Source organism: Hetaerina americana, unplaced genomic scaffold (genome assembly GCF_022747635.1).
Source record: "Hetaerina americana unplaced genomic scaffold, ioHetAmer1.1.p SCAF_3, whole genome shotgun sequence".
Lineage (NCBI taxonomy): Eukaryota > Metazoa > Arthropoda > Insecta > Odonata > Calopterygidae > Hetaerina > Hetaerina americana.
Window position 1 is genome coordinate 94,964,418 of NW_027286874.1, and position 144,179 is coordinate 95,108,596.

Consider the following 144,179-nt stretch of genomic DNA (forward strand, 5'->3'; position numbering starts at 1 on the left):
TCTAATTGCTATTTGAAATATTTTCTTTTTCCCTGCTATGGCTAGTACATTTTTCATTCATTTTTCTTATTGCTTATTTTTTTCATTCTTTTCCGAATCTGAAAGGCCTCTCTTCAAACATTTTCTGCTGGAGAGGTTTCAGTAATCTTTTGTGTACTTCTTTACTTTTCATGTCCTTGAATCCTTGTCTTGAGGTCCTTATCATTGAATCTCTTCTCTTTGTCAATGGTTTTGCCTAACCATTGTTAGTAGTGTGCCCAATTTCGTCTCAAGCACTTCCTAAATGAGTCAAATGTTCTAACTGCTGCAATTTTTGCCTTCCAATTTTATTTTATCACTCAAGTGTTAATTTTTGATAACATTATTATCCTCATGTATATATCATCATCCTATGCTTATCACTGGTTAGGTAATATGTTCAGTAATCATTGCAAATTATTGCCTCACCAGCTAATTAATGCTTAATCGTCCTCAAATCTTAGTACCTAACAGATTCTTTTCAATTCTACCACCTACTATTCCCATTCATATCCTGTGCATATTTAGTGAAAAGCAATGATGATGGACACCCTTAACTTATTCCACTGCCCTCATCCACTAGGCTGGTCCAAACCTGAAAAACAGGCAGAAGTTGAGACATTTCCAATTGCCAGGGGAAAATTAAGGAAAAATGATGCAATCAGCTGGAATTTTGAAAATGTATTACAACATGATGGTGAAAATATATTTTGTATCATTATAATATGGAAGAATTTTTGTAACATTTCTAAATATAGATAGTAATCAATACTCAAGTAGAATAAATGAACGTAAACTTGAGTATGATGGAGGAAGTTTCTCAGGTAGGTAGAAATATCTGCATTTCAGACAGCCTAGAGTGTTTTCGTTTGGTTTTGTTTTTACTGATAAGTGTTCTCTGCTGAATGAAATGCTTTCCCTACCTACTATTATATATTTTAAATCAGTACAGCATATTGATGGAGAGTATGTCTGAAATATGGAGAACTTGGGCGTAGAAAAGTTTGGGGGTTTTGAAATCCTACTTATGTGCCAACCCTGATGCAGTACCTTAACCAGTGTTGTCTGAGATGCAAATGGATTTCAGGTAAGTTGCCAATCCCTCCCATTTGAACACTGTTAAATGCTCCTTAATTGTTCTCAATGAAATTCCTGATCACTATGTGATTCATTCAAGCTCCAGCGCTTGAACTCAGTTGATATCTATGTAATTAGTTAATTTTTTTGAGGTCACGGCATATAAGAATTCCCGAATGATTTATTTTCCTGATCGGTTGGTGATAATGATGGAGAATTAATCTTAAACCATGCACCAAAAACAGTCCCTACCTGGCTATTTGGCAGGAGTGTGCATAAAGCAGATGGAGAAATGTCCTCGTCCCCCCTTCATAAACAATTATTTAATCTGCGCAGGTTTGTCACCCGCATACATTTCAATTAGCAGCTTGGATTGTACTCTGGTGAGTCTTGTAACTGTCTAATCGAAAATTGATGAGGACCTGGAAATAGGTTTGCTCAACCTTCCCCATTGTCTGTGCATAAATATGTTTGACAACTAAGCAAATTTTCATATTATGATCAGTTCAGTGAATGCTGGAGCTTTTTGGAGGAAATTTAACATCATAAGCCATGTGAATATCTTCTTGCAATCCTTAAGGCTATGACCTGTATTTGCACAATTTTATACAATACGATTTGATACTTAATGCTTTGAAAAACGTCTTACCACTAAAACACTTAGTGTTTTAATGGTAATGTTTTATCCGAGGTTTTCGATTTTAAATAAACCTTGCTTTCCAAACCCAGAATTAACATATATTCCCTGGTTTTAGCATTTTCCTTATGCTGTTTTATTTCCTTATGATGTATTATTTTTATATCACTCTAGTGGGTGCTTATTGTCTTGTATTTACGCATCCCCGGGGTCATCTCATTGCATATATGTATCATAGATACAATACCGTTCAGAAGCATTTCTTTCTATTCACCACTTTAAATTTCATGACCAATAGCTGGTAAATCAATTCTCAGTACTTTAAAGGTTAAATAGTTGATCATATTTCTGCAGTCTCGCCAATTAGTATGTATTTATTCAAGATGAGAAAGCTAGTATTGAAAGAATGCTACCTATATTAATAAAAATTATCATATATTCATTGAATTCCTGCTACAAATAACCTGTAAAATACGTCCAGTTGCACCTCGAGATATTGGGATAGGTATTTGTGGTGCACAAATCCGTATCATTAGTCCAAAAAGCAGTAATGGTAAGTCAAAAACCATAGTTTTGAAGTACCATATTGTTTTGTTCTATTCTCCTTATGAGTTTTCCTTAAAGTTATTTAAGGTATTACAGTGGTTCTATTGCCATGTTCACATCTCAGCTCCGGAAAAATTCATAGTTTGAAGCATTGCTTTTTTAATGCGTAGGGTAACAATTTTATATTGGTTTCAGAAATGAGTGTGGGTGCTGTTTAAATATTGCTAAATCGATTCTCATTCGCAAAATAGCTAAAATTTTTATCAGCCGTGAAAGTGCATTCCTTCATTATAATATTTAACTTTAATAAAACGATCACGAAACGACGATAATATTATATCACGCATGATAGTTGTGATTATATTTAAATTCGTTTTTTACCTCAAACATGGCGGTGTGTCAGGTTTGAGGTCACGTTCATCTCTATAAAGAGGTGTACAGTCGTCGACCATCCATAAACTACATTGTGTGATGAAATGAAGGTTGTGATAAGCTCCGTTTTCAGCTGTGTCTTTCATGCAGATTATTTTTAATTTACTATTGAATATTTATTCCTGTGTTTCACCTATGCTCCCAAAGAAGTAGACGATTTTGCCTGGTTTTCGTGAATGGCGTCGAGGTAAGTTGACAACAACATGGCTCAGTGCATTATAGTCAGTGAAATAATTTATGTATAGCTTGTTTTTCAGTATGTATAGTTTTAAACCGTATTGCAATATTATATGTCTGGCATATAAATAAGTTTGAAACGTGTCGGAATGTTTTATTTTTGAACCTAAAATTTAATTTTTTCTTCGAATTCAATGGGATATTGCATCTATATTGATTTCTTAGGTTTTCGGCTATTATTTTCTATAATTACTGCATTGCACCCGTTTGAGTTGCTTTATTCGTCTGTAAAACGACAGCTCACGTTTAGTTAGCTGTGACCTAAATATTGTTCTCGTGTAATCTGCGTCGTGATTTTCCCACTAATAGAGTAGGATGCGTTGGTTTTTTTTAAGCTGCATACCATCCTTTATTTCTGTTTAGTAAACTGGTTACCGACTTTGGCCAATGCTCAATCTAGGAAAACAATTTGCCTAATGGTTTGGATCGATTATGAACTAATTGTCCGTTTGCGTGATTTTGCTATTTCATCATGTATCTTCCTCAATATATTTTGCCTAAACTTTTCGAAGTCCGACATATTTTCTACGCTAATGTTAAATTCCGGTGCTATTCAGTGTTATGGAAACATTGCATTGCATTTTTCCAACTCCATGTTGTTCTGATAATCCGTACTTCCTATTAGGAAATAGTTCACTCCTCAATTTTGGTTATTTTTATTTTAGTTGTTACGATTTTCTACATTTACTTTCGTTCATATTCTGTGCTAGTATATATTTATTTTTATCGTCAACTAGCGAATATTAATATTTTTCATTAATAGTTTATCAATATTTTTGTTTTTATATTCCGTTTGTGTAATGCCCATTTATGTCTTTGGCTCCAATCCGCATGCCGGATTGGTTATTCGCCACTAGATTTGGTATCGAAATTCTTACTAAGTTTACTTACTGCTTTGAATGTCAGGGGAGTTCATTATCAATAGCAGTTGTTGGAAGAAAATATTGGAAGTAAATAACGTGTGAGTGATTTTTTGTGTTTCTATATTGTTTGTTGCTGTCCAATTTATTATATATATATATATATATATATATATATATATATATATATATATATATATATATATATATATATATATATATATATATATATATATATACACACACACACACACACACACACACACACACATATATACACCCCTATATATTTTTCCATATACATATTTTTACACACACACACACACACACACACACACACACATATATATATATATATATATATACACACACACACACATATATATGTACATACATACCCACACGCACAGGTTGATTAGCCTTCAACAGGTGAAGTGTGTCCTAAGGTTTTGCATGTCTTTTGGTTCACTTAGATTTGTTCAAATAGCCATGGATCGACCCTTGAGAATGTTCCGTACTCTGTGTACCTTTACTGCTCAACCCCTCACTGGTGGTCCTGGATTTAAACGACGTATGTAGTATAATTTATGTGAGTTCCTCTCGTGTCTATGAATCACAAACGGGACCATTACAAGGTAGTCTTTATGTCTGGGCTTTTTTCCTTTAAATACCTTTTTTTTCGAAAGCTCGTATTCGTCGAATAACTCTTCTAAAACTCGCCCTCTACCCTACGGTTTTTGTAAAATTAAAAATAATTGTCTGGATGTGTAAATTCCTTTCGGTCCTAAGGATCGTCCGCCATAAATGTCATTTTAAACCAGCTGTCAAACATCGTTACGAATGAATTGAATGGATGTATTGAGGAAATGGAATTACGTGTAAGAAAAATGAAGCGTGTGAGTGCATGTTAAAGGAACCATCTGTTCACTGACAAATATTATAATATAGATGCCCTACTTCAACCCGGAATGCGTATCTTTCCAAATGCTTTTCATTACACGGAATATGTTATCACTCCTCATCCGTCGCTGTTTTCCGCGTGGTTTATTTTCCCTTTTCTTTAGTTAAGTGCATGCGTTAATATTAAAGTTATGGTATCGGGTTGATCGGGTTTTTTTAATAGTTTTGTTGTTCAAGAAATTATTAAGAATGGTGAAGTACTGTAACAAGCACAACTTCTTTTAAGCCGTAAATTTCTATTTCGAGGTATGCACTTACAAAATATAGACATGCGCCTTCAGCTGGGATATGATTCTCAATCGGAACCGATGCAACGTCACCGTGAATAATTCGCTGCAAATGTTCAAAAGCCTTGATAGAATTACAATTTTGGACAGGCAACCTGACGTAGGAATCACTAGGCATTTAGTTCAGCCTTAGTGTTTAATACTTTATCATATCATCCGCAAGGTGACGATTTGATATCAGAAATCAAATGATATTTGGTACATATTTTCTTAAATTGTGCCATTCATCGGCATACCTTATATGGGCAGGTTCCGTAGTAGAAATTGTTAACGATATTCTCACCAGCATGAATGAAGTGTACCGAATAAAATAGTTGAATATTGTCTCACACAATTGCATATCAATATAAGTAATTTATTGTTGACACCTATGGATTTTAGAATTTTGTTGTTCTATTTTCTGAACCGAATACTTAATGGTACTTATATATTTTTTCTTTTATTAACATGAACCTCTGGGAGGCATGACGGTAAAGTAGGGCAACTGACGTGCTGTTGCCCAGGGAAGGAAGGGTAGCTCTGTTGCCCTTAAACGAGCGTTATGTCAGATAACTTAGGTCTGCAAAGGACTGTATGTATAACAATTTAAGAATCATCCTTTTCTTCTTCGGAATGAATTATTTTTATTTATTGACAATAAAAGTGATTTGGATTGGCCATAAGTTCCAGATCTCGAATCCTATCTCGACCAGTTTCACCGCCTATTGCGTGTTTTGATTTTACAGTGACATATGACCTTGAACAGTGCACTTAAGAATTTCCTATTTTGGTTATTGAAATACCCAATTTACTATCCACTCACGCTTAAACGTATTCAAGTAAATTAAGTAATTAATTTTTTCTTTAATTAAAAACGGCAAAACATTCGGCCTGTGCCAAATAAGTAGGTACGTATATTTTCATATTCACAAATGATTTTGCATGCTTTTTTTCAATTTTTCCTTTAAGCTAAATAATATCCCTAAAACGTGTCATCTACGTGTCCGTTTCGGTGGGTTTCATTACTTGAGCAGTCGACTCTACTGTAAGTTAAGTTGCATTATTTGATAGCTTTGCCGTGGTCTCTATAATCTTTTCAATGCTCGTGTCTTGTGGAACTCGAGTAATGGAGACATCACAAACATAAGGAAATTGCCGCGTATTCTTGCTGAATTCATTGGGTTTCATTGCTTACGGAAATGCGAAATGGGCGTTTCTTAACCGTAGTGGTCGGGCAACACTGCAACACCTCGTGGTGTAGTGCCCGGCTCAGCCAGCGGCTAAACGCACGTGTTAACTATCACTTTTGAAAGGGTTCCTGTGTATGCACTACCATATACGATGGTAGAACCACAACAGTTAGTATGCACAGAACCCCAACTTTATATATTCACCCATGAAGTTTTGTGGCTGAGTAATGGATAACACATTGAAAGATCTATAATATACGGCGCATTTACCTAATTTGATCAACAATATATGTATGTGTGTATGTATGTATATTTAGTTGTGTGTTTGTGGTTCGCGGTAGTTCAGGTTTAGAGCGTTGGACTACTGACCTGAGGGCCCGGGTTCGATTCCTTGGCAAGCCTCTTGGGCACCTGCAGCTCCACCCAAGTTCTGTGATTTTTCGGGTACCAGGTCTTCCTGGGAAACCATAACTGGCACAGGGAAAGAAACTGGCTCCCCTTCCCTGATGTATGTACGTATGTATGTGTGTGTGTATATATGTATATATATGTGTGTGTGTAGAAATAAATAAATATATATATATATGTGTGTGTGTGTAGAATATATATATATATATATATATATATATATATATATATATATATATATATATATATATATATATATATATATATATATATATATATATATACACATACATACACACACACGGCGCAATACGGCACAATAGAACCCAAAAATAAAAATGATAACATGTAAAAGGACAAACATTCGGTAAGTTTGACCTTTCAGCCTTCTCTCAGGCCTTCTTCAGGTCACACTGGTGTTCTGTTTTTACTAATGGATTAAAAAAAATTATCAATGACCCTCAGAATGTTGAATACCTCAGATTGCACCCCGCTTTATTAATGAAATATTTTTCTAGTGGCTCCTAAATAATGAACAATTTTACCTTTCAGTCGTATACTCGTATTTATTGCGCATTGCTTGAGTAATGTGGCTGTGTAAAAGCCCTACTTATATTGTCTGGTTAAGTGGTACACCAAGCTATAAGGAATAATTGCTTTCTCATAGGAGTGTTTCATGGGTAATTGAATGTGTCTGAAATTGGTGAGTATTTAATATGGCCCACTGCTCAGTTATGGTATGGCATGGACATTCACATTATCATATATGATGAATGGTTTTGGCTTCCCAATGTATTCCACGTTAGCATTATGAGAGTGATATATGTCAAGTATTTCCTGAGTTGAAATTATTTTTCCTTTGAGCCAACAGGGCTTTAGTTAAGGAATGGGAATGGCTTACGGACACACTAGAAGTGAATCCGACTGGACCCTTTGAAATCGCTGACAGTGCCTACGACTTTCTTAAATCCACGAAAAAAATGCTATACAGAGATTCAATTGATTCTATTGAATGAATATATTATTTATATCCGAGCAAGGACTGACAATTCTATTGCGAACAACTTGTTATTAGAGGTCGCCGAACGCTGAGCCCGGGATAATATTCACTCGGAGAAATCGATCAAGGCCGAAGAAGTTGCAAGCGTTTTCACTGCAAAGAACCCTGGAGAACGCGAGGATGGAAAGGAATATTCCCAACAGGGTTTCAATTGATGATTTCATTTCTCCGTTTTAAAATGAAACAAAATAATTAAATGCGTGTACTGTGAGTTTCGTTGCGATCATAAATTCACCTAGAAGGAATTCCCATCCCAGAGGTAATTGAAACCTTGATATGTCTCACAATATGATTGCATGTTAGTTTTCGTTCATGATTGAATTCAGACGAATATACCATTCGTTATATATTGAATCGTTACAAACATTGCAAGGTGTCCGAGTCTTTTTTATTTGTCCAATGTTTTTCGTTTTCTCGACCGAAGTGTTCGAGGTAATCAAGTAGTATAATCCTAGGGAGTTGATGTTGATCAACTGGTAATATTATAACAGAGCCGATGTATAAGTAGTTATTATTTTTATTATGCAATATAGAGCAGCCTACATGGGTGATATTTTGTCGCCTGTGTGACAAAATCTTATTTAAAACAATCATTATGCCAATGATTGATGCAAAATCTATCAAATGCAATGTTTAAAAAAGAATGTACTAGTAAGAATACCACCAAGCTACGCCCTCCACAGTATATATTTTCGATGAAGCACCGCCATGTCGGTGTGATTCAAATAGCAGACATATGGGCGGCATCTCCGAAGGGAAATAGTGATCGAAGGAAAGTGAGTTCTGGTTATGGTGGTGCGGGACAGTGGTTACTAGTAGGAAAAATAGTGGTCGGAGGCCATAACATATCTGAGCTCAACCTGCAATTTACACGGTGCCGTGTGGACCACGCTATTGCGTGCATGCGATAATCCAAGAGCGTTAGTTACTAAACTACATTAATAGCACAAACATACAACTATTAATAACTACAGAGTTTGCGAAGTTTAAGTATGAGCCGAAGTCCTTTCAAGAGGTTGGGATCGTTCTTTGTGGCATTTACCTTCGTTTTTACAGAGTGAGCTTTGGCTTTAATTAGGGATTTGATTAGAAGTCATATCCTGTAAAATATTGAAGTGGTCTGCTAAATGTTAGTATTTGGAAATTGGTAGTTGTACCAAAATAAGTTATCATAGTTCATATTTTATAAAAAACATGTTCTTGAGTAAGTCTATCATCATATGTTAGATCAGTGATAAGGAAATATGATCCAATGAATCGGTAATCATTGAAAGAAGAATGATCGAGCGTAAAGGAGACGGTAATTTTCGATTTATGTTAGTGTGGAAATAAAACTCAAAAGTAAGAAAATATATCTTCTTAGCTCATTGGCGGATTTTAAGTCTATATTTTTAAAATTCGTCCGCCAGAATTCTTTAGTAATTCGATTATTCTAGTTGTTCCGATATGTATTCGAACTCTTAAGAATATTTCATGTGCCATGATGGGATTCCTTGCGATTGCGTTCAGGAATTAAGGCAATTCTAGGACCATAAACAAGAAAATTGTGTGGCCGTTTGTAATCTGACCCGAATAGACAGGAAACCGAAGGTATTTTTTCTACAGACAGGATTCCCGGAAATTACCGAAAATTCCGCAAACTTCCGGCGTCTAACCAAAATTTGTTTGCGAAATGTTTCGTTGGAACTTATTACCGGATGAAGTGACTCGAAAACGCCAGTTCAAATAGGATTAAGTATACTGTACTAATAATTTGCTACGGCAAAAAATGAAGTATTTTTTGGTCTGTTTGCTTTTACTGCGTTTGTTCTTTCAACGCTTTGTTGTCGAGAAGAAACATTTCGGCGTATCATGCCCCATCTTCACGACCATCACATATTCCACCAATTCCTTTATTCGCATATGTTTCACGTATGTAAACAGGGTGTTCAGCGAACAGAAAGAAGCATGAAATTTCATAGGATACGGATATTTCGTGAATGTGTCATGGAATTCAGAATACGACCTGGAAGTTTGCCAGGTTTCTAGAAAAAGGAAATTCCCTGCTTAAGTTCCAACTGTTGCATCAATCTCTCTCATGTGGTAGTGGTAGTTTTGGGTCATCTTATGGTGAAGCATTCTGAATTTCATTTGGAAGAAAATTACGTCATTAAACCATGGCCTTATATTCGGAATAGATCATCTTTGGATCAAACTCGGAGCTCATTAGCAAGCTGATCGCCGTTCTGCAGCCTTAAGCATTATTTCTTCCATATTAATGTTTACATAACGTCAATAGTTGCCATAGGTACCTCCGAAGTATAATTTTATTATAATATTTACAGACTTTTAGGTTGCATTTTATTAAATGTCATGCTTAGGTTTGTAATATGTCCTCAGGGAAAATTTGTATCTTCCATGGGTTGTAGAATATTTTTAGTTTGTTTCTGATGCATTTTGTAGACTATAGAGGAGACTACTCCTTCGTACTAAATTGTCATCATTTTTCCGTATCTCGTTCATCATCATTATTGTTGTTATTTACTAATTTAGTTCCTCTTCAATAGCTGTTTTGATTAATGCTCCAATTCAGCAGAGACTATTTCCTTCCGCATAGATGATGATCGAATTCAAAAACCTATAAAAATTCAAAGGCAAAGCATAGTAAACCTCGGGTAAGATTTTTTGCTGAATCATATTTGTGTCGTTTCCATGTAGGCTTCCGCGGAGATTATTGAAATATCGTCCGAAAAATGGATACACGCGGAAGAAAACCCGAAAGAACCACTTCCTACATATTTGTGTCGTGTCTAACTTCGACTTCTGACCATTAGGTGGTTTTGTTTTTATTTTTGTCCTTTTTCATCATTTTCCAAGTGAAAAAACTTTTTGTCCAGCGGCTCAACTGTGTAATCTTCCAAACTTTCTTTTATTGTATTTTCTCAAATGCGTTTTATAAATTTGGGACAGCTTCTGTGTCGGTTAATGTCATAACTCAATGCATACATAATCAAAAAAGGGGTTAAAAATTCTGAGGAAGTTTAATCAAATATGCTGTCATGCCTAAATCAAATCATTGTGAACCCAGGAGATACTGATTTACGGCGTTTTCATCCCAAATCCTGGTCTAAGCTTATTGCAGATCAGTGTAATCGGTGTCGCGTTTTCAGAAGTGCACCTTAAAATTACCTAAAATTTAGACACAGTCGCCATACTTGAAAGGTTTAAAGTATTATTCCGCGTTCCCTGGGTAGGAAAATTTTGGAATGTTTTTATCTCTCCATTTTGAACTAGAACTTCCCATACAGCCTTTTCCCAGATAGCTTTTTCATATTATAATATTCAACATTTGCCTCCAGAATTGAGTTCTTGAAATGGGGTTCCATCTCGAAATGTATTAGTTGCCTCTTTTAAGTAATTTTAAACATTGTATTAATTCCGTGTTCTTTGAATTGAATTTAGATACATTATAATAAATATCAAGCCTCTATGATGTAAATATTTGAGAAAAACAATTTCCCATTCCAAGTAAAATACTAAAAACCACTACAGAATGGGATTGTGTCATAAGGGGAGGGATTTAAAACCTCATTATGGTGCAATGGAGTGTCAAAGGAGCCTCTAAATTTTTCCTAAGTATGAACAAGCACTTATAGCGTATTTACGGTAATAATACATATTGTTTTCCCTCCATGTCCATTTTAAAATCGTATTAAAACACAACAAACACATTTCAATGAAACGTATTATTCCCTTTCCATTACATTTGAATTTCTTGCTCCAACATTTTCAAACGAAAAGCTGGAATTAATACTATTTTTAGCGCGGCTGTGTATTTCGTTTCAATGTTCACCATAATGACAACCGCCATTCTTTATTTCTTTAAACATCATTCCCTAACTCATTTATTTTTCTTTGGCTATTGCGATACGTTTTATGCCATTCAAAGAAGCATTCAAAAATATCGTGGAGTATTGTATAATTACACAAGTGGAGTGACCGTTGTGAAGATATAATTAGCGTTGGAAACATAAGGGGAGGATATTGAATTTTCTGATTTTTTTCCAATAGTCAAACGAAGTTAATTTCTGGCATGGTATTAAGGAGCTGGAAGGCAAGTTCCTTTATGATAGGCGTCAAAACGTTTTTGTTTCTGGCCGATTAATCTCTCAAGGAATCGATACCAAAAGATTTTCATTTAATCAATGTTGCCCCCCGTTTGTGGTGCAATTAAGAAAAGGGCTTTAGTGAATCAATACTATTATTTTCAAGAAGAATCCAACTTAGCGACGAAACATTTGCGTCGAACACAGAAAAAAACTAGTGTACACTATCCATTCGTATGTAATGAGGCTCCGTAGATGTCAAGGCTAATTATAGGAAAATATGCATTGAAACACATTTATTTGGCTGAGGAAATGATGAAATTACACGAAAAATCAGGTGTATGTCTTTATCTCATGTTAATTGATATCGCGTAGACTTAGCGAAATCGGCGATTTGCAATTATTCCGCGCTTTCTCAACTGAACATTAGAGATTAAGTTAAGCGATCAAGTATTCTTATTCGCGTCAATGATATGTCTTCTTCATCTCTGAACGCTATCTTCCCATCTTCAAAGTCCCCGTGCATACGGCTATTCTTGTCCGCTGACTTCTTCGCTCTTGTAGGACGACGTTGCTTTTTTTTTGGCGTCAACACTCGAAGCAGTTGGGTCTACTAATATAATGATTCGGCCTCCATATGCAACGTATCTTCTTCGATGATAGTGGTTCGGAGATAAAATGTATCTCACCTGCCAAAAAAATTCCTATGCGTCGCAATTGAAATAGTTGGAGACAAATTGTGTGATTGCTGTTTAACTTCTAAAAACCATGACCACCTGGATAGTATGAAGCCATAAAAATACAAACGAGGAAGGTTTGGCTGGAACAAATTCGTGGTTTGATAACGTATGATCATTGACATTAAGTGCAGAAATATTTATTAATAATTAATACTTAAACACTGTTGAGGTGCATAAAATCATGTGCCCATTTAATCCTTGTAAACATAAGCCTTTTTGGGGTTTTGCGTTAGACTGCTGATTTTCTTTCGTCGTCGAAACTATTTTATATGCATTATACTGTTTAGGGTAAGGAGGAAAATTTTAACATTTTTACGGTTAATTTCCAGATGAATGCAATGGTCAGTGGTTTTTATGTCTCTAATGCCTTCATTCGTTAATAATTTAACGAACTGACAAATGCCATAATTATTCATTCAAGGATATTTGACAAAATTTGGTGCCACTTTATGTAATAGGCACTGTGCTACTTTAATGCGCACGATGCTTGGTAGAGGTTACGGTAGGTCGTCTAATGTCTCACTGCCCAAGAAAATATGATAAAAAATAATTTCAACCGGATCTTGAATCTTTCGGCTATTATAATCAATCGGGATGAAGTTTCAGACAAAAATACTATCGAGTGACCTGGCAATTTACCGCTGATATGTGGGGTCTGAGTTGTCCGTGAAGAGAGGCAAAACCGGGCTTCTTCACAAAGAGCAATTAAGTCGACTTTTAGGATTAATCTCCCAATTTTTAAATGCTGGCAAAAATTCTAATTCTTTCAAATGCAGCAAACCAAACCCAGCGCCTCTGCGGAGCGAACTCGAACTATGGATGCCAGTTAGCGACCATGAACCAGTGTATTTTTTTTTTAAATTACCTAAAAAGATTTATTTCCATTTGTTGTACCCCTGTTTTTTCCCCTGACCATTCTATTGATTGTAATGTGTTACCACGGTGTTGTTTATTGCCTGTTTGCTCCATGACGTCAGAATAATCTGATGTTTTCTTTGCAGGGCTGAAGATAATGCCTAAATCTAAAACATGGGTGCACACAATTTGAAGAACTTGACTGTCTTCTCCTCTTCCAACTTTCATGAGAGACTTTTTATGCTCCCCAAAAATATTTATTGTCGCAAAGTAAGAATCTCAGAACTCACTCCCGGGTGAGCCCAGTGCAGAGTCATTTCAGAGGAGACAGATTATAAAGATTACAAAGTCTGCTAGTGTACTACGGATATCAGAAGTTTTTTTTTATTTTTTAACTGAGAGGTGTAAATTATTCATGGTATCACGCCGTCTTTAATTTGAGAAAGGCATATCCTGGCATAAGATCCCGACTGTTGAAAAAAAAACTATCATTATTTGCAACTAATGCTCCACAAATCAAATTTTCATGAGATAATTTAGCCATGTCCGTTAGTATCCATGTCGTTGAAAATTTAATATTTAGAATTTGCATTTGATACGTGAAATATCAGATTCTCGCACCCAACCTATTGGCGACTTACCATTTGTAGTGAGAAGCCGGATTTATTGGCTTATTGCTGAAATTTGATCGAATGCTGGAAGGCCTCGTTTTACGAAAATTATTCATTCATTTCGCATGCACGTAAGGAATATTTTGCTATCCAAAAGAGTGAATGTCACCATTCGTAGTTTAATTGATATTTTTATTGGGAGAGGTTTCAGCATGATACTTCATTTATAATAGTTGGTGGAGGCACAGGCACTGTTTCTGTTCATTATGCAAGAGTTGGGAAAAGGCATCGACTATTTTCATTTGACAGAGCTGGAAGAATTCCGGAAGACTATTTTGGTAGTACTCAATACTCCTAAAATAGTTAGTCTTCCAACATGAACATGAGAAGAGACTTATTTGACGACGTGCCTAGACACATCGACCAGAACTCACCAATGTCACTATAAAATATACGGAGAAATGAAGATTTTTACAATTTTCATTGTAAAGCGAAGTGGTTTGGAAACCGTTAGAACCAAAATATGATTGACTATTGACATGAAGGACATATTACGTTTACGTTAACTGTATTAGTTATTACAAAGGAAATCAACGAAATAACATTGCCTCCTCGCCCTCGTCAGTCTTGAATTTGATGTGAATTAGCCGCACTGGTATTTCAACAAAGATAAAATTACATGAAGAAGGTACTAGTTGTAAAACGGAGCACCTTGTTCTTTAATGGTAGCATTGTGTGACAATATGTGAGGGATGTCTACTAGATTAAAATCAGACAAGAGACTATATGCCATCACTCAACCCTGCTTACAGCTAGCGCCTTAATAAAATTAAATACTTCGGTGCAACATTTTTCTTATTAGAAAATTTAGGTAGTTACGAATTCGCCAAAGATATTCGTTGCCGCCGACGGGGAGGAGGCATGGGGATGTTTATATATGCTCCAGTGGTTGTCCTAGAGGAAAGGTGTTTTGTCTGTTATCTCCTTGCTCAACTAGTGGACAGTTTCTCAGATTTTCAAATCACTAGGCGAGGGGAGATTGCCGAAATTACTTTAACAATTTGATTACAAATAAATGGTAGCGAAATCACGAAACATAATTTCGAACTCAAATTCTGTCACTATCCCATTTGAATTGAAGAGCGTTTATTTTTTTCTTACTTGCATGGACTAAATTATCCATTTTGCAATTAAACACAGAATTAATGAATAATTTTTCTATTGCTAAATATTGTTTTTAAGAATTATTCCTTGGTCTTCATGGTACAGTTATTCGTCTTAATTCATCCTCTTACTTGACCATCCTAAGACAAGTATGAATCGTAAAATTTTGCGGGATACGCCCGGTAATAATTAAAAAAAGAAAAGAATATTTCATTACTCAAAATGCCCAAATAAATCTAACATTGTGTTAATAATGTACACTATTTCATAACAGTATAGAAGTTTCGTTCTAAGGGGGAAAATTGGATGATAAAGTAATCGCGCGAGAGCGATTGCCATTTATTTTGAAATTGCTTTTTAAAATACGCAATGTGTTCTTATATTGATATCCACCCAATGCTATTAACTAAGGATCAACTCAACATTTTTAATTTTTCTCATAGATATGTTAGTTCCGTTGTGCATGGCGTCACTCCGGAACTCATCATACTCTTATGTCATGGTTATCTCCATCTGCAGCACGCCATTGTTATTAAAATGACTTCTGTTCATTTTTTTACAAAGGTAAGCAGTCGAGAAAATCACTTCAGAAAGAAAATCAACCTCCTTGTGTGAGTCCCGGGTTTCTTTCGGCTTTCTCGATGAAAATATACATAAAAATGTAATATTCTGTAAACCTAGGGATGCATAATAGGTTCGTGTTTTCGTTTACAGCAAATGATTTAAATTTTCTTTTTAATTTTGCTTCGTAATGTTTAAATGTTCAGCGGTTCTTGGTGTCCACAATAGCTGGTTATAGGAATGCTGCTATTAATCCTGTTACTTCTGACAAAACCTTTTTCAAGTATAGTAATGCATATACTCACCACCCTTATAAGTTTATTCATTGACAAGAATAGGCGCGGATGGAACCGTCAGCGTTGTGGAGTTTCCTAGCTTTGCACCGGTATAGTTCTTTTTCAATTCCATTGGGTCTTAAGATCTCAGTATTCTGCCCTGTAATTAGTTATTTTAGGGGAGTTTTATCAGAGCTCACTACACATCACTACTTCTGTTTTTTTACTACTTCTGTTTTTTTATGCCCCTTTATTCTTGCCTGCTCGACTTACCTCGAACATGGTTCAACCCCACATCAAAAGTTTATTAGTCAGCTTTAAGTTCAGAACCTGAGTCAAAGGAAAATATATTAATAACTGTCCACGAATCTACAAAGTTGGCATTACGATTTTAAGCTATAATTTTTCGTCACATTCAACGTTTCGCGCTTTCACAGTTTCTAATCAATCTCCTCCCCAACATTCCACTCATTTGAACTCTCCTCCCCACATCTTGTAGCGGTTGCAAATAGGTAAATAAAAATAGCATATTTGTGGTGTGACATTACACTCCTGTCACAGTTGTACGCCCATCCCTTCTTGTAATAGTGCATAGTTCCCCTGCCTTGAGAAAAGTAGTTGAATGGTCTTCTTTGTATTAAAGTTGCAGATATAATAATAACATTTCAATCTCTTTAGTAGACGAGAATTCCCGTGCTTGGGGATAATTACCTCGCTTGTTTTTCTTCTGAGTGGCTTTGGTGTGTTATGTAATATATGATCGATCTCTGATTTGGGTAACGCCTTTGCATGTAGAAATTGGCGTTGAATATAGGTATGGTTGATAGTACATGACAATAATAGAAACGTAATCCCTCTTATTTTTCTATGATTTCATTTAGTCTTCTTGTTACGTACTCATTTACACAACAAAAATCATTTTCCGATTGATTTAAATTTAACTGAATTTTTGCTAATGCTTACTGCGACACATACGCAAGGCGTTACACAACTGTTTTATGTTGCCATCCACCTGCAATAGCATCGGTATAATGAATCGACTGGAAACGAGTCGATTTTTTCTTGGAAATCACGTCCCTTTAAGTTTTTAAGTGTGGTGAATTATTACATTTTTGTCTCCTTTCTGTGCTGTGCCTAATTTGATTTGCAAAAAATAATTTCTTACCGTATCATTCTAACAATAAAATCGTACCTGTGCGTAGTTGAAGCTTTTCTTTGGTGGGATTGAGTCTTTTGCGATACCACCGGCCGTGATAATTACAGCTGTGTACTGTTCCTTAGGTTGGAGCCACTATTTATAAGAAAGCTAATGCTGTATACATTTCTCTCTGCTCACATTAATGAGAATTTTTTATGCAAATGTTATTGTTGGATTATTTATTTTCTATCTCCAAGCAACCGCTGTGAAAATCATAGTACGCATGTTTTTTTTAAATTTTATATTCTATGACCTGACTTGGCGTTCCTTCCCTTGAGTCAGTTAAATGTACTCGGTTGGCGTGCTACCCTTAGGAAAATATTTTTCTAGATTTCAATTTACCCATTGCAAACATAAAATTATTGCTGTTATAAAACTCATTATTCCCGAAAAATAGTTTTTGGCACGCATATTTTTGGTTCTACTTAGGGACTGCTCTATTTTTAGTTTTTGGACTGAATTGGGGTTATTTGGCCGAAATGTCATACGTTTGGTGTGGAGTAATGTTTAAAATAAAATTAAAATAGATTTGGTTTCATGATATTAATAGATTCTGGGGAAACATGATATGTGTCAGTCTTCATTTTGGATATCGTGCCTGAAAGCTTCTCGACTCGACGGTTCCCATGCTAGGTCGGCATTATGTTCTTTTTCGGTTCTATTGCGATTACTGGTTTTTCATTGATGCTTTAAATCAGCTTTATATATATATATATATATATATATATATATATATATATATATATATATATTCATACATATTTATAGTAATAATCTCTTTACACAAGGACGCTGGTTTGAATCCCCTGAAGTGGGTTACCTTTGATTATGGACTACGGAATGCGAAACAATCTTCATCGTCTGGGTACTTAAAATGCAGATCTTCTGCCGAAATGTAGGTGACAGGTGCGAGATACAAGACCGCCTCAACTCAAGAGAAGAGGCGGATGAAGTCACTCGAGGGAAGCGTGATTTTCCTTATACAGGGTTGTTCACATTTTCCATAATGATGCGATTGTAAAGGTTTCCTGAGTCCGTTTTTGTTTTCAACACAATCGCGTAATGCGGCAAAAAAGTAAGCACAGAAGAAGTAGTAGTTTCAAGTGTATGATGAACTTTTGTAATAGTTTTCCAGTGGCGGCTTAGTTCTAGAAGAATCATAACACGACATGAATATTTACATAGTAATGGTATGCTTATCCCGTTGGAATTTAAACCCGTGTCCTTCGGGTCAGCCAGCTGGCGTGTTACACACAGAGCAAACCGGGGCGGTGTAATTAAAGTAATAACCATTTAACCATTCAACTTCGGGTGCAGTCTCAAAGCTTTAAGAGTTAAATGAGTGAATAATAGTGTTTCAGTCATGATAATAAGGTGGTGGGCTATCAGTGGCTATATGAATGTAAACTACGATAATGTAGAATCACGGCATGTTCCTTACTGAAGAAAGGCATCTGTAAATTATTGGTGTTAAAAAAATGTCGAAATCTGTAGTTTTTCCCCATGTATACGTTATCCCTGCTGGCCAGAGAATAATGTCATTTCTGATTTCCTTCCCCGTGAAATGAAATCTATACAAGCTGGCCTACCCCAATGCACATTGCGTAAAACCTTAAGCCCCATCAAAGCTTTTAGATATAGTCAATTTCCCTGCGGAAACAATAGTAAATATGCTTCACCCGTTTATTTTCGTCCCAATCCTAATGCATCTCAACCGTTTAATATTAATCTTCAGGAAGAATTTCGGTCGAGCTATTTGTTAATTGACGTGTGAATTTTTGTTAATTTCAATTAGGAATATTCCTAGAAGTCTGATTTTTGTGCATATTTTGTTCTCATTCCTAATTAGCTTTAGCATTTCTCTTTGGGACGTGGCCGAAAACTTCATTTGCTCGCATGTGTGTGTAAATTATGTGCACTTTAAATGACGAAAGGGCAGAGCGATTATTATATATTTCCATGTAAGTCCATTATGTATCTCATCAGCATGATGTGTTGACTGCTTCAAAATCAACAGGCATATTCGATTTTCCATTTGTGGCCGAAGAGAAACGAGTTTTTACGCTGTGGAGCTGGTCTAGGTTTCGTGGGTAGGTGACCACTTCTAAATAAATATATTATGTGCGGTTCATTGATTAGTTTTCGACCATTATAATTCAAAATTTTTGTTTTATGGTCGGGCATAATTCCTCTCAGATTGCCATAGCTGCTGGGTGTCACCCCGCGGTTAGTTGTTCGCCGATTGGGCTTGTGAAGCCGAGGAAGAATGGGAGACATGGAAGGGGGGAATCTGGGAGGGGACGATATGCTTGGAGGAGGTAGGGCCCAAACGGGAAACTTTAGTAGTAGTGTTAGTAGTATAGCAGCGAGGGGAAGAAAGAACGCTGCGAGTAAAGGGGAAGGTTTTGGAAGAGATCGAGACTATTCTCAAATGAGATGTGAGTCAAGACTAATCTAGCTACATTTCGAATGGTGTCATTCCGCTATCATTGGTTTTCTTTATTTAGTGCTTCTGCGTTCTGTTTCTCTGCAATTTCATGGCTCGCGACTTTTTCTGAGTCATATTTTAATAACCCAGGCAGCTGTTCTCTCACTCAGTTATTACACTAGGGAATAGCGCACATTATCACTTCCCCTCAGGCCCGTTAAATTTCTATCGCTTTGAAGCAAGAACATGGTTAATGTGCCCCTTTATTTTGGATGCCGATGTTGATGCTTCACGTGAGCGTAAGGTTGGCAACGTTGTATCCAGAAGATAGCTTAGTTCGCTGTCTGACGGCGATCGGTTTCTCATCCCCTTACCGCAATCCTGCCCAAGCATTCAGAGCTTACCCCCCCTCCATTCAGCCGCTCTCTCTTCTCATTCTCAATCTCAGAATTTTTTCCTCTTTCCTGCTTGTCCAACTGGCCCTTCTGACCTGTGCCGCTACCGCCCTTTCCACTTCACCATTCCTTATACGCCTAACTCGCTCCCATACCACGCAATGCCCCACTCCCGTTGCATTTCACCTACCTCACCTTCCTGCTCAGCGTTCCCATAGAAAATTCCCTCCCCCTCAGTCTTTTGCCACTGATGAACGAAATGGCGTTTAACGGGTAGTCGGCACAAAAAGGCAAATGTAACAGAGGAAAATGACTGCAAAAAAGAATCACCTCCTGAATACGTTTTGAAATGCTATGCTACTCAAGTGTCGACTAAAGGTTCATGTATTAATGTGCGCAGAATTTTCATTTTTAAAATACTTGCAAAAACTATGAACCGTAATTAAGTAGATTTCGTGGATACTCATGTCATTAAGGGCATCAGGATTTATGGCCCTCTTTCGGCAGCTCATATTTGAATAAAACTAATGTTTTATTGCATAATTACGCCAACGATCACATAAAGATGCATGTTTCTTCTCCAGTAGGTGAATTAACTAATTAGCTATTAATTTCTCTGTGATTATTTGCATATATTTGGTTGAGGTAGCTGAACACACAAAAGAGCGTCCTGGGAATACCCTAGGGTTGAGGCTAAAATAACCCCACCCGTCGACAACGGGGAGGAAGGACGTCGGGGCGAACAGCTTATGGAAGTTTTTGTGCCACGTAACAGGCGATCAATATCGAGATCCAACATGAGTTCAAATTCAAATTGTCCTTTTGTTTAAATATAACGAAACATGTTGCTGTAAGAGTTTCACATTGTTATTTTTGTTGTGCCGCGTTCATTATTTTCATTACAAATATAAAATATGCTGAAACGTCACTAAAGTTCATATTGGTAGTCCTCCGCAGAATGGAACAGCCGTTGGAACTCGCAGCGATAGGGCGACGTACGTAACCCTGCGCGAGACTTCTCTGTGTTGGCTTCTTCAATCGGCCATTTAAGTTGTGAGTTCAATATTCTTTGGAATGTGTTTTTGCGCTCTTTGTAGTGTTGTTAAATAAAGTGTTCAAGGTGTGTTACACAAAAGATGAGACATAATTCTTCAAGGTTTTGGAGAGTGGAAGTGAGGCAAAAACCGACATTTGTGTTGCTGTTGATGGTGGTTTTCGATGGATACGTCGATGCTTTCTTATTATCGGCTATGCAATCCGAAAAACACCTGGCAGAATATTTAATGTAGAAAGCAAAGCCATAAATGCCAATAAAATAAATTTCTATTCAATTGAGGACGACGTAGAAAGAAATCAGCTGATCGTGTTGTTTTGTTGGGACATTGTAAATAATGCATATTTGCTAATTATGTTATGGTGGAACTGGAAACTTAGACGAATGTATTTCCTTAACATTGTGTAGGCTGGTTAATTGGCGCGTTTGTGTCTGATATTTCGATTTATTTAAAAAAAAGTATTATTCGGATACTAATGTATTTATGAATGCAATTTAGGGACTTGGCGTTTTCCGCAGACAGTCGTTTGTGTGAGTGCTCCTTGCTTCGTTGTAGTCATTAATAATAATATTGGGTACAACCATTTGATCAAAATGCATTATTGTCGTCGAACTTTTTTCTCATATATATGCCACTCTTTTAGTTTCAATTGAAAGAAATTTGTGGAAAATCGACGTTAATTGTTTCAATTTCTCTCTCCAAACTCTTAATTCCACGAAAGAATTACGATATGTTATCAGTAGTGAGTTTTTCCGTAGAGCCCAACTGTGAAGATAACAACGTTATATTTCATTGCAGATCAGATGCTGTTATGTAGACCTGGACTCTCATGCATTACCTGCCAAAGAAAAGATGAACCCTTCTTTTCAAAACAAATCTAGTTCAGATGATATTTCCGAAACAGATGCCTTTGTACAAATTTCCGAGGTATTCATCTTACTTTCGTGTTGATTTAATTTTTGGTGGCTTGCATAATGGTTTCTTGACAGGTTTTTTTTTAAAATCTTCTAGGAGGACATTCTTGTGGGGGGAAATAAATCTTGTGAATTAGTGGAGCCATCCAGCTGCAGACAGTTTCAAAATGAAGTCCACAGGACAGACTTGGACGAATGCACAGACCTCGGTTGTAATATTCCTACAGATCAAGTGCCTGCATTAAGGGTGTGTAATTGCATGTCAAATTCATTTGTTAAGTTTAAACTCTTTGGAACACCATATTCTTAGGACACCCCCTGAAAGCTACGCTGTGTGCTGTATTGGAGATTAGACTGGGTATGAGGTCAACTAGGTTATAAAGGGCCCTTTGGAGGTTTTTCCCTAAGGGTATTATTCCAGGGAGCCAGTTATTGCAATTGACACTTTCTCTCGGAAGTTGCCTAGTTTAATTTATGATTAAAGTTCGTCTTGTGCATTAGTTTTCGCGTGTTTTTGTTAGTTTGTTTAGCTAATCATGAAAGAAAAGAAATTTATCATTAGCCAAAATAAATAGTAGGTTAAGTAATAATACTTATATATATTTAAATTCATCAAATGAGAACCATTTTATTTATTTACACCTGAGAGTGAATTGTTTTGCAATCAGTCAGTTGGGGTAGTATTTAATATTTAGTCTTCAGTGAGAAGATGGGATAAAGGTGGTTCCTTTCTTTACATTCGACATTTTTCTTGCCAAAGGATCTCAAATTTCGTCCGTTTAAATTCGTCTTTCGACTTAATTTCATGTATAAAATAATTTTAATAGCACTCCTTTAACAAATTAGAATAAACTTTTCGATGGAGTACCCTTAAGTTATTGATATTTGGACTGCTAGGTTTACTAAGTTTTTGTAAATGTAGCCTAAATCATCTTATTTTAGGAAACAGTTGACAGTACTGAGATGGAAGGATGTAGTGGAATGGCCAATTTAGCTGCTGTGAGCAAGAGTAAACGCACACAAATGTTGGTGCATGCAGCAGCCACTGAACTGTATTCCAAAGAAGAGACTATACAGCATCATCTTCCACATCACAAAATGCAGCGCCCACTGCAGGTCTGGTCATCAGAGGCAGCTATAGTACACCATGACAGCCCCAGATGTGAGAGGGGAATCAATGAAACACACCCAGGTAATTTTAATTCTTCATGTATTACATTATATGAATAATACTGGATGTGATACTCCTGTTGTATGTCAAACCTATTGTTTTCCATGCTTGGAACTTTTGAACTGATCAATTGAGCGACATTTATTTTAAGGGTTAGAGTGACTAGTTCAACTTAATATGGGGAATCCAAATCACTTCTATTAGGAGGCATAGTTATGACATACTTGGTTGATTTATTTAATATTATGTGGGAATGTTGTGTGTTGGTTTACTCATTAGTAACATTTCTTATTTAGGGTCTGTGATGTCCTGCCAGTGTCTTCAATTCCAAAATCACCCGAATTTAAAGTTGGAAGCTGTGGACTTAAAAACCTCACCTGGGCAACATCAACCACAGCAGAGTTGTTGGGAGGCCATTAATGGGGGAGTGGGAGGAGGGGTTGGAGCTGGGCCCCTCAAACCTGAACCCAATGGCCATCACCTTACTTCAAGTGAGGTGGAATCGTCATTCTCAGAATCTGTGATATCCAGCTCAATTAGTGCCGCTGTTAAAGATGTGAAACTTCCACCATCACTTCCCACCTCCTCATCTCCGACAACTCCTCCGTCCCTGTGTGGCAGCAGTGGCACCATTGTTGGAAGTACCTGCAGTGCAGAACAGGTGAGTTCTTGATTCTTGGAGAGAGATACTTGTCAAAACAAGCAAAGGACCAGTTGGCAATAATTTGACTTAAATTTAAAAAATATTTCTTCTTTGAATTGTAGGTGGTGTTTTTCATCACTAGCATTATAATGTTAATTTTTTTCACTTCTACTGTATGGATAGTAATTTAAGAACAACTTAATGACTTTGATGAGATTAACAGCATAAAATTTATGTTGCATGGGGCTATTAACTTTTGAATTAATCTTTGGTTATCGTGTTCGAAAATGTCAGCACTGCAGTACATAAATTCTAATTGGTTTATCTCTTCCAGTTCAATGCCCTATTTTGATATCTGTTGTTGCAACAGTTGTAGTACAAGTGTAAAAATGCATGAACATAGAAAGATATTCTCATAATAGCTCATATTTTTAATGGTGAGTTCACTTGACCTGTTGGATGTACTGGTATTATGTAAATCAATCCAATTGATTTTTACCTTCTGCTCTTATAGTCTGATGTACCTAAATTGTACTGCATAATACCTGATTCCATATTATATATTATTAATTTTTATCATTCTGGCACAGGTTTCATTATAAAATAAAATGTCATTCTATTACATATTCCTAATAACATTCAGCGACTATTGAGTGAGTGAATTTCCTGATTATTTGCAATCTGTAATTTAAACTATAGAAAACATACTAATACATTATGGTAATTTGAATATGTTAGGCTCTTGATAGTTATTTATAAGCAAGTTATGGTGTTTAAGATTATTATAGCAATTACCAACAGAAATAACATTTTTAAAGCAGCTAATGTATGCTAAATGAGGCAAAAATGATTTCATTTGTTGTCCTACAACATTAAGTCCATTGATTTACCATCCTCTTTATGAAATAAACATTTTCCTTTTATTTTGATGATGACCCGTAATGTTGTTTTGGTGCGATACAAAATGGAAATGGGTTGTGTCAGTCCAGAGGTAGAGTATTGGCCTACTGACCAGAGAGCCTGGGTTCGATTCCCGGACAAACCTCTCTGGGATCCTCCCGGGAAACAATAACTGGCACTTCGAAAAGCACTGGGCCCCCCTACCATGATGTTGAATATACACATTCTGTTGGCCTTAGTACTGGGTGAACTATACTATCACCCACCAAACCGACCTTCAGGTTGATTACTGTGTTTATGGTTTTGTTACAAGATGGAAATTGCTGAAGTTAATCATCAGTTAGTGCATTTGAAATATGATTTCCATTGCTTATCCATTAGTAAAATTTTTATAATTTTAGCTTTAGTCTCCAATGGTGCGAAAACATATCAAAGAATAAGCGTAACTTGTCTAATTGAACCTCAATAACTCATTTTACTGTCAAATGTTATTATCATGCAAAAATGTGATGTCATGGTAATGCAGTAGTTATTAACTGAGTAATCTGTCATATCCCAATTACTAAGTCAGTGGATATCTCATTTTGAACACAGTTTATTAAAGATGTCTGTGCAGGTTTTCAAGATCATCATCTGATTCCATTACATGCAAATATGTTTTGCTTAGTAATCATCCTCTTAGGTATTTCAACTGAATTATTTGCATTTTGGAAAGGTAGCAGTTTCTGTGACAAAGATATTGTCTTTGTTCTACGTTTCTATCGAGGAAAACGTTATTTGCTCCTTGATCCAGTACATTACTGCATAAAATCTGGTAGTCCTTATTGATATTATTAAGTAAACTACTAGTGCTAATGGAAATGGTAGCATGAGGCGTACTCTTGAATCAGTCATCGTCTGAGGGTTGTTCTGTTCATTCATTGTTGTTAAGCAAATGGCTTGATATCTTGCATGCATAATATGCAAGTTAAATTGCCATAGTAGTTGGTATTCTTCTGCTCCCTAACTTCCTTACTTTTAATCAATTTATGACGACTTAAATCTCCTCATGTCATTACCTGGAGTGTACAGACTAATTAGCGTAGTGGTTACTAATTCTTAGCTGGAAAAACTTTTTCATTGTGTAATTTTCCCACGTTTTCCCTTATGTATAATTTTCTTATTTCAACATGCTAGGTATTTAGTTATGTCTTTTATAGATGAGCCTTAGCCCCATCCATCAAACTGATGTGATCGATGACTGTTGTTTTATTAAATCTCAAGGCAGTAACAATGTGACTATGATTGGGGCGTTCCAGCCAAGTCAAAAACTCTTCTAGAAAATGATACAGACTGCAGTGTAATCTGTGGGATTGTAAAAATCCTTAAATCTTGATGTTCATATCAAAACTTGCCTCACTGTGAAGTCTGGTTTACATGTATCCTTCAAGCATTCTGAATTCTAAGATTTGGTTAAATCCATAGGTTGGAGATTTGAATTAATTGTTCACGAAGTCAGCAAAGCTAGATTCCCACATGTAGGATATCCATGAAGGCTGCACTTCTGCAGCAAAGCATCCCATAATGGTTATCTATAATTTGTTACAATCACATTTCACATTCGTCTGTTGAAATTTCAATAATAGATTTTTATTGAAGTGTGTTTGCATGCAGAATTCCCTAGCTCGGAAATTTTTTTCGTTGCATTAGAGTGACTTAAGTTATTTCACTACAAAAACATTCCCATCACAATTTCTTCCATGAACTTATTGTTTTTCAAGTAATAGAAGAAAGAACTTTGTTACGTGTAATGCATTTGCACTCTGTTTGCTTCCCAAAATTCCTCAGATAAAATGATTTCTGCGTGCTCAGTGGTCATCAATTTTGTAAGAATAATTTGAAGTTAGCTACCTTTGTAAGTGGTGAGGGAATGAGCAGGAATTTGTGGTTAAGAACAAAGAATGGGTTAGTTAATATTGGTTTGCCAGAATAAATAAAATGAGGAGTAAGTGCAATGAATGTGGTTCAGGGTAGTTTACAATCAATGAAATGAAGATTGATTAAAATAAATTGATGTATATGAATTCTGATTGAATCCAAATGCCAATAAAAAACTGAGAAAATGAAATTAGGAGCAGGATTGTTATTAGCTGAAAAAAGACATTGAATTTTCAAATTCAAATTATAGATACTCATGCCACACAGTCTCTCCACCTGACTTTCACTCATTATCTAATTGAAATTAAATTTAAAATACTTTGCCTTTCCACATAAAAATTTTTATGTGGAAAGGCAAAGTATTTTAAATTTAATTTCAATATGAAGAATTTCCACCAAGTGATGCCAGAAATTGTGTCATTCATTATCTAATGTTAGGTAGGCTGGTGGAGCTCTGGGAATACCTACCCATAGAATTGACTGCAGAGAATGCTTGTTCTGTAATTTGCTGCTGGAAATATTGTTTTTCATTTTAGATATTTTCCAAGCAAATGGGAAACAATGGGCATAATGAATATGGTCCTAAGGCAAATAGATGCTATAACTACAATGGACATGGACAATGTGTTTTTATTATTAAGTTAATTTAAATGCGAGGAGCATTTTGCATGGTAAAGCTATACCTGAAGGTAGCTTATTTTTTATTGTTCGATATTTTTATCAATACTGCCATCGAACTATTTAATGCTTGATTGTCACCATCTCTTGAGTAAAGTTTAGGGAGGCAAACGTCGAAGAAGCCAAAGAATAATTTTGTTCCCAGCCTCTGTTGTACATCAATATACAGGGTGCGGCAACAACTTCCTTGTTTCAATTCAATTTGCATATGAAGAAGGGAGGTTATGTTGCCACATCCTGTATTATGTATAGGTTAATCTAAATTTGAAGGTATATGTAAGAAATGTTTTCTGGACTTCTCAATAAACTTGTCTCCAAAAGCTTCTGGTGCACTTAATTCAGTGAGTGTTTCAACAAAAAATAGGTTAAAGAACACTTAGGGTTCATTTCCTTTATAAATTATATAGATGTTATGTATATTTTTTTATATCTCTTAGAGTCAGACCTTCTCCTCCTAAACTTTAGGAGTCTATCCATAAATGTTTTTCTTAGTTGGATGGGGTCAGAAACTGTAAAATCTCTCTCCAACGTAAACAACTTAAGTTGATTTAAGAGGGTCCCTTATATTTGTTGCTGATCCCTATGGTTAATAGTGCCTAATTCAACGTTTGACAAAAGTCAATAGAAAAGGCAGCCTTAAAGATTTTCAGAAAATAAATCTGATTAATTTTATGGGTGTTAAGTGAAATGGTGTAATGAAATGTGTAAATGAAATGAAGCTGTATTGAAAATGAATGAGCCACTAAAAGCGTGTTTGCACATAAATTAGGAATGGGTTGACTTTGTTACTGTAAAGTTATGAGCTCGGCCATAAAAAAAATTTAATTATTATAATTTCCATTGAAATGCAAATGCTCAATCTCATATAATAGTAAACAGCCTCCATGTGTGCAGTCTATAGACCTTGTTATTCAGAGGTAGTCTATGTGTAAATCATAGCGTAATTATCTCTACCTTGGGCATTACTAATTACACTATGATGTTTGTCATGTTACACCCATGTCATAATAGTAGATTCCACTGTAACATGTAATTAATGTATGTGTTAGCCTCTCTGCTGGAAAGTCTTTAGATAAAGAATTATTTAGAGATCATTGTTTTTTCTCTATTCATAAACATTCTATTTATCTAAAAATTTGAACTTGGGATGTCGTATCAAATTTCTTTGCCATTATCAGTCTTTGCATAACCTCTTTTTCTTGCCCATGAGGCTATGAATGTAGTGATCATCTGATATCATCTGATTATTTTCTGGTATATTTGATAAGTTAATTCTTAGTAAGTAATTGAGAAAGTATGTTTTTATTCATTTTGTTCAGTGATAAAAAGGAACATTTGATGTTATTATATAATGTAATAGTGTATAGTAATAATTTAATGTAAGTGTAACTTTTTTAATTTAATGAATGGCATATTTAGCTGCTTATGATAATAAGGTTTTTTCCTGATCAAGAAGTTTCTTTATTTTTTCAGACCTCCAATGCAAACCTTGTCATTCACCGTGGTTCTTCCTGCAGTGAAAGTCTGCTACATGCACAAATTCAGTCTGAAAATCTTGGGGCCCTCCCAACTCAGGCCTCTGATAATCAAGTAAACTCAAGTGAAGTCCAGAACCAAGAAGCAGTTATGCAGCCTAGTGTTAACTCTAGTTTAGGAAACAGGGAGGGGAATTGTTCCTCAAGTAATAATATTTGCATTAACTTAAAAGGGCCTCTAATCACATCCAATGTAAAACAAATCGGTGCTCATTCTGACATTCCCATTGATGCGGCAGTTGCCGGGCGGCAGTATTATCCCAAGAATGAGGGAATCATCAAATCAAGCTTTAATAAGATTAGTTATGGTGGCTTGCCAAAGCAGTTATCATGGAGCTCATATCCACAAGGACCTGCTTCCAATGAAGGCTGGGGTATACCACGTGGATTAGGTCTACTTGGTGGTGGAGAAAGTTCTCTTAACAGTGGTACGTCAGGCTGGGGAACAGCTCCATCAAGTAACCCAAATAATAACAGCGGCTGGGGACAGAATTCAAGCCAAAACAACCCAGCACAGAGTCAATGGGGAAGTGGCAGTGTTAATAGAAATGGTGGTGGCGCTAGTCAGGGTCCAGGTGGACAACAAAATGCTGGTGAGTATATAATAGGTCTGTATAAGTATAATGCTTCAACTATCTTAATGATATATGTAGTGCTGTAAAATTTTGGTATAGTAATTTGGTACCCTCTGTGACAGGAGATTTATTAATTAGGTCAATGGTGCTACATCAAAGACCAATTGTGGATTAAGTGAAATTGGGGTGTTTACTTGTTTCTCCTTAGCATGTATTCATTCCAGTGATCTCTTTTGCAAAGTTTTACTTTCAATCTTTGGAAATGCATGAAAGTTATTTTTAGGAATAATGCTTCCTGTTTCTGTTTCTTTGGATAAGTATGTATGACTCATGATTAGGTATTTAAGAGACATAGCCATAATTCAGTTCCTTTAATTTCTTGTATATATGTGATACTGTTATACCAATAGTGCTCCCCTGGATTGTAGGTGTGGTTGTTGGTTGCCGGAGATGTCTTTTCAAAATACATGGTGGTCACAAAAAATTTTGCAAATCTCACTATAGTAATTTCATTTTAAAGCTATTTTTTTGTAGTTGTAGCAGCCTGTGATACGCAGTCAATGCTTCACTAATAATGTGAAAGAACTGTAGGCAAATGATGTCAAGTCATCTTGAAAAAATATTATAGCCTCTGAAATTTTTTGATTGCGTAGTAGATGGTTTAACTTTATTTGACTAGATTCCTGAATGCACATTTTGTGCAATTGTAATGGTAAAACATTTAGAATTCTATGTAACTTGTACTACTACCAAATATATATTCATGATGAGAGTAATCATTCTCAGACTAAGTCATAGTTCAATTATTTTAATGTTTATTTTTTTCTCTCTTCCTGTTAGTGTCATACATTATATTTAACTCATTTACATTACATTTAACTTGGATCAATCATTATGGGAAAAATTATGGTGGCTATAACTTGTTAACAACTTCATGAAACAATGAAAATAACTGACAACTCATTTATGAATGGCATTTTAATATTCAACTTTGTACTTCAATAATGCCTGTTACTCATAAAGATCGCTCTTGTGTTGCCACTTCTTTAATGGCCAATATTTTGTGCAATTACTTGAAGTGGTAAGGTAAATTTACATTTCCTGTTATAATACTTTTGTTATCCTTGCATCCACTTCTCACTTATTTATCCATAAACTCATTGATCAGCTATTCAACATTGCAAATCTTTGTTTTATACAATGCTTTATTTCATACCAGTGACTCAAGATCCCATTCTCTTTTACCTTCTAATTTCATTCATTTCATAGCAGTGATTCTTATTACCTCTATATATTCTTTCAAACTACTCAGAAAATGTTCTCTATTTTTTCTGTTGTATTCATTTTTTATGTCAAAAATATAAAATAGTGTTACTTTTGGAATTCAATCTATTTCACAATTGCTTTCTCTAGAGAAAATATTATTACTTCTTTTTCCTGGCATTAAAAACCATTGCAAGTCATGATTTTAGTCCAATGCTTGCTGTACTTTTTAAATCAATGCATCAAAAATCTTTTCCAGCTATGCCCAAAAGACCAATTGCCATATAATTATTGAATTCCATCTTATTCAAATGTATGAAGGTACAATTATATTGTATTTTTCTGAACTTGAAGTAAAGTTAAACTGTTGAGTATTACCTATTGTGTTCCCCATTCTGATGCATAGTTGTTTGCATGAATGGGACTTGGACTTTCCTAAAGGAAAAATAGTTCTACCTTTCTGCAGTAAAATGTTTTACTATTAATTCATACATGCACTCAAGGTGTTGAACAATAGGGGTCCCATGAGTCAGGACCCTGGCAGTCCCTGGATCAGGACCTCCTTAAACATTGTATCCATGCACTTAACGATGCCCCTAAATTCATTTCATAGTGCCATTTGTATACATGGGCATAAGAGCAGCAAATATTTTTAAAAACTAACAAAGGAAAAAGATAATGACAAGTATTAGTGAAAGGGTATCAAGCAGACCTATATGAATTTTCTAGATAGAACAAGTGGAAAAACAAATTAATGAATGGGTAAATGGAGAAATGCTTCTTAATGTTTCACAATTTTTATTTCAACCAGGCATGCCCTTGTTATCAATCTGTAGCCAATATATAGTCTCTAGTAATGTATGCTTGGATTACTGTATTTGAGAGCATATAAGACTGAAAAATAACCCCAGGTATTATATTCAGATTATAAAATTGTTCTTTCCTGAATGTGCATAATGGGAACGAGAGTTTACAATGGGGATAAAAAGAAGTCTACAGTAAATCAGAGAAGATCGCATACCATTTTTCCAGCCAAATTCACTGAGAAAGTTGATTTTTAATTGTATCTTGGGAGATTCTAGGAATTTTCAATTTGGCAGAAACTTTGTTTAAGGGATTCCATGTGTGCATACATATTCATTTTTTCTGTCGTCATGTTTAAAAATAATTATTTTCAGTTCATTGGAAATTTTAGCTATTTTATCATCTCGTGGAGCTTTGTAGGAAAATAAGTGTACCACTTATAAATTATGGATGTATGACTTCATAATGATCTTGCTCTAAACTTCTGTGGTACTTCTCTAAATGATAATGCCCCTAACTCAGTTTTAGTAACATTACTGTTCTCTTATTCTCTCTGGTTTAGCAGTTTATAATTTTGTTGATCTTGATTTCTGACATTGTATACCGACTGAGTTCATTTCCATAACAAATAGGAATAAGGAAGAGGGTAAAAAATAACAGAAACTTAACACTTCCACACACTTTTAATGTCTTATGACCATGGTTTCGATGCTGCGCATCATCATCAAGTACAATATAACGAAATTTTTCATCTTAAATAGGCAGTTGCCAAGGGGGAGTGAGGTAGGGGGAGTAAGGTAGGGGGAGTAAGGTAGGGGGAGTAAGGGAGAGGAGGGGTAGTGTAGTTGCAGAACTCATTAGTGGGTGAAGGGAGGTTGAGGGTTTGTATTGGACGGTTACTGCCTCAGATGAATTATTTGAATTGTTAGTACTCTTTTTGACCCTTATAGACACTTCATATTATTTTGTCATTTGCCAAGAAATCATTCCAGAATTCATAAATTTTTCTGGGTCTTCCTCAGTCTTCATACTTTCTCTTTCACAGTAATTTTTTACTTTGATGTTACCTTCTTGCAGTTGCTCCTCAATGAGAGAAATTGTAGACTTTCCAGGTTTTCTAGGCTTTCCAGGCTCTAGTTTTTAAAATCATTGTAAAAACCTATGAGAGGGATTAATCAACTCTGGTGTTCCTCACTCCATTGACTTTCTGGCTCGAATTGGCCCAAAACAATTCCATTTTGAAAAATTAAGCTTATATCTGCCATGCAGAATTATATGGAGGTCAAGTGAGTATAGAGAATAGGGTATACAGTTTTTGGGGATGTTATCATTTATCCTATCAATTATGCAAAATTGTCATTCACTTTATCTTAAGCTTTGCTGGATTTGAAATTTTTCAGAAATTTCGATTAATTGCGCAAACCTTCATCCTCTTTGTGTAGGGAATTCAGGCAAAGGTAATCAACAAACTCACCAGCAGTCACATAGTCAAGGGGGAGGACCACAGCAACAGCAATCTGGCCAATCCTCCAATTCAGTGTCATCAAGAGACAGTCAAGGTCAACAGGGAGGGGGGCAGCAGAATACACAGCAACAGCCCGGAGGCAATGGTCCAGCATCTCAGTCATCTTTGAATCAGCAGCAGCAAAATGGGTCAACTTCCTGGGCTCAAGCAGCTGGGAAGGGACTTCCAGGTGGACCCTCGACTCAAGGAACTGGGGGAGGAGGGTCTGGTAGTAATGGAGGCCCCAATGGTGGGTCGACCAGTAACAGTACAACTAAGCAGCTAGAGCAGTTGAATTCAATGAGAGAAGCTCTTTTCAGCCAGGATGGTTGGGGTGGAGTAAGTAATTGGCATATTCTCATAATCTTGTTGTTAAATATGTCTTTTGTGGGGTATTTAATAGGGTCTTGTCCATTCCAAAGAAGTATGAATTATAGAGATTTCAATTGATCTATGAAAGTGTATCTAATCCACCTGGAATTTTGTAATCCTTCAAATTTTACTGTAGTTATTATGCATTGTCTTCTGCAAGAAGTATAAAATAGTTTTCTAGTAACTAATATTTTGCCTTGGGTGACGTTCTTAACTTTGGTTTGCAAATTATGAATGGGATGTATTCTAATTAGAGACAAAGATGTTTCATTTCATGAATATATTTTTGATTTGCAGGACTAATTCAAGTATACAGTATCACCTAATTCGTTCGCCATTAATATAATGGTTCTTAGAGATTATCTAAACTATCCTTAATGAATAGATCACCCATGATGAAAAATAAAATTGATAGATTGGGAAAAATAGTAAATATCCAAATAATATGAGCATTAGAAATTATGTTTGGCGGAGTTAAAGTCTTAACAGAGTTTAGTCCGTAGGTCCATTAAAACGTACCTTGAATATTAAGCATTTACCTATGATGTCATTCAACAGCTGTGTAAATGTGTCTAGTCTGTCTAGTTTTGGCTTTGTAATACCATTTTGCGGACCAAATAGTATTCCATAAAATAAATGAGAAACTTTTTTTTGTTCAAACAAAAGGAAGTTATTGGACTTTTTTATCCCGAGTTTGATATGCACCCTATGTCAGTTCATTTTTATTTCTTTTTTCATAATGTCTCGATGTTATAGTACTGTTTTTCAATAGTTTTAGCCTTTTTTATATTAATTGTCATTAATATTTTTTGTAAAATACATATAGCACTAATTCTAAAGGTTTAGAGATTCATTTTTTTTGTTTTCAGTTCAGTATTACAGCAGGTACTCAGATAAATTCATCTTTTACAGCAACATGTCAATCAGGATACAGGTTGGGATATTCCAGCCTCTCCAGAACCTGGTGCCAAGGATAGTGGAGCAGTCTGGAAGCCCAACGTGAATAATGGTTTGTATTTTAGTAATGGTCAGTTTGTTAAATTTTGTTCTGACTATTAAACATATTCCACTTAAATTTGAGCTAGGTGACTCCAGCATTATGTAAATATCATGTTGATATTGTGCCCTCTTCTCATCTAACCCTCCAATATTAAGTATATACTTTCGTGGAAAAACTAATGTTTCATATATGCTGCCTGAACAGAAATTCATGTCACTTCCACAAGACCCTCCTGGGTGGAATCCCAGCAGCTTGTGATGAAAAACTTATATATGTCAAAGTTGATACAATTGAGTATCTTATACTTATATGACAGTGATGGAGAGTAGTTTTCATGGAATAGTGAATATTGAAATGTGATGAAATAATTGACTTTTTTATTCCACACACTTTATTTAAAAACACGACCCAGGTTTCGACATTGAACGTCATCATCAGGTGGTCCTCATAGAAGCATGCTGGCTATATATACCTTCTGATCATAGGAGGGGGGGTTGGTCAGAGAGGGAGGTTGGAGGGGTAAAAAGGTTACAATGTAGCTGGGAAGAAAAGAGAATTACATTTTTGATTTAGAAGAGTGGTAGGTCTAGGAGTGGGGAGTGGGAGTATAGGTAGCCAGCGTGCTTCTATGAGGACCACCTGATGATGACGTTCAACGTCGAAACCTGGGTCGCGTTTTTAAATAAAGTGTGTGGAATTACAAAGTCAATTATTTCATCACATTTCAATCTGTTATGCAAATTCCACAAAGTTATGCCTGAGACAACAAATCGAATAGTGAATAGTTTCATTTAAATAATAATTTTTATACCCAAATGTTCGGCTAAAATAGTGTGCACTGTTTATTCTTAAATTAAGTTTGTCAATTATCATTGGGACAGTTTTTTGACCATAGGTAAGAACAAGGGACCGCCCACGATCGTCGTTGTGGTCGGTAGAAGTGGTTGAAGGTTGTCCCGGCCTTACATCATCTGTGGCATCTTTTCGGCCATCTTTAAAATCCACTTGAAAACGGATGTTTTATTCAGATCACCATAAACACTCGTCACCATTTAGTAATTTCTTGATAACTTTTTCCACTTCTAACCAAAAAACTTGACGTTGATTTCTTGCTCCGTGATTTTGTCAGTTTCCATTTTCGACTAACAGTTAAAACAAGGACAACAAAAAGTGACATAACTGGCATCATACACACAGCTCGACGATCCGCCAAACACAGATGGCTTATAGGGTCTCAGGCAACTAGTGCCGCTCGTATGCGGAGCTATAGTCCGCGCCGGAGCTACCAGATAGCACCAGTTCGTGTATTTTTTGGGCAGACCACATATGTGGAGAGGCATTCCTTTTTTCGTTAATGCTCTTAGCATAGTTTCTTTCTCAAATATATAACTAATTTTTCAGGTCATATTGTCTTTTATTTAATTGACCAGATAAAGTGACTCCATGATTTTATTGGCCTTTTATAGAAATGTTCAAGTTTCTATCTGCCTGGCTTTTATTAAATTTCTTATCTTTTATATTTATGTTGAACCCAAATATTCCAAAGACAAATTTTTGCAGTCACTTGATTTTAGAAGTGACAAAAGAGAGCTGTATTTGCATTTAATTTCCTTTGATATAGGTACTGATCTTTGGGAAGCAAATCTTCGAAATGGTGGTCAACCACCTCCACAGCAAGCACAGAAAACTCCTTGGGGACACACACCTGCTTCAAACATTGGAGGAACATGGGGAGAGGATGATGATGTTGGTGATTCTTCTAATGTATGGACTGGAGTACCATCTAGTGGGGGAGGCGGGGGAGGTGGTGGTGGAGCTGGTATGGGAGCTGCGGGAGGCCCTGGAGCTAGTGGTCCTGGTCCTGGAGGTGCAGGTGCTGGAGGGCAGTGGACAGGGGGGAGTGGAGGAGGTGCAATGTGGGGAGGTGAGTTTAGCGTTTGATTCAACATTTAAGGATTTTAATGCTACAGAATTACTCGAGTTAACCATGCTTCTATGTATCATTTTGCAGCATGGATTTGAACAAGAAGGGGGAAACAATTTTGTTGGAAAGTAATTTCTAACCCAGGTGATTGATGTTGTAAGGTCATGCAATATGTGTACCTCTACCTGTAGTAAATTTGGTTTACATAATGGCCTAGTTTTATGTTATATATTTTGATTTTATTTTATTATTCTTTGTATTTCGTCTTTTTATTACTGTTGCTTTTTATAAATCATAATTTATAAAGTAGGCTATGTCATGGCCAAGAAAACCCATGGTTTCTTTATCCTACCCCAATTATAGATGTTGTGTTTTGAATTAGGGATGAAAGTTAATGTGGTTTTAATATTCCACTATTAAACGGATCCTATCTTAGCCATAATTAAAGGGGGATATTATTATCACCTTTAATATGTAATGGGGAGGTGTCATATTTGCAGGTATTAGCTATTATTTGAGAATATGAAAACATATTAGAGAGGGAAGTCATATGCACAAACCAGGCACTCATTATGGTGCTTGGGATGATAAATCACAAATGAAATTCCTACACTTAGTATCCTAACTACTTTCAAAATGACTTTCAAATTTTAGTTAATTTTACTTGCCCATTGCTCGACCAACTACTTCAAGTGTCCCTCAGTTTTATATTTTGTCATCTAGTGTAGAACCTTATAATTTTTTGACTTAAGATGTAGCTTTTCATGTTTTTTTCTTAATTTGCATTTTCACTGGATCTTTACAGCCAAAAAAGAACCTGAATGGGGCCCTGCTGGTTCTAATTGGGGTGATTCCCGAGACTCACGGGAACTTCGCGGAGGGGACCCTAGAGATATCAGAAGTGGTGATCCACGTGACATCAGGGATGTTAGGGAACTAAGGGGGGGTGATATCAGAGGAGGCGGTGATCACAGGGGGGCTGTGGATCACAGGGGTGTTGACCCACGTGACTTGCGTGAACTCCGAGATCCACTAATGCGTGATATGAGGGACATGAGGGATCTTCCTAGGGATCTAAGAGGTGGGGGGAACACTGGGGACCCACGAATGGGGCGAATCAATGGAGGTGATATGGGAGGGAGTGGTGCAGCTGCTGCAGTGGCAGCTGCAGCTGCCATGTGGAGTCAGCAGAAAGGGGTGGGGTCTAGTGGGGGTGGTGTTGTTGGTGGGCCCTCTCAATGGGCGGGCCCTCCACCACCTCAGCCAAAAGATATGAAGTCAACAGGCTGGGAAGAACCATCCCCTCCTACTCAGCGGCGCACCATCCCTAACTATGATGACGGAACGTCATTATGGGGAAATCCTACTCAGCAGCCAGGTAAAGGCGAAACAAGTATGTTGATGAGCCAATATGGGTGCGAGTATAAACTTAATTTTATAAATTTTGATCCTCATGTTATTTCATGCAGTAGACTTATGCAATATTAAGAGGATCTTCATTTGCAATTATGTGCACTTACTATTTGAAATTCCCTATAAGTTGTCTACAAGGATAGAAAAACAATATTTTATTTATTTTTTGCCAGGGAAAGTATCTCACTGGAAAGAAATGCCCACACCAAATATGGGTCGTGGTGGAATGCAATGTCCTCCAGGTATATCCCAAAACAGACTGCCACCTGGCGGGTCTGGTGGAATGAAGGGGGATGGCAGTGGTCCTCTGTGGGGCCATCCATCCAGGTGGGACAAAATTTTACAGTTATGGACAGGAAGTATAATTAATATGGAAAGGTTACATTGTACTTATGTATTGGTTTTTTATTTTTTAGAAATGGATCTTGGGGTGATACTCCTCATGATACGGGTAACTCAGGATGGGGAGATGACTCCAAAGTTGGTATGGGGGGTGGTGGTGTGAGTTCATGGAATGAACCTCAGCTCAATCCTTCCTCTTGGGGTGGTCAAAAACCAAAACCGTCAATGAATCCATCTGGGTGGGGTGAGGATAACATGGATGGTTCATCTTGGAGTCACAATCCAAAAGCTGTGAGTTACTTCACAATTATTTAGTTTATTCATTGATTTTTTAAAGTAATTTTCACTTTTAATAATGCCTATTAGTAAATAGCATTTTGAACGATTGTATGTTTTCCCTTAAAGTGATTTTTTTTCAATGACATTGTTTTAGCCACCATCACTTGTTACATTTTATTCCATTTCATTGAGTTGGTTGATGCTTCTCCAGATTATTTTTCTTTTGCTTTGCAGAATATTTTACTGCTTTGCCTAGACCATTAGGTATCCATTAGTTTCATACTTCTTGGGGATATTAAATTCCAAATTATTAAAAACTGCTAAATATATAATGTCCCAAAGCATTTTTTAGATGGAATACTTAATAATAAGTATTGACCATTGCTCTCGTTTTGTAAACATCTAAGTAATGCGTTGTATATTATTTTTCTTGAATCATAAAGCCTTGGTTGTTACTGAACGTTAGCCATCAGTAATGGACCTGGCTTAGAAATGTAATTTTCAAAATAATCCAAGCTTTTTAATTATGGCTAAGTTAGATTGGCATTGAATTAAAATTATCATCTCTTGAATTCTTCACTTTTCAACTTTTTAGGGTCCTAAGACTTTGACTAAAGAACTGGTTTGGGCAAGTAAGCAGTTCAGAATTCTGTCAGAAATAGGATATAAGGTAGGAGTTTGGATTTCAATGCAGTGAAGTAGTTATGTGCCTAAGTTATAATTATGTATCCAATTTTCATTTTTCATCTAAGTTCAATTAACCCTTTTGTTAACCTTTTACTACTTGTGCAGAAAGAGGATGTTGAAATTGCTCTCCGTACCACCAACATGAATTTAGAAGATGCTCATGATCTACTGAATTCGGGCCGCCTTAACCTGGATGCTTGGCGTAGGCATGAGGACCATAGCCCATTTGATCTGGCCACAGCTAGTCATCCTAATGCTGCTGTAGCAGCTGTAACAGCTGCTGCTGCAGCTGCTGGAGTATTTCCTGGCCAGCGCTTCAACCCAGTTACTCAACAGATGCCCTATGCCCCACCTGTATGTTAATTTTTTTGCACCATATTAGGGTTATTTCAATGTTTTTATTATGCCTAAATTTTTCATTCTTAGTCTTTGTGGTGCAGTAATGTTTCCTAATCAGGTTGGCAGAATATCCTTTTTCCTTAGTATTAATTGTGAATTATTAACCTCAAATTTTTGTGTCAATGTAATCTTTTACCAAGTTGGACTTTTTTAAGAGCATTTGAATGGAGCTACATTGAAAAAAAGTTAATGCTAGAAATTTAGGTAATTGATTTTATTTTTCCATCTTGCCATTCGGATGATTATGGTGATTCTATTGAAATAATATTAACATCTGCTTGCTTAAAGTTTGTTGACAGTATTTATGGGTAGTCAAAAATGGAATCTCCTGAATCTTAATTTTAATTTGAATTAAATTGGCTATTAAGAAGGGGTCAATCTCCATATGTTTTCAGATTGTGCATGGATTGGTTTGAAATTCATAAACTGCTAGGATGGAGTCCATGTACCTTTCATTTGGTTACTCATTCATTTTAACATTCTGTAAGATTTTTACTGGAAAGTGGAATAATTACATGCAAAAAAAGAATCTTACTTAATATGTGAGAACAAATGCATGGTAGTAACATTCCAAAGAATTGAAAAATAAACAAATGCCATTTGCTCTATGAAACAACTTTCCTGTGTTTGCAATGCAAAATATATTAGAGAATGGTGTTGAAGTGCAGTCCTACCAAATATCCCATTTTATATTTATTAAGATCAGTGTATGCATTAACATATCCTGGCAAGATGCAATGTACCTATTGTGATTACCTTAAACACCTTGATCAGCATAGTTTGAAGGGAAAAGAAAGGGCTATGAACTGAGGTTGAACTGTCACACAAAGGGAGAGCCACATTGAGCATTTGTATATTCCATCACGGATTTGGCTTAGAATATATCCTTATTTTTATGTTAGGGTAGACTACTCTTCAAGGATTTTTCTCAATACCCAGACTGAACATGGCAATGCTTTTATAATGTAGAAAATGTATGAAAGTTATAAAATGATAACTTGACAATTTTTGTCACATTTTGTTAGGGCCAGTTTCATGTATGACTGGGTTTCTCAATGTGACTTGCAAGAGTGCATCTTCATGTACTCGTTGGTTGAATAATGATCTACCAAGTTTATACTATTTCCTTGTTAAGTATCTCTACTCTCTTCTCTTCATTTTTAACCAATATTTCAACCATATGTGTTCAGTTTATTTAATGATTAAGTTGTTTTCATTTATTCATAATCATGTCTTATTTTTTGAGTAATGTTTGTTGTGCCTAAATACCTGAGAAGTAAATCTAAAAGACAGTTGTTCTTTACCAGTATATTTATTGCTAAGGTTGCATCAATCTTTAAATTTACAAATCCATTTGGTTTGGATCAATGATGTAGGTGTAATCCATTTGTAGAGAGGATGCCATGAAGTTAAATTATTTTTTTAAAAGACCTTATAGAAATTGCAATATTTTTATGCCTGGTTCTCTCAGGCTTTCTGAAAGCAGTGAAACTTGGTTAGTGCATTCTTTCAGTGTGTTTTAGTATAATTATTTCACACTAATAAATCCATTTTGCAGAAATGCCTGTAAAATTACCCTTGGTGTTTTGCATTATGATGCTTTCCCAGATTAGTAATTTTAATCAGAAGTTTAAAAAATCCCCTCTGTTTAGTTCTTGTAGAGAGGTAAGAAGCAATACTAGCTGCTAAGCCAATAAATGATAATTCATTAAATAATTAGTTCTTTATTTGTGAATCTATTTTGTGACCTGAAACTAGGTGAGAGCAAGATTTCTGAGGGAGTGGTATGAGTGATTAAGCAGTATGTAGGCTCTATGTTGTACGCTTGTTTTATTCAACATATCTATTATTTGTTAAAACACAATAACAATTAATGTGATCAAAGGGAAAACTACTCTCATTTTTATTTTGGGCTTTATGAAGGTAGAATGAAGTTGAATATTGACCCAAGACCCTTAATCTTAATTATACAAGACCCTTAATTACCCTTTATCTTGTTAAAGAAACAGAGCTTTTGTGTAGTGCAATTTAAAGAAAATAAATCATGTATGACTCGATACAATTCATTATTTATCACAGTTTCTATTGCAATATTAATATAAAAATATGACACAAATCCAAGTTGTCTTACACTCAAGAATGACTGTTATTGATGTAAAGTATAACTGATAAATTCTCCCCATAGTTAGGGAATAGTATACTTCTAATGCATTCGGTTTCCCCCCTAGAGTAATTAGATATAATTTATCCCAGTTGAAGAATCTTCAATTCTTTCTTCGAAAAAACTGGAAGTTAGTTTATGGCAGGATTTGTCTGTAATCGCCCCAATTGAGGCTACACATTGTTCTTATTAGCTAATCTTCTTCTTTTGCTGCTGTGTAATGTATCTTTATGCAAGGCGCAACTCCTGCTACCACCTACTGTATTAAAAAATCCTTGGACGTCTCAACTTGATGTTAAGAAATTTTGTGCTAATGATATCTTAGAAAATATTACTAATTTCATATTTGATATTTATCCTGTGGTACGTCAAGGTGTCTTTGAATGAGCTTATGAAGGTTGTGTTATTTAGTTTTTTGTATAAATATCAATCTCATGAACTCCTACTCGAATGTTTACTTGTGCATGGAGGGTATGTAAGTTACCTATCAAAAATGTTGCAGAAAGGAAAATGTTTTGTTATGGTGATATCTTTGCTGGTTACTATTAGAGGTAACAGATTGTGTGGTCACTGGTGACGTTTGGTCAATGTCAAAACGTAGCTTGCTCCTGAATTCAGTTATAATGCTAAAGATACTGAAGGTGCAATGATAATGATGATATGATACACACTAATCAAAGAATAGGTGAAATTTTCATGATAGGCTAGTGTTACCAGATAATTAGAATATTAGATATTAATGAAATATAATTGTGAATTAATAGTGAGGTAACGTTGAATAATTTTTATCCAATTTACAAGGATAAGGTGTATCGTTTTTGTATTACCCATTACCAGGCAAAAGATTGAATATTGCAATATTTGTAGTGGGGAAGGTGTTGTTCATGGAGCAAGATTTCTTGAAGCAGTGGACCAAGTTAATCAATTAAGTTCAGCTATTTATTGACAAATGATGGATTCCCTTATTAATTTCCTAGTAAGCATGTTAGCGTGCACCATGGAAATGTATTTACCAAGGACTGGGTAGCAATGTATGGAATTAAATATTTTAATTTAGTATTGGCATTAAATGAGGTAATGGCATACTAGAATTTTTCAATGATTTGATCTCAGGTAGTCCTAAAATCATACCAAGTAAGGGTTAGTTGGTTCTTATCAAGATATGTTAGAGGTTGTATTCAAACCTGTCTAATATTTACAACATATTTGTAATGAATATAGATCATATGAAAGGAAAAATGTCAGATTGGCATGCTTAAAAATTTGAGCTATGATATTATGCTTTGCCAGCTGTTTTTTAGATTACGTTAGGTTAACACAATTTAAACCATACATACCAAAAGATTATGGAATAAGGATTTTTTTAGCCCGCAGTGAGCACATCCTCTTGGAAAATATTAGTTCTTGAAAATGAGTTCATGAAAAGAGGTAATGTGCTCCAAATTTAGGATGACCTTCATTTTTTCTGAACAAATTGTGAAATTACAATGTAAATGGTGATAATTTTTGTACAACCTTCTAATCTTTATTTGAGATAAAGTGCCAAGGTTTATGGTGGCAAGTATATTGTGGAAAAAAGAAGCTTACATGTGTATACAACAGAGTAAATACATAAGTTAACCATAATATATTTGTTAAAGTAGATTTTTGTGGTGTTAAACTTGTGTGTGTGTGCTTCCATATCAACTATTTGTGTTATTTCATACATGTTTATTAAGATTTCAAAAGACTTGGACCACAGTGGCACCAAGAAACATTTGCATCACAAAAATCAGGACTCAGCCACTGTTTCACCAATTTATTTAAGGAACTAGGCATTTTCGGTTAGTTTACTTATTAAACAATGTAAAAAATTATCTGACACTAACTTCAAATTAAGACCAACATACCCTAGACTTCAATCACAGAAGAATATTGTAAACTTACTCTCTCTGAAAGATATGAGGAGGGAAATACACACCAACCTGATGATTTGCTAAATTCAGGAGATAGCTAGAGAGTAAGACAAAGTACTTACTTGACCTTGAATATGAATCAGAAAGCATATTTCTTCCAAAGATATTTGGCACTGCTATTTTTGTCTCTAGAGGTAGAATAACTGAGTGGGTTTAGTATAATGACTTATTTTCTTAGATGCTAAATGCCATCCAAGAAAGGCTGGCATAACCGAGAAACTTGTGTAAGACCAGCACCCTCTTTTTCTGTTGAAATTTCCAGGAATAGGGCCTTCTATTATATACCACTGTGCATTAGAGCCTGCGAATAGCTGCAAAACTTCTTTCCTTTCCATTGTCATTTTGCATATCGTTTTGAGGTGTGATTGTTAATTAAAAAATATGAAAATACAAATTTATTGAAGTCATTTTTAAATAACTATGGCAGAGTCTTCTAAAATTACTTGAGTTTCTTTATTCATCAACTCCCTGGTTGCCTGTGCAGATAATATGACCTCTCCATAAATGTACTGACAAAGGTCATTTACGTTGTAAATTTAAAAATATGCAAATCTATTACATCTTCAGAAGATGCTATAATGACTAAAATATTTTATTTGTTAATTTATTTGGTTTATTGAAAATAATTGGTTACTGTCTAAATGCTCAATGTTAATGTAACTAGAATAGAAAATACGGCTTTAATTTAAATCTATCTTTTATCCCAAGGGACCTGGTGTGGGAAATGCACCTAGTCTACTCAACAATCTTAATAATGCCAATCCTAGTCTGGCCAGTATTAATAATATCAGCCCTGCCATGGTTCAGAAAATACTTTCACAGCAACCTCCCCCTCAGCAACCTCCAAGTCAGCAGCCCACTTCATTTCAGCCAGTAAGTGTGAATGTCAGTTCACCAGCTATTAATAATTCATTCTTTCTTTCAGTGCAGCTTCAAATTCCTAAGGTTACAGAAGCTAGATTTTATGAACATTCTAACAGAATTTTTATCTAAATGTCAAATTTTTTTTCATAAACATACTTCTATATTTTTAACAATTGATTTAAAATAATAGTTCTTCTAACCAGTTGCAACACTTGTAAATTTTTTGTTTAGTTATAATTGGGGTTAAACTTATAGGTTTTATTCTTTCGAACCTTGGACTATGTCATCACCTTAATCTAAAACTGTATAGGAGCTGCACTCATTTTTATCTAAATAACTCTTGATTTTTTAAGCTTTTAGTTCAAGGAAAGTATGCATTTCCATTAGCCCATACTTTAATGTTACATTGAAAATGAAAGTTATTAGTTTCACATTTATGTTTTGGGTATGGTACCGTAAATGAGGCCTACTGTGCTCTAAAAAAACTAAATTAGGTAGCATTTAATGGAGGTAATTTATTCTGTTGAATTGGCTGTAATTTATCGAGCCGAAGAATTTTAATTTTTTTGTGTAGAAGATGGACATCAATCAAATGTAATTTGCCTCCTTAGGTTTGTTGTCAAAATGGTGGAATAAGTTACCTTATACTTAGGTGCAATTTTTTCATTTTGCGTTTTTCTTACTTCAGGCAGTAAGGCCTTTCTTCCACTTTTTTTCATATCCAGCAATAGAATTATGATGAGTTACCTTTAATAAACTATAGTAGATAATGTGATCAGGCAATAAGTCTGCTTTATCAGTTATATGCAGAATTACTACAGACCCTACTTCACCATACTGAGAACATAATGTGCAAAGAGATATGAAATTTTTGCAAATAAACCCAATTAGAACTTTCACCTGCCATTATTGAAATCACTCACAAATGAGGAAGAAGAATTGTGTGTGGAAGGTAATTTATTTACTAATGCTCAGCTAACTTGGGACTGTCATACATCGACCTTAGGCACAGTTTAATTATGAGTATCAAAATAAACTGAATGTGCATAAAGTTTGTTGACTGTGGCAACTTGAAACATTCATGAACTACTACCTTGATCAAAAATTTCCCGGAATTTATTCAGAAAATTAAAAATTCAAGTTTATTCATCTAAATCTATATTGTCCCCTTCAAAGTAATCCCCATCGACTGCAACACACTTATGCCAGCGCTTGATCCAATCCTCGAAACATTTTTTATATTCGGTTTTCGGTATGTCCATCAGTGCTTCCTGCGATTTTTCCATTACTTCCTCTCGGCTGCTAAAACGCGTTCCCCGTAATGGTTTTTTAACTCGATTGAACAGAAAGAAGTCACAGGGAGCCAAATCAGGTGAATTCGGTGGCTGTTGGATGGTATTTGTTGCATTTTTCGTCAAAAAATTACGAATAATGATAGCACTGTGCGACGGTGCGTTATCATGGTGCAAAATCCACGAGTTTTCTGCCCACATTTCTGGTCTCTTTCGGCGAATTGCTCCACGCAAACGTCTCATAACGCCCAAATAATACTCTTTGTTTACTGTCTGGCCTTCTGGCAAAAATTCATGATGCACTACACCGTTGTAATCCATGAAAACCGTCAGCATTGCCTTCTTTTTTGACTGAAAACGACGTGGTTTTTTTGGTCTCGGCTCATTTGGTGAACGCCATTCACTTGCCTGATGTCTGGATTGCGTGTCGTACTCATAAACCCACGTCTCGTCTCCAGTAATGATCCTTTTGATGAATGTGGGATCGGATTCAGCCTCGCAAATCATGTCTTTTGCGACGTCAACACGGTATCTTTTTTGCATGAAATTGAGGTCTTTTGGCACCAACTTTGCTGCTACACGACGGAAACCCAAATCATTAACCACAATGTCTTGGGCGGATCCATAGGCAATGTTCAAGTCCTCCGCTATTTCTCTGATGGTTAATTTGCGGTTATTGACCAACATTTCTTTTACTTTATCAATTTTTTCACCGACTTTCGATGTCGATGGTCTGCCACTGCGTTCATCATCTTCGATTGACTCACGACCACTTCTGAACCGCTCTTGCCACTGGTAAACGACCGTTTTTTTTAGAGAATCGTTGCCGAAACACTTTTCCAACATTTCCAACGTCCGTGCGCCACTAAATCCGTTTTTTACGCAAAATTTAATACAAGTTCGTTGTTGCAAATTTAAATCCATTTCTGCAATTGTAAAAAATCGCCAACACACACAGAGATAGATGTACTCTTGGCTACGTAACTTTTGCAAATGTCAAGTTATGACACTTAAGATTTAAAGGGAATATCAACAACAGATGTACCAATTTAACAAAAAAAACAGAACTCAAATCGGAACGATGGGAGCGCCACACGGTGGTTATTCCGGGAACTTTTTGATCAAGGTAGTATTTTCATTCCTCCAAATAGGAGTTATGAGGTTAGGCAACCAACATCTAAGGTCATTTGTATATTTAGTGATAGGTGGTTACCATAATTCCCAGGGCAAAAGAAACACAGGCGCATAGAACCCACTGTGATTTTTCTGGTTAGGATTTATAAAATCATCAGAGACACAGAATAGGTCAAATAATTATTATGCTAACACTCAAGATAAAGAATATGAAGTCATAAAATTGCATTTTATGAATTTTATGTATCATAAAATCCCATGAATTTCACTATCATTGCTGCTAAATCATATATGCTATAATTTTCACTGGAGTTGTTACTTTCTATCTAGCACATTGCTAATTGCACATTTTTAAAAAGATGTTATATGTCTCACTTTTAACATTCCGTGAGTAGTTTTCCAGCCACTCCCCAGCACAAGAAATCAACAGCCATTTCATTCTTCACATCTGTGTAATGTAAAGAGTTGGTGCCTCAGTTCACTTTATACACTCTTCCTGTGTAAATCCAATGAATGTTTTGACTGAAATCTTCAGAGGCTACGATTGAGAATGCAACAATTTGAGTGTAAAAATCATTCGCCTTGACCAGGATTCGAACCCGGATCCCTCAATGTCTGGTCAAGTGCTTTAGCCAGTTAAGCTATGGAGCTTAAGCCTCTTAAACTCTGAAATTTTGGGAGCTTTAAAGTGACAAGATGTTGTGACAAAATACCGTACATGCAATGTCACAGGCATTTGTAGTCGTGCGTGACATGCCACAGTCGACAAGGTTAAAGCTAACTTTTAAACACTTAGGCTGTTTATACCTTGGCAAATTCCAAAGAAACTGCTCGACATGCCGCAACAGTAACTTTTAACAGAGTCATCCTCTAATGAGCATTTCAATGCTACAATTCAGAATGTAAAAATAATTCGCCTTGACCAGGATTCGTACCTAGATCCCTCAAATGTCCGGTCGAGTGCTTTAGCCAGTTTAGCTATCAAGGTGTCCTCTTTAACTCTGAAATTTTGGGAGCTTTAAAGGGACAAGATGTTGGAGAAGTCTATCCACAAGGAATCACAGGAAGATCTCTTCATTTCAGTTGCAAGAATTTTTTCTGACTCCATTATAGTCTTGAACTGAACACTGAATGCCAGTTTTTTCAGCATACCAACTGGATCATTCCTTCTGTAACCACAGCTTCATACATACTCCATCCATTTAGCCTTTGTAATGAACTTGAATATAAATTCCGTGTGAAGTTTTACATAAAGCAGCACATTTCATTTAAATATTAATGAAGGGGAAATTTTGAACTGTCAGTACAATACATCAGAACAGCAGTATAGTGGATCTTCTTGTTACCAATCTTTATCATGACCGTCTTAGCTCCTTTCACATCCATTCTATTTTATGGCATGTCAAGCATCAAGGGTACGTCATCCATGTTCCCTATTTGTTCTATCTCAATATGCATACTAATTCTCTTGTTTATGACCTATTTGTGGAATTTCATAACCTTTCTTTCTTAGTGAAGTTGCAGTTCTTGTATTATTTTCGTTCTGGTATGCATGTACAGACTATTTCTCCTGGTGAATTTCTCACACCTAGGCTCCCAGGAAAATCTTTATTAGACATCCCCTATGGCTAAATTTCTTACTTCAATGAAAATAATTTTTACCGAAGCTGTAATCCCACCTTTTCTGTTTTTTATTATACAGTTCTTAACATGGTTCTCAAGCTTTGACCATATATGTGAACGATTTGTAATTAGTCCAGAAAATGCTACAGTGTAGCAAACTATTCTGCAACAATAAATTCTTTCCTGTGGAAACGCAGTCTTTGATTCTTTTATAGTGCTTTAAAAATGCCTTTCAGTTCTGTGTTATGAAGCGTAATTCATGACTTCACAAGTTTAAATGCAATGCTGTTTGACAATCTTCTCTTGTCCAGGTTATTCTAATTTTAACTTTTTATGCAATGGTTGGTTTTTTGTATGTAACATCACACTTCATGGAAGGAATGTATCATGTATTGAACGACCCTAATAATACTTTAGGTTGTACCTGTAGACTCTTAGAGTTAATCATGAGTCATACAACGTTTTAAGACGGGGTGACACTGAGTACCCCAATCCAAATAACTTTTTTAGTAGTGCCACTGTATGCATTTAAAGTTTATTTGGAAATTTTTAGGGAGTGTTAACAAGGAAATATTAAAACTCAGTTGCCTACTAACTGCACCAAATTTGTTATCGAAATTATTGTTGAAATATATAAGTTAGGCAAAAATGTTTTATTTGGGACGAATCAGCTTGCATCTTATAGGATGAAATTATGCCTTAATAACCTGGGCCTTTATAACACAGGTTGATTTTAGAACACATTTTTGAGTTAAAAATTGCATCATATAGGCTGGGAAATATTGAAAACATGGTGTTGAGGAATGGGAGAAGGGTAGAGAGAAAAGCAGCATCAGTATTAGTCCACCTCAATAATAGACTCCAGGGGGTCCAAATTCAATATCCAATTCAAATTGATGTTGTACTCTGCTTGAAATGCTCTCTGTCCAAGTGTGGATCAGGAATCCACTGAAAAATCAAAGGCTAAGCCTGGGCCGTCCAGATAGGAAGCCATTACATTAGCCCCTACACAATTGCTGTCCTCAGTCCTCCAAAATCTTATTAATGAAATGAAATTTCAGCCCCAGTTCATTGTTAATTTGAACCTCATTTTTTATTTTTAAAATTGCTGTGTTGTTTCCAGTTATAAGATGCACCATGTCTCAACTGAAAAATGTGGACATTTAATTATCATGCGCAAGGTAACCTCATTTTCAGCCTTCCTGCATATACGATCTCATCCCTATTCTTTAACTAATGTTTCTAATTGAGGGTACCTCCCCTCTCCCTGCCAATGTATTGGTATTTGAATACTATTTATGTAGAAGAATGGATTTTTTCATAGTTTTCTAAAGACATTCTACCTAAATTCATACCATTTGCTTACTAAACTGAGAAATATGCACTGGTCAAGTTTCAAATCTTTTAGTATTGATTTTGATACTCTATGCATTATCTGCTGTTCTCTCTTCACTTCTATTGAAATGTGTCTGGTTATATCATAAATATTTTTATAAAAAATTAGGATTACTATCAAGGGAATGAACTCTCTATTTCAACAAAGAGCCACAATAATCAGTGGTATGATGAAGAGAGAGGTCCAAATTCAGCACTTGAAGCTTCATCCATGAGCTATAGTAATATATCAATTGCTATCCTAAATTTGCTACTCCTGGAAGTGTCTTTACCTAACCAAGGGCTCTTACAAGGCAGATCTTAGCTGTTCATCTTGTTTAACTAGTTTTACAGTCCCTGACTATTTCAAATCAATATCCATTTTAATTTTTTTCCAATGGATTTTTTCTTTTTAAGGCTATCTTCGTTGTTCAATTTTGTTTGCCTTGCTAGTGATGAGCAATCAAAAGGTTCACACTCCACAGTTATTATCATAAGAACCAACATACATAAATGGCTGGCACCAGCCTCCCACCACCCATCTGCCACAGATCTGCTAGATGAAAAATACTCCAGTAAATAGAAAAACTCTTGAGGCTGCTGTAAAGATTTATCCAAACCAGGACTGCACTAGCCAAGTGACTGCACAGAAATACTTATAATTGATTTGCTCCTTTAGCCTGCCTCTCTTTGCCTTCTTGGTTGAATTAAAATATCAATTCTAAGTTCACAGGTTGTAGGTTTGATGTAAACATGATTTATGAAGTCTTAGAATTTCATTTAGGTGACAATGGACTATCTAAAGGAAAAAGCCAACTGTCTTTATTCATGTCTCAGCAATATTTTCTGTAATGGTCACTGAGCTGCAGCTATTGAAATGTTGTAGTTTTTCCAATTTGTTAATGTTTTTTAAGTCACCTTGTTAGGGTTAGAGCTGGGAAGTGGAATATATCCTTAAATGTACAATTATCATGCCCTGCTAAGGTTTTGTCAACTGCAATTGAAACCATCTAACTAGGAAAAAATATAGCTGTTGATACACCCAGGATCAGCTGCTTCATGAAGGTTGTCCTTACCATGTAGATTGTTGTATTATTTTTTGAAAAATAGAATTAAAAGGTCAATAGTTACATAAACTATTGGCAAAGTCACTTGTTAGCAATTATTCAATGATAGAGAATGTACCATATAGTTTTTAAAAAAATGGGTAATCAACCAACTGCCATTATTTATTTTCAGACTCCAAGGGCTCCTCAGAATCAACCATCAGCTGCTCAACTGCGCATGTTGGTGCAGCAAATTCAAATGGCTGTCCAAGCAGGTTATTTGAATCATCAGGTGAGTTCAGATATTTTGGTTAATTCATTCTTAGTTTTGACACACAAAATCCTCGAAAATTGGTGTAGAAGGAATAAAGTGAGAAGATTATATGGTCTGTGGGAGGATAATAAGGGTATGAGTAAAGGGACCTGAAGACCATCAATTTTTTCATGGTAAGATGAAACATAATGCTTAAGTAACATGAAATAGGTAAATATATATCTATTCATATATTTTGTTAATGAAGAAAATGGGTGTCAATGTACCGCAGTTTTATCTAGGAACCCCTAATTAAAGCAATGATCTTGTTTCCACCATTAAGGCATCTAAAATGCAAATGTAATAACCTAAATAATGAATCTCTGTTAAGTAAAAACTTTATGAATAGTCTAGTTATTGTAGAAACAATCTTGGATAGTGGTCTTGAGATGGCCTTCACTGAGTCAGCCTCTGATAAATTAGTGGCACCTGCAGCGGCGAAGAGCATCCGTCCCTTCCCTCTGCATCTTTTCTCCTCGTTCCTCTCTCTATGTAAGAGAGTGAACTGAAAAGTTACATTTTGAAAAGTTTTTCAATAAAGTTTAATTTTTCAACATAATTGCTGTTAATATTAATACATTTCATCCAGTGGTGTTCAAGTGCAGCTCTCCCATCTCTGTATTATTATTCTGGAAGGGCTACAAAGTACTCATCTACAGCCATTGCTTCTTGGTTGGCTGAAAAACATTGATCGATGAGGAGCGTTGTAGGATTTTGAGAGAGCCAAACCTGGAGGATGGGGGTGGATATTCCAGCACATCATTGTGTAAATCCCTCAATATTCCTATTTTCAAGACCCTTTGTGTGCAGCTGCTTTGTCCTGATGAAAAACAGTTTTTCAGTTAGTCAGTTTTTCTCTGGAGGTACTCTCTAGTTATTGTTCAACCTCTGTCGAGATAATCAATCAACAAAATTTCTTTTGCATCCCATAAAACTGATGCCATGACCTTTCCCACCAATGGTACTGTCTTCGCCTTCGCATTTATATGCTGAATGGTTTGTTGTTTTGATTTTGGTGTGTGCATAATGGGGAAACCATGTTTCATCCATTGTCACATATTAATGCAAAAAATCACTCTTTATTTTTCTTGAAATGCGGCAAGTACTGTTTGGAAAGTGTCAGCCCAATGCATTTTTGAGCAGTGAGGACGTGTGGCACTCATCTTGTGCAAAGCTTTGTCATGTGTGATTCCTCATGCAAAAAATAGCCAATGCCTTCTTTTGATATCCTTACAGTCTTAGCAATTTCATACACCTTAGTGTGCTGATCTTTCAAAATGATACCATGCAGTTTTTCAATAATTTCCAGTTTGGTCACATTTTTTGGATGTTCTTCATATGGATCATCTTGGAGGCTTTCATGGCCACATTTAAACTCAGCTACCTATTTCTTAATGGGGAAAATTGAGGAGTCAATGTACGCATTTAAAATTGTCAACTAAAGATGGTCAGTAATAAACCGTATATTAAGAATTTTATCCCTGCAGTACTCATTGTTTTTCTAACAACTGCCTGTAGTGAAAAGCTGTATGTAATACATTTGCGTAGTAAATGTTCAAATGGGAGACCTAGGAAATTGGCCAATGGAAAAACTGAAAAAATATTAAAGTTATAAAAATATAAATTGTGGATACGTAGATGGTTTAAAAACTGCTGCTTTCCATTTTTATCTTTTATCCCAACTTAAGTATCAATTCAAAAATTCATAAAGAACTCCAGGAAAGCTCTTATTGCTATACCTCAAAAATTGTTTAGTCATGTTTTCATTATCAAATATACTAACTCAAAAGTAAACCTGTTCCCAATTATATCTACTTTATGGTAGGAAATTCACAGAATGCCTACAGCGTATGTAGTGATTTAGCTTACCTGATATATTCCTGCGCAAGTAAAATGTAATCCTCTTTTATGTATGAATAGTTATGCAATAAAAAGCATGTATAATATTCGATATTAATATAAATTTTTTAAAATTGGAAATTATGTTCAGAGAGAGCACTTTTTGCCTCCGTAGGAGTTCACATGATATTATTGGCAGTGTATGACGATATTGCTTCATAGGCTATAGGCAAAGATTGTAGCTTTTGCTACCAGCTAATTTTATGCTCCTCTGTATTCACAATTTTTCCAAACGATTCATTTTTATATATATTTCACAGGTTTTATTCTAAGCTTTTTGGAATGATAGCTAGTGGGAAGTGAATATGATGGGTGGACATTTTAATTTTATCATTTGTAAACTCTTTTTAACTTGAAGGTAATGTTTAGGTTTCCCAAAAGTTTCATTAAAAGGAGTTTTTTTGTCACCAAAATTATATACGGTGACGTCATGTGTTATTGTTATTGGAATTTACGTTTTCCTGCAATTTACAACAATTTTTCATGTCCCATACAACTTCCTATTTTTCCAATGCATTGTGGAACCCCATATTTAAACTATTTCATTTTCAGCTTTCTCGCTATTTCCAACACTATGTCCTGGATCAAAAAATTTCATGCTTCTAAAATAGTTACTCATGTACACCAACCTTCATTAAAAAAACTATTTTGATTTTGTTTCATATATATAAACTTAATAAAGACATTTGAGAGCAGTAATGTGGATGGTTTTCACAATTTGAATCCAGCAAGGATTCAAATTAAACTCTTAATGTTTACCAGGAAAAGATTCAAACTATGAAATGAATACATTGTACCACTAGGAGTTAAAAGAGTTAGTTAAATAAGGTGTGCATTGTAATAACAACCGAGGGAACCTATTCATATATCACATTAGTTAAAAGTATGAAGAATGAAGATGACTTTGACTCAAACGTGATTGAAGTTTGAAATCTCAAACTAACTGGTCACTGACAACTGGGATAATTTGCACTTCCCCAGTGCAACAGATAAAACAGTGATGATCTCCTGAATAATAAAAACTATTGGAACTTGTTATTGCATCAAAACTATATTGTATCAAAAATTATTTTCTTCAAAAACGTTGAAGTTGGCCAACTCTTTGTTCTAGTCTGAATGGTGAGGTAGCTCCGATTAAGTTTTAAGTTCTCCTTAATCACTCGTGAATGCAAATTTTATTCTGGTTGATAACAGAAAGATGAGGCAAAAAATAAAATTTCCAATTTAGGGCAAATTAAAAAATTTTGGAACAACTTGATTCTAATGATCAAGTTTATATTGTTCTAATGAAACATCGAAGATTGTAGGCCTCTACACAGTGGAAAAATCGTAATTCAATTCTGAAACATGCAAACCAGTGCATTTGTCTAACAAAGAAAAATGTATCAAGAATTACTGAAAGAAGATTGTCTAACGTCCCCGTGAATTTTTTCATCATAAGATAAAAATGATTGTACATTCTCACAAGATTGGGAATCGAATTTTGCAGTTCCCAGTAGCTGGTTGGGTATATTTAAAAACACCATCTCGTCTAAAAGGTTGTGTAGTGAAAGCAGAAGTGCTGACATTGGGACTGCAGCTTAGTGGAAACTGTCAGAATTTATGAGCATGTTGAAGGCCGTTGCCCAAAAGGTGAACTCAATTCAGATGAGACAGGGTTATTTTTTAATATGCTGCCGGCAAAATCACTGTGCTTCTGAGGGGAGCAGTGGCATTGGGAGTGCTGACCCAAAAAAAACTTCATGAAAGCACAAGATTTTTCATTTACTGTGTTATTGATCGCGAAGGTAGGTAGAAATAAAAAGTTTCAGCCACTAGTGGTTGGTAAATAAAGAGTCCTTGGGCACAAGTGCCAAAATGTTGCCACTAAATGTACAGCAAATTTCAAAACATGAATTACATCAGAAATGTTTGAGGGTGAGCTTCATGCTCTAGGTGCTGAAATGGGCCTCAGAACAGGGAAATCCTGTTGTTTATTAATCAGTGTCAAGCCCATTATTGAATGTACAGTTAAAATTTTTTCCAGTAAATATTAATTGTAAATTCCAACCACTGGATTTGGGTATATTTAGCTGATTTAAGGTGCATAATCATAGAATGATTTTACAGAAATTCATCTCACTCCATGATTGTGGGAGAAATATAAAAGCAATCAAATTAAATGTCCTTAATGTTTTATACTATATATCATAGCCTTGAAAGCATGTTAAGGATTCTAAAATATATAACTGCTGTAGGAAGGCTGGACTCAATGTTGATTGTGATGCAGATAACCAGTTTAACCCTTTGCACTCGGGTGCTTTTTTCTCGATTGCCTTAGTCTACTCGGGTGTCACTTATTTAAATGCCTCAAATTAGCTAAGCGTGGCACTAGAATGAAAAACTGGAGTTTCTTTTCATACAAACTTATTTATTTGGATTTTTTGACAGAATTATTGTTAACTTTATTGATAAACCATAATTTAAGCTCTATAATTTTTCATGGTATGATATTTTTGGAAGCATTCACCAACATGGAGACCTGGTTTACATTCACATGTCTCACAGTTATGTATCGTCTCTGTTCTTCCTTTTTTGATTTTTCGGTCAGAGCAAACCGCACAATCTTTATGTTTTTTGTTAGGGTCAGGTGTGAATATATGGAGTTTTCCATCTAAACGTTGTTTAATGTTTGTGGATGGTAATCTAACCCTGGATGTTTGTGTACCATCTCGGAATTCTCCAAAGAGATTGTGTACCAGTTTCCTAACAAATTTCATATGCGAGATCGGTTTTTCATTTTTTATTTGTTGGCATTCTTTATACAATATAAATGAATTTACAACACTGATCTGAAGCCCCCAGAAAAACAATTTACTCCACCATTTTAGAGTTTTCCTCATGAAACAGCTGCTTTCTAATTCTTTGGAATACTTATCCATCGTGAGGAGGGGAAAATCGTTCAGAATGAGCAACTACTAGCTGGCAAAGCATTCGTCCAAAGGGAAATTATCTGTTGTAAGAGAACCCTTTGCCATTAGGGAAAACACCTGCGTTATGCTTCTAGAAACGTAAGTAAACCTCGGAGACTAAGATAAGGAAGGTTTTTTTTACCACAGGAGGATGATGCAACCTCAAAAAAGCACGACTCCAGGAAAATGCCTAAGGTTCGTGTTTTACTTTGAATATAATAGATCATATCTTGGACCCTCCGACTCAAGATTCCTGACTATGCAATAGATAGGAAAAGAGCAGGCAGAATGTTTGATGAGACAGCGGACACTAGGAAGAAAAGGAAATAAAAGAGCCAAAACTAGAAAGCAATGAACTAAGGATCAGCTGACTGAGGTAACTTTACAGTCTGGCGATCTTTTTTCAGGCACCGATAATCTCTAAAAGACATTGCTTTACATTTAGCTGACTTCCAAGTAATGAAAAGCAAACAATACAAATGAAAAAGAACTTACAACACATTAAATAGATTACAAAAAACATCTGCGTAGGTGGTGGCATCCTTTGGGAGACTATTCATTTATAAAACAAGCCATGCTATAAATTAAGCTTTAACTTTCCTTTTCCTTTCATGCAGATGATTACAAGAAAAGTTATTGGAAAAATAGACAAAAATCCCAATTCCCCTCGTGGTGAAACTCCGTGTCGAGTGTGGCTCGACATACGAGCTGCTGCTGTGCTAACTGTGTCGAGTCACACTCGACATCCGAGTGGAAAAGGTTAAGTTGTGAACATTCTCCTTTTCCTGCTTATGAAACTTTTCCCTGGAGTCCCTGGAAAAGTGCAAAAGCAGTATGCTAATTTACAGTAGTGGACTTGATGCAATTTGGACTTTCGCATTTATAACCCCTTTCAAAAGAGTGTATCAAATGATTGGTGACTGGACCATTGTGGCCTCTCAACCATAAAAACTTTAAATTCGCCTTGAATTTCTTGTTCCAAATTCAATTTGGCCGTTCTGTGGTCACTAGATTATTTTATTTTATTTCGAGGTGTCCCATAAAATTTGCTCAGTTTGCTTTAGTGTGTGTTATAATATGGGAATTGCATTACCTATGTTAATGTAGAGCATCGCTGAAATTGGTGGTCACTATCTAGTATCAAATGATGTGCAATTTTTCAGCTAAACATGCTAAACAGGGTAAAATTGTTGAACTAATTTGATAACAAATTATTATCTGCTGAAAAAACAAAGGCAATATTCTGTGCAGTTGAGATAAAGCTTCCTGCTGGTATCTCTAGTGTTAGTTAAAAGGTAAAATGAAGTAAGCCTCCATTTGCAACATTCGCTTTCTTCCAAGGAATATGTTTGAACCACAGTTCAAAGTTTTGGCCTTTTCTCCACCATCCAAAAGTTAAAAAATACTTTATTACTGACGCTATATTATTTCACAATTTAATATTACCAAAGTGAAATAATTGTTCAAATGGTGCATACCATGCCTATTATGTTAAGCATTTTTAATCATTATTACATTAGTCTTACTCTTAACAGTGAAATGCCAGCAAAGCTAGTTTATTAAAGGAGTGAAATTGGAAAAGTGTTTTAAAACTACATGAACAGCCATTTTGGTTGGTATTTATTTGCATGCATAGGTATTAAAAATCATATTATTAGGAATTGTTCTGGTCCTACCACTTAAGAAAAATGATTGAAGTAATTGAGGAAAAAATAATATTTTGATATGGCTTGGTTGATCAACTAAAAATTCAGCGAGCCGTATTGAAATTTTAATGTCGCCATTATTTTATTCTCTAAATTTCAAATTGACTAAAAGTATCACATTTTCATTTTCACAGATCTTGAATCAACCACTAGCACCACAAACGTTGATTTTATTAAATCAACTACTTCAGCAAATCAAGTTGCTGCAACAGCTTATGCAACAGCAGACTATAATTCAAGTCAGTCCAATGGGCAAAGGTGGTGGTTCACATACAGTCCTTCACATATCTGTGCAGATAACCAAAGCCAAGCAGCAGATTACTAATTTGCAGGTTTGTTACTTATTCATTTTGCTAATAAATGAATGTCCTTTGTTCATTAAAGTCAGTGATTCATATGTGATTATGTGTTCAATATTTTAAAATAGCAATTTTGTATAATATATGTCGAGCCAAAAACAATCATATTGAGACAAATTGAAAGGACCCCTTTGTGATTAACTATCTTTTCATAACTAATCTATTAAGATGTGATGGGTCATCATATTGAAACAATGATGGCTACATATGAAATTGCTAATTAAGCAAACACATTTTATTTGCCAACATAATTCACAATTTCTTAATGTTATGAAGAATTAGATTTGTGTTAATTAAACTTTCTTTGGATATGTAATGTGTAATGGAGACATGTTATGGAATACTAATAATAATCTGTACACAGTGAATCCTTGGAAGTTACATTTTTGAATGGGCTAATGAAGAAAAATTGTTAAATTAAAGATATTGTTTAAATGAGCTTGGGATGATAAATATTTTGTTTTAAAATGTTTTTTAAATGAAACACTTGTTTTACCAGATTTTATAAATTAAATAATATTGAAGCAATTCATTGAAACAGTCAAGTGCAGTAAACCATAGTAAATTTGCCTGAAACTGAAAATTTTGAAGCATGACACTCTTAAAGGGAATATTTTGTTTGTACCGTAGGCCTTTTGGTGTATAATTCTTGATTAGCATTTAGTCTTGATTTATATATTACTTCATCTCATTTTTATACCATGGTAAAATATAAGTTATGTCATACAAAAGCAAAAAAAATATGTACATACATTTTGAGAAATTGTTATAATAAGATTACCGCTTGTCATATTGTGACAGCAAGTATTAATTTAGGTCATAAAAGCAACTCTTGGTTAAAAAAGAATTTAGCCTTAATTTAAACATCTGATATCAGTTGTATCTTTTATGCCTGCTGATAAAGGATTATGAATTTTAATGCCGACATAAAGGGATCTTTTTGAAACTAAGAAGTGGAATGCTGAATTACATTCACCGTGTTTGTTTGTCTTGTGACATAACAATGGATACGTTTTTTTAGCAGGCCCGTTTTCTCAAATACACGCATACATGATATATTACCGACACATTAAAGGTTATATTTCAAGATTTATTAATTGAGATCTATATGATTATCTTATAGGAATTTTGGCCATATATCTTAAAACTTTTTTGTGTGTTAAATACTTAGTCAACAATTTTTAGTCAAGGTTTTACTTCAATTCTGATTGCACAACTATAAATTTTAGCTTTTGATTTGTATGAGTTGACTGAACTGTAAACAAATGTGTAAAATATGATTGTGTGAAAGGGGTGTGTAAATTCCAGGTTTCACTGTATTCATTTTGCTGCATTGTCTCCATTTGATATATTGGGAATTGTGGATCATGGTAGAACTACTGATAGTCCATATCACTAAACCTGCTGATGTAATTCGTTTATTTCACCTTTTAGATTAGAGGAGTTTTGTGTCCTGTGATAGAATGTATCCAGGGCAACTTTTCATTCATTTATGATTTTTTCACTTTGAAATTGTTGCATTGCAATGCATATTAGCGTATGGCTATGAAGAAAGTTACTGTTGCGGCATCTCCCACAGTTTCTTGGAATTTCATTTTGAGGTGCCTAATAACATTTATATATTTACTGTTATTATGAACAATATCACTTTTGAGTCAAGTTAAACACACTATGTGAGAACCCATATCATATTCAATTCCTATACTATGTATTTATTTACCAAGTATATTTTCTTATGTCACACTTTGCTCAATACAAGAAATACCATCCTATTTCCATCTCCACAACCATTGGAATGGGTTGACATATTTGAATCCGGTGCTTAGGTCAATTTTTATTAGACAGACCACGGAGTTAAACTCTTAAAATAACTCCTGTGCTCACTCGAGTTATAATTCTATGTGAAATTGGAACTGCTTGATATTTGTGATGATATTTAAATAGAAATATATTTTACTATTATAGTTTTCAAACTAAACAAATCAGCATAGGCAATTTCTAAAAAAATTACTAAATACAAATTATGCAATTTATTTTAGGAGCCATTAAACATTATAATCATAATTACTTAACAGTGATCATTCATGGGGTGATAATTAGAATTTCTTAGCAGCAATAGAACTTCCTGCTGGCACTGTATTTGTCTTTAAAATAAGAACGAAATAATAACCAGAAATGAAACGCTTAAAAAAAAATATTCACGCGCAGAATAGCTAGTACTCTACCATCCTAATTCAGGATTTTCTTTAATTTTTTGAGATAAATATAATTCTTAACAAATCTCAATGGTCAATATTCCAGCACTTGTCATGCTTCGAATTATACATGTGCTACTTGCACTACTGCAATTTTGATGATGTCGTCTCGAAAATTTTTAAATCAAACTAATATAACAATAAATAAGCTTGTTGAAGTGATATCACAATAGAAAGGATTTTCTTATGTTCACGATTATTCCCTTCTAACAATAAGCAACAACAGTATTGTACCACTCTACATTGACAAAATATTGTTGAAAGTAATTTAGATCTTTTTTTATGAGAAAGTATTTTTTTAGTTACATTTTTCCTTAATTTTGCCATTGCATTGCCAACTAATGCTCAAACAAACTTTGAATTTTATCTTTTGTAAAACACACAAAAGAGGTACCCAAAAGTGTTGTCTGTAATCATTTGCATTGTTTAGGACCAGTATCTCAAGAAATGCACCTAACAACCTCATAATGAGAGTTCACTCATTAGCCCTCCTGATTTATATGCTTTTTTCTTTGTGTAAAGGTTTACGAAATTGCTTCCTTCTATGAAGTGAAATCATATGAGTATTAAAATTTTACTGTTGCCATATTATAATGCTTATTGTGAAATAAATGAATTGTCTTATTTATAGAATCAAATAGCTGCACAGCAAGCTATTTATGTGAAGCAGCAACAACAACAGCAACATCACATGGCAGCTACCCAAGGTGGGGGAGCTGGCCCTCATTCAGGTGGAGATTACTTTAAACCTCCTATGCATGATCCCATGGCTACTCTCCAAGGAAATTTTGGTGAATTAGCAATCAAGGATCCTCAAGTGGTAAGTCAGACTTCTGATATTTCAATAACTAAATTTATTTTTGAGTTTGGTCACGTTTCTCATAAATATGATGTTAATATAAAGGTATTTCTCTTAGACAAAGCAATTAAGTAAATTAAAATGAAATAGATACCCTCATTCAATTAGGTCTTATATAGTTTGACAGGGAACAATTTAAGAAATCAAACTAATGATGAATTAGAGTGGAATCTCATTATAGCAAGTGATGGCATCCCCTAACCCTTCGACACCATTTGACTTGATATTATATCCAGGGGAATCTTCAGATGCCATGTCAGATGAACTATTATTTTTATAAGTTATTCCTTTTCATTTTGTTTACTTTTTGTGTTGCAAATTTTGCTTTAATCAACATTGTATTGCCTAAAATAGAAAACTTCAACTTGACTTGTGTTGTTCCTTATTTTTTTGTCAAATTGACTTCGAGATAATTTAGTTATTTTTTTTGGTTAAAAATGAATGCATTGTATTTCTCATCCCACTATCATAATCACTGCCTCTAATTTCTTATTTGCTGATAAAAAGTCTAATGGAACTGACATAATGCTTTCATGATCACAACATCTATTTAATAAAATGCAGTGGGAGATATATGCATAGTTTACATACATACTTGTATATGGTGTACATGCATACATATATGGTATAAATCCATACTTATATATATTACGCCTAAAGCTTTTTGACATTCAACCACATGCTGCATCTGTTATTTAAGGGTTTCTCAGTGGAACCTTTTGGGAGGCAAGGAACCTTGTGACCCATATGAAGAAGAATCTTCACTGTTCAACAAACCATGAGCATAATTCTGTGTGGACTGATGGTCCCTTAGAATGAATCGGTCTTGTAGCTTGCATACTCTTATCTGACTAGCACTGGTGTTTTTAGGTCATACAACAGTGAAGAAAGAACAGTAAATCATTATTTTCTTTCAGTTTTCGTTGCAGTAAACCTAAATTAAACTCTTGTCTGTGGATGCTAGTAGCTGTCGCTGGGTACAGACACCACCTCAAATCGCTTCAATTCAAACTGAACGATTGTCCTGTACCCCCCGCTTATACGTGCCACCGAGCAAGATGGCTGATGCACACATTAAAATGTTTAATGGGCGAGGGCTCGTTGGCAGATAGTGTCCAGGCCCAGGTCACTGAGTTTGACTGTTCATCCTTTATTATGATAGATGTATTTGTTTTAATTAGGCATGGATTATAATAGAGTACAAGGCCTTGACCTTTCTTCAGGTTGAGCATTGCCACCTGAGAGTCAGGCTTATCTAAACCGGTGAGTGCTGCATAGGTTTCCACAGTATTAATTGATGACAGGTCCAGGATGAGAAATGTCGGGTAGAGGCTTCACATTGGGATTACCAACCTACCTTCGCATAAACTAGTGTCTGTGTAAACTTCGATTGTTTCTGTGGCACCAGTCCAAGTCACCATTTTGTTAAAGATTTCCGATTCTAAAAGTTCCAGCCACCACTGGTTTTGTTGTTGAAACACATACGCTATTAAGAACATCGGTAAGCGGAGGACCCAGCATATCCATCCAAGCTATCCCACTGCACGGGGTATATCTTATTGTCTAAGTTTCGGGAGCAATGTGATTACACTAATAACACGCTTCTGGAGGTGCCACTCTCACTATCTATTATTTAACCAAAAGATTTATTTACCTTTACCAACTGCATCTGAGATGTACGTAGATTTACAGTCACTCCTAAATTCATTGTTAACCACTTTTCTATTTCGAACACAGGAAATTTCTTCTCTGAAAATGCCAATTGTTTTACTAACAAATGGTATTTACATAAAACTTATTTTGTAAGAATAATTTAGTCTTTTGCCCATCTTTGCAAGGTTGCTGAGGTCAAGTCCCGTAGGTAATCTTGTAAATGCAAAGGTTTCGGAATCATACTTAAAATAAAATTTGCTGTAAAATTTGCATTGATTGATATTGGAGTTGGTAGAAAGCCACTGATGAATTGAATTTTTTTTCTTGCTGAAATAGTAATAAATTTAATTAGACTCACTGTTCCATTGAATTTGTTTTGGTACCAAAAGGAGTAATGTAGTTCTTGTTGAATAATAAAGCAATGGTAGCCTTACTAGCCAGAACACCTCATCACTTATAGTGATATTGAAATTGAGTTTTATGGTCGATTTTAAATTGAAATGATATATGCCAGTGGGGGATGTAGTAGTCCAGGGGTATTATTATACTGCTGACTGGAGGGCCTGGGTCCATTTCCAGGCATACTTCTCTGGGCACCCACAGCTTCCATCCAAGCTGTGTGATTTCTTCCATTGAGTGTTTCATGAGAAAAAAGTAAAGAACAGTAAAGGGTTCATCTCCTTTATGAATTTTATAGCTGTTTTATATATTCCAGACTTAGGAGCCTATCCATGTTTGTTTTTCCTCTTATCCAAATTAGTTTGGGTTAAGAAACTGTAAAATCTATCTACAATGTTACCAAATTTTGCGTTACTTAAGAGGCTCACTATGTTTCTTGCTGATTCAGTTGGTATGTAGTACTTCATCCAACCGTTGGCAAAATAAATAGAAAAGGTAATTATCAGATGCCCAGAAACTAAATTTGATTATTTTTTGAAATATTTTTGGGGCAATAGATGTCTTGTGTGCCTGAAAAGAAGTCCTATTGAAAACTAACAAGCCACAAAAAGCATCTAGGCACATAAATTAATAATGGGTAGGTTTAATTCCTGTAAAGTTATGAGCTTGGCCACAAATTATGGATTTAATTATTATCGTTTATATTTAAATCCACTTGTTCAATCACCTCGAATACTTAACACACCATGTGTGCAGTCTATAAGCCTTGCTGGTCCGATATAGTCTTTTCTGTCCAAATCGTTGTGTAATGAATTTTCTTTGCATATCACATATTGCACTGATTTTTGACATATGCCATACTTGGTATCGTAGAATAGATGGATTTGACCACTGTAACATACAGTGCATACCTAAATCTACTGGACAATGAGCAGCACTTGTTATACTGAGATTCCTTGTTATATGAAATTCTTGTTATGACCAGGATTCCACTCTATATAATGTTGATTCCCTATGCTTCAAAATTGAAAGAAATATGCTTTGGTAGTATTTAAAATATCTCTTACCTTAAGGTATTTGCAGTCTGTGCTCTCAAAATAATCAATTAAATTAAGTACTAATTAAGATACTCCATAGCAAGGGTATTTATAATATTCATGTTTCCCAGTTATTGTTCAACATACAAATTTGACTCATTACCTTGACTAAGTACAACATGACCCGTAAATTGTCCTTATTTTATCTCTGCTATGAAAGAATATTTGACCATTCTGCTTTCCTATTGATGTAAATAACAGCCTTGCTGAGGTCATTAGTTCTCCACATCATATGTAGTGCTTGTTTTAATTGTTAATAGTTCACCAAATAATATTTTTGCTTTATAGCAAGCATCCTATCAGAACCAACAATCAAGACTGAACCAATGGAAACTGCCTTCTCTGGACAAAGAGGGTGATGTTGGAGCAGGTAGTGAGTTTAGTCGTGCTCCAGGCACAACCTCTAAGTCCACACTTCCTCAGCCAAACTCATCGCCTAACATCAACCCAATTCTTGGCCAGGGAGATGGGTGAGTGTTAATTAACATGATAATGATAAATAGGAGTAGAACTTCTTATGAATATTTTTTCTTATATATCTCTCTGTGATCATTCCTATAGCATAATTTTAATGGTTAGAATTGATAATTGGGAATAATGAGTTGTAGATTTCATTCAAGTATATCACTTTTGGTTGCTATTTCATGAAACAAAATGATTTTACATCAGCTTTGGAAGAATTTTAAATAAATTTTGGTTTTTTGTTTGTAACAAAATTCTATCATGCTACTAAGAAGAGAGTATCCCTTTAATCTAATCTATGTAAAGATTAAATGTAGAAATATAAAGCAGGAGTCAGTGAATCCATACCAAAATAATCCTGTACAACTCTTAAGCCCGCAATTTTTTAAAAATTCCTTGTTAATTATACTTCGCAAGCTGCTTACTTCCTTATGCACAGATTGGCAATACTTAGTGATTCATGCCACATTGGCTGGCTGCAAAATTGTGGCTTGCCATGTCCCAGGATTAATTTTCTATTATTGCAGCCACTGCAGTGGACTCAAGAATGTTTGTTGTTAACCCTTCATTAGTGCTTCCATTCCTTCAGGTCCCATTCAAAACCCATTTAAATAATTACTCATACAGCATTTTTTACATTATTTGAATTAATAATGTACCAATAATTTTTAGCCAAAAAAAACCTGATTTATATGTTGGTATGGTAGTAATGATAAGTTCATTATAGTCCTGTATTAATGCATTTGCTGCCATCAAGCTTTTCTCACCATATGTTAGATACGAAGCAATGCACTGTCAGATTTTGGCCAAAAATTGCTAATTATCTCAATTCTTCAGGACATGGTCTACTGTAAGCAGATCAAGCTCTGATACGGGCTGGCCTGAAACCAGCAGCAATCCAACTGTGGATGTAGTTGGTGCTCAAACAGACAACAAAGACTCGCAGTGGCCCACAAGTGTGGCCCCTACCAATTCTGCTGCATTTACTGATCTTGTTCCTGAATTTGAACCAGGGAAGCCATGGAAGGTGTGTTATATTTTTTTAAATATTATGTTTCAGCAAACATGGGTTTTACATTTATTTTGAGTCGCTAAATGCTAATTGTTAATTATAAAATTGTATTAACTGCTGGATGCAGCTAACACAGTAAGCACCTAATATTTTGTAACCTAATGTAATGAAATTTTATTTATGCAGAGCAAAATTGTTGGTTTCAGTGAAATCATATCCAAAATGCATTGTATGCACATGTTATTCTGAAATTACTGAATTTCCCATCAGTCTTGGTTCCAGTTGGGTAAAAATATTCCTTTTTATGATTATAAACAGGAAAACCTTGACTTTCATGTTTTAATTCAAATAATTACCTGCTAGCTCTCAGGCTTTTTTCTAGGTATCTGTCAAGTAATATTGGGGCTCCTTGGGAAACATTATCTCTTATTTGTTGAAATCATAATGATGTTACATTCCGCTAATGACAGGAGAAAATAGAGCTGCTTCAAAATTTAGCTGAATGTCAAATGTATCAGAAAAAATATTGTCCCATTGTGGGCAATAGCAGTAACAACAGGGAACCAAAGTTTTAGCCTTTGGTATTTATTTGCGCAGTAGTCTGTCATGGTCAAAGGGATGATTAAGGCTAGGGCAGAGGAAAATCAAGAGACCTTCAAGACAATTCCATAGGTATAGATGGAATAGTGGAAATAGAGATTAGTAGGTAGAGAGCTTAGTAATCAGGAGAAAAGGTATATTTTCTTTTGCCCTGACAAAAAATTGATAACATAGATGAATGTTACAGTGTACCTTGCCCATTTCTTTCAGTTTTGATTTGAAGGCCTATGGCTACATATAGCTAAAATTGAAATCATATGATTTCATGCTGACTGGTTGACTATGTATAATTTTATAGGGAAGGACTTCCTTGATGTTATGAGTAAACTGATTTCCAAGATAAACCTTCGACTTGTCCCTACATGGTACTGTGGTTGATAGATATCTATCAGAGAGAGAACTGTACCAGAAATTAAAAAAAAAAAATAGAATGGATACAGTCATTGATCGGGTGATCATTCTGATGTGAAAATATATGAGAAATACTAATTGTTCAAATTTATGGAACAAGAGAGCCAGGTTTTAGACTAAAATATTCCGTACAGCCCAGGAAAGCATTTCATTTGCTCTTTAATTAACAATTTGTGGATTATATTATCTATCATAATTCAGATGAGCAGGGTAGAAATAGTTATGTGAAGTTTTTGATTGCTGCATATGCAGAAAAGAAATCATGATAAAAAATGGTTTCGTCAAACTCTTAAGAAAGCTCAATCTTTAACTATGCTTCAGTCCACGTCTTACAGATGTCTGTCTTTTTATGTTTAATTTATATGCTAATAGAATGTCTTGCCTTAAATTTTCTCTTAAGGTCCCATGGTTTTTAAATTACGACCGAAAACCTTATTTGGATTTTAGGGCAGCCTACTTAATCATAAATTTTAATTTTGCCTGGTGGTAATATGATAACACTTATTTAACCACTTAACCTAACAACTTAACTATCCTATTTACAAATCTACGATCTCCTGGTAGTTACTAATATTAATATACATCATTCTGTGGGTTTATTGTCAAATGTAGCTTTCTTTATAATAAATAAGCCTATAATAAATAACAAGTTAATGAAATATGAATTTCAAAAATAATGAAAGCCTAGTAATAGTTGCATTCTACCTTATTTTGTGTATAGTAACATGTGCTTTTAATTTTAGGGAACACAAATGAAGAGTATTGAAGATGACCCTACCATTACCCCTGGCTCTGTAGTACGCTCTCCTTTGTCATTGCCAAACATTAAAGACACAGAAATATTTGGTGGCAGTGGAGGAGGGGGTGGAAGTGTAGCTGTAGTAGGAGGGAGTGGAAGCAAGCCTTCAATGCCTGCTGTGACGTCAGCAGTGGATGCTCCAATCCCACCCCTCTCCTTGTCTTCCTCTACTTGGAGCTTTAATCCAACCTCATCAGCTGCCCCATCATCGTCTTTCACTAGGTCAGTACCCACAGTAAAAACCTTATGAAACTTAATGGCAATTTTTTTGCTCTACCTTGTTATCCTGATTAACAGTCTTTTTAGCGGGTGTATTTTATGCAATAGATATGATGGTTAATTATTCTCAGTGTTTCAAACTTCAGCTTTGGTTTGAGCTAAAAGTAATTTGGCCTGATAAGTATATGAATAGAAAAAATTTCAGTGTCGGAAATTGGTAAGCTGTTGTCTCTTTGTAAGTGTTGTGAAGCCATCAAAGAGGAATTTCCATTCTTGATACCTTATTTATTTATATTTTTTATTTATAAAGTGAAGCTGAAATAATGCTTTAATTTCTTTATTATTGGCTTTGGATTAAATAGTCATCTAGGCATGGAAGCCTGGCTCTAATGAAGGTATACATTGTAGAGGAACCAGAGTTAAGGGATAAGACAAGATGAACACAGAAAAAAATTATGAACAAATTTACATATCTTAACCGCTCATCATGCATTCATTATCGATGTAAGTGCTCAGGCTTTGGCATCATAAAACTTGTTTGCATATGCACCGAAGTAACTTTTTGATGGATATTGAGCCGAAGTCACTTTTCAATGTATAAAAACTTGCTCAACATTGCGGAGTGTGGCAATCATTGTGTGTTGTCCACCCAGGGTACATTTGGTTATTTCATTTGTTGCCAATTTTAAAATACTCTTTTATTCTCCTTCACTGAAATGCCTCATATTTCAAAGTGGTTTATATTAAAATTGACAAATGAACTGAATAATTACTTCTCAGAAATATAAAAACCAATAGAAGAAATAAAATATGCTTGCAATAAATTATAGCATAATCTTTCTTAAATCATGATATAGAATCAAGCTTTGCAGTGGTCTGCGTTGCTACTGAAATGATAATTTCAAATTCTTATTTGTAGCATCCTTGGTTATGAATCATACAGTTAAAACGTCATTCGTAAATATATAACTATCTACATACATAACCAGTTAAAGAGGTGTACCTGGCTTTTAGATGCCGTTAACACGTTGTGTATGGGTCTTAAAACTCTTTATTACTCATCTGCATAAAATAATGGCAATTACAGAAACTGTCAAAAATGCAAAAAAATGACGACACAGTATATGTATTGTGCATTGTCAAAATATCTCCCAATTATAATATCATAAGATGAGCAGCATTCGGTAAATTATTTTAATGAAATAAGGAGTGAAAGTTTGGAATGATGGCATGATATTGACCTTAAATATTAGGGTTGTTTTCATGTTTAAAGTAGTTGGAGGTTGAATTTATGATTTGATATGACATCAGCCATCAGAGTACCATAAAAACATCAATATTAATGCTGTAGTGAAACCTCACTTTAAAAGATCCCAGAATATAATTTTTTTATCCTTCTAATGCAATCTTATCCTGATGTGAAATTTCCCTAATTGATGATATGCATGATGGTGGGGGGTACACTAGATTGCATTATATTACTATTTTACTTGAAAAAATGTGCCAAATGTTGAAACTATTGCAATTCAAAATATATTCTAATGGAAACATTCTATTGTAGGTTAGGACATGTGCAAGTATAACTTATTGGATAACAGTAAAGCTATAGAATTAAATGTAATTTGGCCAACTATCATTACTTCTTTGTTATTATAAAGGTGAATAGGTTACAGTTGTTGTTATCTTTATTTGTGGCATACATAAATTGCTTTTCTCCTTATTTATTTCTCGTGATTTATGAATTTTTGCAATTTCAGTGAATTCACTTTTTACTTACATTAAGAATTACTTCATGACATCTGTGATGAAACATTTTAAAATGGTGAACAAAGTTGTGAGAAAAATGTTTTCATTAGAATTTAAAACCAACATTATGCAAAGAGTTCAACTTCCATATGAGCACTTAAGTGTCCCCGGCTACGGAACTAGATGTACAAATTTCAATATTGAACGCAGCATTAGATTCTGCAAAAATTAAAAGGATTCAAAGGAATATGATCCTTTAATTATAAGGCCTGCGTTCATTAAATTCTGCTTGAAGACGTGATGTAAATCTTCCAGAGCTGCAAGCATATCTTTTAGCCAAGTTTTGTTGAAAAAACTACATGTTTTAGCAAGAATGAGCTTTGATGATATCTAAGTTTCAGAGGCCAGAGAGATCTTCGAAATTCAAAATAGTGGACTCAATAAAAACATAAGTGGTGAATCTGAAGCGTTATAATGAAACTAGTTTCTCACAGGAAGTGTAGAGCCCTGTGTAATCATGCTGATGGTTATGCTATTTAATTATTATTTTGTATTTTATCATTACATTTTTAATGTGCTCACATTAATTTTTATTAATATATTCATTAACCTAATATATATTTCTCTTTCAACAATAATTTCATATGCTTAATTTTTGTAAATGATGGCCTACAAGAACTTGATTTGTGTTTATAGCAGCAATATTGGTGTTTAGTGTAATTATTTTAGCTTTTGTTTGTTCATTCATCATGATACAGTGGTCCACTCTTTGTTCCGCAAATTGAATAAAATTGTGTAGCTTCTGGATTTGATTTTGTTTCCATTCCTGCAAAGAGCAATTTACATGCTCCTGTGATTTACACTTCTTGTCCTTTGATTCCCTCGAAAGTGTAGAAGAGAGATTTCACTGTAATTATGTGTAACCTATGCATGTTGTCTTGGTGATTTAGATTTCTCTAATACTTAACATTTCCATCCTCCCAAAGCTAGGTATCAAACTAGGTAATTTAAGGTAGATTTTTTTTAAGCTTAAAATTTTTATATTTCAGTCCTCTAGGGAGTAAGATTGGAGGGTCTAAAAGTAGTTGGGGTGATGCTCCACCTCCTACTCCAGTAACGAGCGAGCTTTGGGGGGCCCCAGTGGGTAAATCTAGAGGGCCTCCCCCAGGACTGTCAAGCAAAGCAGCCAGTAATGGATGGGGCAGCCTAGGTGGTGGAAACAGTGGAAGCAGTGCAGTCCGCTCATCTGTGTCGTCAACATCATCATCATGGGGTATTCAGGGTGCTCCTTGGGGGTCTACATGGCTACTCCTACGCAACCTCACTCCGCAGGTGGTTATCCATTTGTCTCATTTTATTGTTCTATATTGACCAAAGTAATCTAACTGAAGGTTGGTTTGATAGATGAGGGTAGAGTTCACCTAATACTACGCCCAACAATTTCTCCAATTCATAAATTAGGGGCAAGGTTCTTTCCTTGTGGTTTCTGTCTGTCTTGTGTCTATCTGATGAATCACTCAGTTTGGGTGAAGCTGAGGGTGCCCAGAGGCATCACTGGGAATGGAAACAGGTTCCTCCAATCAGTTGCCCTACCTACTGGACTATCACACCCACCTTTTTTATCCTATTCTAGATGAATTCCAAAGAAACTGCGGGAGATGCCGCAACAGTTGAGGGATATTGAGGGATCTGGGTTCGAATCCCAGTCAAGGCGAATGATTTTTACACTCTGAAATTGTTGCATTGCTATTCTAGATTATTAATCAATTAGAAATTGTAATTGGTGATAGAATATTGTCCTAAAAGCAATACTTGGCAACCAGGAGATATGTTTTCAATCTCTGTTCGTTATGTAAATTATTTCTGAGGGGCCACCCTTAGATTGTGTAAGGAATCTTTTTGGCTTTTTTTCAATCCATCCCCCTTACCATACCTGAATGTACTCTTGCTGGGTGTCTTCAGCCCTTTTTGTTGAATTATGAGGAACTACTCATCTTTGAATTCAACTGCTTTAAAAAGAAATATTTTTAAGCATTCATTGGGGTCAATGGGGATCTAAAATATTTATTATGTCGATCTCCTGTTTACAATTCATCTTTTAATGACTCATTTGTCACTTCCTCTACTTTAATTTTTTTAGTATAAATTAAATAAATTAAATTTATATTATACATTTTTAAAAGTTTTTCCTCTATTTTTACAATTTTATGAAGAACAGCTTTGTTGAAGTTACAGCAATACTGCTTACAAATGCAGTTTTTTGAATAGTCACCTAAAAGTGAATTGACTTGGGAATTCATGTAACATCTCAATACCTCCAGGCTATCTAATTTATAATTTTTTCATTGTTTTAAAAGTATTTAATATTACACTGTAAAAAAACTTCTAAAACATCGAAGTATTCTTTTAAAATTCTTTTCAAATTACCTTATTTTTATGTCAATATTTAATTTGCATCTTGTTCCTGGTCTCCTCATATGTATAAATTTGAGGTTTAACTTATTTATTAATTATATCAGGATAATGTATGCATTTTTTGCAGATAGTGTTATGTTGTATTCTGTGTATCATAAACTCATATTTTAGTTGTATTACCATTTATTCTTCAAAATATGTTCATGCCATTGTACGTCTTCAACAATAAATGTTGCTTTTTTACAGATTGATGGCTCAACTTTGAAGACCTTATGCCTTCAGCATGGTCCTCTGCAAAGCTTCCATCTCTATTTAAATCATGAACTTGCACTAGCCAAGTATTCAACAAGAGAAGAAGCTGCCAAGGTATTTAAGATTCTTTTTTTTTCTTCACAATATGCAGTGTAGTTTGTTATAATTAAAATTCTCTGCTTTGTAAATTTGATACAAGAGGTCGCCTAACTTAAATATGATTAAAATAATCTTTGTACTTATCAAAAATATCGACAGTTGACAACAATATGTTGTGAGTGTGTGCTGTCTCTGAAAAGAACTGTTCTTAAGCTGTGTAAAAATTTGTCAAATGTCTAATATTAAGTTATGTGCTTAGATATTTATCATACTATTTGTTTCTTGGAATAAGATGATAGGAACAGGTACCCTAAAGCTCATTTCCTTATTCAAAATTAGTGTTGACGTATTTCTTCCCAAAAAAATAGAATAAAAAATACTGGTCTTTTTTATTATGCTTAGAATATATGCTCCTTGTAGTTCTATTGGCATTGTGTTCCGGATCTTTCTGGAAGATATTTCCAGCCCCAATTGTGGCATGGCAAAAGATAAAAAGCAATGGAAAGGGAGAGTAAAACCTGACTAATTTGTTATTGTAATTACTCACGTTACCATTTGCTCGTCATTGCCTAACACCAGGTAGAATTACAGGCCTATTTTACTTGCAGCATTTCAAGTGAAAACATTTTCAAGGTTGTGCAGAGCAGTGTTTGTCATATTGAATTCACCCTATTAATTAAAATTTTTTTAATTAATCATGATATTCCACCATACTAAGCCTGAAACATCTCGTTTTATTCTCACATTATGTTAATGCTCCATTCTGGGCTAATTAAAATTTTAACAATAAGTTAATCTGAAGTGAATGTTAAGGTAGTTAAAATAGGATCTCTAAATAACATGACTGCTAAAAAAAAAAAGTGATTCACCAAATTGAGTTCTTCATATTACTGATGGAAATTTTATCTAAAGTTGTATTTGTATTATTAAAATATGCATGTACAGTTAGACAGGGTCACATGATACACAAATTGTTAGCATCATAATCAACTGTGTATTTCTGAAACTATAACTTAAAACATCTAAACAAAAATCTCTGTCACTGAAAGACTAACAGCAAGTTCTCATTCGTAAAAAAATATAAACTAAGCTTTGATGTACAAAAGATGATAATGTAAATCAAAGTAATTAATGAAATGACTGAAAATGTCGAAACTCTCTATCTTGAAAAAATCCCATCTAATCAACAACTTATTCTGAATTGGTAATAATTTATATCAATAAATAAAATAAAGATGCTGTTTATAAAGATAAAGTAAATATAAAGTAAGTGTCATGAAACAGTCGAGCATTACACAGTGTGAAGACATGAACCATCAAACATTACACTATCAATCCAGATTTTCTCGCCTTCCACCTAGCTTGCAGTTATATATCACAAATACTCATCGTAAAGCTAATTATCTAGTCCTTGATTCAATGGTTTAAGTTTACAATACTTATATTTGAAAATAAACTTTTTTCTATTTGTTTTTGAATTCTTATTTTGGTGTTAAAACATTTTTTTAAATTTCCATTCTATTTTGATCCTTAAATTGCCCATGCTTGGCCATTTTTAACTATTCTATACATCACGTCTCGCCTACTTCTCTTTCTTGTAATTTGCAAACTCACAATGTAGAATACCCAACATATCCCGTATGTAGTTATAATATATGACTTTCAGGATAATATGCCCATTGCTGCAGGTATATCATGTCATATATTTTTATGATTTTGCATAGTTTTCATATTAATTTCATTCATTTTCTTTTTTAAGTTGTACATATGTATTCAAAAATGTCGTACTCTATGCCACTTAATGCCGTATCAAATTTGTAATTTTATATCAGATTCAAAATTACCTACAATGAAATAAACTTTTAATGCTATGATTATAAAAATAGGCAAGGAAAACAAATAGATATGCAAGCAAACTATGAACCTCCATGAGCAAATTAGAAGCATAAGCTCTTACAATTTCAATAGCTCAGTTCCTGTGTATTGCTTCATTTTTGACATTAGTCTTAAACTTAGTCATCTATTACAAAACCTTGATACTTCTTGAAGATTGCCATCTCCTGACCAATGATAATCTAAGATGTTTGATGCACAAACATTGAAATAATACTTAATTTTCTTGTTACGTCTCTTTCTAGTGTGTAAAGGTCAGGCTCTATCTGAAGGGGGATGAATGTATTTTTTCCCAATAATTCTATATGTCCACACCTTTCAATGGCAAATTATCCAATTAGTGGTATATTGAGAAAGAGGTTTCACAACAGTCCCTTATTATCTTCTTAGTATAAATGCTATGAATATAAATTTTATGATATCATTTTCAGAACCTAGTGTAGTAATTGGCCGTGTCCATGTATATATTTCCTCTGCTCAAAGTTAGTCAGCAATCTGAACAATTTAAATCTCAAATTTTTATCTCTCATTCATGTACTTTGCTTTTGCTTTAATTATAGGCTTACTTATGCTGCTGATACAACTGGTATTAAGCTCCTTATCCAGCTGCCGTTCTCTGCTGACACAGTCATTTGAAAAGAGAATTTGTGATGCCCTGAATTAAATATGAATCTTTTATAATGTGTGCAAAACTTAGGAATCATTTGGTCGAAAATTATGAGATTGATCTTAAAATATGGATGCAATTTTATGACTTTCATATTTACTCTTGTGTTGAATCACTTGAAATATTTGACTGATATCGTCCTGTTAAGTGGAGGCTAAAATGCATTTGGGCCTTACCGCAACTAGTCATGTTTATTTCGTATGTAAATCATAGGGCATTAAACTACTTTGGACAATGATCATTGTATTGATGCTTGGTCTCTGTCAAGCGCATGTATCAGGATTCCATTGCATTTTCCTAGTACAACATTGTTATGTATAATTTCTTTGAATGCAATCTCAAGCTAGAGTATTTGGTTTATATGTCATTAATAATGTGTAATTATTTTGTGCGTTAAATTAGCTCACCTGGAGAAGCACATTTTCTGGCTGTGGAATGGTAACAGCATTAAAACTAATATTTTTACTACTTTTCCAGGCTCAGGGTGCCCTTAACAATTGTGTGTTGGGAAATACCACAATATTTGCTGAGTCTCCTGGTGAATCTGAGGTTCATTCATTGCTGCAGCACTTGGGCCATGGGGCGCAGCAGCAACAGCAGCAAGGGGGCAGTTCTACACCTTGGGGCATCCGTGGTGCTGGAGCTGCCCCTCAAGTCGTTTCCTCCAATCCCCAGGCTCACTTTGCTCCAGTTGCTCCTAACTCTCAATCAGGTCAACCCCCATCGAAGGCAGCTTCTGATGCTTGGAGCGGTGGAGGAGGAAGTCAGCTCTGGCCCTCCCCTTCTGCTTCGTCCCTCTGGGGTGCCCCTCCCTTGGATGGGGGCAATGATCAACATCGTGCCACACCATCCTCGCTTAATTCCTTCCTTCCTGGAGACCTCTTGGGAGGGGAGTCCATGTGAAGAGGCAGTGCCAGAATGTTAGCTTCCCAAGGAGCACGCTTAATGCCCAGTGGTGGGCCTTGCTGTGAGTATGAGAGCTGCCAATCTCAGTGTTTGAATTTGGTCTGAAATTGTTAAACCATTACACTATTGCCTCTGTTGGACATGTACAATTTTGATTCCCGAGATCTCACATGAGGCTCTTTGGTGACTTGGCTATGAATGCTGGGTTACTGAGCTCAAGGGGGCTTGGTCATTGATCAAACATATTTTCCATACAACTGTGCTGTGACTTGTGAGTGGCTTTTAAAAAAATGTGACTTCTCAGATATTGAGTGGGAGCTGTCTCTCTGTATCCTGCCATTACTGCTGCCATGGCATGATGCAAAAATTTTCTGATTAATCCTACCATAGAATGGGAGGCATTTCATTGTTTTAATGCTAAAGCCTTGTGGTGGTAGCACTTATATGCTGGTTCCAAGAGATAAAATGCCAATTATAGTTGTAAGTGAGATGAGATCTATTGTGAAATTAATTATGAATGACTGTGGTTTATGGTATGTACATTTTGTGCTTAATTTTTGCCAATATTGTACCAAAAGATAATGTTTACCTAGATTAAGGTAAGTTAAGTCAATAGATAGTAAGTGCATAAAAGGAAGATTAATTCACTTGAATGGGGTGTACTTTCAACTGCTCCCGAATCCTTAATGGTAGTGTATCTGCCAATGAATGTGATAAAAACTGTGCAAACTTGTCAATTGAGAAAAAAAGAGAAAATAAAAAAAAATACAATTTGCGGGTGTCAGATGAAGCAGTATGCTGAGTGCAGTGCATATTGGGATGGATTGTGGGTAATTGAGCGATGGAGGAGAAAAGGCAGCGTCTGGTGTTTGTCAGTGGTGCTACTGCTGCTTAACTCATGGAGATAAGAGACGGTGAAGAAGTGCATCAGTGATACGTACACACATCTTGGCTGTTCGATAAAAATATATATAGATATATGCATATATATATATATAGATTCAAACACACACATATATATACATATATATGGAAAAGAGTACAAGTGTTCAAGTCATTTTGAAACCTCACTGCTCGAAAGCTTTGATGTTAGGCATGTGAGGTTCACAGTCCATCCTTGCCTTTTGCTTTTTTTGATTATAAAGAAGTCTGGAAATACCTCTGTGACCATTAATAGGTCTTGTGATGCATTCATCAAGTCTGGACTGGGCAGGCAGTGTTCACTATTTGAACCACCTATTTGAATGTGAGCTCAGCTTTAGTAGATTAATAATATTGCACAAATGGAAGTTTACAATAACCAATCACTTTTCAAAAAAATAATAATCCTTACCAATTAGTATTTTCCTTACTTTTCCAGTATTTTGTGATGAAGTGCCACTTGTGTTTCATAAATGTATTTAAGGGAATCTTAATATCCCTTTGATCAGGAGAGAGTTATAAATTTATAGAAAGTAAAGGATGAAATGAGCCATATCAATTGTCAAAGAAGAATTGATGATTCGTACTGCAATGTTATGACTACTAAGTGAGATGGTATCAATGAAAATGTCTGCCAAATGATTTTAAAATTATAACAGGTGACTCTCTAGTAAGTGTTAAGTGTGAAAAATGACCATGTTGGAGATGCCTAAGGGGGATACCTAATGATTTGCAATCCGGCCTTGGGTGTTACTGATATTTCTTCCAGTGATCTAATATGTAATTTAATAATAAAAGTTAACAGATGTAAATTAGAGCATAGGATTAGTTATAAGTTGGCTTCAAAGGAAGTCAAGAAACTGAAGTTGTGCATTATTTTGTTGTGTATACTGCCTTGAGTGTTAAGATGGGTTGGGCTTTTAATAGGATCCCTTCTTGTAGCTAGTATGTGATATATAGAGATGTTTGGTGGTCATAGGAATTGGTTGTCCCTAAGTAAATAAAATTGGGAAAGTTGTGTAGAATTAATTTTTCTGGTCAGGTGAAAAAAACTGTTAACTCTTACTCAGCTATTTTTATTTTGGATTGATGGATGTAACTCACTATGGGTTGTTATGTTATTGCCACAATATGGTTTGATGGGTTTTGGGAAAAATAACCATAATTAAGGTTGTACCCATGCTTACATAGACACTTGATTTTTATGAAAAATTATGAAAATGTGCCTGTCACTTGTGACTTATGTGAAAGGGAATATATATATATATATATATGATATATTTAGTTTTAACTCAAGAGGATAAATTTGGAGTGGTCAAAGAGAGCCCCTCCTTTCTTTTAATTTTTTACTGCCTTTGATACTTGTGATGTCAAGAGTTTCAATTTGTCTGTAGGCATGGTTGCAAGCCTTAATGTGGTGCATGAATTGCACATAATGATACAATTTCCCAGGATATCAAGTACTCTTTGTGAATGTTTTTGAATATGTTTCCTTCCCCCATCTCAAGGTCCATTAAGGGATCGAAGTTACTACTTGTCGCCTTGTTGGAATCTTGCATGGTTTGATGTTTTTAATGTATGTGTTTACTAAGTCAAGATGTGTGATTGCTGCTGTGTTTGTGTAATTGATTGCTCATAAAAGTGTGTGTGTGCCCATGTGTGCGTGTGTATTTCGGGTGGTGTGTGTGAATGTTGTGCTGCTAATTTGAGATAACAAGGCAAATTTGTTCTATATTATACTACTTCTTACCTTTATCTTTTTTGTGTATTGTGCCTGGACATGTGACATTGTATATGAATGGCTATTTAATAATGGAGGATATTTAAGTTACTTGGGATCTTTCCAATATATGCAATCAACTGTGACCAAAAGTTGTTAGTATGTGTTATAATCTTTGCTTGGGTCCCAAGTGTGTAGTATTAGTTCGATTAATCTTATTCTGTGCCCCCTTAAAGTCATTTGACAATAGTATTGTTGTGCAAAATAACTACCATAGGATTGAAAACGACCTCCATTGTGGGCTGAAAGTGGTTGTGGCTCAAGAATGCGTTGAACAGTGGCCTTAAGGCATTGGCCATAGTCACAAATTATGGTTCCAGTGAGAATTTGGGTGAAGAGTAATGTCCATTTTTTTCTTTTTTTATACAAATATATATATTGTTGAATTACAGCATCCAACTTTTCTCCTTCCAAAATGTCTGCCAGTTCATAGAAAGTGTATAACGCATTAGCTGGGAAGAATTGTATATGTATGCAAGTTTTTAATAATGTGAGGTTGTCAGGTCATACTGTATCTTTAGGAAAATGTATGTATAGCACATTTACCGTCCTTAACATAACCAACACTTAACTATTTTTATGCCATTAAACAGAGGATGGCGGCCTTCTGGAGACATATTACTGCTGATGCAAAAGCTTTGGGGTAGATTCCATAGATCGTCTTCTCCATTGGAATTTTTTTTCTTTCTTATCAAACAAGGGTTGCACATTTTTTTGATTATTCTTTATTGCATTAAGGGAGGTTTAAATCCCAGCAGAAGGTGCTTTTAAGCCTTAGGTGGCAATAATTCTCTCATTGATGTTTAATGATTGATGCTGAAATAAGGTGTTAAAGATTGCCATGGTGTAATGTGTGGTTCATTTCTGAAGATTAAGAGTTGGTTACATTTCATCAGGGGCTCATAATTATTATATAAATCCTGGAGATAAATTAGTAGTTAAGTGCCATTTTGCTAGTTACCGCCATCAAAACCTGATTAAGAGGGCTAAATAACATAGTCATGAAGTGTGCAGTAATGGGTTGAAGTACAACTCTCAAATTTTGTTTTTAGTGTGGTTCCTTATTTGACTCTGATTTTTTCACATGCAGGAATGCAACATCTTCCTTACCAAAAAGTATGAATCAAATTAGTGCATTAAAATGGGATTTCTCCCCTGAAATTTGGAGAGAAAGTACTCAAATTGGAATGCAGTTGCTCAGTAAATTTAATTGGGATGTAGTATCCTTAATCTGTGAAGTCTTCTATATTAACTGTTCTACTCGGTGTTACTCAAAACAGCTTTGTAGTACTCCATGAGAAGGATACAGTGGGGAAGTGATATCTATTTAAGTAGCATTTCTAGTAACATTCAAATCTAACCCACCTTCAATTTCTTGTGACCATAGTGGTTTCCGAGTACTTCAAGGAATGAATTCTAATTAAAAATATATATATTCCAGAAATTTCCGCCCTTAATGCAGAAAATTCCGTAGAACACTAAGAGAGAATTGGGCAATTTTAGGGAGTTAACCTATCATGAATGAAGCTCATTAAAGTGGGAGGTGCATTGTTTAATACCAAAGATAAGAGGTTAGACCTCATAAGTCTCAGACTTCATGTCTGCATCTAATATGCAGGATGTCAGATCAAATCATATTTAAAAGTGATTCATGAAAACTTGTCGATAATTTTGTGTCAAGTGTGAAGAAAGCAATTTTCCAGGTGGACCATCCTAGTTAATCATCCTTCTTCCATGCATTTTTAGCTTACTAAAGTACCAAAACTAGGATGTATTCCATTTTATGAGGGGTTGTGAATTAAGGGGTGATAGTTTAGTTTTCAAGTCAGAAGGTGTTTTCTACATATTATTAAGCTATCCAAAATCTAATGGGCACAAGGATTGAAACTTAAGAAGTACTCAAGTGCCTTGTGTTTTGACTTTTGTTAGGGTAGTTGTACTTGTGCAATGTTTCTAAAGAGTTACTTACAGCATAATAATGTGAATACCTTGGTAGTGGGAGCTTAATGGACATGAAGTACATCGGATTGATGTAGTGTACTGCCAATGTTAAATTCTCAGGTGGAGGTGCTGTATATAGTTGTTCAATGCTTTGTGGGTGTGGGTACCTGTAACCTATATTTATTAATTTACTCTTCCATATAGTTTACCTCATTTTCCCAGCCACTTCTCCTATTGAGGTATTAGGTGGGTAGTATGAGCATCTGTGAATGCATTACCATTTCTCTTTATGGTGTGAGAAGGTCTGTGTATTTTTGAAATTTCAAGCAATCATCCTTTTATTGTTGCTCACCAATTTTGGAGTGATTGGAAATTGTTGAGGCATATTGTGTTGTGTGTATTGTGATGGCAAGATGACAGAGTTTCTCCAGTTAGAATATAGTAAAAGTTTGATGTGAAGGTTGATTAGTGGGAGTTTTATACTGAATGCTATTTGTCCATTGCTTAGGCCATGCTTTTGTTGTTTTGATTGACCATGGTGATATTTACTGTTCCTTATTGCTGGAAAACTATAAGGAAATAACTTGTATGGAAGGAAATATTCTCGAAAATTTTGCTACTGTGCCACGGTGGGAAAAGAAACCATTTTAGAATTTAATGACTCAATAATTTTCTGCTAAGTCAAGGAGTGTAACCATTGAAAAAATGGATGAAAGCTGTGCCTTATGGGTAATTGGACCTATTCTGGGGCTACTCATTTAATCTCTTTTTCTTACTTGCCCTCTCTTAATGAGTCAAATACATGAGAATAAGTCAAGGAATCCCAGATTTTGAAATTCCCTTTGCTCGTGCATTGTTAGAATTAAGTTCAAATGGCATTCCAGGATGGTAAATGACTGCAATGGGCTTGTCACTCTCTGAATTGTGTACCCTCCTTGTGGCCTTTATGTACTGGAAGACATCGTCTGACATATCCCACCTTCCTTTTTTATAGTAATTTAAAATTTCTCAATTCCATTCATAACTATAGCCCATCATCACTGCAGTCATACTTGTACATTAGTTAAAATTTGGGATATTTGAGAATTGAATAATAAATGGAATCTTTTTTTTTTAAAGCTCAGGAATGCAATGCAGCCTTCTCAAGTTTACGTGACACTAGTCATGCCAATAAATATCCAATACTTTCTTTATGCCTGGTCAGTTCCTTACTTTTTTTCATTTTTGAAAGTATAGTGTTGGCAATTGTTCATTGAAGTGAATGCTCTCTCGGTTCACCCTCAGGTGAAGAAATCGAAGTCTCATTTACCTTCTTGGTCTAATCTCTCAAAAGTGCTTCAGTTAATCTAGTAAAAATATACCAAGCATAGTTAACTTCCTTCCATGTTTGGTGTAATTTTTTTTGTGGAATATTAAAGATACCTTGCCTTCAGGGATTAATAGGACTTATTACATATCATAGTTGCCAGTTTTTATTGGCTCTCTATTATTATTTGTCTTTGAGTGCCCAGATATCCTAAGTGCTCTATTATCCATTCCTTATGCGTTCATTTTTTATATCAGCTTTTTTATTTGGGGCTTATATTATCTGTAATTTTGGTGACACTAATGCAGCTTGGCAACTATCTAGAGCACATCATATTGTTAGGTTCCAGTCATTTGGTGTAGAATTTGTGCCAAAAAGTTGCATTACTGTAGCTGCTGCAATAAATCCATCATCAATTCTAACAGAAAATTAAAATCCTCTTATTCATGTTCATATAGTTCATCCCAAATGCATTTCAATGTTGTCGCAAGTAAGATCTCAGTGTCTCCATTTACTCACGTGATACATGCAATTTACGAATAATTTGTCCAACAAGAACTGAGGCATTGGTTATCCCTATGCTTCAAATGATATCAGTAAGCCTCAACATTCTTGCATTAAAGGCTCTTTGGACTGATTTAACTTCAGTTGTGAGAAAACTTTCCCTCAATTCTCAAGATCAGAAAGGGAAATAGGTGGTGTCCTTGTAGAATAGGTTACCTCTTGAAGTGGTGCTTTGTTGGTTAGACAACTCAAAAGAAAACCTTGATTGTGATATTTCATTGTATGAATACTGAGTGTTGTATGTCCCCTATGCAGTTTACTTTCTATGAGCTCGGTGTGCACTCTTAAAGAGCTCCTATATGGACAAGTTGGGCTTTTAAATGGGTGATAGGTAGTACCTGAAAATGTAATAATTATTTAGTCCTTAAAAATTCTGATGTTCCCAAATTCAGACCTCAACTGCTGTCCTGCCAAGTACAAAGTGTTTAATTTGGCAGCCAAATGTTGCAATAATATTAAAGTACATGAGGTGACTTGCAAACACTTATTATTTTGAGGCTACAAGGTCAGTTCACTTTTTCTATGTGTATTGTGAATTGAATTTTTATAAGTATATTCCTTATCCAAGTGATTTTTCTATATATTTCCAAGTGTTTCAGAAAACTAATTTGGTTTTATTTTTGTTTTTGTTGTTTCTGGCAGATAAATGTATATTCAATCGTTAGATTAAACCAAATAAACAAGACTGCTTTGATGAATCACTGTGAAATTTAATACAGCCATATTGTAATTTCAGTGGAAAAATATTTTTGGAAACTGTCTCTACAGTTTTCATGACTGAATCTTAAAAAAAACCTGTGGTGTCTCATTCTTGTCATCGTTTTTTTTCCAAATATTTACAAAACAGGTTGTAGCTGGGCTTAAATAATTAATCCTAGACCTGAACTGTAGACTGAGGATTATTTTCTTGTTAGGGTTACTTCATGCTTTATCTACATCAATTTTAAAGCATCATATATGATTTTAATTGGTTGCAATTGAAAGGCAGTTCATCTGTTCTAAGAGAGTAATGATGGCAAGAAAATGTTTTGGTCACATTAGCAGTATTTTGAGTGATAATCTCATTTGCACATACAGCTGTTATCGAGGGCTAACATTAAATTTGCCCCAGGTTTCTTAGCATTATCGCCATCATGGTGTTGACTACTAAAATGCGCTTCTAGGTTGGTTAATAGGTATTAGCATGGTTGTAAGGTATTGATTGATGAGGTGCTGTGTATCAATGACTCTTTTGTCTTGGGCAAGTTCCTGTGTAGAATTGTTCTCATTTTTCTTTGGGTTTTTGTTTAGTATTGTTAAAATATGATTTAGGTAAAGCTATAGAAACTTTGTTATAATTTTAGGGCTTAGAACTTAGCTGTTGCTCACATTATTAAATCATTAGGGCATTTTTACTTTCCAAAAGTTTGAATCTCTTTTCTCATGTTGTTAAATGTTAATGTTTAGGGGTCCATTGATTTTTTTTCTTATTTTCAATTGACCATGAAATTAAGTTTTGAGAACAATTTTTAAGTGCCAAAACAATTTTAGTCACACTAAATATGTAAACTACAATAGTCTGTTTTTATGTACTCTTATTGGTTTGTTATGGCTATTGTCCCTCAGAACTTTGAAATAATATGTATTATCATTGCCCATAAGAATTATAGACTCCAAAATTTTCTATTTTCGAGTTCTATTGTATAATTATACTTTGGTTGTAAGCGTTTAGTAAGGTAGGAAATTTATAAAGCATTTTCGCAACACTTTGGAATTTGATAGAACTATTGTAATGCAATATTCCTCTATTGCAAATGTGTCAAAAGTTATTTTTATGTGAAATAATCAGTTTATTTGCTTAGTTTGGATATTTTATCAAATAATTTTGTAGAATGAACAATAGTCCCAGCTTGCTTCTCCCAAGTGATTGGGATCTTGATGTGGTCTTCGAAGTTATGTCAATATGAATTTTAGGTTACAACCTTTATTGAAATTTTAAAATGATGTTATTTGCTTTGTTTAACCTGTTTTCTTATTTTTGCAATGTGTCTGTTACCTATTGAGTTGTGCCAGTGCTACTCAAAATTTCAAAATCAAAACCAAAAGACAGTAGCTGTTTTAGCATCCATTGCTTTACATTGAGCTTATTCTATCCCTTTCAATTGCACTGGCATTGTTAGCAGTTACTGTAAATGTTTGTGCAAAATGCAAGGGATGTGTGAAATGAAACAAATATTACAAAATGGAGAAGTCCATGAAAATGACAAATACCATGTGGTGCAAGTTCAGATATCAGAATTTTACCTTCACATATTTGTATATTAAATAATATAAAAAAGAAAAAAAAATGTTGATTGAAGAGGTATTATGTATATACATGTTGAAAAAGTATTTGCTCATGGCGTAGACTGTGTTCACAAGTCTGTGTGATAACTTCTCAACTATGATCCTATCCTTTTCATATTCTCCTTGTAATCTACTTTGCCCTGCAATAGCGGTGAAAAATCATAATAACCATTTACTCAGAATTCCTTCAATTTATGGTATTTCTGTTGCTTGTATACAGTGTTATAAATGAATCAATGTAATCATGATTGCTTTGTCATGTGTCTGAATATAAATATATTATATATATAAATATATGTGTACATTCTGATGTTGTAATGTTGAGGTAGCATTATGTAATACTATTGTACTGCTATGCATTTGGAAATGATAAAGCAAATATCTTTGAAATCAACCATGCAAGAATCCAAAAAATATAATAAAACTAAAAAAAAAACATCTGCTGCTTGTCCTCCATAATTATGGGTGGGGGACAAATTGTTGTATCACCAAGCCACTTTGAAGGCTGGGGAGCTTTGGTTTAGGTGTAAGGTATTGTGTGGCAGGTGGATTCCACAATCTTTTTAAAGAGTGAACTAATTCCCTTGGAATCAACAAATCGCTCAGGGCATAAGCTTTCATGTGATCTGTTTGGGGAAATTATATTTGAAAGATTAAAAAGTAATTTTAAAAAATAAAAAAATTAGAAACAGCAGACGAAATGAAATTCCTTGTTTTGTTCAAATAAAGTTTGAAACTGCATCAGTAAATTGGATAAGAAAGAATAAGGAAATATAGCATCACATATGAATCCACTCTGTGTTCTGCATGTAATCTCAAATTGCAAATTTGACCACCTCAAAGTCTTTGTAACAGAAAAACTTGGCCTAACTAGTTATTAGTTTCTGGTCTCAAATCAATTTGGATATGGAGATAAAGTTCTGTCTCGAGCTTTTTTATGTCATTACTATGTATGATGATATAATGGAGTGAGGGGGTAGCTGGGACAAGTGGTGCACTGCTTACTCCCCCTTTAAATTGCTCTTAAGAAAACAAGAAAACCAGTGCCTACATAAAAGAAATACCTCCCCTTTTCCTAATCCTTTGCTTCTTGCCCCCCTGGTTGGTTTGAGTAAGTGGATTGGTGGTGCATTTACCATAAAATTGATCTGAAATACATTTGAGTAGGGTAAGAAATGCTACCAACTTAAGTACCTTAACACCCTCAATCTCCTGAAAAATCTTGCAAACTTTGACTAGGCCATTCTTGTTTACATTTTTGCATTTTATGGAGCAGCATTCTAAAGTTGTTCCAGAAATGGTTAATGATGGCAATAGTATTTGTTAACCTCTTAGCTTAAGCTTGCCCTGAGGAATGATAAATGTGTGGGCACTGTATCAGCTCAGGGGACCAGGGTGGCAAGCCAAATGTCAAGGGTGATAATGCTATGTATCAAAAATTGTTTCAGATTTAACAAGATTTTTGATTTAAATAATGAAGACAGAGTGCTTTTAACAATTTATTTATATCCTTTATGTAAGACCAGTATGCATTAAATAAAAGTTGTCCTCAGTGTCCACATGCTTTTGATTTCAATTCCTAAAGTAAAGGAAATAGTTTGTATGCATGTAGTATTACGTAGCTTCTAACCAATAAAATTATCCAATCTGAATAGCTATAAAACAACAGGTAATGGTAACACATTTACAATTTTAAAATTGTTTATGAATTTAAAACAAAATATATTTTCAAGTCAACAACTTGCTTTAATTCCTGGGGCATCCTATAAAGAATTTATCTAAAAAGACTGCTCCATTGGAAAACATCTTTTTACAAAATAAGGCAGGATTTTTTTAATTCAAAAAACCATAATAATTATTTACAAAATACACAGTTTAATGTACAAATGGTAGAATATTCACAAGTAACCTGCTGTGACATCCTATATTTATACAATGATTTGGATTCTCAGTTCCATGATATCATGATCACAAACTTTTACCTGCAGCAGATGTTCAAGATAATGCTTGATTTAAGCATAATAAATTTTTACATTGAAATAGACTAACCTCAACTCAATACTTAAGATCAGGTATCCTGAAGTATTGACTTTTACCTAGTTGATGTAGCAACACTAGAAAACCCTGATAGGGAAGGAAATGAAGTATTGCCACTTGATGGAAGTGCAGGAAAATTTGCTTCAAGAGCATGACTTTTACGATGAAACTCAAGGTCTTTCACAGAAAGAACTTGTCCGCAAGAAGTACAGCACTCGAGCCCCCATCTCTTCCAGCCATGGTGCTGAGGTAATGCTTCTTCTTCATGGACTTTCCACAACTCCTGATTTACACAGAGTAGAAAAGCACCTTTTAATATGCTAAAATTCAAAATGCTTCTTAAGAGAGGTAAAAGTAATTCTTAAGGCAGCCAAATTAAACTATACTTAGTGAATATATATAGTGAAATACACAAATTCTCAGGTCTTTCTTAGTAATGGGGTGTGTTTGGTTTTGTTAGACAAGAGTAGGGAGAGCAATAGTTTTTATTGCAATTACCAAATAATGGGTAACTTCAGTGATAGTAGTTCTTAGGGGAGGCGACTGACAGCCAAGGTCATTTGCGGCATAATGAATGGAAAGGATGGAGAAAAACCCTGTGTCAGCATTAGCCTACTCTTAACGAAAGGTGCCAGGAGGACCACAACTTAACGTCTCATCTGACGGACAGCATACTCAATGTGCTCTTCACAAAGCACCTTAAGTAGGGATCGGGATACCACCGAAAAATATCTGTTGACACCAGGATTTGAACCCAGGTCCTTTTCGTGGGAAGGACATTAGCAACTGTACCATCCTGATCCCCCGTGATAACTTTAGATATGATGACACTAAATCATGCTACAATCATTTGGCTGGTTTTCATCCCACCCGAGTACTAAAGAGTGGAGAAGTTACAAGATTTTCTTATTCTGCCAGTCATTTCACTTGTGAGTTATAGTCGCAGAAAACTTTCAAAAAAGTCTAACTGGAATTCCCATGGACATTAGCATGCATATAATTTAATTAGTAATTTTCAGTGCTTGGCACTTTTTATTCTGCTTTAGGACTATTTAAACCAATAGTTTTCAAGTTATAATTTATAAGGGATTAACAGAAAATATTTCACAAAAATTTCATCCGCCAGTATTTTTAGATAAGGTAATTGAATATTTTGGGAGAACAACCACATATTACATATTAAAAACAAACTACTCATTAAGAGTATCAATTTCCACAAAGCACTACTTTTGATAAAATTGAAAAATTCAACTTAAGTTATCAGCATACTTCTTGCATCAACTGAAGTACAGTTTTGTGAACTGCTAAAGTGCCCTGAGCAGGAACCCTTTTTAGTGTGGCAGGTCTAAATATCGACTTTTACATCTCGGGCCGTTATATTAACTCAAACATAAGCTATTGCTTATGATTACGAGGGTGGTCCTATAATAACCAGCCTGACCTAGAGATGAAAGTAGTTGTTTGTAAAATATCACTGAATTAGAAAGTATGCAATCTATAAAGCATATGTTTCAAGTTTGAAGATGCCACATTGTTTTGTATTTGTTTGGCAGCCATCAATAGTGAACGTTTTCAGTGAATTTGTGAAAATGGAGAAAATTGGTCATCGCTTTGTGATACAATACTTTTATTTGAAAGGCCTCAGCCCAATCAATATAAAAGCTGAACTGGATTCTACTCTGGGTGAGTCTATTCCTTTGTTTAAGATAGTAAAATATTGGGTAGAAGAATTGATAACGAGGCCGTACGAGCTGTCAAGAAGAGCATCGCACTGATCGACCAAATGAGGTGATGACTCCAGAAATGGTGAAGAAAATCCACAAAGTGATTCTGGATGATCGTCGACTGAAAGTGCACGAGCTAGCAGACAGTATGCATTTCAAAAAGTGCGGTACATCGCATATTAACTGAAAATTTGGACATGAGAAAGCTGTGTGCAAGATGGGTGCTCATACTCTAGCAAAACCAGTGTCGTGAAGATGTTTCAATTGAGTGTTTATAAAAGTTTCACAGCAACAAAGCAGAATTTTTCATAAAATTTCATTTTCCCTGGATGAAAGATGGATCCATTACTTCACACCCCAGGTAAAAGAATAGTCAAACAATGGATTTATAAGGGAGAACCAGCTCCAAAGAAGGTGAAGACCATTTCATCTGCTGGCAAGGTCATAGCATCGGTTTTTTGGGATGCGCGTGGGATAATGTTCATTAACTATCTTGAAAAAGGAAAAATTATCAATGGCGCATATTATGCAAACTTATTGCAATGTTTGAGTGAAGAAATAAAGCAAAAGCGGCCGCATTTGGCTAAGAAGAAAGTGTTGTCTCATCAAGACATTGCACCAGCTCACAAATCCATTATTGCAATGGCCAAAATTCATGAATTCAAGTTAGAATTGCTACCTCATGCACCCTATTCGCCAGATTTAGCCCCCTCTGATTATTTCCTGTTCACAAACTTGAAAAAATGGCTCAGTGGCCAGATTTTCCAACAGTGAAGAAGTGATGTCGGCAGTTACTGGCTATTTTGAGGAACAAGGCAGTTCTTATCATAAAAAGCATATTGAACTAATTGAGAATCGCTGGGAAAAGTGTAAAGAGCTGAAAGGAGGTTATGTTGAAAAAAAAATATTTTTCCAAAATTTTTGCATTTTCTTTGTTGGGTCGGGCCCTTCTGGGACAACCCTCGTAGTAGACTAAAACAATTATAATTATTTTGTAAGACGATGTCAAATTCATTCATAAATATTACCTAATTCCGTTAATATACAATAAAAAAAACTGCACATGGATGTCTATAAAAATGACTTCAAAATATTTTTTCCCTCAAAAGATACATCTAATTAAATTACCCTCTGCACTTTTTGCTAGTACCACTGGAAGGATGCAGCACTAAGAGGGTTAAGGATGTTCACACTAACATTCAAAGCTTTTTGAATTATTACGGCTGTGTGAAAAGAAAGTCTTGAAAACTGTCTTGGGATAGATTGGGTTACGAATTGGCCACCACTACAAATTGACGCTTAGCCTATGTCTATTGAGTCTAAAAAAAGTGCATCCTGAAGTCATTAACGACAAAAAACTATTTCAACCTCCACAGGTGAGTTTTTATGCACCCTGCTCAAGTGTATGGGGTAACACTATCTAACATGGACTTAAGGGGGAGTTCCAGGGTTCAGGGAAAAAGAATCCTGTTGAAAATATTACCCGGTAACTTCTGCAGACTTTTTCTCTTTGTGTGCACTGTTTCAAAAATTTAAACAAATCAAAAGTTTTAATTGTGACAATCTTTCAAACCACCTTTCTTTCAGTGTGATCAAGGCTCATGAGGAATTAAATTATCACTTTGTTCTTGTCTCACAATAAATCTCTGCCAATCACCTGGTCACATTTTTCTGAATTCTCAAGTCATGGGGCACAACTTTATTCATGAATGGAAGCAGAAAAATCATTAATCTGACAGATTTATCACAACACATCCGGCCTCTTTCCGATAAACTTTTCAAATGGTGGAGTGCCAAAACTGCACAAAAAACCCAGGAAAAGTATCCACCTCTGGGATTTCCCTCAAAATGATAGGTTATGTGATGTTTCCAATGAAACTAATTCACTCTTGAAACCAATCAGATTTATCAGTTCCCTTCAGATGCAACGAGTTTACCCAACATTATGAAAGGGATCCCAATGGCTGCCTGATTTGTAATTCAATGGTTACATCTAGTTCTTTCAAAGATAGCAACTGACCTCTAGCTTCATTTAATACAAAAATTTTAAGCATTTGTTTTTATTTAGAAAAAATCACAAAACTTGCAAGAATAACAATTGATGGGATGCAGTTACTAGTTAATTTCATGAGATAGAAAATTTCACAAAAGGATGCTGATTTCATATATCCTGATATTATTGAGTGCAATAAGGTTATTTCGAAACTGGCATCACTAATAGATACATGCAGAGGGCATTTTTTTTGTCGGTAATAATCTTGCAAATGGAAAAATAAAATGTGCTCTATTTCCATGTTATGCACTCTGTATTAGGTATCAACGACTTTTTTGACAACGAATTTATACTAAGATAAGCTAATAATGATGATGAATAAGCTATGGATGAAATACATATATCAATGTGTATGCAGCCAATATTGCTCATTACACCTGATAATGTCGATATTACTTGATAAAGCAAACAACTCATCATATCAATGCATTGTTAGCAACTCTATATTTACAAATAACATGGTTAATATTATAATATGAATTTTGTATAATCCTTATGATGTGTTTCCTGACTATGAAAACATGAAGAGAAATGAGTAACAGTCATATTGAAAACATAATCATAATGTGCACACCAACTAAGATGTTCCTTTTGAACTTATGAAATTTACTCGGTCTACCATTTCCTAGACACTGCTTTATACATAAACAGCATCATTGAATGCGCAATTTTTAAGATGTATTTAACCTGAGGAGCATTTTTTATTATTCAAGTTTTCAATAAAATTTTTGTGGGCTTCTGTATATCAATGTTCGTTCGAAGGTTTCCGCGGCGATGAGTAGGTGATCGTTAAAAGGCCAAAAAATTTTAACAGAGAGGATGGATATCCACTCCACAGTGCGTGGAAACGAATAATCCCGCGCAAATATGAGGACGTTCCCTGATTGGCCAAGAAATTTCCCGGTATTGGCGCCGGATTTTTCCTATATAAGACGGGACAACAAGCTTCTTTTCATCCTTGACCTGAGGACGCCAGCAGGATAGCTGGCGAAACTGTTGTACTTTTAAACGACATACGCGGACGCAGCCCGAAAAATGTGGAAATCACCTTCTGTATATCAACTTAACATATTCCGACAGGAACCTAAGTAAAATCGGATAATTACTTGTTCCTTTATGTTAAACTTGATTATTATATCAAGTTAACCTTAGAACTGCAAATTATAACATATTGAAATGTAATGAAATAATTGACTTTGTAATTCCACACACTTACTGTGCGTGTAGAATTACAAAGTCAATTATTTCATTACATTTCGATATGTTATGCAAATTCCATAAAGTTATGCCTGAGACAACAAATGCAAATTATAAGATCTTTAGCTAAACTTGAGTCAGTTGAAAACATTATTTAAGTATGCTTTTTTCTTTTCGAAGTCTCTCCAATATTTCATTTCTCATCCCTTTCCAAAGCAATCCTTTTCATTCTCCTTTAGTTCTAAATTTCAAATTCTCCCCAATTTTCTATTTCTTTCGGTGCCCATGTCTCTGCTCCATATAATAATGTAGCATGCACTAATTCTATCAGACAATCTAATTGTGAAAAATAACTCTTATTAGTACTAAATTATATTGCTCCGGCTAACTTGAGTTTCAATTACTATTAAAACCTAATAGTTTAAGTAAAGATATAACTAACTTAGTCACATGGTAGATATTTTGACATTATTTTGAAATTATATAAAATCCATCTGGCTAATTACAGCTGGTTCAAATTTTATTTCTATGTGCACAAAAAGCCAAATTTGGCCCAATCAGCCTTCTAAATCTAAATTCATCATTACTTATGAAATTCATGAAATCACAAATTACATTTGGGTGATTCTTCAACTATTGCCAGTATATATCCATTCATAGCAAGGAAGAGTCTCAATAAAATTTTTCTGGGTTTTTAACTTCTTCCACAGTTTTCATGCCTTTAGCATTAGAAGACCTACTTTTGGGGACAGATTGTATGAATTAATACCTAAATAGTGATTCACAGTAAATATAAGTAAGAAAAGTCTTTGCCATCCTTGATAACAGGCTTTTTCAAGATCCCACAAGTGCTATTTCAATTGCCCAAATCCAATTGGTTGTTGCCCATAAAAGCCATAATGAAGTATGTCCATTGTGATGACTGTTGAAGAAATTCCTACCTAAGTTAGGAAAACACAATCATGAGTTAAAGAACCTTTGTAATAGAATTCTTGGCAGAAAATGTTTCCTTTGAAACACAAAGGAATACAAAGCCTGATGATAACTTATTTTGTAGAAAAAATGGTTTTCCTCTGTTGGGAATTATGATGGTGCAATTCTTTAAATTTATATTGCTTTCATCTGAAAATGTGTCTACACTGGATTAGCCTTCACACAAGGTGTTTGCACAAATTTAAGGAGAGAAAGGTGGTACAACCGTTTGATGAATATCATGGGTCAGGGGAGAACTCTTTTACAACCAATAATATTCTTTACTTGTAAATGTTTGGTCAGAGCTGTGGGCATTTCAGGTATAGTCCACATAGAAATACTGGACGCATTGGCTAAAATGTATGTATTCTAATAACCACCTAAGTATGAAAGACAAAAATTTTCTAATACTGATACTTGGTAAACCAGGTGACAACTTCATGGAAAAAAATATTCGTGGAGGACTTGATCTGGGAAGAGACCATTACAGAGTCACTGTCTGAAGTGTCTCTATTTGAAAAACATAAACATTGTAATAATTTATTCATGGAATGACTGAAGGTGATCTCTTACCATTAGTTTAGCAAATTAACTTTAAAATATTTTGCAATTGATATGATTTTACCACATATTTTTAGGTTAGTAACATGATTGAGAAAATATTTTGGTTGAAGCCTTTGCATTATCAGTATCCTAAAATATAAAATAAAAGTAAAATTGTGCATACCTGTTGCTTTCCTATATCAGGAAGAAGAACCAGAAGTTCAGGAAAAATACTATCAAAATTTGAATGACCCATATTTGATAGGCAGTGATGATAGTAGTCATGGGCAGGAAGAGATCCATTGCGAAATCTAACAGAGAGCTGCCGAAATTCATCCAGTGATGATGTTCCCGACTCTCCAAGAACAGAGCCAACCTTAGACACAAGTGCCACATTTCTTTTATCAAATTGTGGAGGTGATAAGAAAGTACTGATGGGGCCATCCCTAAACTCATTCCTCCACACTTCTTTTTCATTGGAGCCTTGCAACAAAGAGGGGACAGATGATGATGATGACGATGTAAACCCAGGAGGTGGTTTGGCCGTGAAGCCAGGGGGTGTTGGAGTGAATCCTGGAGGTGGTGGAGGGTGACTCTCTCTAGTTCCAACCCCAGTTCTTGTCTTATCAACACTTTTTACATTTCCATTGACCACATTTTCTTGCAAACTTGAATCAACCACTCTATGGTCAACATCAACAGAAGAGGGTTGACTATTGTTATTGGCGGTAGAATTATTTGAAGGCTTCACTTCTTTGTTTGAATATTTCTCTGAATTCTTTACACTGCCATTGTGTTGTGATGGCTCAAGTTTTTGGCTGCTGAAATCTCCTTTGTTAGCCTTCTTTCTTTGTCTGTTATCTTCTGTCGGAATATCATTACGAGAAGATGACACGGTACTACCAGCAACTGAATCACTGGTATCTTTTTTGTGGCTAGTGCGGCAACTGGAAGCAAATCTTGCACTCAATTCCACACTGTCCTGACATGAACCAGTTGGTGGGCGGCTTCGAACTACATTCCGCTGACTTCCCTTACTTCCCCCCAAGGCTGGAAAATCTTGACTACTAAGTGCTTTCACATTATTGACTTGCGGTCCCCTTCCTGAAGGATTTGATCTGCTGCTACTGGCAACACACACTACTCCAGAATTCTGTGAGTGATTCACTTGAATTAACAGATTTCTGTGGGGTGCAGAGGCAGCAGTAGCAGCGGATGCAGAAATCTGATTAAAGCCACCTTTACTAGAACCTCTTGATGAATCATGACTGTTTACGCTAAGATGTAATGTATTCAGTGCTGGTGACGGAGTTCCATCAAGTGCAGGAAAATTCTCATCTGTTATTGCTAGAGGAGCTTTAGATCGACCAGAAAACTGGTTACGATGAGCAGGAGCTGAACGAGAGGAACGTAAAGCAAATCCATTGGCAGCTGTGGAATCAGAGGAAGTTGCACTCTTTCGGGAAGGTCCACCAGACAAAGTTGGGAATTCTTGGGTTGAATCCATGTTCAGAGTTATCTGTTGCTGACTTTGGCAAAAATCTTTAAAATTTTCATCATCAGCTGAACCTTCATCCCCATCTGGCACATCAAACCCACCAACTGCTCCAAGCATCTCATCCCTGTGAAACAAGTATTTGTAGCAGATAAAACCTTTACGTACCGCCAGCAATCATCCATACTGCAAGTATAGAAGTAATAGTAATCAAACAATTTTGCAGCTACATATTACCATATAAGCCATTACAAAGATATTTGGAAAGTGATACATACCAATTGTAACATAATTTGTGATAATTATCATTGGGTACAATTTTATTTTCAGAACAAATGTATTTACCATTCCTTTGCAATGCAAATTAATCAACTGGAATTAAAAAGTAGTCTCCGTATATATCTATTTATATCATGACCATATTTTCTAGCGTATTTCTGTTATTCATGCGTTTCAATTATCTGTGCTTCATTGTGCATCCATTAGTATGGATATTTGAGAATTTACTGTATTAGTTTTTATTACAGTATACTAATTTCAAATTAAAAAAGATGTGAGAAACTCATATGCCAAAATCATAAACACAAATTTCTCCAAAATATCTCCACATTACTATCAATGTGAAATCTTAAACACTATCATCTCTATTATTGAAAAATATTCTATGTCACTTAGGCTTTTAAGAAGAATTACTCAATTATTGATCCAAACAGCAATCATTAGAGAGGAAAGGGAAGTTGAAAGCACTCTCAAAGAAGAATTGACACAGGTAAGGTTAGATTTTTAATGATAAGAGGGAATAGGATAGCCAGAACCAGTTTTGGAAACATTTGGTAGTGTAGGAGGATGGGGATTACATGAGAGAAAATGCATTTTCAATGACATTGAGTGAAGTTAATGTGTACTTCATTAAATTTAAGTCATGTCAAAAGATACGGCGGCCTAATTACCTAGCATGTATTTATCATTCAAAATGGCTATTGTTTTTTGAATAATCTTTACATTCAATCCAATCCATTTTTTGTTTTATAGAGTGCTGGCAAGTGGCACATGCTGTTTCATGAACCCAAAATTTTCCTTATGAACATCTTGTCTTTTGCTTATCCATGATGACTTGATGTGCTTCATTATTGAACATAATATTGGTGTTGACTATTTTAAATGTTTGGGCAGGTCATTATGTCAAGATGGCATAAAAGAGTTTGAAATGGATACCTTATTAGGGTTGTAATCCTATTGAAAGAATATGGTAATTGTTGGCAATATTTTTTTGTTCTTTAGTCTTTTGATAAATATATTAGGTGCTACATGCTGATGTGTTTATGTTTAGTGGTGTGGTAACATTTTTGGAGAAGTAGGGTGAGCAGTTTGTTTGCCTGCTTATTATTTTATCGATTTTTTTTATTGGAGAAGGGTGTTTGTTAGCTTTTATGTAATTTTCAGTTAGTCTTCTTTGTAGAAATTTCATCTGACAATACTTTAGTTTAATTACTAAAATGTCTTATGAGGATGTTGATGTGAATGATTATGAAAATGCCTTAAAAATATGAGGATGTTGTAATGAAACCTACTCCTTTCTATTTATTGACATCCATGTACAGTAAAATTTGGTTCATTTTAAATATAGGGTGATTCCAACTTCCCAAGCATAAAAAGCAGGGTAATACGAAACTAAGATGCTACTTGGTATGAATGTATTTTTTGACAGTAAATTAATGAAGCTTGAATTTACCAATTCCTCAGGAATATCAATAATTCTGACGGTTGTGATTTGTTCATTAATCACACAATTTTTTTGCAGCAACTTCAGACCCAATGCTTCTCCTTCTGTAATTCAAGTTTTCTCTTCCCACTCCTCTCCTCTAAACTCAACGAAATTTTATCAGCTTTTTAGTTTATTGTCTCCACATATTGAAATTGATTCATTTTTGTCCCCCTTGTGGCTTCATACAACATATTTGTATATGAACTACCAGTGCTGGCATTGACTGATGACATTGTTATGGCACTTAACAAATTGTTTCAAGTGTTCTCAGGGGGCATGACAATGATGATGGTTATTTAATTGATAGCTTAAATTTGATGTCAACTGATAAAAAAAAGCTAATAATATTTTTTACAAAAAGAAAACAAAGATATGCTGAAATATAATTACTCTGTTTCCTATACAGTAAATACATTATTGAAAGAAATACAAAATTAAGAAAATGCCATCACAATATTTTACAAGTTATATACCTTTGGTATATATTATCCGACCTTTGGTGTCAAAATATATTTAAAATATTTCTTCTTCCCATCTATTATCCATATTTTTATCTATATTTTGGCTTAATATAAAGAATGCAATTGATTTAAATCTTTAGGTAATATGTTAAAATGTTGAATTAAATTTACCTCTAATTTTATTTTATCCCAATTAGCATAGTATTTATTTGGAACTTATCATTATCTCTTATATGTATTTTTTAACATTAAGGAAATGTGGTCGTCCAAGGGTAAAGCATTGGACAATGACCCAATGTGTACATGCATTATTTTTGGGTACCAGAATTTCCTGGAATACCATAGACAGCACAGGGAAAGGAACTAGCCTCCCTATCCTGATGTATGAATTTCACACACTGTTGGGTGACCTCGGCCCTCACCTACCTAACCTATCTTTGGACTGATTACTGTGCTTACTATTTAGCTGCCTTGTGTGTCATATTTCGGTCATTATGATTTCTTAAATTACCCCTGGCGTGTGACTTAAAATAGTGACACTGCATTATTAGATTGATTTTGGGTAGAAATTGACATTTTCAAAAAGAAGCTGTGCACTTGAAAATACTCCCGGATATTTTAACATTAAAATAAGACCATACAAAACTCAAATACATCCATTAACTTTCATTTCACAAAATTGACAAAGAGATTAGGTAATTAATACAGCATAAACTTGCCTCAAGCCATGCCTTCCTCGACCACCACGATATGCACCCCTCCTGCTGTTCCAACCACTGGGATCACCACTAGCACGAGGTGCTAAAGTGAATTTCACTTCCAATGTACGCGCTTGCTTAGCTGCAGCTTTGCTTAATAACCTCCCATGAACCTGGGCTTTGTGTGCTAATTGGAAGGAGCAAATGAAGCAGTTTAAAATAAAATTCTTACAATAATAAAATAAATATGACAACACATGAAAAATATATCTTTACCCTTCAAATCAATATCTGTCCGGAAAACAGAAGTAAATTTTTCTTCAACACAATTTTCCTCTTCACATAAGTAATGCTCAGCTCTGTAATGCTCCCTCAAGCACTCATACGAACTAAAGAGAAAAATAAGAGATGTAACCAATCCTCGTCTTGCAGATATGTACTTCATGTTGCACAATATCCATCAAATACATAATCATTACTTCTATATTTGCCAAGTGTTGTACTACATATTTGGTTGTGAAGGCGGAGATATCTTGCTAAGAAAATGCAATCTCAGGGGTTTTCAAGAAAGCCACTGAAATACACATTTACCTTAAATACTTTCACTTCCCTAATTTCCAGAGGAGGACTTACAAAGTCCAAGGAGCTCCACCACTTTGTCAAATAACAATTTAAATTTTTAGAGTAAAAAGCCAAAGAACACAAAAACCAATATCAAATCCATAAAATAGTTAAAAGAGACTGTAGTAATTTGCCTACTATAAAGTCAATCATTCAATTATACTATTACAAAATAACTTTTCATAACACAAAATGAATCCTTATCCAACTACGATTGACCATAGAAATACAATCTGAGTCCATATGTTATTGCATTATGCACGAGTACATTTTTCTACTTCAGGAAGTAAGTTGCAAGCAGTACCTCATGACAGGAACTCCATATAATTCTATATTTGGTTAACTAAATTGAGCTAAAGAAATTGGACAATGCAAATTAGCAGACAACTTTGTTAAAGCTACTATCATGGCATTTCCCCTCTCTTATTTGTAATTTGCCTGAAAACTATTTTTTTAATCACCAACGGAAGAACAGGATGAAGACATTATACAAAAACGAAGTTGACCAAAGCAATATAAAAGAGTGGCACAAATATATCAGATATGAATAAATATGCCGATACAATTTGTTTGAACATTAACGCTTGGTAAAGGTCCATTCAAAGAGAGAAAATCATACCAATGAAGGCAAAACCACACACATTCTCAACTCAGCAATAAATAGGTCTTGCCACCATAATTATCAATTTTTTGTTGGAGTAAGTAATTTACTGTGAAAAAGCAGTTAATTATTTGACATGGTAATTCAAGACATGTAGTATTAGTTTTTTATGGGAGGCGACCAACAGATAAGGCCATTTGCACCATTAGGGATGGGAAAGGAAGGGTGGAGAGAACCCAGGCATTAACTTTAGCCTACAATTGTTGAAAGGCACTGAAAGGCAAAGGGATCTGCAGTTCAATGCCCCATCTGATGGACGCCGTACTCACTCAAAGTGCTCCCACAAAGCACCTCAAGTAGGGATCGGGATACCGCTGAAAAATATTTGTTGTCTCCAGGATTTGAACCCAGGGCCTCTCGGTAGGAAGCCAGTACATTAGCCACCACACCATCCCGATCCCCTCAAGACATGTCATTCCAAGTCATTCATAGTCCAATGCATGAACAAGCCTGACTAGTGTGCCAAGAGATACTTTCTATATTGTACAGGAAAGTGAGTACGTAATACAATACGCCTTAGAATTTGCAATTCCACATATAAACTTTAATAAGACCTATATGTCACTTTGGTGCAACATCATCAGGCCTGAATATGCTGCACAGCAGTGAAACCTAGGCCGCATTTAAGTTAATTTAAATTGGAATTACAAATTTATATTACGACATTATTCGTCCTAAAATAATTCCATAAAGTCATGCCTGAAATGATTGATTATGACAAAAGTGCTCTATAAAATGTTTATGCTTCGGTGGCTTTGCAGCCAAGGGTTTCTAAGCATATTTCCATTTTAAAATTGTTCAATTTCACATAACCAGAGATAAAAATTACAGAATGGATGCAATTAATTTGAGCAAAAATATTAAGATTTAATAACAGCATTATGGACATAGTATGTACAGTTAGCTATAAATTAAAAGACAACATATTGTGATATCAATACCTATAGTAATGGTGTAAACCATCTGCGTCACAGAAGTGGCAAAAAAAATGATCTCTCCGTAAGTGACGGAAGAGTTCGTCGTTATCCATATAACGCTGGTCACAAAACTGACAGAGAGGATGACCTCTGTGAGACCTGTCGTCAGTGTCTCCTTTCCTTCTATGCTGAGCTAACTCCTGACGCGTATAGCACCTTCGTTCAGCGGAAAATATCTGTGATTATAAAAATATGAAATGAAATTAAAATATATTTACACCTGATCTCACATTCTTCCAACTTCCTCGCAAGAAAAAATCCAGAAATAAGAATTGACATTTAACCACTTACCTTCAAATTATCTACGCACAAATCACAGTAGAATAGCTCATGTTCTCTTCTCATATGGTCGCTGAGACTTTGGAAAGTCCTAAAGGACGGTTTAGAATGACAGCGATTGCAAAGGTGAAGTAAAAGCTTATTGAATGCTTTTTGGACATTCATATTATCGAAACATATTTTATACTTCCTGTCCATCGTATATGACAAGTCCTTGATCGCACGGAAAGGCCGTACCTCTTCGGTAAAGATAACCTTCAACAGAAAATAGGTACTCCCATTTATCGATGCAATACATCAACAATAAATACGAATGAAAAACCACCTATGATAACATGTAGATGCTCCACATTAAAAAAACAAACTTTACTTTAAACATGATTTAATCTTAAGGCGCAGGAAAATACGTTACCGTTGGCATTTCTTGTCTGCATATGGGACATTCAACTTGAAGGCACAAAACTCTCATTCTTGTCGAGCATTCATAGCAAACAGGATGATCACATTCACCGATTGAATATATTTCAACAATTTTAAAACATACTACGCACGTGTTTTCTGAATTTTCTATTCGCTCCGTTGAAGTCATATTTGCAATAAAACACGTCTTCCCCGAGCAGAGCAGTACTACGATATGGGGCAGTGATTTTGATTTACAACTGACTTGCGTTTTAGTATTCGTTTATGATAATCAGTGAAATAAAAAAATGTTGTTTTCACGTTGCATTCATTTCATTGCATCAGGCTAACAACAATCATCATTAATACAGTTTAATACGAAAATTAGTCTCTAATTTCGCTCATTCCTTGAGACGGAAGTGACGACATTGAAAATGAGGTCCAAATTTACAAAAACAAAGTAACTATTTCTTTAATTTGATAACGATCAAATCATAATATTTTAATAAATGATGATTCCCGAAAAAATACTAATGATTTTTTCATAATCAAAACTGATAAAAACCTGACGTTACATTTTTTATTTTTTTTCCGAACTGATTACCATAATGCAAAATATATAAACATCTTTTTCTCTCTTTGGACCTTATATAAATTTTTTTTATTTAAAAAATAATTTTCATGCTGTAATCAAAGGAATTCCGGGCAGTGCTGAAAGAACACCAATTTTCACTTGAATACGCCTTACAGTTACATTATTGAACACAGAGGTAGTGCAAAGATGGAGGCCGGAGGAGCGTACGGAGGTGGAAAAGCAGGAACTCCATTCGATCCTTTACAATTCATTCAGCGACCTCAAGTTATTCTAAGGGCATTATGTTTAGTGAGTTGATTTCCACCAGTTCACATTCTGTGATTTTGAGATGTTCTCTTTTTCATCTTCTCGTCATTATCAGGGGGCATCGATTTTGACATTTGTCCGCCATGATTCGCCTGAATCTTAAAGATGAGACGATCGTGTTCTATTGATTTTTTAGTCTAATATTTGGCTAAATTTAGTTAATTACGTTTTCCAATTTTCCTTAATGTCATTAGTTAAGTTTTTCGGTATTTGTTAGCTGGACGCGAAGAGTATAATCCTGTTGTATCTTGATGAGTTACGTTCGAATTGTACTCTAGGAGTTGTAGTATTTTGAGGGCGTTTTTAAGTTGCGATACTATTGTTTGCCAGTAATTTTATTCTTTGAAAATTTTTACTACGTCTAATTCCTGCAAATTGAAACTAATTGGGTTCTACTAAATCAAATCAGTTTCATTCATATTAATGTGTTTTTTCTAAAATTTGAACCATTGCAGCTCTTTTCCATCATCGTATTCGGCTGTATATCATCTCAAGGATACAAATATGATGTTGATGAAGACAAGGATGTTTGCTTATATAACAAAGATGCAAATGCATGCAATTACGGAGTTGGAATAGGGGTCATTGCTTTCGTGGCCTCTATAGGATTTCTTGTCGGTGAATATTTATTTGAACAGATGTCATCTGTAAAAACTAGGAAACACTATGTACTGTTGGACCTAGGATTTTCAGGTATTTAAAACTCTTTTAAACATATTTAGAATTACAGTCTCGAAATAAGTCTAATGCAATTAAAGTAATATTTAATGCAGCAGGGGTTTCGTTTTAATATAATATCAGTAACTTTGTATTAATAGAATGCTACTCATTTCAACTCCTTTGCATTTAGGCACAAAAGCGTAAGTAGCATCTGATATAAAAATTAATCAATAATAGTTATTCTTTATTCTGGCTACTAACCATTCACACTGTGGGATAAAATATTTTTGTAATAATTCTGATACTAATTTTATTGCTTTGTACAGTGTACTAGTTCGTGCACCTTTGTTATCCAATTAACGTAACGGCAAATTAACTTTTTATGTTAGTTGTATTGTTTGTTTCACAGTGTTGTTGAATATCTGTGAAAGTATAATGTTATTTATACATTTCATGTCTTCCTGAATGACGTGAATTTCATAAATTGTGTGCAGTTGAAGTTCTCTGACTACTGTGTAATACATTGTCTGTCAAACACGGGAATAAAGGCCATATTGGTTATATGCTTAAATATTTGTGATTTGTAATTATTTGAACTTCCCTGCAGTAAAATTCACAGCTTGTCATTTCAATTTCAGGGTTCTGGGCATTCTTATATTTTGTTGGGTTTTGCTATCTAACAAACGAATGGAGCCAATCAAAAACTCCTGATGGAAACTATGGAGTCAATAATTTGCAAGCTGCTATTGCCTTTTCCTTCTTCTCAATTTTCACTTGGGTATGAATTATCTCAATTTTTCTTTTCTGCTTGAATTTATCAATAAGTTATTGCTTACCTTTATCAAAATAGTGGCTAATGTTCATAGAGATACAGAATTTTTTCACGTTTCAAATGTGCATGAGATGAATTTCGTATTGCATGCCAACATTTACAGCTGCCATTTTATTATGCATTTGAGTGATTTCTAAGGTTGTTCCCTAAATTACTTTGCACTCTGATAACAATTTTGTTAGTGTCAAGTTAGGTCGACCCTTATCGGATGGTTACATTCACCTCCAATGGCAATTTCCCCAGAAAATGAGCTTTTTGTAATTTAATTGGAGATGAAAATGTTTATCAGAATGTTTGCATATCTTCAGAAGATAAATTGCATTGTTGAACATTGACAGATGTGCTCACTTAGTACAGATTGTAATAAAACCCTGAATATATTTTCCATCATAGTTCAATTTTGGTAACTTGCCATTTTTTAGTCCTCATGATAGTTTTCTTTTCTTTTTAGTATGCAGTAGTTTTTTTTAACATTCGTTTTATTTTTACCTGTATCAGAATGCCATCCAATCTCCATCAGACTGAGTTTCATTTGTGAAGATTTTTTATTATTCTGTTGTCTTTGCAAATATGTTTTTCAGAATCTAGAAAGATGAATTTATTTGTTGGCGCTGAAGTTTCATTTTTCTCCTTAAAATCATACCAAAATATTAGTCTGTCAAACATATTAGGTGTATAAACTTAATGAGTTTCCTCTGCCTCTTGATTATATTTTCTGCACTTAGCTTAAAAAAAAAGAATTTGCAGTGCACATTTATTTAATTTAACCCTGCTTAGTTCCACCTGTTGGTTGATATAATTAGTCCATAAAATGGTCCCAAACCCACCATAATCAACCCCTAACATTTAAAAGGTTATTATCTGAAAAGACTTTCGGCCCTTAACAAAAAAGGTTTTAGAATGCATTATGTAATTCTTAGTGACTTTTTTCACTTAATAACTTGACTTTTTATACCCATATTAAATTTTCGATTATGATTTGTAAGTAATTCTTACTGATTTTTGCCTTATTACTGTAAATTATTTTCTGGATAAATGGTTTTTCTTATTGTTAGTGCGTGTTACTCAAACTTGTCAAGGTTCTGTTAACAACATGTATTTGCTAATGTTTTCCTATTAAGTTCAGAATCAAGTTGATATTCTTAGTTGCAATGCAAATGAGATACCTATTTATTGTGATGGTAATCAAATGGAATTATTATTTTTTCATTCAATAAATTTTGAGTTTTGGAAACATAAGTTTCAAGTAAGAACAAAGCAAAATTTCTCTTTTTAGCTATGAAGAGAGCTTCTTCAATGAAAAGTAGACATTAGTGGAGACTGCTTTACAGAATTGAGTGAATAACTTGGTAAAGAACATCAGGGTGTTAGTGATGGAATCTGGAAAAACTGCAGTATGAGGGCAAATTAGACAATTGTTGAAAGGTTACTTTTTTACATGGATAAATAATTTGTAGTTGGAAGCCTTGAAAAAATTTGACTCTAAATCATGATTTTTACCTTATTAGCACAATGCCTTATTTTATCTATTTGGCATAATATTAAAAGCATTTGTCAAATTGAGAGGGAAAGGTTTCTTTTTTAAACTGTAGTGCGTGCCATTACTTATGTGTTGTGATGAAGTACTTTGTGTAATATGTGCCAACTCACTGTGGGAAGGATTCTAGCCTCAGCTCAACAGAATTCTATCCATGCATTAATGTCTGTGCAAACATTTTTGGTTTAATGATTGTGTATTGGGTTTTTATGTAAATGACCAGAATTTGTCTTGGTTAGGATAGCATTTTTCTAAGAATAATGAGTCTTTTATGGCCAGCAAAACAGTTATATAGCTTACTAGTAATTCCAGCCTGGGCCTCTACAATCATCCTTTTCTTCCTCATTGTGTAGGTTAAAATATTCAATTAGTCCGTCTGGGACAAGTCACCTTGCTCTTAAAGGTCTTGAAAATGATGTGCATATTTTTTTCATAACAGCATTAATAATTGCTGTGAAGCTGTTAATACTACTGGCACATTATTGTTATAAAATACCAGGATTCAAATGTTCAGTGATGGTAATGTTTATATTTACGATCCCGTTGTACCTGAGGTAGTCAGCTTCTAACTAATTATTAATTGTCATGTTTATATTGAAGAAAAGTATGCTGATGTATGTTAACAGACCAGGGAAATCTTATTAATATAGTCTTTTTCATCACAACAACCTGGAATTCCATTTCAAAGGGCTCATTTAATCAAACTTTGGATTTTAGTTAATTATGCAAAGTAGTATTTCATTAGCTCTTTTTGCCTCTTTTCATATATTTCCTGCTCGACTTGGTAATATGTAAAAGGGTGGAACATTAATAAATTCTTCGATTGCAAGTAGTTTTTTTTTTCAAGTAAAGCGTATGTGAGAAATAGGCAATTTTATGGCCATTAGAATGGAGCGAACCCTGCTAGTTCCAAAAGTTGACCGTTCGAAATGTTTTATAGATAACTACTAGTGCAGTAATCAGTCCAAAGGTTTGACAGTTGAGGGTAGCACTTACATGATACTTAACAAGTATTTGTTAGATATTAATACATCAGGTAGTGTAATCAGTTCTTTCCATCGCCTCTTGATTTCCCAAGATGATCTGGTGTCCATAAAATGGCATAGCTTGGGTAAACCTGAGGATAACCTGGAGGCACCCAAAATTAGACCTAAGCCTTATACTTTGAAGCCCAATGCTTTACCCATGGACTTCCATGTCCTTCTATAATAGGTACAAATTTAAAATTTCTTGGGATCAAATTCCGGGAATAGTTGAAAATGTTTCAAATGCATCACAGATTCTTTTAAAAAACATAATCCAAGTAAATGAAGGCTTTAGAGTTGTTTGGAGTTTAGCCACAGCCAATCTCCTCTACTTAAAATATTTAACTGGCGGAGTGGAGTAGACAGCATCCCCCTATTCATTATATCTTTGGGGAGATTAATTATATTGTCCTCATGCTTGGGTTGCATTACATACTATTTTAAATTGAGTAAAGTAAAATGGTTGTTTGATGTGTAATTCCCTTCTGTAACTTCTCTAGGTGACATTAAAGCCAGCTTCTAAATCTAGTGGTAAATATCTTGATCTTCAAAAATGTGTAATTACCAGTTTTCTGTTAATTCTCTATTTACAAGTAATCTGTCAATCTTATTTGACTTTTAGATAAACATTTTTTATGGTAATCTGCTGTGAAAGTCTTTTTTAAAGAATGAAAAGGAAAACAAACAGAAATGTAAAATCAGATGTCATTTTTTCCATACAGATAATCTGGGGTGATTCACATAATTTATTGGATTTAGAGAGATAATTTTAACCATCCAAATCAAAATTTTCCTTATCTAAATTCTCCTGAGTAGTCATTTGAGTGCATGTATTTGAGGAAACTATTTCTCTTGGGCTTCCCTAACTTAGGTTGTAATTATTTGAATACTATTTCTCTTCACTTTCCAATTAAAAAGGCTGTTGAGTAGCACTTTATTTCCTGACACATAAGACTCACTGTGATTTTAAGGCTAGAAATTGTGAAAAATTCTTAAATCAGAGAGAAAACATCAAAGTATTTCGATGTCAACACCAAATGCAAAGAAAATAGCATTTTTACATGAAGCATGCTACGTTGTACACATTTAAGATTTATTTAGGAAGTACTTTTAGCAAAATATGAAAACTGTTGCTCAACACAGTACTATCTACATTTATAATAAATGCACCCAGTTTCTATGTCAGATGCGGGGAAAAAACTGTTTTTCTAGCGATTTGGCTTGTGCTTATACATAGGTCAAAGTTATGCCAGTAAACCCCTGACTCATAAGATGGTCTGATTTTAGAGCACATTTTCGGGTAAAACAGTGGCTTATGGGCCGGGAGATACAGTATGCGAAACTGATGAGGGGCATGGAGTAATTCTAGCCTCAATTTTGGTGTGAATGTCAACAAAGGATTTCGGTAGTTAATTTTTCAAAAAAGTTTCATGCCATGATGTGTGATGGTCACCTTTATTGTTTCTTGCAGCATAAGCGGCTTTCTATGCAAAAATTTCCGAGGACCTGCTGTTTTAGATTGTTTAATTTAATGTAGTTGTGAAGAAACAGGTGCATGGTATATCACAAATCTTACCAATTTTGTTTGTGAAGAAGCCATGTCAATGCTTAAGTGCATCTGGTTGTGAGAAGTGAATCCCAGTGTCTATGAAAATACTTAAAGGCATATTTATCTGATACTGTATGTATCATTATTTATCCTTAATGGAAGAAAAAATAAAATATTATTAATATAAATGATACATGAAACCTTTAGGATACATGAAATATTGCTTGTTTCTGTGGGCTCAATGCAACAGTGCATTGAAATTGGATTGATTGTGCGAGAAATTTTTCTCTTGACTCCTTCGCAATTTTTATCCCATGTTCTTAATGTTATTCTCCAAAATTTTTGCTGAAGCTGGAAAAAACTAGTAAAGTTGTCAAGACCTCCGAAATCAAACCTCATGACATGTAAACTGATATTTATGAATAGCATTGGAAGCTCGAAATTGGTTTACACCGGTAAAGTTTTTCTCTGGGATAAAAAAGTGGCTTTCTGATTTGTAGATTTTGTAACATTTATTTAATTCAATCCTTTCATGATATAAATGTTTTTTTCTTGTCACATTGTTATTTCAGTGCTGTTGTTTCGTTTCTGAAGCAGAGAGTTGTTGACAATATTTGCAAAGTGGTAGAAGTATCTAAAAATTTTGACCCTGATATGGTCGAGTTTGTCTCTCTCCTCTTGTGTGAAATAAATAGGCGTCATTACGCAACATTTTGTTTTAGGCGGTGAAGGAAGCTATTTTTCATTTCTTTTTTTATTAAGTGCCTCAATTTAGTTTTTTATTGATATCCTTGTAATTTGTGCTCATCCATATTAAGAAAAGTAATTTTCTTCATTTGCCATGATGAAAGTCACTCAGTTGTGTTTGCTATGATGGCCAGTAGGCTAGAGGACTTCATACAGCAATATGTATTACCTGGACTGAAAAAATGGTGAATGTGTCATTTTCTGGTTGCTTAAGATTTCAATACTTTAAGTATGTGACAAATTTAGTGCTTTTAAGTATATTTTCCACTCTTGTTATCTCAACCAAATATAGTTCACCTAATATAGATCACAGCAAAGTTGTATTCTAAAATATGTGTACAGTGCAAGCTTGTACATACGCAGTTTAATTAAACTGTGTAATGAAGGAGAGACCATTTAAAAAGATATTCACCTGCTGGTTTCTAATTTGGCTGCTTCCCTATTTAGGCTCCTGGAATGATCAGTGAACAGAATATTGCAAAGAGAAAATAGTGTGCATTTATTGTCTAAGCTCCTATAAAATAATGTGTAATGTTTAAGTTTAATGACTGCAATTTCAAACCTGATTTCTTGTCTCAGTGATAAAATATTAGGTCATTTTTTTAATGTTTAACATTTTCTCCAAATGTAGTTGTGGAAGAAGACTATCTTATTCTTTAGACTGCATGTAATCAGTACTTTAGTGCATTTTTCAACTTGAATTAGCTTGAATATCACAGCATGCCAAAGTATTTGACAGTGTGCCTGTATATAAGCCATATTGTAAAGCAAAGCTGTATTGGTGTATTATCAAAGTTTATATTTTCAGATGAAGTACTAGTGATACGTTGTAGGTATGTGGATGTTTTGCTGAAATTCGATTAGTCGAAAAGGCTTATTATCATTGGCTTAATATATTTGTAAATTTGGTTTATAATCTATTTAAAGTTGCTTTTCTCTGCATTTCTGGGTTCTTCATCTGCGTTAGTTGTCTTCGGGCGGTGACAGTTTCGCTGGCCATCCTCTCTGAGTCTTCAGGTTGAAGGTATTTTTGAAAGCTGTTCTGTCCGCCTTATAAAGGGCTGGCAGACAAGAAAGCTTCCAGAAATACCTACGACCTGAAGACTCGGGCAGGATGGCCAGTGAAACTGTCATCACCTGAAGACAATTAACATGGATGAAGAACCCAGAAATTCAGAGACAGACAGTTCAACGCTGTGGAAACCCTAGTACAGATTTAAAGTAATATGAAAGTAGTATTTGATATTTTAATCTGTTTAAATGTAATATATTGTGTAATATGTTTTCATATGAAGTTTGTATTTAATGACCTGTCAATAGGCTGGGTGTGCCTGGTTTGCATACCAACGTTTCCGCCAAGGTGCTGAGGCAGCTTTTGCTCCAAGCTATGAAGCTGATCCCGGTGCTGTTCCAGGTGGAAATCCTTACTCATCCTATCCAGAGGGCACTGGATATCAAGATCCTCCATTTTCTGGAAACCAGCCTAAAGGTTTGAAAAATTTCTTTAGTTATCTTTTAAGAAATATTTTACTCCTGTGGTACTAAATCTATAAAAAAATTATTACATATTCACATGTAATCATTATTTGAATTAATTTAAAATTCTCATTCTTAGGTGAATAAATGAGAAAATTAATGAAACAATACCAATTACTATTATAGCTTGCTCGATTTGTCCTTTTAGTTTATATGTATGCTACTATTTGGCTTTTCTTGGGTTTCTCTGTGACTAAATATTTTGGAAATTTGGTGTACAAATTCTACCAGTATCAATATTCTGACAAATTACAAGAAACTGAGGGAGATGCCACGACAGTAACTTTTAACAGAGTTATCCGCTAAGTGTGCATTACAATGCAACAATTTCAGTGTGTAAAAATCATTTGCCTTGACTGGGATTCGAACATAAATCCCTCAATGTCCGGCCGAGTGCTCTGCTAGTTAAGCTGTCGAGGCATCCTCTTACATTCCTAGATTTTTGGGGCTTTAAAAGAATGAGATATTGTGACAAAATACTGTACATACAATGTCACAGGCATTCATTGTAACATTGTGTGTACAGTATTTCATCACAGCATCTTGCTTCTTAAAAACTCATAAAATTTTGGAGTGTAATTGCCAAATTGCTCAGCAATTGCCAAAAGCTTAAAACTGTGATGGAATGTGAGAGTTCTTTCAAAGTTATTCAAAACTGCAGTAAAAATGTTGCATGTTTTCTAGACCCATCAGTTATCGCAAGGATAGAGTATCCTGCGTGTTGGTTAAAACTTTTGTGCATGCTGCATATAATGGGCATGTTTATGGGTGTACGAAATACTATTTATTTTGAATTCTGAATAGTTATTCAGTTTTATGGCATTAGCAAAAGTGAAGTATTTATCCCCGTTACTTGTATTTAGCTCAATAGAAAGTCTAGGTTGCATCGCATTTGGAAAGAGTTCCTTATTATTTACCTAAAACTTAAATTGACAAGATTTTTCTATGTAGTTTTCCGGAATAAAAGTACGATTGAATAATGTAAAATATAGTAATTTTAAGGTACTCTTTAAATTATTTCCATTGTCCAATCAATATAAATGGGTGTTATGGAAAGTTCCAGTTCTTATGAAATAATTCTGGTAACACCAATCTGAGACACATGCAATCTAGTTTTGAAATAATTTCTGATTATCATAACAATAGGTGGCATTTGCCTGCAAAGTCAGGCATGCAAAGAATGGTTAAATGGCAATGAATTCCTCATGATGTAGGGTTGTGCGAACATTAGCATTCATCAGTGAATGGGTGCTGTATATGACAATGCCCCTATGGATAGAGTATTGTCAGCTGATGAGCAAGGAGCTTTAAAGGAAGCAATACAGCCACAGCCTTGCATAATGAAGCCTGCTAAAGACCCATTACAGCTACAGGTGTTTATAGCAATCGCGGATAGAGAAACTGATTATCTTATTTAATTGAAGGACATGGATTTCACTTGACCTGGTCCGTCAGTAGAATGAAAGAAAATAGAAGGCTGGTGTAGACTTGTTTCATCACCATGATAATGCTCGTCCACACAGGGCAAAAAAGGCAGAATGGCTTTCAATGCCTCAAGTTCCATGAGTTTTACTACACCTGGTGTGTAACCGTGATCTTCGCTTTGTCACTTTTTCCAAAGCTGTATGCCATTCCACCTGAGATGTAGATGTAATAGTAGATTTATGTCTCTAGTGTGAGGAGAAGACCAGATTTCTTCACCCACCAAATGCAACTTCTCAAATGTTGGGTGTATGTGAATACGGATAGTGACTATGTACATGATAAAATAATGACCATCTCTGGTAAAGGGCTGTGCAAACTTTCACCAGACATTTTTAAGCAAGTATCTCGCCCGTTGTTGAAATTAATACATAGAAGGCAAACTTTTTGAAAATGGTCTAGGTTTTTCCTCTGGGAAGGAAATGGGATTTTCATATATGTGGTGAACCTCAATCTAATAGTTGATTAAATAATTGTTTTGCACCTAATCATTGTGCATATGAGGTATATTTGAAAAGTAAGGTAAGGTTTATAGATAATGTGGTTTAGTAATTTTTTTTGTAGACCATTAATGGTATTTATGGATGCTTATTTAAATTTTGTTTAAAGAAAATGAATATACTATGTAATTTTAAGCATGATTTGTGAACATTTAAGTTACCTTCAAAGCAAACAGTCATAGCCTGGAAGGAAAACTAGTTTTTTATATTTGTATAATTTTTATAACCCATTTACTCACCAATCCAAAACTCACTTGTTTTTATAGGCTGATGGCACTTGTCTCAAGTTTTGGCCATATTTACTTTTTCTGAATCCGTGTGTTTATTGTTTCTTATTGATATTAGTAAAGATGGTAATTTTATATTGTGTATCAAAGTATAAAAATTGAAATTTTTCCAGTTAAAGTTATAATTAGGCATTTAATAATATTATTTAACACTTTAAGTATGCTGGTAAAAATTACACTAATATTAGAATTCATTGTTGTATAAATGCAGTACAATATTTTAGTTTTATAGTTTTTCACCTTGTAAGAATTTGAAGCATTTAGAAAATTAAGTTTAGTAGTTTTAGTCCTCGCTTAAGTGTTTATGATTAAATAACTGTTATATTTGCTTTTTAAGGTTTAATCTTTGATTATGTTCTTGTATGGTGCCTTGTTAGCATTTCTTGCTGTGTAACCGTTAAAATTTGTCATTTTTAGGTCCCGTTGGTGGTGAATTCCAGGCACCAGCTTATTAGAGGTTGTATATAATCCTCCTAAGGATCTGACAACAAGGCAAGATAATCTTGCTGTTTCTTTGATGAGTAAACATGAACAGCAGCATTTTCATTTTGTCCTTTATGCTATTATTTACAACTTTCCTGCCATAGGAGTGTTACGGAGTATGTTATGGGCCAGTAAAATCTGAGGTATTGTTTCACAATGTCTGATGCTGGTGGGTATGAAGAGATTTTAGGAGATAAAAGTAAAAAATTAACTTATATTAATTTATTTTAAAGTTATATCACGAAGAATATTTTGTGTGCTGCATGGGTAGGCAGTAGATTAGTGCCCATAAGTTGTAAACGTACCAACACTTGTATAGCTGATCTCTAATGGTACTCTAAGACAATGTGCTCTTAGCAGAGTATATGTTGTAAATTTGAGCATTTGTTTTGTATGTATCAATATAAATGTTAACATATCTTTCTTATGTAGATGTCTGTACAGATTAAAACTGTATATTTTATTTTGTTGAAAGAAAAGGCACTGTGACTATATTGCACATGAAATAATGGGCCAGTATTCTAAATGTTGGATATTTGTTTTTGTGAATAGGAAGGAAGCTGGTCCTACCTTTGTGTATTCAATTGATTGATCTCACAGAGATTCTGAGTCCACAATTCACAAGTAATAAATAGTGCAGGACCAGTTTTACGAAAATCTTAAAAATTGACATCCACCTGCCCATACTTCATTACAGTTAAATGTATTGCCATAATTATGTCATGATATTTATGGCTTCCATGTCAGGAAAGCCAAATTTCACTTGTGAAAAAAATGTGGAAGAGGATTAAGATATTTCATCATTGTACAGAAACTTAAGTTAATATGTGCTTTAGGACCTGATTTAGGTGGTGCTGTTGAACTTCCACCCTAATAAAATGGAAAAAAGGATTTTGCATATCCTAAAAATTGGATTAATCCTTGCCTGTGGCATATTGGTGGAAATTTGGAACAGGTTTCTCCTTGCATACCTTGGACAAAATAAAATGATTGAAAATCTATTTCGATGATTGAAAATCTATTTTACAGAAAGGTGGAGGTTGAAGCACTTATCTAAAATAACTCAGACATTGTCATTTGTTTTCATCAAGGGTGAATGATTGTATGTTCGAGTTAATGTAAATGTGCTTGTATGTGCGTGTGTGTGTTATGTGCTTTCTAGTCATAGCATTATTCACACAGGTGAGAAATGCTGTAAATATACTGTAGGCCAAAAAGGAAAAATTAAAATTTCAGTTGTGTGCTTGGTTCATATTTTAAGAAACACTGAACAAAGTGGTCAAATTGTGAAATAATTACTATTTGGTTATTGTTGTTGTTGTTCTCATTGTCTGGCAATTACCGTAGAAGAGTTTGAAAAGTAAGATCTGAAGCACTCAAGTAGGATCAAGCATTTTCATACTGTGTCCTAGTGAGCTATCTAAAATGTGGTCATTGGAAATATGCTTAGCAAGTAGTGTTGCATGAGCAATATACACCACATGTGGGTGTTAGTTTTAACTTGCCAAAGACTAAATGAAAGTTAAAGAGTTGATGAGATGATACTGCAAGTTAAAGCAGAAAGTCTAAATATCTTTGATCTTTTTTTCTTCTTTACATTTGTTGCAAACTTTCATCTATCAATGTATTGTAAAATTAAAAAGGTCTTCAGTGTTTCCATCAAGTCAAAATACTTTTTTTTTTCATTTTTATAAGTGTTCATCAACGAAATACGTTGAAATCAATGGTATGCTCATAGCAATAAGTCCCACTTATACAATTGATTTCCTTTTGTTATATTTTTATGATCTAGTCCACTTGTTAAGTTTAGTTCCATCTGTGCCCCAAAGGCTTAATGTTGGTTCAAGTCACACATGTGATGTGTCTATGAGGGTAATGAATTCATCCAAGGTTATTTCCCTTAGTCTGAATGTTTTCCACTATTGTGATATTTGGTTGATAACTTAAAATGGCAATTATTGGTGGCATACCACATTCCAAAATGTACAATAAAGCAATTTCGGTAAATGTTATATTTGTTCTTCTTAATGCATTTTTACTCCAGAAAATTTCTCAATTTTTAAAATTTAAATTTTAAAAATTTGTCTCAATTTTTAAAATTTAAATTTTATTCATATTATCTACTTTTAAAGACTAGTTAAAACGACTATTAGCTACTTTTAAAGACAGTTCACTTATAAAATCTCTGACCAAATTATTGATAATAGCCCTTCTTAGTAATCCAAATGTGATTTGAATTCTATTTTTGGCATTCTTATTATATGCACTTAGATCTGTCATGTCATGATAAGCCTTAAATGCTTATTGGAAGCTGAAGTTTTAGTGAAATTACTTGAGAAAAAAATGACATGGTTCATTGCAGGTTACAGTGTTTATCTAAATTTCAGTTATAGGTACGAGTGTTGACTACAAGAGAATATTTCATTAATTTTAGTTTTGCTATTCAGGCCATTTTGACCTCAAAGACATTTATTTGGCTACTAAAGCCCAAATTACCCTGCAAAAGCAGATGCCATTACTGCGATGACTATATAAGGAAACAGGTTTGTTTGTATCGAGACATTTACATTCATCATATTTCAATTGGATGCGAGTGATAGTTGGTGGTATGTTCAATTTATAATATGGCAAATTTATATTAGAGCTTACTGATTAGCCTTGCAATATCTTGATCAGTCAGTCACCTCATTTGGCTATTTATCATTTCTGTTATATTTACGTGATGATTTCAGTTGAATTTACGCTAGTAGAAATGGTCTTTTCTTTCAAAAGAACCTTCGATGTGTTGTTATGAAAACTTCTGTTGCTGCTGAGTAAAAATGATTGCATTTTGCAGAAAACATTTCTGGCAAAAGCTGAGGACATTTATTTAAAGAACATGGCATTTATTATACTCAAATGAATTAATTAATACATGAAAACTTAAAGTTAAAATTATGAGATAGTTTCAAATGCTAACATCAAAGCTGTTTTTAAGAGCTATCTGAACCATGGCATTGACTTGTGTAGTATTGTCTGTTAAGTTTTTAACGTTATTAATTGAAACTGTTGGATTAATATTTTTGCTTCAATGGCAAACCCTATGGTCATGCCTAGTTTTCTCGTAACAAAAAGTGGACAAGAGGAAGTCTTGTGTGTAATCCAGTCACACATGGCTGATAGTAGGTGGCTAAAGAAAAGGATTGGAATATTAAAATTGCAATAGGGTGATAGTGCACATCTATGAAGTGAGTTGAATGACAGGCAGTAGTACTATAGTCTTAAGAAGGTATGTAGCCATACCTGAATAGGCAAGGAGAGTGGATCTACAAATTTTGTTTGTTGTAGTGCATCGTTTTTAGGATTTGTAGTGGACCTTAAAAAAGCCGGTATATATGGGAAGAGGAACTATGCCTATAATTAAGGTGATTAGGTCAATTGGTTTATTAATACGTAATGGAGAAAAGTTGGTCTATGAAATGAGAATTGTCCCTCCAGTATGAAAACATGCACTACAACACCATGAAAAATTTTGTGTTCTGTAGATTGTGCATACAACTCAATTTTTGGAATATTCGTGCATCAGGCAAAATGACTTGGTTTTGTTGTCTGTGGAAATTTAACGGTTAGCAAGACAAAGAATTGATGCTTAAATGGCGGTGCCTACACAAGTGAATGGTCGGTGTATTAGTTGATTACTTTTAGAGCAATTTGGTACTGTGATTCATCAATGATGGTAAAATTTAGGTCAGCTTAGTAGGTGTGGACTAATACTAACAGGTAGTGCTTACCCACTATAAATATAGATGTTGATCCAATTAATTTTTCTGAAGTCATCTCAATTTCAACACGTTTGGTGTCAAGTGTGGTTGGAAAATTTTCCCAATAAAAATATTTTAATGCTAACAGGTATCTTCGAAATAATATTCGCATGGTCTCAGCCAAAAGAAATTTATCAATACGTCTGCATCCAAGAATATCAATCAAGTGGACCACAGAGTTCCGGGAACTGTCTTCCATATGTTCCGTGTGAGCGCCAGTGATAGGGAAATGAGCGCTTGATGAAATAATGCTGATCCGATTAACGGCCTCATTTGTACAAGTGGTCAACTCCTATTCTCACTTCCATTGTTAAATAGTTTTGCTGGAAACTAAATTAGCGGAAGGGGTACAGTGACATGAAAATCATGTTCGTCGAACCATCGAATTTTTCAGCTAAAGACGACTGGAATTCATCGTCCACATACTACGAGTGGAAGAGTAAAACAATGTATGAACTTATTTACTTCGTAATATTATGCATTTAATCATCAATGTATATATATTATAGTTTACCGTGAAACTTCTTCCTAATCTTTGTTGACAACTACGACTCATTCCAACTTTGGTGAAGCAAAATTACTCACTTCAGTTGCAAGTCGCAGTCTCTAAGAATTATTATGAGGAATCCCCCAAATTCATGTGAATCATTTTTTGTATTTTCCACCAGGTCAATTATTTTGCTGCCAACCTAAGTTTCTAAGGCCGCGAAAGTACTGTCCTGGTGATTGTTGAAAAAAAGGCCATGTAAATCATACGCCGGAAAAGTCATAGATACTTCATCTCAAATTAATCACCTCTGAACTCTTTAGTTATTTGAATATTTATTATCATTAGTAGTAGTACAAAATACCACTTTAATTTCGATTTAGGCCTAAGATATTACAGTGGTAACCTTTCAGTTCTTGCATTCGTGGTCGTCTTTTGGCGATTCGCTGACACTTCTAAGGATGTCATTTCATGTAATGTAATGCATTATTTTAAAATGCTTTTTAGCCTGATATTTTGTTTGAAGGATTTAAACTAGGATGGCTTCCAAACGCTTTAATTATTGAGTTAAACGTTACTGCGCGATTTTTCATCTTTATGGGGAAGTTCGAAGAATTCCACTCGCCACATGGAATCTGTAGGGCCACTGATCACGAACGAATACTTCACTGATGCCAGTGAACGTGCTCGTTGAAAAAAGAACAAAATTATCTATTACTTATAATAAGTTTATAAAAATCAAGGTATGCTTTTTATGTTGTCAGATTTTCATTAATCTTATAAGATTGTCGGTCATTGGTAACCCAGTAACCTCTTACAGGTCCCAAGATGCTGTTTTTTTTATTGTTTCGCTTGAAATTCCTCGCTTGTCCTATACGAGGTCAGACCGAACGGTATCAGGCCATGCAATATTTTGAGAAAAATAGCCCTCCTAGAACTATGCCTTAGTCCCCTTCGAAGTACTCCTCTTGGGACATCACTCACTTATCCTAGCGTCTCTTCCACTTTTCCAAATAATCGCCGAAGTCCTATTTGGGAATCAGTTGTCTCGTCGCATTCTCTTTTGTCTCGTCAACGTCAAGAATTTCGAGCTGAGCTGCAGGGTACTTGCTTCAAGCCGCAAACGATGATCCAGGTTTTCTAAAAAAGGTAATAACTGAAGATAAGTCATGACCCTGAAACAAAGCCAAGTCTTCCCAACAGTCGGTTGGCGTGATAAAGGATAATGGATAGTGGTACCTCTCTGACAGACATCGCGTAGTCCGTTCTTAAAATTTTCATATTTTCTTTCTGCTTTAATTCTGTCGAAAACACCTTTTGTTCTCTTCCCCTCCTACAGGATATTATCCTAACCTCCTGCAAGATATTATACTCTAATATACGGTTTTAGCATCCTACTACCTCTCCACATTTCTTTCATCCACTTTTTCTGTGTTATTCAGATTTCGTCGCAACTTACTGCACTCCCACTGTATTTGAAACTTTGTCGTTATAGTTTTATTCTCTGCCCAACTTATTTTCCCCATTCTCCCCCAGTTTCCAAAAGGTAATCTTTGCTTATCCTGTAACCTAAAAAAACAGGTTTTGGATCCATGTAGCGATACGCTACATAATAGTATATCTTGGCAAACGGTAAGTCAAGTTCGTAACTTCGGGAGGAGAAATATTGATTGAATGAATTGTTTTTTGCACCATTATTAAGTATTTAAAGGTTCGAAATTTTTATACATATTAGCCAATAAAATTTTCTGTTCCTTGTTGATACAGGATTTATACTTAGTTCCATCAGTTTCCAATCCTTTTTTTTACCCCGCGACCCATCAACGACGGTAACATCGTACACTGTGCTAGAAATATTCAATTTGTGTTATTTCCAAAAGGCGAAATTAGAATCAGGATTTAATATTTATGCACCGTATGCAGTGAGATTTCAATGCATCGAAAGTTCACCTACGAAACTACTTTTGGATGCCCTCGAGGAGACCAATCATCAATTTGACGATTATATTTACATTCTGCATGCAATACGAGAAGGAATTCTTCTACTGAGTACACATTCCATTCAATAAAGTGTTTATTTCCTCGTCTGACACGTCGCGGTGGCACTGAAAAGATAACGTCTATGGGCCCGGATAGGCAATTCGAAATGCGATGCTGACTTTTCAGTGTTTCCATACAAAGTGAAATCAGTCTTAAACATAGTACGATGCGCATTTATGGCATTATTAAATAAGTAAGTTAGATGAATTATTGTGATGCGGCTGCTGTTAGCCCTTATCAGTCAATCAACAAATAAGTAGTGCAGAATAAGTAGTCCATAAGTGCAGAAAAGTTTAACCCCAGTATCATTAGAATACACCTGCATATATTACAAAGCAAAAGGTAAATGATTAAAAAACATGTCAGCGATTAAGTTATACATGCATTACAATAAAAGGTAAACAATATTCATTTTAGCTTGAAAATTATTCTGAAAATTTTGCAAGGCGCATCTTCCTGAAAAATAACCACCAATATCAGCACATCTTAGTTCGGAAGATAGTTCAAGGTTCCTCTAACAAATTCAGTAGCTCAAAAAATTTTAATCGATTTATTAATTTAGTGGAATGATTTGACTGGCTATAACTCGTAAAGAAATGTAATGCTCAGCAATAGAAAGATAGGCAGCTGGATAAGCGCGTATAAAATGACCTTTTTAAATTCACTTTTAAATAAACACTCATTTTTCTCTCTATGAAAGCTATCTTTTATCTATATTGTATTTATTTAGATATACATATTTATATATGTCCTCTTCTTATTTACGTTGAATGGTGACATTTATGTTGTTCAGCACTTCCCAATAATTTATTGGAATATTCTCTTAAAAGTAGGAAATTACCCTTATGCATCTCTATTTCTTCTACTTAGATCTTCACCTGCCTAGCGTTTAGGTCATCTGATGAAGCTTTTGTGTCCACATCATGGATAACACGGTAAACCTCTGCATCGTCGGAAAATAAACGTATGTTACTAGTGACTACGGAGTCAATGTCGTTAACGTAAAGTAAGAATAAAAGAGGTCCGATGACACTTCTCTGGGGAACACAGGAAGTAACTTCTACTGCATTGGAGCTAACTCCATCTATCGCAAGTCTTTAAACCCGACCATTCAGAAAGTTTTTAACCCAACCCGGATATTTTTATCTATGCCATATGCAAAATAGTTTAATGATTATTAGAGTAAACTATATGATATACATGCACGTTATAACCACAATTACATTGCGATACAACACTGATACACTGTACAATGCATGAATATCATATGATCAAATGCTAGTATTTTTATTGCTATGCATGTACTGTTATTGACAGATGTGGTTACTGTTGGGATTGGGTGTTTGAAGAGAAATTTGTGTGAGTGAACTTCATTGATACAAATAATCGTGCGGCATAATCTAAAAGTGGTCCCATTGGGGTTAAGTCTTCCACTGAGTGATTGCGATAAGGAAGAAACTCTCGAGTTCTTCTCCAAATCGTCACAACAGATGGACTGGTGCGGGGAGAAACCCGACAGACAAGGTGTTTAGTTAGCCGAATATCCATGGTTTAAATGCAATGCCAAATTTTTAAATGCCTAGGAACCCATTAAATATCCCGCAAGATGCCCATAGGTGTGAGGAGCTGGCTTGATCCGATCCCTAGAAGCATGTCCCTCACTAACATTAGGCTGCCATTTTGAAGATTTTCGGTAATACTATGCGAATTTTGCCTTTTAAAATGTAACTTTTCGTTGACGTCTCAAATAATATGATGGAGGTTGAGAGTTAATTACGAGGCACAATTATGCGCTCGGTGAAACTGCAAAACGTATTGATACGGAAAATAAGGTTAGGGGAATTTAAGTGATTGAAGATAGTACGAGAGTAGTTTTTTCAATAAAAGAAATAAAATAGGGGGGCGCGAGGAGAGAAACTTGCGAGAAATGCACGAGGCAGGTATGAGGGCGCTTTCGGGCATCGTGTATGATTAAATTGGTCGAACAAATTTTTGTACCCTTTCGATAATTCCGGTTTTTTCATAGATTCCCTGACTTATTCTTTTCCCTCACACATTTTAAGTTCCCGGATATTTTCCTGAACAATCATATGATATAAGGCCACCGATTGAATACCAAAATTCAAAGAAATTGTTTTAAACGTTTTGAAACAAGGTTCTCAACGCCATTGGCCACCGTAGGCTGTTTAAAATTGATAAAAATGATTAGCGAGTCTGTTCCGGGCCAAAAGACTAGCATTTTACCAAGAAATGTGTCCAATTTTGCTTAGTTTCCCATATAATCGGAACCAAAGAACGATATAAAAATTGTTAGATTAGCAAAAACTTAAAACTAGTCTTCATGTTTGCTTTCTCCACAATAAAGTTATTGCGATTTTTCGGGAGATTTTTACAAACTTTTGTTGATAAATAGATTGAACTTGGACATTTTTTTAGACAGCCATCTTTAAAATCGTTAATCATACAATTTTTTATTAGTATGTTTTCAAATTTAGCATCGGCGTACTCACTCGGACTCCTGGATATATTTGTTTGTTTTTCGCAAAGTCAGATTTAGTTTCAATACTTTGGCAGCACCTTTTATTTTTATCATTTCAGTAGTAGTAGTAGTAGATTTTAGGGGAGGCGACCGACAGCTAAGGTTATTTGCGCCATAGGGGATGGACAGGAAAGGATGAAGGGAGGAGAGAAACCCGGCGTCGGCATTAGCCTGCTCTTTACGAAAGGCGCCAAGGGGTCCGCAGATTAACGTCCGATCCGACGGACGGCGTACTCACTCAACGTGCCCTCCAGAAAGCACCTCAAGTAGGGATCGAGATACCTCTGAAAAATATTCAACACCGCCGGGATTTGAACCCGCGCCCTCAGGGTGGGAAGCCAGTACGTTAGCCCCCGCACCATCTCGATCCCCTTATCATTTCAGATGCACTTCTCTCACCCTTTTTGTTGGGCCTTAATCGAGACTTCGATTAAAGCTGGGCAGAAAGCTTGCACAGAATGCATGTGTACCGCGAGATGCAGTTTCACTAATTAAGAACACTATTTATGAGATTATTCATTTAAGGGCAGAAAAGTCAGCAATAAGAGTTTTAGCTGCATTGCAACTTTTGCAAAATATGACATTCATGTAATCTTTTTATTTCAGGATTTGGGTTCAATCTGCGAATGGACCATGAAGTTGGGGTAAACGTCACACTAAAACGTTGAAATGTTTGGCTCTTGCTCTGATACTCACCTATGAGATTATACACTTTTTCCTATCTCTCTACATCCTCAACTCCCATTATTCCGATTTATGAAGTAAATTTTTCTGCTAGAATGCATGCGTGTAGTTTCGGAATCATGAGCCTATATGATAGCATTTTATGAAATATTATTTGAAAATTGTTTTTATTTAGTAATCTACCTTTTAAGGCAGGTTTTGGGTGGACACGGAATTTAAAGTGCTATAATCCTTAGCTCGACTAAGATGACAACCTGAAACCCCACACCACATTAAACTGTTGTTTATTTCGGCATATGTTCTACCTCTGTATTCCATCCAGCATTACAAGGTCTGTCCCAAAAGTAGGAGGAATCAGTTGATTAAAAAAACGTTCTTGCCAGAATTGATGCATTTACTCAAAAGTCCTCAAAGTAGCACCTTTGTGCGTCCAAAAACCGCTGACAGCGGGTTTTCCTTATCTCGTACACCTTGTGGAAGGCGATGCCCGAAATGCTGCTAAGCTCCCTCGTCACGTTCTGTTGTAACGCTCCAACCGAGCCGTGGTGACGTCCTTTCAGCACGACTTTGAGGCGGAGAAGAGGAAGAAGTCTGGTGGGTCGGAGTCTTGGCTGTAGGATGGCTGAGGCAGGGTCGAGAAGCTCTATGCAGATCCACCTTCGATTTTCCTTTTGTTCCTCCGTGAGCACTCACGGCACCAACTTCGCAAACACCTCATGACCATGTGTTCATTCACAAGTCGATACACATCACTTCTAGGGATGCCAAGTTCATTAGATAGCATGCGAACACTTAATCTGCGATCTCTGTCCAACAAAGCCTACACTCTCGCAAGATTGTCGTCAGTTTATGAGGTTAAAGGGCGTCCTGAACCTCCGGCATCTTCAAAATCTTCTCTACTCTCCAGATCCAACTTGTCTCACTCAGAAACACCCGCTCTACCCATGTCGTTACCACCATAAGCTGCCTTGAGCATGCCATGAGTCTCTTTTCCAGTTTTGCACAGTTTCACGCAAAATTTGATGACGTAAGCTTTTCCAATAACCATTTCTTGACGGAACGTAACGATGTCACCTTATAGAGGTTTCGCAAGCGAACGATCCGCACTCCGCCAAGGCTGGGAACCGTCACTAGCCTCCAGCCTTTCCTGAGACTCCCCTCCCTCGAAAACAGTCAGAGAAACCGTCGCCCGTCCGTCCGTATATCCGGGAAAAAATAACTCATTATACTTTAGGGATAAACTCCTATCCTTTTCCTAACGTCTCCGCTCTATCACAGTCTCCTGCACTCCAACACCTATCAAAATACATTCCTTCCTCCTTTGTATTTTTCCCATCAATCGAATCTCTTCATTTACCATGCCTAGTACCTCTTCGTTTGTTTTCTTTTCCGTCCAATTTACTTTTTCATCCCTCTCCAAACCCATATCTCAAAAGCTTCCAATCTACTCCGATCATCTAACTTCATTGACAATGTTTCTGCGCCGTTCAAAACCACGTTCCATTTTAAAGATTTAATTAGTATTTTTTCATCATTCTCACTCAGCATCCCTGTCATTAACTTTAATTTAATTGGCAAATTATTGTATTTATTTTATTAACAAGTGTTTACATTTATATATCTTTTATGTGTATTCGTTAAAATTTTGTATTTTAATAAAAAAATTTATTAGGCATAGTTAGAGATACTTTAAAAGAGTATTTTTACATTAGTTTGTGTTGATTAAAACACGAAATCAACTTGGTGTCGGTGAGAGTGTGAGAATTATCGGTAATTACGGCATAGGTGCTATTTTGGCAGTTTTCAAAGTTTATCGATGATTCTTACATTTATTTTTTAAGTATTCCTTACCTTTCAAACTATGTATTGTTCGCTATCATAGTCGATGTAGGAGTGAAGTGCTATGAAAAATCGTAGGCAATGCGAAAGACTGAACCCATTGTCGCGGAGGTGTCTCTTTCCTCCTTTTGTGTATCGAATTGTTTGAGGCGTTATGTGAAAAATATGGCTGAGTAATAAAAGTGTAAATTTCCTGAGTTCTGTGATTTCAGCTTGCGTTGATAATTCGTTCCGTTGCCTTGACTCGCATGTCACGTGGTTCAACACTAATCACAGCTATTAGCACATTCTGCGGGTGTGCATAGAACGCGGCCATTTTAACGGCAATGTCCATCACACCCTCATCGTGTAGCTTCATGTACCTTGTTCATTTAATAATGCCATAAATGCGCATCTGACCATTTTTCGAAATTCTAAAAACTATTATCAAGACCGTGTGAGGTATAGTTTGTTATCCCCTTTTTCAATAATAGTTTTTCCATTTTTTACCATTTTACACCATTATTTCCGACGAAATGAAGTGCCATAAGTATTTTCTCGCTCTCAAACCCCTACACTTAACTGGCATTTTTAAACTCATCATTATCATTCCGAGGATTGGTTTCTAGCGTCTTACCAAACTGTCCTGTTCCCTGCCAATCTCATCATTCCTCTATAGATCCTGGCAATGGAATTTCCCGTCAAATACTTCTCGTAATTCGTCCTAAGCCTTACTCTTTAATTCATCTCCATTTTTCATTCAAATATGATCATCAGTAAACTATCATCCCTCAGGATATGTCCAATCAATTTCCCCCTGCTTGTATCATCCATAGACGTCTCTCTTCAGGTTCTCTTCGAGTACTTCTTCATTCGTCATCTGTCTATCCATTTCATTTTCAATAATTTCCTGTTGCAGCAAACTTTCATTGCCTCCAAGCTTACTTTCCCCGCTCTTCCTATCATCCAAATCTCACATCCGTAGAAAATTCAAGTTCATGCATAATTAACTATTAACGAGTCTTCCTTATGCCCATGACATTACTGTTTGCCGTTAGCAGTTCTTCTAATAGAAGAAAGCCTTCCCCTCCAGTATTCCGACTGTATCCCTCCTCTTCCATCACTAGTGATCTTGCCGCCTAAGTAGCAACATTCTTTCACTTGTTTAAGTGTCTTTCCCAAGTTTTACTTGTAGATTTTTTCTATACTTCGACAGCAGACCATTGCCTACATTTTAAACTTGTTTATGTTAAGGTTGTACTTTTTTATCCTCTCTCCATATTTGCTAGTGTCATTGCAAGGGTTTTTTTTCTCTCTGCCAGGATATCCGTAAATCGCAGCATACTTATCCTTTCTACTTAAAATTGCCCACCACCTTATCATTCCTTTGATCTCGAACATTGCCTTCTAAATAGATAAATTAAATGTCAATGGCGATAATTGCCAACTGTATCTTACTTTTTTCTTTATTTTAGCATCTTTTCTGCTTTAACTGCATCTAATCACTACTGCCTGATCTCAATATAGTATACATCAGGGGTGTTTCAAGCTCCTGTCGTCGTATTTCATTCCAATTTCCTTTAGGATTATAGCATCATATTTCAGTCTACGATGTCAAAGGTTTTTTTTCTAAATCTCTGCTTCCCTGGCTAGCCATAAATTTAGTACCTCTTTACATTTAATGGTATTTTCCACCATAGACCATAGATGTTATATTTCTAATGTTTTTCTTTCCTGGCCTCCTACAACGATTGCACTTTAGTGTCCCAGCATAGTTAGATTTTCTTCTACCTTTACATTTTTTTATTAAGCCGGCGTTATCATCTTTTTTAAGCTGATTACTCAAACTATGTGGATTCATGCCCTCCCTAAACGTCACCTGATGGCATGGTTAATAGAGTGGACTGAATAAAGGCTTAATCTTCTAATACAAGAGGGTCAGCAGTAATGCAGTGTAACTTTTTTGATGACTATAAAAGAGGTTAAAGTTAATTATTTCATCACATGATATTAACTACTGGCCTTGAACATCTCAATAACTCATTTCGATGGCACTGCTTTAAACTGCGTACTGCACAAATTTTCGAAACAGTCATTGAAAATATTGTCAAGAGGAAAGTCACCCCTATGTTAAGAATTCACCTGATACGTTTTAGGGAGGTATTTGTTTAAATGTGCGATTGTTTATAAATTCAAAAATATATGTTCATGTGTGAGTGAACATTAATGCATGAAAAGATGGCGTCCTAACACCCCACTTCATACAATCTTACGGTAATTTTGGGGTTATAGGTTATACGAGTATAACCTTCTGATATAGCGCTTATGCTGACTCTTAAATTTATACATATCCTCACCACGTTTCCTTGGCTCTACTAAAAATCATTTGATTGTTCTTCATAGTTTTTAATGTAATTCCTTTTATTCTTCTCCAAAATTCCGAGCTAACTTTAACCTATTTATTTTTCACCTCCTTCGTAACTGTTTGCTGTGATTATGACTACTGAATTCCCTTCGTTTTAACCTTTCTTATCGTTTCCTCAGCAATTCTTGCTATTTCATTATGAAGTTCTGCCCGCCATTCTCCAAGAACTTCGCCAACGTGTCAAGTTCAACAATATTTTTAGATATTAAGTAATTTTTGGTAATACTTCCTCTTTACCCAAATTAAATCTTCAGCATTCTGTTAAAATCCTTTTGACTCTTTGATTTCATTTCATAAAACTAATTCACGATTTGATAATATTATGGCCCAATAGTATTGATGGAGTCAAAGGATGCTGCTTCCACTCCATATTTATTTAACTCATTTTGTTAGCATTGTTTGCGAATCCCAGGTTGATGTCCGTGTCTTCTCGGGAAAAATGGGAATATTTTGTTTGGATTAACCCTGAAAGTTCACCAGTTTACATTTTGTGGCTACCTTACACCATTTTCAGGCAAGGAGAGAAAAAACTTTATTCGCTACATTTGGGAAAGTACATAATGGAATTAGAAACGCGAATACGAATCTTCCTGACGGAGGCACGTTTTCGTTCTCCACGCGAAGGTTAATGAAAACTTTATCCATGCTCTTCAAACTTCACACCGCAGAACCAAATGCGACTCGATTCCAGGCGATACAGCGAATTATTTGAGTAGAATCGTAAACTCCGTGATCCAATACTAATTTACAATGGAAAATTATTTCATGGGTAGTGATGGCTATAACACGCAAATAGACACTTGACCTCGCATCAGGTTTGCAGTCATTTTAGCGGTGAGGTCTGAATAGTGCTAGCCGACTCCAGTAAAGAGTTACTTTCTTCTTTTCCTTAATTCTTCAATCGTTTTGTCGGTTGGAACTATAGACCCTTCATCTCTTCAGGTCTTAGCATTATTTTTTCATCCCCCAGTGTTTCCTAGGTCTACGCTTCCCATTTTTATTTCTGTCCTCACTTTAATTAGAGAGTTGAACAAAACGGTTTAGTCTCAGAACTTAATTCATTATTTCATTATTCATTTTCATTATTTTTTTATCAGCATCCTTTCCTTTTTTCCTTAAATTCTTCTCCACTGACAGGGATGGCCAAAATATACTGATATATCGTTGTTTTTTTGTACAATGCATTATAAAAATACCGAAAAAATCCTCGATACAATCGGTAGAAAAATACTTTTCTAAATTTTTCAATCAATATATTTAAGGTGAAATAGGATTTTTACCATAAGTAGTGACTAGTTTAACTAAAAATTAAGACTTAGAATATGTTTTTTAAAAACTACCGTTTGTTTTTCTCGCTTCCACTCCACCACCTCACTGCCTAGGACCATTGGGAATGGGCAGGAAACGAAACTCCCCCTTCCGAGCTAGAGTGAAAGGAATCCTTGGTTTGCGTGATGTTTTGATAGTTAATACCTATTGTTAGATTGCATTCCAAACTTCTTTTCGCTGTTGAGCGATATTTTATTGTGCTTTGATTATTTTGCACGTGAGTTTACTAAGGGAAAGGAAATCTTATTTACAGGATGAGTTCGAAAACTCCATTCAAATCTCCAGTGTGGTAGTGCTAAAAAACATCACAGGATTGTAAATAGGCTACAAATTTTGTATGAAAGCACATACGTCCTGATTTGGTGCTCAACTGGTTTGATTTTTCAATTGCAATGTAAGCATAGGCACTGGCAGTGATAATTATTATGCATAGGTACAAGTTTCATAGTAAAAGCATGTGTTGAAATCCCTCAGACTATATGACAAAGGCAATGTCTGTTCATCCTATATGCAATCGAAATATTTGGCCAATTATGCAAAAAGTCAAATAAAAAATTAAAAAAAAGGGGATTGCGGGGAGAGAAAATTGCGAGAAATGCACGAGGCAGGTACGAGGGCGCTTTCGGGCATCGTGTATGATTAAATTGGTCGAACAAATTTTTGGGCCCTTTCGATAATTCCGTTTTTTTCACAGAGTCCCAGACTTATTCTTTTCTCTCATACATTTTAAGTTCCCGGGTACTTTCCTGAACAATGATATGATATGAGGCCACCGATTGAATACCAAAATTCAAAGAAATTGTTTTAAACGTTTTGAAACAACGTTCTCAACGCCATTAGTTTCCATAGGCTGTTAAATATGCCTTTGTTCAATACAGTTTTTGTTTTACAAACAGTCATATGAGTTTTTTCGTTTATAAATTACCTCATTGTCGTTGCTTAATGTCTTGTCATAACATTACCCGAGAAATCTGGTCGCCAACTCCTCCAGTGAGGGAGATACAGCTGAAGGGAGGAGTAAGGAAGGAGGAGAGCTGAGATTAAAGGGAGAGGGAAGTATATAGAGAGGGGTGAGAGGGTTAAAAGATGAACGTTTGGTGAGGGAGCCGGAGAGGAATGTTGTTAATAAGAAATATTTTATCCAGTAAGTCAAAAGGATTTGAAAAGTGATGTGCACACCTGTCCAAATGTACTCGTAGTTCATAGAACTGATGTGACTGCAGAGGGAGGAAATTATTATTAAGGCCTCATAATAAATAAATGAAAGGACTAACTTTGTTAGTCCTTTCATTTATTTATATTGAATATTTATATTAACAAAGTTAGTCCTTTCATTTATTTATGATGAATCGGTTCCATAAAGTTACGCCAGAAACCATTAATTATATAAAGGCCTCAATATCCAGACAAAAACATCCTTTAACCATATTAGAACATATAAGAACAACTCAATCTTTGTCTGTTTATCTATTTCCTTTAATTTCACCCAAAATCTGATCCGATATTATTTTCTTTCATTCGCCTCGTTTTCCCAACATTGTCTCCTTAGTCATCGTCTTCAGCATTCCACTGCTTCGCAATATCTGCCACACCCACTTGTCCCGCCTCCTTCGAATTTTTCCCAACAACCTTCTCTCTTTCCCTAACACACTCAGAACTTCTTGGTTTGTTTTCCCCTATCCTCATTTTATTTTTTCACTCTTCTCTAAACCCACATCCCCTAGTTTTCCAATCTACACTTAATCTCCTTTCGACCGTTTTCGAGTCATACTACGCTCCTTATCAAAGTTGTCATAAGTATTTTCTCTATATCTATAGTAAATGTGTTTGTCTTCAGCTCCAGCCTCTCTATACAAGGTTATTTACACAATGCAATTCTTTTTTAATGTCCTTACCACTTTGCTCACCTTATAACACACTTCCTAAATAGACGAACATTTCCTTCACATTTCTGCATAGCGCTTACGCCATGTCTTTATACTTTCTTCCCCTAATCCTGTGTTTACTGACCTTTTACTTCCTTTTCCTTTCCCTTTCAATCTTCCATTTCATATTCTCTGTAATATATAGTTTCTTAAACGTTTTCTTATTTATCTTTCCTATGGTCTCGTTTGCAGCCATATTCATCCCTTGCTCATGATATTCCCATCTTTCTTCTACTGTACTCGCCTCGTCACCCTCTCTTGTTATCAACTGCCTCCTGGTACTCATTCCATTTCGCCCCTGTCAATTCTTCTACAATCCATTTTCTTTTACTCCTTTCCGATTTAATTTTCATAAATTTGACATTGTAATGGACACTAAATTGTGATCCGAGTCCGTATCTGCTCCCGGAAAATTGTGAATTTATCACTCTATTCCTGAATGAATGTCTGATTTACATCTATCGCGATGTTTAAACTAAGCGTTAGTTTTAATTAAGCCATTTCTCTGACAAAGGTCTATTGATTTCTACACCGATAACATTTATCTCTCCGAAAACTGTACTCTCATACCTCACTCCAGTCTCTCCCGCTGTCTACCACCAAATTGTTTTCTTCCAGGGAAAATGATTTTTTCCTCTAATTGACCATACGAGGGGGACCCAAAATTAACAGGAATGTTGTTATAGATTCTTTAGTTCTCAATATATTTACATTAAAATTTTGTCCACCTTCAAAGTATTCCCCACTGACCACAATGCACTTCTCCAAACGATGCTTCAATTGTTCCAAACATTTCGGAAATTCATTTATCGGGATGTCCTTTAGGCCTTCTAGCGATTTTTGTTTTACCTCCTCCTCAGTGTCAAAACGCTTTCCTTTCATGTCCCTTTTGAGTCTGGGGAACAAAAAGAAGTCACAGGGCGCTAAATCCGGTGCGTAGGGGGGGGGGTTGACAATCGATGTCATGCCGTTTTTTGTCAAAAACTGCATCACGAAGAGGGCGGTATGAGCCGGCGAGTGAGATGGCGAGGGACAAATTTGGCTGCAACCCTTTTCATATGAAAATCTTCAGATAGAATCCTCTGAATTGAACTCCACGACACTCAAGACATATCATAGAGTTGATCAATGGTTCTGCGACAGTCTTCACGAATGAGGGCATTGATTTTGTCGACGTTTTCTTCAGTTCTTGATGTTGAAGGGCGGCCTGATCGGGGTTGGTCTTCAATTGTCATTTCACCAATTTTAAAACGTGTAAACCACTCGTAGACTCTGATTTTGCTTAGGACAGCTTCCCCATAAGCAGTCTTGAGCATTACAATAGTTTCCGCGGCCGATTTCCCCAACAGGAAACAAAATTTCACTGCAGCGCGTTGCTCTTGATAATCCGCCATCACGTTTTTCGCCGAAATGAAAAAAAGTTGTTTCACTGAAACAGCTCTCGCAAACGGACCAATCCAGTCACAGCGACGGCGCTGCGCATACTGAAGGAGGTGGCGTGAGCCTGATGTACGACCGGCCGAACAAAGGGCCCCACTCTCGCTCCCCACCGCGGCCCAATTCCCGTTACTTTTGGGTCCACCCTCGTTTACTTTGTTTACTTCTTCCTCGCTATGACTACTTGTCGACATGACCATCCGGATTACCACTAATTTGGCCGGGTCTGAGTTTATTTTTACTTTATACATTTTATCACTTACCTTTTCCACGTTGACTGTTTCCTACCCTTCTCAGTTTCTCTTCAGTACCATGACTATCTTACGTTGACCTTCAGCTCCACAGTTATATATTACTCTGTAAACAACGATCCAGTTATCCCTGCTATCTTTTCATCTCACAACGCATGGGCTAAATATGTACATTTCCCCTTTCTATCTCTTGTTCGATGTTTTCTAACTTCCCTGTCCTCAGCATCACCCTAGTATTCCAGGTCACTGTTATAACTGTGGCGGTTCTCTTCTGTGATTTATTTAGTTCTGTTTTCCGTTCGGCTGTGCAAGGATTTCGTATTATGACGACCGAGGAAGCCTTGCTTCCCCGCTGTCGGGTAAATTTCGATGGAGTCCTGTAGTTGCCAGGACTTTGTCAAATTTATGTCCATGAGAGGCTTATGGGATTGCCTTCATCAATAGTGCTTTGAATGTGATACAACCACTAAAATGGTAGCTCAACTGGGACCAGACGCTTTTGTAGCCATCTCACTCAGGAACAGGCGCTGCACGGTTCACCTTTCGTCTGGTTCCCACTCTTCGACGTATGACATGAGTAAGTGACTGATATCCGGGAGCAATTATTACTTAGGCCAGCACAGTTCTATGGGTCATCGGAACACGTAAGCCTTTCCACCATATTCAAGGTTTTAGTCTACGTGGAAGGGTGGGGTGGATTGGCCCATGTAAAAATCCAGGCAGAGTGAAAATATAAGGTAATATATTACGTTGCCTTAGGTGAAGGAAGAATCCGGAAGGGAAGGGAGAAATTTGAGAAGGTACTGTTGGGGAAGGGAATACGTGACGAGTATGGAACAGGTTTTGCATCTCGCGCAGGTGTATGAAGTCGACGGGATTTTGGGAATTGGTAGAGATTTAGAAAGAGGCCTGGTGATGGTTAAGAATATTTTAAAGATGCGCGTGACAGTAGACCGGAGGGACTTAAGTTGCTAAGGGTGGTCGGGAAAAAATCACTTATGGTGATTTTAAGGGATTTTTTACGTAAAGGAAATTGGCTTTTGCGATCGGAAGATGTGTCATAATTGCTGTTGTGGGAAATTTTGGGGTGATAAGTGTTTGAGAGCTTTTTGTTTGGAAGCGAGCGTGGGCAAGCAGGTCAGTAGATAGAGGCATGACGTCTTTTAAGGTATTTGTTTAGAGAGTCAGGGCAATTAAAAATGCGGCGTACAAGCTTAGAGAGTGTGTAGGGGATAGACTGTTATTGTGCAGAGGATTGAAACTACTGAGTGGAGACATTTTTGTTGGTTTGTGGGTTTAATATGAACTGCGGTGTGAACTTTCTTGTCAAGGAGGGAAACATTAAGGAAAATAATTTGAGAAGCTTTGGTGGAGACGAGAATTAATTTCTTAAACAAGAAGAAGAACCTGCATCAAGTCTAATTTTTAATCGGTAGGATTCCAGTACTGGAAAGGAATGCCCAATGTTCCACTTCCTTTAAAAGCAACTGAAGTTCTCTCTTGCTCTTCAGAATGCTTAAATTCCTATAAAGCTTGAGCTTACTATTTCTACGTAAATTAAACATCTTTTTTCTTCTCTTACTCTTTGATGCAGTACATAGGAAGAAAATTAGCTTTAAGTCTTTGGAATCCTATGTATTTTACTGTTTCATCACCATTACTTTAAGTGAACGCCTAATTTTATTATTTGAAGCTTTATTAATTTTTTATCTACTATATTTTCGTTAGTAAAAAAGTTTTCTGGTAAATTAATGAAAATGATATTCAAATGGCATACATCTAAATAAAGTTTTATGTAAATCCTAAATATAAATTATTTGCACAGTTTGACTGTTAAGTTGGCACACTTCCGTCAAATCTAGAATATTTGCCCATTTTAGACAAAAAGAACAGTTTTCTACAATGAAATTTGATTGAATTTTAGTTTTAGAATGGAGGGTGTAAATTATGTTTGTGCCTATCTCTACCTGAACGAGTTAAGCACACAATGAAACCACTGTCTTTTAGAGGTCATGGAAATTAATCGTAAGGTAAGCATTAGATTTAATTCATGTCAGTCTCTAATTTCATGCTGTTCGATCAAATTGAGATTTTATTCCATATTTTCGTGTAAGGTAACGTCCATTTTTATCTTGTTTTCTTATTTATGGTTTTATACAACAAACTGCTGTCTAAAAGTGATCGATTGTCCTGCCATTTGACTATATGCAATGAAAATTAAGCATCAGAGAAGAATTTTGCCGCGTAAATGTTTTCAGGAAACCCTGAATATATTTTACCGATTCCTGCGAAATAATTATCAATAGAAAAGTAGGTAGTTACAAGTTTACCACATTCCTTACGATTTAAGCTGACGGCCCGGAAGAGGAGAATGCCGTTGCATTTAACAATTCTCGCGATCTTCCAATGAGAGGGGGAAGAGTGAGGAAGGCCAAACCCACTGACACTCTGTTATTAAAATCTCGGTATTCTCGTTTCCCTTTAAACAGAAGGGTCCAGCAGAGTGGGGAATCGACCGCCTGGCTCCCCTTCCCCCCCGCGGTCTACTTTTCTCTTTAAAATTTTGGGAACAAACCCTTCCCAAACGATAGAGCTCTGTACTGAGGCAGCGTAGAAAATAGGGAATAGGTCGCCTTTTACCACTCAAACAGTTTGAGTAACTCGTAGTATACATTTAAACGGTAACAGCGCCAAAATTTTTCCGCTACATGAAACAACATCATTTCAAAATACCACATTAAACGACTGGTAAATTCTGGAAATTGTATCATTGAATTGAATATATTGGTGCACCTACTTAGAGCTACAATTAAAGATCCCCAATTATTTCGAAGGCGAAAGCGTAAATGGGCGTGAAACTGGAACGTGGAATGAAATTATTAAATGCTCTTTATTGCCAAGCCTAAGATACCTCAAACCTTAATTCATACGAGAATTGATTGATGACGCATTCTCACATGACAAAGAATTAATGAATGAACAAGATGGAGTAATTGGTCACTGAAAATCCCCGGAGCAAATTCGTCACTAGTTGGTGCGTCAATTAATCTACCATGGTAATTTATACGTTTCCCAAAACGGTCGGGCCACTTGCATTCAAAGGTAGCATAAAATTCGGGTAATTTCTAATCTTTATGAAATTACGCCGACATTTTGGGCTGACTCTAAGACTTCCTATGGCCAGAGAGACGGAGCAATGCACTTGGTAAGTGTACACATATATTTTACGGCGGGAGGATTTACTCAAAGGCGTAGCGACGAATTTTCTAGCGTGATATGACGATGGCCGTACGACGATGAAATATTTATGAGGAAAAACACAAACTAGGGCGCATAGTGTTGAGGGCTAAAAACTTCCAGACACTCGGGTCCTGTAGACGAGAAAAGAAGTATTATTCTCCCAGTCGTGAATGGGTATGTGTGCTTCTATCTCGCAATCAGCCCACACAGTACATAAAAGATTCTTTTTAGGAGGCTTGGCTCCATCTCCCGTCTATGACTCAGGGCGAAATCGCCATCGCGGGGAGAGGGGTAGGTGATGAACCCCCGTTTGGGAGGTCGACAACCATTCAGAATCATGAAGAATAATTTGCGGCCATCACATCGATAATGGGACGATAGATACGTATGTAATAGGTCGATGCGTTTGACACCAGCGAGCGAGCAGCGTGACCCACGAATCTGGAGCAACGTCTCAATCAGACCTCCACGCAATTCTGTAATCAAACCACATACAGACCGAAGAATGAAATTCGAGGCATTCATTGCTTAATGAAATAAATAAATTCGTGAGAAACTAATCACCACTCCGTTGTGGATCAAGTAAAACAGAAATGGTTTTAGCTCATATCTGTGGAGTGGAAATTGGATATTGATAGGTCTAGTGTCTCAGAGACTTCAATGGCCAGATGTCATAATTACCTGGGTTTAAATGGGTACGATGTACACCGACTGCATTCGGTTGGCTAAACAAAGAGAGCATAGTATTCCAGTCTCTCGGTTCAGATTACTGTTTCCAGAATCCAAGAATAAGAAGGATTTAACGGAATACATGGAGTACGTCACAGATGAAAGTATTATTACAGAAGTAGTGGTCTTCCAGGTTAGAGTAAGTTTTCGATAGACCCAGACACTACACACCACATAACCTCTGATTAACACGACACGATATCCTTATTCCTCATACTACATATTGCATATAACGCTTTCTTTAGGTCTGCAAACTTTCTACCTTCCTTTATTCCGCCCAAAATGCCGCTTAATCTCCACTTCGCTTGCCCAGATTTCTTCCCGATATTTACACTCTTCAGGTGAGATATCATGTAATTAATTCCCGGTATTTTGAAATTAGTTTTGTTGAGTGTGGGATTTAGAGAAAGTATGCGATGGGGTCAAAAGTTATAGTTGCAGGCTATTGACTCTAATTTTTGTCTTGGCATTTTTTATTTATTTTTAAACGTATAAGATTTCCATTATCCTTGTGGCAAGGATAGCATTCTATGAGAGTTAATGTAGGCATTAGGAATTATGCCGGTTTCATTAGCCATGATATGTAACTAGTTTCATAAAAATCAAGGAAAAGATAATTTAAACTACAATAAGGGGACAACGATATTTGACATTTAGCAGCCATAATTTGTTTTTCAGGTTAATTGTAACATGCTTTAAAGGCAATATATAATTTATCACTACATTAAAACATTGCTCAATTTTTAATTTCAAGAAGGAAATAATGGACAAATTTTTCGAATTTGGTACTACGAAATCAAAGATAGCGTCGATAAAAAAATCTACTCTTACTTCCTTCTCTTCTGAAAACAACATTAGGTGAATGAAATTTTGCTTAAGGTCACTCGATGCATAATTAAGCCGAACATCTTTCGAGATGACGTCCTTTCGATGAGGAAAATATTTAGGAACCCAATTTGTGAGTTCGAAAATGCTTCATTTTTTATTTACTTTCTCGGACTCGGACACGCATTGAAACAATTAGCGAATTACGAAAAACCATAAGAAATCCGAGAAAGGGTTGGAATCCCATTCGCTCCCTCCTTCCCCTCCCCATCTAAGTGCCTTTACGGAATGTCGATCCCCTTCCAATAGCAAAAGTTTTGAATAATTTAGCCTTGAATTGTTTTTTAATCCAGCGGTCAAGGATTGCAGAATTTCCTTGAAATTCGGAGTCAGAGGGTACCGTCGCATTGCTAGCCAATTTTGCAGTTTTAGCACCCCCCAAGTATGAAAACCTAACAGATGATTACGACAATTTCGTGATTAAACATGGCTTGTGGTAGTCATGAAGTAAAATGGGTAATTATGATCCTTTCGCTCTCTTTTACGGTTCACGTTGCAGTCCGCCGCTTAATACCTCGTCACAAAATTGGTTTTATGTAAATTTTAAGTTCACCGACGATGCATAAGATGCCGATGTTGATTCTTGAAAGCGAGTACATTTTATTTTTACATTATATAAGGGATCGGGAATAGTTACCATAGATTTTGTTAATAAAACTATATTTATAAATAATTAGTTTCCCCATATGCCAAAAATGTATCAGTATTTCCTCAAACCCCCTGTCTGGAATATCGAAATTCATGTTTAAATCCAGGTTAAGTTAAATAATTTTTTCAAGGCTGATTTCTGCACACTACTGTTACTCGAAAATCATAATCTAGCGCGCCTGACGGGTTCTGTATACTAAGTTTTGCAACGGTAATTGCCTACACGTTTTTTTTGGACGGATGGAACTGTATACAATTTTATGTGTGAAGAAGAAAACGTTTTATGAATGAATTTATTGCTAGTGTATAGCACCAGTAGGAAGTCATAATTATGATCCGCAAATTTTCAATGAATACAAATGCTTACCAGAACGCGAAGAATTACCGAAAAAAGCTGGTAATATACTGGTACAGCTGCATTAGTATATTTCACGTGACAGTGGCGTGATAGTACTAACATTAGTTTCAACTAACCAAGAAAACCGTTGCTTATCTTTGTAGCGAAGTATCTACCTATTCCATTTCTTTTTTGGGTAATTATATTCTAAAGTCTCAATGACTAACTTCCGAGGTTTTCCCGAAGTCTAGGAGGTAGTTCCTGTTTCTAATGATACCTGAAAGAAGTTGAGTAAAAATGACGGTACAAGTTTTAGTAATTTTTTGGAACACCCATTCCTCAAGTCGCACACAGCGAGTCTCCTCTCTACTTTAGAGTAGGTTGAATTTTTCTTAGGTCTTCGTAGGGTAGCTCTAAGGGTCAAAGAGTAAATTTGAAATTATTATTTTTGATAATGTTATAACTTTACGTGAATTTGCGTGGATTTTCTGGAAAAATTTGATGATTTGATATTACTTCAACTAAATTGCATTTAAGAGTCTAGATCGCGTGCGTTCAATTGAAAATAAAGCGCGAAAAGTAGCGGAAACATAGGGCTTGTTAAACTAAAGAAATTACAATCTGCTCTCCTCGGCGTCTCGCCGTGTATACCCCTAGTGAGTTGTTATTTTTCAGGAACTTGAGAGATATTATGGGGAAATGAATAGCCGAATTATGTGGAATTTGTCAAATGGCACCGACTTGAATTTGCGATGGATAGATCTGCGAAATGAGTTCATCAACTTCCATCTTCTTTTCGAATATTCTCTCTACAGCTGAAACCCTTTCTCCCCCGGGACACCCCACGTCACTACATCTAGCACCGCGTCTCACGTATCCACCTTCTTTTTGCCTCTCGCTGTCTGTATGATCTCCTCTTACGAGAGCAGCCTTACGCAGCAACAATTTATAAGCCGAAGGGAATAGCTAATCATTGTAAAATTTTGCTGTTAAAAGTGGGGATGGAAGGAAAGAATTGCAAAAATATTGATTATTAACAAATACGTAAATGCTTGAATCAATCACGAAGTTATTTTTAATATCACTTTTCGAAGCGAAAGATGTGGTTACTCGCTCGCAAGCTTCGTACATCATCGTTCTATTTTTTTTAGGCAAGATAACTTAACAACCGGAAGGCCATTGCTTGAAAAGTTTTGAATGTTAGAATTGGCACACGTTTTGAGAATTTTCAGTAAATTTCTAGAAAAGCGATTGTTCTTGAATCTGGAAATATCATCGCCCGTAACTTTTACCGTTAAAGTTGTAATTAGCAACGCTTAAGAGAGCCATGATAATAGGTCTTTTTTCGCGATAATACTTATAAGTTACTTCTAAGATACAATGGTAAATGTATGATACACGCCCAATGCCAGTAATTAACGTCTGAAGAATGAATTCTTAGATTCAAAATGGCGGAAATAGCTACATTTTCAAAGAGCGTACACACGCATTCGACATTTAGCGAGTTTCATGTTGTCATTTAGCGCCATTCATAGCTATTCAAGCTTTTCAAAATGTCCTTTGGTGGTTCTTAATACTGCCACGTCTGATAGAACTCATATCCGCTGATATAAAACGGCTATACATTTGGTATATTGAATAATTAATGCATACTCTTTTGGCGGCCTCGGCCTCCACAGGACGGGGAAAATGGAAGCAGTTCGATTGCCCTGTCCTCTTTCTCTGAAATTGAAAAACGACAAGGGAAGTTTTTTGTTCGACAAATTTTTACGACGTTTAAAAATTAGCATTTTATGTACGAATATACTACATAGTTTTGTTTTTCTTTTTCTACTCAAAGTTTAAGTTATTATAATCGCCAAACAGTGAGTCAATCGCTCAACTCAAGGAGAAGAAATATTACTAGGTATTTTGCATTTAAAAATTTATTTTCTCCAGTCTTTAATCATAGACACCTGATTTCAGCAAGAAAATTGAACATTGACGAAAAATATCGCCTTAACAAATTATTTATTATTTTCTATTAGCCTTATCCCGACTATGATTTGACAGAAAAAAATTGAGTTAAAAGATCAGGGACGGAAATTACTTACTTGCGTACTTTCCACCGTTTGTTGAAAATTTTACATTATTTTAACTGAAAGAGTTACATCGTTTTCCAATAATAGTTTTGGATCACTGCTCCTAAAATTGCATCTGCGAAGTGAGCTCCAACCTGACAATCTCGACTTGTTCACTCATGTTTGTGTTACCATTTGTGAAGCAGCATCCTTTTTCTCACTTTCGAACGCAAGGACCTTGATGAATGAATGAACTAATGATTTTAATGTACGCACGAAATAAAACGACTCCTTAAGCGCTTACTTTCATTCTGGCGGAGGTTGGTCGATCTAAAAGTCTGAGCAGGATCAAATTTCTCAAATAATGTACTGTAGAAATGTTGAAGCGTACCGACTTTTATATGCATTGAAAATGCGACTTTCAATTTCTATTGAAATTATATTGCTAGGTAAATGCTCTGGTTAATTGGTCGTCATCACTTATTTTCTTGAAGTCACCTTTGGATATTCAACACCAATGACCGTTATAGTTGGAAAAGCTATCGCGCGTATGCTCCATACCAGTAAACCTTTGGGCAAGTACCCAATTTAGCACCATAGAAGAATTAAATATTACTGTTATTTGTTTCATGAACTATACGTGGGGGTTCGAGATGGTGCGGGGGCTAACGTACTGGCTTCCCACCCTGAGGGCGCGGGTTCAAATCCCGGCGGTGTTGAATATTTTTCAGAGGTATCTCGATCCCTACTTGAGGTGCTTTCTGGAGGGCACTTTGAGTGAGTACGCCGTCCGTCGGATGGGACGTTAAACTGCGGACCCCTTGGCACCTTTCGTAAAGAATAGGCTAATGCCGATGCCGGGTTTCTCTCCACCCTTCATCCTTTCCTGTCCATCCCCAATGGCGCAAATGACCTTAGCTGTCGGTCGCCTCCCCTCAAAACTACTACTATGAACCATATGTTTATTTAAACCCACCACCTAGCAACGACCTAATGTTTCCAATATCGCCTAATATTTGCAATATTTTAATCTGCGACGCATTCAATCTTTTCTCGGGCCTTATGGTTTAAGACCGGATTTGCGTAAATCTTGTTGGCCAACATGGGGTGTACGACACAGGACATTGCGCATTTAGGAAATGAGTTGAAAAAACATTTTCACCCGACGTATCATGAAGAAGATTATCAAGGGAACGTAAAGAATATGGTCACCTTTGAAATTCACATGCTGACTTGGTTCCTTGGAGTAATGAATTTCCTTCAGTGAGCAGTACAGGGGTACAGAATTCTTACAGTACATGGGGGTTGGTAAAACTGGTGGATTTGAATTCCCGCCGACGCTGGAAAGAAAAATAATATTCGGATAGTATAATGAGAAAACCTCGAGAAGCGACGGGAGTCAAGTTCCCTTCGCAATCTCGCTTTTAATTGGATCCTCCAGTGGACTTTGAAACGGAAGATGAAAGTATTTCTTCATTCCGCCGTCGGTGGAATTAGAAATTCTTTGACTTTGATGGGCTGAGCAAGGAGCACGAGCCTTCGCGTAGGCTTCCTCCCCTCCTCGAAACAAGCCTCGACTCCAGATGGTGTGGTCCACATGAACGCGAATTCCTTCCAACAAATGCACCCTTCCACGTTCGGTACGTCTCACATACATAATTCTCCATCAACCTTGTCCCTCCTGGTGATCAATGAATGTCAGCAGCATCGGAAATCCCCCGTTTTTTGTTGCCATAAGTCACGCCGTTAAAATGTGGGAGAAGAGATGGGAGATTTACATGGGACTTCAGATAAATTACGGTCGGATTGCGGGATAACGTGCTCTCGAAGTGAGGACGTGGTCGAGAGATCACCGATGGTGAACACACGAGGCCAGGCGGGGGGTGGTGGGGTTCAGTGGGGAGAGAGAGGGGTAAGAATGGGGTGCACGAAGGTGGCGCAGGTTGGGGATGGCGAGGCGGGATAGTGGAAAATAGGAGGGACGAGGGAGGGGGATAACCGAGATATTCGGGGAGAGCCGGTGAGGTGGGGAGGGAGCACTGTGGGAAGAGGAGGGAACTGACGCGGAGGGGCGACGGGAGGTGGCGGCGGCGGCTCCGAGTGTGGACCACTGCGGAACATTGGGGGTGGAAGGGGGGAGAGGAAGGCACGGAGTGGTCGGGTGGGGAGGGAATGCGAAGAGGAGCGGTGGGGGAGACCTACATTGTATGTAGAGAAGGGGATAAAGGGGGAGGGGGGGCTAAGGCGATTGGTTCCCGTGTGCTGAGGTGGGCGGGAGAGGTGGAGAAGGAAGACGGGTGGAGGAGGAGGAGGAGGAAGGAGTTTGGGGGGATCGGGATGGCAGCGGAGCCCCACATCTATGACCGACTAACTGTTTGACTTACTGACAGACTTTTCGGAGGCGAGGGGTATGGGGGAGCGGCCGAGAGTGGGGGCGAGAAAGTAGGCGAAGCGGGCCGGAGGAAGGAGGGGGGGTCGGGGAGGGGAAAGTAGGGGATTGGAGGGGGGGACGCAGCGTTCGGGGACACCTATCTGCCGCCGCTCCCCCACCCTTCTCAACGGCCTCCCGGGCCGTTCCCCTCTCCGCCGAAACACGGGGCGAAGCCCGGCCGCGGCCGGCGTCCCTTCCGCGCTCTTTCCCGCTCTCAGGAAACACTCCACCCCCTGCGACCTTTCCGACCCCACCCGCGCGCGACTGGGATCCTCCACAAACACACACACACAGACCAACTCCTTACGCTCCTCCCAACACCATGCCCTGGCTTTCCACCTTCCCCCCCCCAGGACTCGAACCCCTCCCCACTCCCTACAACCTTTTCCCTCCCACACCTCCTCTTGTGGTCCCCATCGGCCTGGCGAGGGACGGCCCAAACCAAGAAGGAACGCCGTCCGCAGACGTCGGTCCTCACAAGAGTAGGGCGAGAGGAGATAGAGAGAGAGGTGCAAGGAAGCGGCAAGAAGCGGGAGACTGAGGTAAGAGGAGAGAGAGGGAGATCGCCGACACCTGTGATTGCGTGTGTGTGGGTGAGCTAGTGAGTGAGTGAGTGGCAGAGCGGTTTAAGAGGGGAGAACGGGGGGGGATAGCTGCGAGAGAGAGTGGGAGGGTCGGAGGGAGGGAGCGGCGCCTGAGAGATCGCAGTAGTCGCGTGGTGAGGGAGGAATAGATAGCGAGAGAGAGAGGGAAGCAAGGAGTGCGAAGGCCGCAGTAGAGGGCGACCTCGAGCCACGGATCCTCCACCTCCCCTGCCACCCGCCTGTGCAGCCACACCCACGGTGTTCTCAGCGCCCAGACTTCTCTGGGACGGTTCGCATCTCGATCTCCGTCCAGCAGATTGCCCTCGGAGACCGCGGAACGGTGTCTCTTCCCTCTTGGATACCAACGACGACGGCGGGTCTCGAAAAACCTGCCCGGACTTACCTTCGCGGAAGGATATCTCTCGCCCGCTCTTTCCTTCCAGACTTTTTCCTTCTGCGGCGGCTTCTGGGGACTATTCCCTCTGCTGAATCCCATCCAACGCTCGTCCCTCTTCGTTAGCGAGAGAGGTTTAGACCCCACCCAGAAAGACGGTGTTCGTAGGGGGCCGATAACATTCACCTGATCGACCGGAAGGCCCGGCGTCCAGAGCCAACGAGGGACGGGGTTTGCCCAATAGGGAGCGGGCAGCGGCGTAGCGGTCGCTTGGAGGAGGCGCAAGGGTGTTCTCTTCCCCCGTTCGGATTGCTCTCATTAAGTCCCACGGCAGGCGGTGGAGAACATCTCGCAGGCGAGACCTCCCGTCGCTCCCGAGGAAACCAGCCAGTCGAGCCTTCGTGTGGCTCTCGAGGCTCCTCCCGCGTTCTAGAGGAGGGGCCATGAAGATGCCCGGGGAAGGCTTCAAGTCCTGCGGCGACTCCTCATCCACGTCCTCCTCCTCCTCTTCGTCCTCCACGTCTTCCACCTTCGGGGGCGGCGGACCTGGCGGCGGGCAGTACAGCAAGTGCCAGACCTCCTCGTCGTCATCGTACGGGGGCGGGTCGTCTTCGAAATCCGCGCCGCACCAGAGGCGAGTCCAAGTGACAGCCAAGGTGCTGTTCGGCTCCGTGAGCGCCATCTCGTGCATGAAGGCCGCGGAGCGAGGGCGGAAAAGGCCTCAGTGATTTGTGCGAAGCTAAGGAAAGGCACGTCCTTTCAGACGGTGAGTGTTTACGTCGGCACACCTTCATTGTGTTTCAATAATTCTTCGCCCCTGTGGAAACGGTATTCCTTCGGACGCCAATTGTATCATTGTCGTTAAGTTTGAATCATGTATGCCTAAACATTTGATTTCCCGCGAAAATTGGTCTGTCTGTTTGAAAGTTGGCAAGTTATTTTTTGCGGAACTGGTGGTAAATAAACTGGCTTAGGTTGAAGAGTATAGGGCTTAGCGGACGATGCGTCTTCAATTGTTCCCGCTCTTAAACTGAGAATATTAAGTAAGTTTTTTGACCAGCCATCGGATTAATCTTATAGCCTGAACAATACCAAAATATAACGTGGGAAAGTTTTTTAAAAGCTCATGATATAATCTATGTTAAGGCGAAGTATTTTCTCCTGTTAGATCGCATGTAGATTTGGAAGGAACCTGGCACGTGAGGTAAGCACGCGAAAATGACTTCCCCCAAGAAGCGGGGCATTTTGTTCCCTGGCGACTCAAAGTTGGAGAGAAAACGTCGTTGAAATAAACTCGGTTCCGCTTTTAGGAGAGAGTGTTGATTAAAAGTTGAGATTGGGACATTATGGGTTGCGTGTACTTCGTTGGCAGTGTCCAGCGACCTGCCAGACTCTACCTGAGCCATTATTATTCCTCCTGACAAACATTTTATGAATACGAGTAATTCATTTCTCAGATTTATTTATTCAGATGTAAATTATCATTGCCAAGAATTTTGCTGAATTAGATAGTACACATTACAAATTTTAAAATTTTCTATGAATAATATCAAATCGTCTCGAGGGAATCTCTTCATTGTTTCTTTTTTCACTGTTTTTCTTGTGATTTTTCTTGATGTTACCCCCATGAGAAAGAAGTGTCAGGGCCACAGATTTCTATGTTGACAATTACATTTTTGTCCTAATTTAGTATTTCTGCATTGAAGAAAGCAGAGAAAAAGTAGTGAGCATTGATACACCTCATCCCCATTTCTCCAGCCAAAAGTAACGCTAAGCTGAGATATAGTCCAACATTGAGTGATTTTCCATATCTCCTCATGATTATCGAAATTAAAATTCTTCAGTTTTGCTGGTGATAAATTAAAAAGCTTACGTAAGTTTTGAATTTTCAGAATTAGAGTTATGATAGAATATCAATGCAACGCATCATTCAGATATTGTTTTATTATTATTATTACACATTAATTATATACATTAGTTATTTGTTATATTTCATACTAAAAACTACGTTTAATACAAGTTAATGCGAATACAAATATACAATAATCGTTTAATACAAATTATACGAACTTATTCGAA

The 144,179-nt window shown here is 35.9% G+C and overlaps 3 protein-coding genes across 8 annotated transcripts; 2 read left to right on the plus strand and 1 right to left on the minus strand.

Moving 5' to 3' along the window:
* Positions 1–2,765: 2,765 nt before the first annotated feature.
* gw (trinucleotide repeat containing adaptor protein gawky) lies at positions 2,766–86,129 on the plus strand. 6 transcript variants are annotated; one of them, XM_071588299.1, is made up of 24 exons: positions 2,766–2,897; positions 21,857–21,985; positions 22,070–22,219; positions 22,915–23,164; positions 23,440–23,804; positions 28,755–29,409; positions 32,901–33,301; positions 34,247–34,343; positions 35,956–36,258; positions 37,064–37,651; positions 37,845–37,998; positions 38,088–38,304; positions 38,888–38,962; positions 39,085–39,333; positions 44,203–44,367; positions 51,021–51,119; positions 57,831–58,028; positions 60,942–61,130; positions 64,607–64,788; positions 65,618–65,807; positions 67,547–67,824; positions 70,617–70,899; positions 72,229–72,348; positions 75,371–86,129. In XM_071588299.1, the coding sequence occupies exons 2-24, from the start codon at positions 21,911–21,913 to the stop codon at positions 75,794–75,796; spliced, it is 5,709 nt and encodes a 1,902-aa protein (XP_071444400.1). In that variant the 5' UTR covers positions 2,766–2,897; positions 21,857–21,910; the 3' UTR covers positions 75,797–86,129. The 6 variants fall into 6 exon arrangements, with proteins under 6 accessions (XP_071444400.1, XP_071444399.1, XP_071444402.1 ...); XM_071588298.1 differs by lacking the exon at positions 2,766–2,897 and adding an exon at positions 20,985–21,056; XM_071588301.1 differs by lacking the exon at positions 2,766–2,897 and adding an exon at positions 20,985–21,056 and having other exon boundaries at positions 37,064–37,636.
* A 12-nt stretch (positions 86,130–86,141) lies between these two features.
* Positions 86,142–100,919, minus strand: LOC139690760 (E3 ubiquitin-protein ligase ZNF598). The gene is made up of 7 exons (XM_071588304.1): positions 100,532–100,919; positions 100,132–100,374; positions 99,805–100,016; positions 97,858–97,970; positions 97,603–97,768; positions 93,347–94,784; positions 86,142–86,956 (listed from the first exon to the last, which is right to left on the minus strand). Exons 1-7 carry the CDS (start codon positions 100,706–100,708, stop codon positions 86,729–86,731), a joined length of 2,577 nt encoding a protein of 858 aa, XP_071444405.1. The 5' UTR covers positions 100,709–100,919; the 3' UTR covers positions 86,142–86,728.
* Positions 100,920–101,287: 368 nt separating this feature from the next.
* Syngr (synaptogyrin) lies at positions 101,288–114,069 on the plus strand. Its single transcript, XM_071587530.1, has 5 exons — positions 101,288–101,401; positions 101,875–102,112; positions 102,718–102,857; positions 109,090–109,258; positions 111,992–114,069. The coding sequence occupies exons 1-5, from the start codon at positions 101,300–101,302 to the stop codon at positions 112,027–112,029; spliced, it is 687 nt and encodes a 228-aa protein (XP_071443631.1). The 5' UTR covers positions 101,288–101,299; the 3' UTR covers positions 112,030–114,069.
* Positions 114,070–144,179: the final 30,110 nt, after the last annotated feature.

Bases quoted from the DNA above. Each gene is read 5' to 3' on its own strand.
- gw (XM_071588299.1), top strand. From the start codon at position 21,911: ATGAACCCTTCTTTTCAAAACAAATCTAGTTCAGATGATATTTCCGAA. The intron at 37,652-37,844 runs GTATGTTGATGA...ATTTTTTGCCAG, and splicing joins GCCAGGTAAAGGCGAAACAA to GGAAAGTATCTCACTGGAAA. The intron at 44,368-51,020 runs GTAAGTGTGAAT...ATTTATTTTCAG, and splicing joins AGCCCACTTCATTTCAGCCA to ACTCCAAGGGCTCCTCAGAA.
- LOC139690760 (XM_071588304.1), bottom strand. From the start codon at position 100,708: ATGACTTCAACGGAGCGAATAGAAAATTCAGAAAACACGTGCGTAGTA. The intron at 100,017-100,131 runs GTAAGTGGTTAA...TTATAATCACAG, and splicing joins TGTGCGTAGATAATTTGAAG to ATATTTTCCGCTGAACGAAG. The intron at 97,971-99,804 runs GTATTGATATCA...TTTTCTCTTTAG, and splicing joins GGTTTACACCATTACTATAG to TTCGTATGAGTGCTTGAGGG.
- Syngr (XM_071587530.1), top strand. From the start codon at position 101,300: ATGGAGGCCGGAGGAGCGTACGGAGGTGGAAAAGCAGGAACTCCATTC. The intron at 101,402-101,874 runs GTGAGTTGATTT...GAACCATTGCAG, and splicing joins TTCTAAGGGCATTATGTTTA to CTCTTTTCCATCATCGTATT. The intron at 102,113-102,717 runs GTATTTAAAACT...TTTCAATTTCAG, and splicing joins GTTGGACCTAGGATTTTCAG to GGTTCTGGGCATTCTTATAT.